This window comes from Silene latifolia, chromosome 3 (assembly GCF_048544455.1).
Source record: "Silene latifolia isolate original U9 population chromosome 3, ASM4854445v1, whole genome shotgun sequence".
NCBI lineage: Eukaryota > Viridiplantae > Streptophyta > Magnoliopsida > Caryophyllales > Caryophyllaceae > Silene > Silene latifolia.
The window spans coordinates 56436152-56580330 of NC_133528.1; the positions used below are offsets into that span (position 1 = coordinate 56436152).

Here is a 144179-nt window from a genome sequence, read left to right on the forward strand (position 1 = left end):
CTTTGGATCACGTTTGAGCTTGAAGTTGATCAAGGTGGTCACACCGTTCCTAGATGCTTGTCTTGATTATTGGCACTCGAATTATCACGTAATTGTCTTCCCTGCAGGCGACATTTGCCCATTTCCCGAAGAAATTGCTGCGATTGGTGGTTGGGACCCGAAACATTTGCCTGCTATTCCCTCTACTTCTCAAGGATATAAGAACAAGTTTAGGGATTTTCTCGGCTTGATAAGAGCTGAGGTGGACCGTCTTGTGACCTCAAAGGGAGTGCGAATGTTGGATTTCATTGATCGATTCATCAATAGGGCAGATCCCACTATCTCTTATGTTGCCAGGCAAAGGGCATTCGGGTTTTACCTATTACATGTATATGTCCTTCAAGGGCATGTTGACGAGGATTTGAGAGGTGATCCTCGTTATTTGAGCTTGATTGAGTAAATGGAGCTGTGTAGGAGCCCAGATTGCCTATGTCTAGAAGAGATCCTTTTGGGGTTAGATAACAGGAAAGCCAACCGTGACCTTCCTTATCTGGGGAGTCCCATTATTTTGCAGGTAAAAGAATTTTTTTTCGTTTTTTTTTCTTTTAATACCTGCTTTTGGTAGGTCTGCCTTATGAAGCATCTTCGATTGATCGAGCCCCCAGTTAATGTTCCTGCTTATCATGCTCGCTCAATTGCGATGAGGACCAGGCTCTACATGGTGGACTTCACTCGAGTTTGCAACTATTGGGAAAACAAATTGAAGAGTGATGATGGTCCCTTGATTAGATGGATCGTACCATGGTGGCATCTCAAATCTGTCACTGGAGTATCATCCTTCGATCCTACCCGGTCTGTGCGTATTCCTGGCTTGAAGTTTATGATATGCATCTTCCCGGAGAGGTTGATGAGGCAGGTTGGATTGAAGCAGATGATTCCGAAGCTTGACACTGTCCCGCAGACTGCCGTGGCGCTTACTACTGAGAGTCGAAGAGAATCGGCCATCAAATGAGCTCAAAGAAATATTTGGTTCTTGAACTCTTCTGTTATTGCTCTATAGGTGTCGGATTCCTATCTGCGGTGGAGGAAAGCTACTACTCCGGAGGAGCGCGAGAGATTGAGGAAACGCGAACCTGTTGACTACAAGGTTCGTGATGTAGAAAAGGAGAAAGAGAAGCATCTGACCGAGGGAGAGGAAGAAGCCGGGTTTCGAGTTGTTCACCCTTCGAAGAAACCGAAGACTTCTCCTGCCATCGAGATGGTGGTTGACAAGAATGGCAAGGCTAGACCACAAGAGAGACCATGGGTGATTAGGTCGGAAGTGGCGCAAGAGCGTCCGGCTCGAGGTCGAGACAAGAAATATGATAAAAATGATAAAGGCAAAGGGAAAATGGAAGAATAGCCTTAGTCTTTATTATTTATTATTTATTATTATAATTATTGTAATAAGAAGGTGGGGTTTTTAGAATCTTAGCCTATTTTTATTTTTTATATTATTTGGCATATTATTATTAAAGAAATGAAATAAAAGAGGTTGATTGGTTATGAAACCGTTACGATTTTCTATCATTATTCTTGTCGAATTCCAAATGCATTTGCAAATGTCCTTCTATTTACATTTAAAATAATTAATGAGTTGTATCCTGTGAAGGATTGCCTATGTATTCATTAAAAAAATGAAATCAAACCCTTGCGCGTAGTTCAAGTAAATGTAAAAGAATAATTGTTCTAAGCAAGAGCTTGTAATGAACTTAGAAAATAAGCATGAGCTTTTACTTACTCCTAAAATGCATTTCAGTTTATTTGATGATATGAGGATGACAAATTGTCAAAATGCAAGAGCAAGATGACATTAGCTTACTTCAGCTTGGCCAGGGGCCGTTTATTTCGTGCCACAAGAGCGACACGTGAGGTTACGCAAGGCGCGTTTTTGCTCCTATTCTAGGCATAGTAACGTTTTAGTTGGTCAAGGTTTGTTGGGTTGGCAAATTCGTTCCCATCTAAGTCTGTGATCCTAACCGCACCCGCTGGAAGTATGGACTTGACTAGAAATGGCCCGGCCCAATTGGGTTTGAATTTTCCTCGTGGATCGACAGGTAAAAGGGCTCTAATTGATTTGAGGACCAAGTCTCCTTCTTTGATGTTCCTTGGCTTAACCCTTTTGTTGAAGGCTCGTTTGATACGTGCCTGATATGTTTGCACATTGTGTAATGCATGCAATCTTCGCTCATTCAGGAGGATGAGTTCTTCATATCTTTCCCTCTTCCACTCGGCTTCTGGGATTTGACTTTCGAGTAAAATACGCAAGGATGGTATTTCTAGCTCGACTGGTTGTACAGCTTCCATGCCGTAGGTCAAATAGAAAGGGGTTGCCCCAGTGGGTGTCCTAACAGACGTACGGTATTCCCATAAGGCAAAGGGTATCTTGCTTGGCCAATCTCAATAGTTGTCAATCATTTTCTTGAGAATTGTGACAACGTTTTTGTTTGCCGCCTCTACCGCGCCATTGCTTTGTGGTCTATATGGCGAGGAGTGGTGATGCTTGGTTTTGTACTTGGCTAGCAATTGCTCCGTCTCAGCTTGGAAATGTGATCCATTGTCACTGATGATCTTATGTGGGCAACCATATCGACAGATGATGTTGGTTTGTATGAACTTTGCCACGTTCTTGGCTGTAAGACTGGTGTAGGAAGCCGCTTCTACCCACTTGGTGAAGTAATCGATTGCTACTAGGATGAAACAGTGACCTCCTGTTCCGGCTTGAGTGATCTTGCCGATGATGTCAATTACTTAAGCAGAAAATGGCCAGGGATACGTCATGGTGTAAAGCAATGAAGGAGGGACATGTTGCACATTTACGAAGATTTGGCAATTGTGGCAATGTCTTACAAATTTGATGCAATCAGATTCCATTGTGGTCCAATAATACCCCAAACGTGTGATTTTATTTGCCATCATGGGTCCACTCATGTGAGGGCCACATTCTCCATCATGGACTTCTTCCATCACTTTCCGTGCCTGTGAATGATCAAGGCAGCGTAGGATTACACCAAGAGGTGTTCTTTTGTACAATTCTCCTTGTATGAGAACGTATTGGGAAACTAGTAAGCGTATAGCGCGTTGTCCCCTTTTGTCCATATCTGGTGGATAGGTGCCGTTATGTTTGAAGTTTAGGATCGCTTGGAACCAAGCTTCTTTTGTGATTTCCTCTTCATCGGTGATTTGGTGCACATAAGCTGGCTCTGACCGTCGTTCGATGCATAAAGGCATTTCTATCATGCTATCAGGCATTTTAATGAAAGATGCAAGTTTTGCAAGAGCATCTGCAAATTGATTCTCTTCTCGAGGTAGGTGTAGGTAGGTTACTTGATTGAAGAATTGGGCTACTTGGTCTATTCTGGCTTGATAAGGTGCTAAGCTTTCACTTCGGATTTTCCAAGATCCCGTAATTTGGTTGATGATCAGAGATGAATCCCCATGCACTCGAAGATTCTTGATGCCTAAACCTACTGCCGCTTGCAAGCCAATGAGACAAGCCTCATATTCTGTAGCGTTATTTGTCACCTCGAAGTCGAGTTTGACAGAGATTGGTGTATGCTCGCCTTCAGGAGAAATGAGCAACACTCATATTCCAAATCCTCTTAAGTTCGATGCTCCATCGAAATAAAGGTCCGAGGAGTCCACATCGGTTTGGAGTATATCCTTATCCGGAAACGACCAGGTGTCTATCGTTTGTGTATCATTAATGGGATTTTCTGCGAAGAATTCGGTAACGGCGCACCCCTTTATAACTTTCAGAGGTACATACTTGAGATCGAACTCTGAGAGCATCAAAGTCCATCTTGCTAAGCGTCCATTGAGAACGGGTTTCTCGAAGAGATATTTGACAGGATCCATTTTGGAGTATATTTTGACGGAGTAGCTAAGCATGTAATGGCATAGCTTCTTCGTTGCCCACACAAGAGCGAGGCATGTCTTCTCGAGTGGTGTGTATTTGCACTCGTAATCCAAAAACTTCTTACTAAGGTAGTAGATAGCTCTTTCTTCTTTTCCTACGGTTTGAGCTAGCATGACGCCCATGGCCGTTTCGGTTACTGTGAGGTATAAACCAAGAGGTTGATCTCGTTGAGGTGGCATGAGCACTGGTGGTTTGGCTAATATTTCCTTGATTCGGTCGAAAGCCTTCTGACAGTCATCATCCCACACGGTGTGATCTGTTTTCTTTAACTTCTTGAAGATAGGTTCGCAGATCATGGTGAGTTTCGATATGAATCGACTTATGTATTGCACCTTGCCTAGGAATCCTCTAACTTCTTTCTCCCTTTGAGGTTGCGGCATTTTGATTATAGCTTTGATCTTAGAAGGGTCTATTTCTATTCCTCGTTGGCTAACAACGTATCCCAGGAGTTTGCCAGATGTTACTCTGAATGCGCATTTCTGAGGATTGAGCCTCATGTTGTACTTCCGTAGCCTTGAGAAGAATTTGCGAAGGTTCGCAATGTGCCCCTATATATCCTTGGACTTGACAATCTGTGGACATGGCCACCTACACGCCAAGCCGATCTGTTGGACGTATAACTGTCTTTTGAAAGCCACGCTCGGCGGCGTAAAAATGCTTTCGACCGGATCGTTTTAGATCGGTCGGTTTCGTCTCGGTAAGGGTCTCGAAATGATTAGAGATGTTCGGAGTCGCCACCAAGCATTTGTGGGATGCTTGGAACCCGTTCGAAATCCACTTTATACCTCGGTCAAATCGAAGCACAAAGCAGCGTTTGACATAGGTACTAAAGATAAAGAAATCGTCCCTCTTTAGCATCCTATCTCTAGAATGACTCTCGTACGCCCTGGATAAGGTCGTCCACTATCCAAAGTTCTTGAGTAAGAGGTGAAGGTACGTATTGGGAAGCCCTTTAATCAGACACCCAATCCCGCCCGCGGTAGCGGCCTCTACTGATCGATCTTGGTTGGTTGAATGCAAAAGTTGATAAAACGGCTTAAATGCATGAATGCACATCCAATAATTTAAACCTAACATGTGATAGCTTTCTAAGTCGGTTGATTTAATCCAAGTATCAAGTATAAGATGTCGAGTTAGATTAATGGTTGATTTGCATGCAAGACGAAAATTAAACATCCATTTACCGTATTAGGTTTAGGGTGCATAACGTGATCTATTTGTCTTAGTAAAGCGTTTTGCAAATATGATTTTGAACGAGTAAATAGTCATCTGATCCGTCCTGTATCCGGGCTAACCGGAGTCTGGATCGTCCTAGACTAATGCTGGAAGGGAACAGACCCTGTGCCAGACGGCTATATGAGGCGCGAGCCAGCCGGCGGTATAAGGGGCCTCTCCCTGGTTTTGAAAATGAGAAATGAAGGGCATGTTTAGGCGCGAGTCAACCAACGGTTGTATGCCGTGTTCTAACTATTCAAAAAACGTTATAAAACGTATAAAAAATGGGTATTTGAACCCGGTTTGATTTGAAAGGGTCTTTTAGACCGCATTTGTTGATTTGAAGAACTATACTCGAATAATCATCATGATTTTGATAATATTCGGTGTCGGGTTCGATTTGACAAACTTGACATGAATAGTTTTGAAAATAATTATGAACTAATTGTTTTAAGTTCATTTGAATGTGATTAGTCGATACTCATAATCGTACCCGGGTTGAAATCCGGCATGGTATGTAGAACCAAGGATGACTTTGTGTCGGTGACTAATATGAAATGTAAAGAAATGAGGAGTGGCTTTAAAATACCTCCAAAAGATGAAATAAAAAGGTTTAAATACCTTTTAAATGTCATTAACCAATATTATCACCGAAACACGGATTTAACCGTCATGGTATGAGGAACCAAGGGTGAAAAATGTTTTATGGTTAAAACAAATAAAAAAAAGGGTTCAAAAATATTTGAAATGGTAAAAACCAATTACAAATATGAAAATGAATTAAAGAGGAATGACGAGAACAAACACGGTTGATCTCTGACCTGGACACCCCCATTTAGGCGCGGGCTAGCCGGCGAACCAAGGGGCTTCTGTCTCAGGCCAAAAATCAGTTTTGGCTCGTTTATACCATGTTTTGGTTCATGTTATGCACGTTTTAGCATGTTATAATCATGAAACAAGTGAAAACATAATAAAAGAGGATTTTTACACCCTCATACTTACATGTTTGGTTATGGCGAGTGACCGACGTAAGTGTAACAACTCGTTTGGTCGGAAAAGACTCGGTTTAAAACCGTTTTGGTAAGTAAAAAGAGTGTTTTAAATTTAGTGACGGTGTTGTGGTCGAAGTAGTCGGTCAAGTGATTTAATGCACGATGACGGTACCAAACAATGTGTAAGGCTTGTATTTACGATCGGTAGGTCGTAAACACGTGTCGGATTGTGACTTAAGAAGTCGAGTCGAGAATTTTAAGGGAGAAAAGAGGGGGCGGACACTCGCGTAAGTCTCAAATGGGGGACATTTGAGGGGTATTTGTAGGGAAATGAGTGGTTGTATGTGTTTTGAGCGACGCGGCCACTTGGGCTGCTCAAAGAGGCGCGAGCCACGTCGCGGTTCTTCGAGTTGTCTTGTCACTTTCACAACAAACGCAATCATGATTTGTTCTATCCTAGGTTTTGTAGTCACATGTTTGGTACTTGACCATTCATGAATCCGGGAAAACTTAAGGTAGAAGGTTTGAAATTTTTTTTTTTGGTGGTTAACTCAGTTCGACTCGTTGTTGGAGTCGGGATTTGAATTTTTGAGTCGGTTTTTGGTCCGGTGTCGGTTTTGACTCTAGTTAGTGTCATTGCAACCCCGTCGTCGTGCATTAAACACTCCAGGTATTTTTGAAATATTTTGAAATGTTTTATTTTCGAAATCGTTTTATGTTTTCCGACGTAAAGTTGTATACGAACTGTCGATCGAACGCCGCGATTCCAAAACATGTTATAGTCCGATAATCATCGGGTGTTTGTTGGAGTCTCAACAGATACTGGGTATCTACAGAGCCTCCACTTTGACTGAGGCTTGGACAGGGTGAAAGTCAAAGTAGAGCCTCCAGGTCAATCGAAGATTACAACCTGGAGACCCAAGCGACGTCGAGGCGGCTCGAAAGGATTCGGGCCAAGGACCTGCCGTCGGGAAAGGGCGACGCCAAGGCAACTCGAGGGTACGAGCTAAGGATCTGTCGTCGGGAACAGTTTAGAGTCTGTCGACCGTCCGTGCGGGTCGTTTAAAGTCCATTAGACTACGTACAAAGCCTCACCACCCATAGGAAGGAGTCATACCTGAGGCATCTTCGGATATGTCCTTGCACGTTTGCGGATAAAGGCTCGCCAGCTGTGATAAGGAAAGGTACCCGAGGCATCTTCGGGATGTGTCCTTGAGTGTTTGTGGACAAAGGCTCGCCAGCCATGATAAGGAAATGTACCCGAGGCATCTTCGGGATGTGTCCTTGAGTGTTTGCGGACAAAGGCTCGCCAGCTATGATAAGGAAATGTACCCGAGGCATCTTCGGGATGTGTCCTTGAGTGTTTGCGGACAAAGGCTCGCCAGCCATGATAGGGAAATGTACCCGAGGCATCTTCGGGATGTGTCCTTGAGTGTTTGCGGACAAAGGCTCGCCAGCTGTGGTGCGTAGTAAGGCTCGCCAGCCATGGCGCGTAGTAAGGCTCGCCAGCCATGGCGGTCGGTTGATGGACCTTGAGCATAGCCGCGTCTAATGGGCTTGTTTTGAAAGTAGCGAACTCGTGATGACGCTGTGGAAATAGTGAACTCGAGTTTTCACTATCACTGTTGTTGAAATAAGCGGGTTCCGCGAGGAAGCCCCCCTGTTGACATTTGAAGGAATAACGAATTTGAACTTCCACTACTCGTTTGTTTGAATTTGCAGTGGCGGTTTTGATCGCTGTTTGTTTGAGTTTTGAAGGAAATAGCAAATTTTAAATTTTGTTATCACGTTTGGAGTGACGGTTTATGTGCCGCCGTTGACATGTGATGGAAATAGTTAATTTGGAATCTTCACTATTGATTGAAGTGACGGTTTATGTGCCGCCGTTGACGTGTGATGGAAATAGTGAATTTGGAATCTTCACTATTGATTGAAGTGACGGTTTATGTGCCGCCGTTGACGTGTGATGGAAATAGTGAATTTGGAATCTCCACTATTGATTGAAGTGACGGTTTATGTGCCGCTGTTGACATCTGGAGAAATAGCGAATTTTGAATTTTCACTATTGATTGAAGTGACGGTTTATGTGCCGCCGTTGACATCTGGAGAAATAGCGAATTTTGAATTTTCACTATTGATTGAAGTGACGGTTTATGTGCCGCCGTTGACGTTTGATGGAAATAGTGAATTTGGAATCTTCACTATTGATTGAAGTGACGGTTTATGTGCCGCCGTTTGAAATTTGAAGAAATAGCGGATTTTGGATTCTCGCTATTATTTTTGAAATTTTTGAAGGAAAATAGTGAATTTTGATTTCACCATTATTTTTGAAATCGGCGGTTTTGATCGCCGTTTGTTTGAAATTTTCGAAAATAGCGAATTTAAATTTTCACTATTTGTCTTTGTCTTTGAGAAAGTGACGATCTTTAATATCGTCAATGAAAATTCGAAGTTTAATATGTGAAATTGGGCCAAAGCCCAAATTTCGGTGAAAAAGCAAGGGGAGGCCTGATTGAGGGGCGAGCCACCTTGCGAACCAAAGGGGCTTCCCTTTTTTTTCTGTAAAAGACGCGAGTTCAGGCTGCATTTCATTCCTCATCCGTCTTCAGCCTTCCACACAAAATAAACCCAAGAACGCCATTGTTGGTCTTTAAGCTTGCTTCCATTTGTGCCATCAACAACAATGTCATCTCAAGGTATGTATTTCCTCTTGAATCCATTTAAATTTGTTGGCCTTTTAGCTTAATTGAATTAGGGCGAAATTTACCTTAGAAATTGAATTGGGCGTTTTTTATTGAGCCCGTTTTGAGTGAAATTGATGATTGCATTAGGTTAGAAACCTGTTTAGGAGTATAGGGGTGCTTTTAGTTTGCATTTTGCTCCCCGTTCCCGCTCCCTATGCTCGAAAAACGTGAGTGAGGTGAGAAACCGTCTCATTTCGCAATGCCAAGTATATTTACTTGGGTAGTGGGTCCCACTAGGTTGCATTGTAGTTGGGAAAACCCGTATTCGCCATTTATGGACCTTCGTTGGGTATCGTGGGAATTTTTGCCTTTTGTGACGGTCTTATGTCTGACAAAATAAGCGCCTGTTTGGGCTTGAATTGAGTCACTTTGCCTTGAAATGGACCTCATTGGTAGTTTAGGTCGCTCTGAGGCGTGATAAAATCACGTTTGCCTTTTTGCGGTCATTTTTTGAATTTTGACCGGTTTGTGCTCAAATTGGCTTATGAATTGCCTTTTTGAGCCGTGGAAAAAAATTTCGTTGCATTGGGAATGTATTTTGGTTTGTTGGCGGACCTTGTATGGGTCTTGGAATGCCGGTTTTTTTTGTGGTGGTTTTGACTCGTCTTTTGCTTAAAAAGAGGGGCGAGTCATTTTTTTGAATTGTTTTTTGTTTGGTTGGATTTTGGTCGGGATTGCCCTTGTTTTGCTTTGCAGGTTTTTTTTTGGATTTGTCCATTTTACGCCGTCATAATGCCGAAATTTCGGCTGACGTTCTTTGTTTATTCTCTTGATCGCAGGGTACCATTTGGGACCTACGGGGTCCGTCGTGGAGGCATTGGAGGAGGAGGATGATTCCGGAGGAGAAGAGATGACCGAGGAGGCTGCCGGATTTGAGGCGGTGGTGGAGGACGCTTCCGTAGAGGAGGAGAGGCGGCTGATATGGCCGGTTTTTTTTGTCAGCACCGGGGTGGTGCATTGCGTCACGGTTCTTGGCCTCCTCATCATCCGAAGTCTGCAAGACAGTGTCTTTGATTTTGTCGTGGAGCAGGAACGAGGTATTACCGTCATGGTAACCACCTCTGCTTCCGCTGTTGCTCCTCAGTTCCTTATGTTGCTCCCTTTCTTTTCTGATCGGAAGGGTAGGGAGTGCTTAGTTCGGTAGGTGGCAGATAGCCCCCAGTTCGTTGTCTGTATGATAGATAGTTGTTTTAGGCCAGTGTCTGTATGATAGATGTCTGTACTGGATCCCGTTTGTATGGTTAGTCGTCCGTATCAAACGTGTGTCGATGTATTTTGCGTGAGGCGGTTTGTATATATGTGTTTTTGGATTGTGGTTCACTTTGTGACTTTCGGCGTTTTTGTGTTGTGTTTCGGAGGAGCGCTGTCGGCTGTCGATTTTCCTTTTGCTTTGCACTAGCTCCTGCATAGTTAGTGTAGAAAAACAGACAACAGGTAGCACGTATACATAATCGCAAACACGTAGAAGCATTTGTTTGAAAAAAAAGCAAAATTTAACCGAGATGACTTGAAGTTAAAATTGAAATTTGAAATGAATTTGAATTTTGAAAAAAAAACGCGAGGAGTATTAAATTTGAATTTGAATTGATTTGAAAATTTGAGCAATTAACTCGTGTCTTGTATTAAATTGCATCGAAATTGTTGAAATTGATTTGTGAATCGAAAAAGTTCAAACTCAAACCGTCAGGGATGAATTTTCGAAAAGATTTTTACGAGTATATTTGATTTTTGAGAGATCAATACTCGGATTTGTGAGCGCTTGAAATTTTGAGGAAGACTGATGTCGTGTTATCAATTTTCGATTTTTAATTTGATGGAAAATTGCGAAAAAGAGAATTTTTTTTGGAATTCCGACTGACATGGAAACGATCCATCGCGGATCGGGCCACTAGCCCTTCCCCCTTTAAAAAAAAGAAAGAAAAATGCGTATGTTTAAAGCTGCGTCATGGAAACCGTGTCGGATTTCGTAAAACGCGAAAACAAGGAAATGTGAGTGTGAGGAAACACAAAAACGTCCTGGGTCATCCCGAAGAGGCGCGAGCGTCCTGGCGGGAGGTTTGAGGCGTCAGGAGAAAACACAAGTTGAAAGAGACAAGTCAACAACGGGAATCCTGGGGAAGCCTCAAAGAGGCGCGAGCAGACTGGCGATGGAAGCCGGCTCTCCCCTTTTTCTGAAAAACCCGCTGATCAGTTTGTATAAATAGTGATGTTTGTGCTTCATTGTTTCATCGTCTGAAACAAAAAAATACATCTCGACAAAACTTCTTCTTCTTTTTACACAAAAATATTTCATGGATGCGTTTGAGAACGCATTGCGACATTGGTGCCGGGATTTGTCGCCTCCCGATAAGTATCAACTCATTTGCATGGGAGTTGGTCAATTGTTGGTGCTCCGTCAAGTCAAGGTGCAACCTTCATTTCTTGAAGCATGTTCTCGGTTTTGGGATTCGAAACACCGTTTTCGTTTTCCCGAAGGGTGAGATTTGTCCTCATGCCGAAGAAGTTGGAGCCATTGGTGGGTGGCCGGGTTGTGTTCCGGTGATTCCTCCGACTCGATTGTGCTACAAGGAGAAATTTCGTTCCATGTTGGGCTTGTCAACAAGCCAAATCAACTTTCTTCTTGCTCCTCATGGTGTGGATATGTTGGCTCTTATCAACATCTTTTCAAACCGATTAGATGCCAATGTCTCGGAGGTGGCTAGGAGAAGGGCTCTTGCCTTTTGTCTTGTCCATGTGTACCTCTTTGTTGATGTCTTGAAGAAGGAGGGGCCAAAATGATATGGTAGCATGACCCTTATTCATATGATTGAGTAAATGGAGCATGGTAGAGATCCATCATGGTTAGTGATTGGCGAGATCATCCAAGCCTTAGACAAAGCAGGCTCTTGTGGAGAAGCTCCCTCATTTGGGTCCCCAAGGATCCGTCAAGTGTGGCTATTAGAGAGGCTAAGGTATGTAGAGCCTCCGGTTGATCCTTCTTCTTATTCCTTCCTTCACCTTACCATGAGGAAGAAGTTGTACTCGGATAGTTTTGCTTCTACCGAGGCTTATTGGGCCGCGAGATTGGCGGAGGAGGGTGGTCCTCACATCCGTTGGGTGATGCCGTGGTGGCACTTGAGGTCCTTCACGGGGTTGCCCGCTTCAGCTGCTAGTCCTCGTTCCTTGATGGTGGTGGGTTTGAAGGTTGTTTCCTTCATATATCCCGAAAAGCTCATGAGGCAAATGGGGCGTCAACAAAAGGTGCCCGCTCAAGATACTCTTGTCCAAGAGAATGTTTTCCGGAACTCCAAGCTTGTGGAGGTCTTCGAAAAATGGTGGACCACTCGGCCGCTTTGGGAGGTACCAAACCCCATTGCCACGACATGGGTGACTCCCGCTTATGTCAAGTGGTCACGTGCTCCGTCCTTGGAAGAGAGATCCAAATTCCGTAAGGACGAGTTTGTCGACTTGAAGTACCGAGAGGTTGGCAAGGCCAACCGTGCCTTCTTTGAGGAATATGTTGATGGAGCTACCTCCGATGTGATGAGACCACCGAAGAGGAGAAGCTCGGGTCCCAAGAGTATGGTGAGTCGTGCATTGGCTCATTTTGAGTCGAACATGGGGTATTGTGCTAGACCGGAGGCCGTCGCCGTCTTAGATCCGTTGAGGATATGTTCCGAGGAGGAAATCCATGCTAGGCGGGCCAACAAGAAGAACAAGGGGAAGATGTACCCCCGAAGGAAAAGGCAAGGGTAAAATGGAAGATTGAAGGCCTCCATTACCCGTTTTATTATTATGTTGTATTATTGTTGTGAGTTTTTATTATGTTGTACTAGCTAGTTATTGTGTGTTTTGTGCTAGTTTTATTATGTGAGGTGTTTTAGTTGACACCTTAGCTTCGATAAGTTCTAGACTCGTCGAGCTTTATTTGTTGTTGGAAATTGTAATCCCTCCCATTATTAATTAAATAAGAGGGTTGCTCGTATCGAAAATTGTGAACGCTCGTTTCTTCCATCCATTTTGTAAAGGCAATTCAATTTGAATCGTCCTAAACATTTGCACTTGGGAAAGTCGTATTTTGTGGAAAGGGAGAAAGGCTTATTTTTTTGTATTTTGTGGGAAAGGGGAATGTTTTTCCCTTTCTTTTTTGATGGGGATGTGTTTTTTTTTTATTGTGGGAATGGTTGTATCCTTCTTGTGTAAGAAAGGACTGCCTACGTATCCACCTGAAGTGGTGAAATCAAACCATGCTCGTAGTTCAAAATGTTTTGTAGATTTGATTGGATTTTGTGGTTGTATCCCTCATGTATAAGAAGGACTGCCTACGTATCCACCCGAAGAGGTGAAATCAAACCATGCTCGTAGTTCAGGGTTTTTTTTTTTATTTTAGTGCAAATGGATGTTGCCTTTGACAGATCAAAGGACCTTTAAAACGGGCAAGGTGCCGCAGCTTAGACTCGATAAAAGATACAATTTCAAATCAGAACGCGTCGAGGAACTTGACTTGAAAAGGGTTGAGGTGGTCGCTAGTTGTAAAACTAGGCTTAGCTTGTCGGTTGCAAGGGTTCAAGGGTAGTATTTCTTGAGTTGGTCCAGGTTGGTCGGGTTTGTAAAATCCTCCCCATCTAGGTCACTCAGTCTCACTGCGCCCCCCGAAAGTATCTTCTTGACCAGGTATGGTCCGGCCCAGTTGGGTTTGAATCAACGAATAACGGTGCTCGAACTGACTTGAGGACCAAGTCGCCCTCTTGGATATTCCTGGGTTTAACCTTCTTGTTGAATACCCGTTGTATACGTCGTTGGTATAGCTGGACGTTGTGCAAGGCGTTGAGTCGCCGTTCGTCTAGAAGAGTGAGTTGCTCGTACCTTCGACGGGTACATTCCGCCTCGGGGACTTGACTCTCCAGTAGGATGCGTAGAGAAAGGACCTCTAACTCTACCGGTTGAACCGCCTCCATACCGTATGCTAGGTAGAAGGGTGTGGCGCCTGTCGGTGTTCGAATGGAGGTTCGGTATCCCCAGAGTGCGAATGGGAGTTTGCTCGGCCAATCGCGGTAGTTGTCTTGCATTTTCTTGATAATGGTGACAAGAGTCTTGTTAGCTGCCTCCACCGCTCCGTTGGTTTTGGGACGGTAGGGGGATGATCGATGTCGCTTGATTTTGTATTTGTCCAGCAAAGCTTGAGTTTCCGCTCGAAAGTGAGAGCCTTGATCGCTGATGATTTCATGGGGTACCCCATATCTGCAGATGATGTTGTTTTGAATGAACTTGGCCACTTGTTTGGCGGTCAAGATTACATATAACTGTGCTTCCACCCACTTGGTGAAGTAGTCGATGGCGACGAGGACAAACCAGTGCCCCTTGGTGCCTACCGGGTTGACTTTCCCGATGATGTCGATGCCCCAGGTTGAGAAAGGGCAGGGTGACGTCATGGTGTATAAAAGGGATGGTGGTATGTGTTGTATGTTGGCGAAGATTTGGCAATTGTGGAAATGTTTGACTTAGTTACGGCAATCAGCTTCCATGCTGGTCCAGTAGTAACCTAGCCGCATGATTTTCCGGGTTAGCATCATTGAGCTCATGTGAGGGCCACATTCTCCGTCGTGGACCTCTCCCATGACTTTTTTGGCTTTGTGATGGTCCATGCAAAGGAGGAGAATTCCTTGGGGTGTTCTTTTGTATGGTTGGTTTTGGTTTATCACGAATTGTGATGCAAGCAAACGGATGGCCCTTTGTCCCCTTTGATCAGAGTTGGGAGGGAATTCGTTTTTGGTTTTGTAGTTGAGGATGGCTTGGTACCAAGGTTCATCATGGCTTTCCTCGTCGTTGATGATGGCGCAAATGGGAGCTGGCTCGCTCCTTCTCTCGTCACATAGGGGCATCGATGTCATGTCGTCACGTATGTTGTCGAGCGCGGCAAGTTTCGCCAAGGCGTCAGCAAATTGGTTTTCCTCTCGTGGCAAGTGGAAGTAGTCAATTTGGTCGAAGAACTCGGCCTCTTGATTGATCTTTGCTCGGTAGGGAGCTAAGCTGTCAGATCGGATTTTCCATGATCCGGACACCTGATTGATGATGAGCGAGGAATCGCCGTGGACCCTCAATCTCTTGATGCCCAATGTGATGGATGCTTGTAAGCCGATGAGGCATGCTTCATATTCAGCGGCATTGTTGGTGACGGCAAAGTCTAGCTTGACCGAGATCGGAACATGTTCTCCCTATGGTGATATTAGAAGGATTCCTACCCCGAAGCCTCTCAGGTAAGATGCACCATCAAAGTATAGGTCCCATGCGTCAAAATCGGCACAAAGGATGTCTTCGTCAGGAAGTGACCATGTGTCGGTCGTTGGATCCTCGTTGACGGGATTCTCTGCTAGGAAATCGGCGACTGCTCTTCCCTTGATAACCTTGAGGGGTACAAACTTGAGATCGAACTCGGACAGCAAAAGCGTCCACCTAGACAGCCTTCCGTTTAGTACGGGTTTTTCGAAGATGTATTTGACCGGGTCCATCTTAGAGTAGATGTGGACCGTGTAGCTGAGCATGTAATGCCGCAACTTCTTTGTTGACCATACTAGGGCAAGGCATGTCTTCTCCAGTTGGGGGTACCTTGTCTCGTACTCAATGAACTTTTTTGCTGATGTAGTAGACGGCTCGTTCTTCGTTGCGAACTGTTTGTGCCAGCATAGCTCCCATGGTTGTGTTTGTGACAGTCAGGTACAAGGATAAAGGGATCCCTGGTTGAGGTGGCATGAGGAGAGGAGGTTTGGATCGGATTTCCTTTATCCTGTCGAAGGCCTTTTGACAGTCGTCGTCCCAATCGGTGTGATCGGAGGCGCGAAGTTTCTTGAATATTGGTTCACAAATCATAGTGAGCTTGGCAATGAAGCGGCTGATGTATTGGACCTGACCGAGGAATCCTCGAATCTCTTTCTCGTTCCTATGTCGAGGCATTTGCTGAAGGGCTTTGATTTTGGTTGGGTCAATCTCAATGCCTCTTTTGCTGATGACATGTCCCAAGCGTTTTACGGAGGTGACCCCGAATGCACACTTTTGAGGATTTAGTCTCATGTTATATTTTCGCAGACGAGCGAAGAATTTCCAAAGGGCGCTGATGTGGCTGTCCCATTCTTTTGATTTGACAATCATGTCGTCGACATACACCTCTACCTCCTTGTGCATCATATCATGTAAGAGAGTAGTAGCGGTTCTTTGATAAGTAGCCCCGGCGTTAATGAGACCGAAAGGCATGACCGTGTAGCAATACGTACCCCACTGTGTAGTGAACACTGTCTTGTGCATGTCTTCCTCAGCCATTTTAATCTAGTTGTACCCAGCATACCCGTCCATGAATGATAAGAGAGCATGTTCGGCAATATTGTCCACCAGAATGTCAACATGTGGCAAAGGGAAGTCGTCCTTTGGACTCGCCTTGTTTAGATCCCTGAAGTCGACGCAAACCCGAATTCTTCCGTCTTTCTTTGGTACGGGCATAATGTTGGCCACCCAATCAGAGTATTCAGACACTTTGATGAAACCAGCCTTGAACTGTTTGTCCACTTCTTCCTTGATTTTCAGGGCCCATTCAGGACGCATCCGGCGTAGCTTCTGTTTCACAGGTTTAGCTCCGGGTTTAATGGGTATCCGGTGCTCTGCAATTTCTCTGTCAATCACAGGCATGTCTCTGTACGACCAGGCGAATACGTCCTTGTATTCGTGGAGGAGGTCAATAAACTGTTGTCTTTCCGAGGGGTCCAGGGTCGTCCCTATCCTGAGTTCTTAAGGTGTGTCGTCGGTTCCTACGTTAATAGGTTCGGTCTCCTTAATGATGAGGGTTCTGGTTTCCCGTTTGTCAAGTTCTTTGGCTAGGTGAGGTGGGTAGTCACTCAAGTCAAATTCCTCATAGTCATTCAGAATTGCATTGCAGTTAAATTGAGATGAGTCATAAGCAAACTTAGTGTTCATTTAGTTGACACGAGCGAAAAGCTCGGAGAGGACAGACATTTCATGGTTAGTCAGAGGCGACACAACTGAGGAGGTGGCCCCTGGAACAGGCTCCAGGTTGTCACCTTTCATGGGAGTGGGAGTGACCCTAGTAGACTCGGCCTCTGAATCAGCCACGACTTTGTGATAAAACAGTGGGAAGGGGACCTTCACTGGGACATTAGGAGTGTTAGGAGCTATGATGGACTCTGACTCCGACTCAGACTCAGATTCATATCCTTCTTCACTTCCCTCCTTGAACATAGGGCCTTCTCCAGTTGTGATTTTGAGAATGCGGCCTTGGCGATCGGTCCACTTGACGGTCTTCCTCCAGCCTTGGGAAGCTTTCTCCGGGTCAGTGTCGGAGATCAAGGCGGTTGGGTCAAATTGATTGTCCTTAAGGGCGATGTTGATAATATCCTCATAGTCGAGGTGCTTAATGTTATCTTCCCCAAAGAGGAGTGTGACAGCTTTTCCGTCGAGGCATGACGGCGGCTTAGACTCAGTTGATGCAGCTTTGATGTTGTCGGGGATGAAGTAGCAATCCTGGAAGACTTCCACTCCCGGGTACCTAGCCTTGGCCACAGAGTCATAGATCGGTTCTGGAAAGCCATGGTAGAGCTCGGATTCTCCCTCGGGGACAAAGTATCCATTGAGGGCCAGATGATAGGGACGGAGGATAACTCCGTGCTTCTTGTGTTTTCGAACTAGGAGGTTCATCTCCTAGATATCTTCATCGGTAGGTTCATATCCCAGTCCAAAGGGAATGTTGGGGACCTTAGCATGTTTCAAGGGAGGCAATGGGTCCTTCAGTGGATTGAGGGGTAAGCCCGGGAAGTAACCCTGGCGCATCATGATGCGGTTGACTGTGAGGTTAACAAACGGGTCACAATCGAAGGGTGTTGATTCATCAGTTATGGCAATCACATCTTGGAATCCCCACATTTCGTTATCATCCTCCTCAATGGTTTGGGAGGCTATTCCCTTCCTCATGACAACTTTGATCGGGGAAGCGGGAATTGTGATTTTTTTCCCGTTGAAGGGGACCCTGATTTTCTGGTGGAGAGTCGAGGTAACTGCCTTGACGGCGTGAATCCATGGGCGTCCTAAGAGCATATTGAAAGAGGCATCGATGTCGACCACCTGAAAACTGGTTTGCCTCTCCAGTGGTCCGGTTGCGACAGTCAAAGTAATAAGCCCCGCGACCTTGCGACGAGTGCCGTCGTAGGCGCGTACTCCTTGGTTCGTTGGGACCAAATCGTCTTCCTTAATACCCAGCTTGTGAGCAGTCTTGAGAGGGATGACATTCACTGCGGATCCGTCATCTACGAGGACCATGGGTACATTTTTCTTGAGGCATTTTACGGTGATATATAGGGCCAGGTTATGATTGGCTCCGAATGGAGGGATATCCTCGTCAGAGAAGACGATTGGATTGTTCATATTAGGGGCGTCGCTCATCATATGTGCCACTATTTCTTCTGGGGAAGAGGTGGAGGGCACGGTTAACTTTCCCAAGGCCTGTAGCAAAGCCTGTCGATGCTCAAAGGACGTTGCGATTTGTTGCCAGACTGAGATTTCGACTTTTGCCTTCTGAATCTGCTTGAGGATTGAATTTTCAGGGGCCTTTGGTTGAGTGTCTACTTCCGGGACGATTTGGTCATTCGTTTTTGGAACGACCGTTGGGTTGTTCGGGTTCTGATAGGGGCGTCCGGACCGGGTGAGATGACCGATCTCTTTCGCCCGTTTCTCTTTCTCTGGGACAAGGTAGACATCCTCAACGTCGTCTCTCCAGATGCGGATTTCAGAGTCTCGAAGGCACCTTGGAGGGGTATTCCTCGGTGGATAGTTCTTGTGAGGGATATTTTTGTGGGGGCGATTATTGTGAGGGTGAATTTTATGAGGGTAGTTATTGTGAGGGTAGTTATTGTGAGGGTAGTTATTGTAAGGGTGATTTTCGTGAGGTGCATGCCAGAATGGTCGCGGGAGCAATCCATCCTGGTGTGGGTAGTTTTGGGCGCTCGGGGGACTCTCCCTTGGGCGCGGTGGTGGAGGATTGAAGATAAGTCGACGGTAGGCATCGTCAAGTCGGGTGATCCTTTCGGAGAGACTGGCTATGGCTTCCTCGACCTGCTGGAACATGGCGAGCATAGTGGCAGCACTAAACACGAATACCCCGTCCGAGGGATCCTTTTCCAAGGCACTCACCTCATCATCAACTGGCAGGATGAGGTGAGAGCAATCCAGGGTCGGCTCATCATCAGAGATGGCATAGATTCCTTGAGGGTTCGTTTTGTTGTTCGGCTTAGTTGGCGGGGGTAGAGGCAAATCTCCTTTCTCAATCATGTCCTGGATGATGTGTTTGAGTTTGAAGCAGGTTTCGGTATCATTCCCCTTCCCTTGATGGTACTGACAGTAGGCGTTGGGGTTCCAGAAGCGGGATTTATTAACATCAGTCGGATCCGGGGTGTGTCCGATTGGTTATAACTTCCCTTGGTCCATGAGCCTCTTCAGAGCACTTGCGTAAGTTGACCCTATATTAGTGAACACTCTCTGGGGGCACTCAGCTCTCTTAGCAGATGGTTCAACGAGGTTAACCTCATCGATCTTGTTTGTTTGGTCGTAAGGGCGAGATCCGGTTGATGTGGATCCCTGGTAGCCTCTACCAGTGGTCTTGGCCAAGACACCCTTCCGGAGGTCATCTTCAATACGTGTCCCCAGAATTTGCAAATCCTGGAAGGTCTTAATATTTTGATATCTTAGTAAGTTGGCATAAACTGGGCAGAGATTGTTGAAGAACTTTTCCACCAAAGTTGATTCACTCGGCTTACTGAACAATTGAGTACTCACCCTCCTGCAACGGGTTAAGAACTCGGTGAACCCTTCCTTATCATTCTGGGTTAGCACCTCGAGAGTACGGGTATTGGCCTGGATTTCGACATTGTCGGCATATTGTTTGGCAAACTCAACTGCGTCCTCATCCCAAGTAATAAGTTTTTTCGGATCAAGGGAGTAGTACCATTGACGAGGGATCGGTTCCAAGGAGGAGGGGAAGATCCGGGTAAAAAGTTCCTGTTTGACTCCTTTAATGTCCATGTAGTCTTTGAAGGCACGGATATGATTGAGCGGGTCCTCCACTCCTTTGAACATAGGTACATTAGTTAGGGTGAAGTTGTCATGTAATTGATCCCCAACAGGTTCGAACCTTCGGTTGTTCTCAAGATGGATATTGTTACCCCAGGCTAGGAGCTGTTCTTCCAAGAGCTTTAGCCTCTTCTCAGTTTCAGTCAGAGGTGGGGTATTATGTTTCCCAACTTCCTTGTTCTCCAGGGCGTCGATACGGGTCTCGACACGATCCAGGCTGGCTAGCTGATCAGTCGTGACATTTCTGTTGTTATCATTATTGTTGGACGAAGCTGAAGACGGGGCCATGGCTCTGAGGCAGAAAAACGGCTCACATTACAACTCAATCCGACACGGTTCAAAGACTGAACGCAGACAACACAAAAGGACGAGATCAGACTTAACAAGACGAGGGTGACCGTGTGTGGTTCCTCGGTGCTGACTCGATTTATGACGTGACGGTGTTGACCGAACCTTTGACATGTGTCCAACATAACGGCGCGATGCCATTGAACGGGTCTCGTGGTGAGACGACCGATAAGTAAAGACCCATAAGTACGTTTGCTTCGACTCGATAGACACGAGGCGGAATTTGAATGGTAGACTGAAGTTTTCGAAAATAGAAATTTTCAAAAAGATTCATTTGTCGCGTTAATGGACGGCTTCCGAAGATAGAGATCTCCGCAAGTCGATCAGTTGAAAGGGTTGTCTTAAGTTTATTGGCAAAAGACGGTTTGAGTTTGAACCGGCTCGGAAAACAGTGTATTGTCACCCTAGGACGGTTTTGAAATTCAAAATTGTATGTTTTGAAAGTCGGGTTTGGAATGTTTGAAGAGGTCTCGGGGACGGTGTATGGTCCTCGGGATCTCGAAAGTGTCTCGAGAAAAGGGTGTGTGCTTTTCTCGGGTTTTGAAAGAGCCATTGTCAGCGCGAAACGAGTTAAAATCCGTGTCTAGACGCGGCGATTATAACGGCGTGAAAAGGTGATTTGAAATGGTCGTGAAAAACCGGGTATAAAAATTGTCATTACGACGGCCTAGAAAGGCGTGTTGAAATGGTTATAAAAACCGGGTTTGAAAATCGTCATTACGACGGCCTAGAAAGGCGTGTTGAAATGGTTGTAAAAACCGGTTTGAAAATCGTCATTACGACGGCCTAGAAAGGCGTGTTGAAATGGTTGTAAAAACCGGGTTTGAAAATCGTCATTACGACGACCTAGAAAGGCGTGTTGAAATGGTTATAAAAACCGGGTTTGAAAATCGTCATTACGACGGCCTAGAAAGGCGTGTTGAAATGGTTATAAAAACCGGGTTTGAAAATCGTCAATACGACGGCCTAGAAAGGCGAGCAACGGTCGGCGAAAGACCGAGGTTTGAAACGGCCATTATAACGGCGCAAAAGGTGATTTTTAAAGTTTGAAAATGACACGGAAGGACTTATGATCAAGTAGCACATAAGCACTCACAGTTCATTATATTATGCATTATGCTGACACGGGTTTTGGCTTAAAAGGGTGGGTTACACACCAAGCAATCAAACCCCGATTTGCGAGAGGGATACCAATCCAAACAAAATGTGTAAGGAGGGTGCCCTAGCCTCGTGCTCGAAAGTAATGAAAGCTCTTTGATGAAACAGAAATGTGTAACGTCAACGGTATGCTTGACTCAATCGGGATTCGAAACGCGGGGATGAGAAAAATGACGCCGACGAGACGAGCCAATTGGTCGAAAAGGGTTAGGCTATGGGCCCGGACAAGGAACCCGACCGTGACCGTAATATCAATTAATGCATTCCAACCAAAACCTCGTTCGAGTCTCACCATCTAGGGATCACAAAGACGTAAGTGTCCTAGTTATCCCCAGCGGAGTCGCCAATCTATGGACATGGCCACCTACACGCCTAGCCGATCTGTTGGACGTATAGCGGTCTTTTGAAAGCCACGCTCGGCGGCGTAAAAATGCTTTCGACCGGATCATTTTAGATCGGTCGGTTTCATCATGGTAAGGGTCTCGAAATGATTAGAGATGTTCGGAGTCCCCACCAAGCATTTGTGGGATGCTTGGAACCCATTCGAAATCCACTTTATACCTCGGTCAAATCGAAGCACAAAGCAGCGTTTGACATAGGTACTAAAGATAAGGAAATCGTCCCTCTTTAGTATCCTATCTCTAGAATGACTCTCGTACGCCCTGGATAAGGTTGTCCACTATCCAAAGTTCCTGAGTAAGAGGTGAAGGTACGTATTGGGAAGCCCTTTAATCAGACACCCAATCCCGCCCGCGGTAGCGGCCTCTACTGATCAATCTTGGTTGGTTGAATACAAAAGTTGATAAAACGGCTTAAATGCAAGAATGCGCATCCAATAATTTAAACCTAACATGTGAGAGCTTTCTAAGTCGGTTGATTTAATCCAAGTATCAAGTATAAGATGTCGAGTTGGATTAATGGTTGATTTGTATGCAAGACGGAAATTAAACATCCATTTACCGTATTAGGTTTAGGGTGCATAACGTGATCCATTTGTCTTAGTAAAGCGTTTTGCAAATATGATTTTGAACGAGTAAATAGTCATCTGATCCGTCCTGTATCCGGGCTAACCGGAGTCGGGATCGTCCTAGACAAATGCTGGAAGGGAACAAACCCTCTGCCAGACGGCTATATGAGGCGCGAGCCAGACGGCGGTATAAGGGGCCTCTCCCTGGTTTTGAAAATGAGAAATGAAGGGCCTGTTTAGGCGCGAGTCAACCAACGGTTTTATGCCGTGTTCTGACTATTCGAAAAACGTTATAAAACGTATAAAAAATGGGTATTTGAACCCGGTTTGATTTGAAAGGGTAGTTTAGACCGCATTTGTTGATTTGAAGAACTAGACTCGAATAATCATCATGATTTTGATAATATTTGGTGTCGGGTTCGATTTGACAAACTTGACATGAATAGTTTTGAAAATAATTATGAACTAATTGTTTTAAGTTCATTTGAATGTGATTAGTCGATACTCATCATCGTACCCGGGTTGAAATCCGGCATGGTATGTAGAACCAAGGATGACTTTGTGTCGGTGACTAATATGAAATGTAAAGAAATGAGGAGTGGCTTTAAAATACCTCCAAAAGATGAAATAAAAAGGTTTAAATACCTTTTAAATGTCATTAACCAAATATTTTCACCGAAACACGGATTTAACCGTCATGGTATGAGGAACCAAGGGTGAAAAATGTTTTATGGTTAACACAAATAAAAAAAGGGTTCGAAAATATTTGAAATGGTAAAAACCAATTACAAACACGGTTGATCTCTGACCTGGACACCCCATTTAGGCGCGGGCTAGCCGGCGAACCAAGGGGCTTCTGTCTCAGGCCAAAAATCAGCTTTGGCTCGTTTATCCCATGTTTTGGTTCATGTTATGCACGTTTTAGCATGTTATAGTCATGAAACAAGTGAAAACATAATAAAAGAGGATTTTTACACCCTCATACTTACATGTTTTGTTATGGCGAGTGACCGACGTAAGTGTAACAACTCGTTTGGTCGGAAAAGACTCGGTTTAAAACCATTTTGGTAAGTAAAAAGAGTGTTTTAAGTTTAGTGACGGTGTAGTGGTCGAAGTGGTTGGTCAAGTGATTTAATGCACGATGACGGTACCAAACAATGTGTAAGGCTTGTATTTACGATCGGTAGGTCGTAAACAGGCGTCGGATTGTGACTTATGAAGTCGAGTCGAGAATTTTAAGGGAGAAAAGAGGGGGCGGACACTCGCGTAAGTCTCAAATGGGGGACATTTGAGGGGTATTTATAGGGAAATGAGTGGTTGTGTGTGTTTTGAGCGACGTGGCCACTTGGGCTGCTCAAAGAGGCGCGAGCCACGTCGCGTTTCTTCGAGTTGTCTTGTCACTTTCACAACAAACGCAATCATGATTTGTTCTATCCTAGATTTTGTAGTCACATGTTTGGTACTTGACCATTCATGAATCCGGGAAAACTTAAGCTAGAAGGTTTGAAATTTTTGTTTTTGGTGGTTGACTTGGTTCGACTCGTTGTTGGAGCCGGGATTTGAATTTTTGAGTCGGTTTTTGGTCCGGTGTCGGTTTTGACTCTAGTTAGTGTCATTGCAACCCCGTCGTCGTGCATTAAACACTCCAGGTATTTTTGAAATGTTTTGAAATGTTTTATTTTCGAAATCGTTTTATGTTTTCCGACGTAAAGTTGTATACGAACTGTCGATCAAACGCCGCGATTCCAAAACATGTTATAGTCCGATAATCATCGGGTGTTTGTTGGAGTCTCAGTAGATACTGGGTATCTACACAATCATGTCATGTACATATACCTCAACTTCTTTATGCATCATGTCATGTAAGAGCGTACTTGCGGTGCGTTGGTATGTAGCTCCGGCGTTAATTAACCCAAACGGCATAACCGTGTAGCAATAAGTTCCCCATTGAGTGACGAAGGCGGTCTTATGCATATCTTCTATGGCCATCTTGATCTGGTTATATCTTGCATATCCATCCATGAAGGATAGTAACGCGTGATCTGCTGTATTATCCACCAATATGTCGATATGTGGTAGAGGAAAGTCATCCTTAGGACTTGCTTTGTATAAGTCTCATAAATCAACACAAACACAGATTCTCCCATCCTTTTTTGGTACGGGTACTATGTTAGCTACCCAGTCTGAGTACTCGGAAACTTTGATGAACCCGGCTTTGAATTGTTTGTCGACTTCTTCTTTGATCTTAAGAGCCCATTCTGTCCTCATTCGACGAAGCTTCTGTTTCACGATTTTAAAACCTTGTTTGATTGGGATTCTATGCTCTGCGATGTCCCTGTCGATCCCTGACATGTCTTTGTAGGACCAAGCAAAAACGTCTTTGAACTCATGTAGGAGGTCTATGAAACTGGCCCTTTCGGTAGGGCTCAAGGTCGTCCCTATCCTAAGTTCTTGGGGTTCTAGTTCGGTTCCTACGTTGATGGGTTCAGTGTTTTCTATTACAGTGTTGGAATATGTGTCCTCCGACAATAATGCGATCACAACTGTTGATCATGATGATCACATGTTTAAGTCTCATTTTAAAGAATACAAATTGGGAAGTATTTGACTGTCAACTGGTCCACACATATCGGTAATGATTGGCTGACTAGAGTTTGACATTACTGTCGTGAGACGGTGGTGACCAGTTGATCCCCTTAGGTCATACCTATAGGATAACACTCTTAATTGATCATTTAATTGATTGTATGACGATACGGGTCAATTAAATTACTTAAAATTGACGGACGATTTTGGAAGTTATATTTACGTGTCTTATTGAAATTTGATTAAATAAGATATGATCTAAGTAATCGAATTGTTTTATTACTTAGATGAAATTATTGTTTAAAGAAACAATTGCATTTGAATGAATAAATTATTATAAATACAAGATGTTGTGATTTATAATTGGTAAATTATTTTGGTACAAGTAATTATGAATTACTAGGTCGATTTTTTGTATGACGTATTTTATTAATGCGTTGATTTTTAAAATGTTAAAAATACATAACAATTTTACATGACATGTGACATGTGACAATTTGACAATTTGACAAAGATAAATTGGAAACCATTTTATCTATTATAACCGAAAATAATGGGTGGATTAGGAAAATATTAGATTAATTATGTTAGTGGTAAACATAATCATGTTTGCCTAATACTAGCCAAGCAAGCCTACATGTTCTTGTGAAGGCAAGCTTGTGCATGCATTGGCTCCTTCTTTTCCCCCCTTCTACCCGGTTTTGAGAAGAAAAATCCCATGGGTTTTTCTTCTTATTTTACCTAATATACACTATGATATTCACTAGTGCATTATTCATTCTTATTAACATCTAAAATAAGAATTTTAGAGAGATAACATCTTCCTCCTCCTCCCTCTCTCTTAACCGAATTTATAGAGAGACCAAATCCTTTTTGGGTCAATTTTTACACAAAATTAATATTGTTCTAGTAATAATAATATTAATTTTATTAAGTTGTTATCTTGGGTATAAAACCTTGGGAGGGATTCTACACTTGAATCCTAGTTCATCCAATTAAGGAAAGTACAAGAACAAGAGAGTAGGAGAACTCTCTTGTGCCCTTTGATCCGAAATAACAATGTAAGAATGAAGATTTCTTCCTTATTTTACTTATTGTTTGCATGCATAAGATTTGTAATTAATTTTATGACTAAATTAATTTGAAATATATATGAATATGTTAAATAATGAGATATAGATTTCTAACAAGCGGTATCATGAGCCTTGGTTGTTTGCATGCAAATCGGTTATAGTTTTTCCGAGTTATACGATTAACATATAAAACTTGTTAAATTTGTGTTATTATGATATACCACGAAAATAATTATGCATGTTAAAGTTTCAGATCCTAAAATGTTTTTAGGATATTTTGGTTAATTTATGGATTTTTATTGTTCATCTTATATAATAATGACATTAAAAAATATGATTTTATGATTAAAATGTCATTTTCGGACTAAAATTAGCTAAACTTCGAATTTTCCAGTGATTTTTGGATATGTTATCACATATATTATTTTGAGATGACCTGTAAATTTTCATAATTGTTGGAGTTTTTATGCTCGAAATATGGATTTTTCATTTTTAAAATCGGATTTAGAAGAGAAATAGGTTAATATGAGATAAATTTAGAATCTGGTCATAGAAATTTAGTATGTTGTCACATGCAATCTTACAAGATGTGTGTAAAATAATAGGCTACATTGAAGTCTTCATGCATGATTTATGAAGTTTTTATGAAAAATAGCATAAATAGTGACTTAATTAGTGAATAATTGCTAAAACATACTCCATGACTAAGGAAAAACGTCACATGTTGCATTTTATTATATTTTTCAGATCTAAAATTGAAAAGTTGATGAATATAATTTTTCTCATGTTTTTATGATTATTATTGATAAATCTGATAAACCGCAACATAGTTTTTCCGATAATTTTACGAAATTTTAACCTAAGTTTTTGAACATTATGAGTGTCATGGTATTTTTCCAGGATGTTCATAAGTTTAAATTTCAAATTTTTGAATTTATTTGAAATTTTGTGATTTATTTGAAGTTTATAGCATTTTATTGTAATTTTGGGTCCATTAATGAACAATTTTAAGAAATATGAGTTAATTATAGTCAAATAGTTAGTGAAGACTAATTTTGAGTCCTAAGAGGTTAGGGTAATTAACTTATGCATAAATACGAATTTATGTAATTTTTGTGATTATAAAACGTTGAATCACGCAAATCCGTAAAAACCGTGTAATATACGATATTGGCTCCTTAAAGGCGATTTAGCATAAAATTGGGCATGTTCTTACATATTATAATGCTGCATTTTATTTATGATTGTCATAATTTTACTTTATGTAATTTTTGAATTATGTAATTTTACTTAGTATGGCCTTAGTTTTAATTGGTATTACCCGAAATATATGGGAATATCGATTCGGTTGTATTTTATTGTGATCTCGTATCACCGTTTTGTTTTAATAGATTTATTTTATTTTAATTACAAATGTATAATAGGAAATTATTTAATTTGTTATGTAATTTATTTATTCCGGAGTTCCTTGAAGACGGTGTCACTCAAGAAGGCGATACATAAAGACGGTGTTACCTCGAGATGCGTGCCATAACCGAAGTTCAAGGGACCAATGGAGTTGGTTTCCGAATATGTAATAGTTAATTAGATTTTCTATTTTAGGAAGGCCATACTAGATTTATTACTTTGCTTTGCATTTTATTTATATGTTGCATGCATCGCTAAATCGCCATAACTAAAACATGCATTGTCATTTTATCGAGTTTTTCCGACCGTGTCAATTACAATTATCGTAGTTCACCGCTTTAGTTCACTTAAAACGCGATAGATAATAAATTGACATGACCTCTCGCTAAAACAATCAATTGAGACATAGCCTTACCAAATAGTAGAAACCATGAAAACCTATTTCGCGAGGGAGTGCACTCGGCTACCCCGGGGTACAAACCTTGTTACGTAGGGGAAGTGGGTTATAAATGTCTATCCACCGAATTCATATTGATGAGGGTTTCATCGGCTACACCGTGCCCAAGTTAATATGGGTTTGGATCATGGACACATTTATTTGAAATTTCGATTGAACTCAACAAAAATTTTTGATAAGGGTTTCATCGGCTACCACGTGCCCTTGTCGGATGTGTTTTGGGCTATAGATAAATATTAGAGTAATTTTATCGACCGAGAGTTCTAAAAGTAGAATCGATTAAAGAGTTAGTCCACCGAGTTATATTGATAAGGGTTTCATCGGCTACCCCGTGCCCAAGTTAATATGAATTTGGATCTCGGAATCATTTATAATAGTTGGGTAGAGGTCACTATATAAATGCTCATATCTTGTTAATTATTTACAAGTATGATATTAAAAGACAAATGTTAATATTTCCTTTTCCTCCATACTTGTAGTTCATTACAATGAATCCATCAAACGCTACCGCACCGATAACTATTGAGTCTTACCACAATGTTCTTGACGACGTTTGCTCCAACAATGATTTCGACACTACTAGAGAACTTCATTTTGGGATAGGTTCGGATGGAAACCTTAACTTCATCACTTCTACTAGACCACCTACTACTATTAGATCTCGTGTGAGCCCGTCTCAGGAAGACTACCTCATACAATCTATAGCGTCTTTGTCTCTGGAAGATAAAGATGCCAAAACTAGTGGGAGCTCAAGCAATCAAGTTCTTGCTTCAAAGGGCAAAAAGTTCAAGAAGAAGGGAAAGAAAGTCAAAAACTTCAAGCAAGTTAATGATGAGTGCCATTATTGCTATGGCATGGGACATTGGCTTAGGAATTGTCCCGTATATTTGCGAAATATAAGGGAAGGAATCATCGTTCCAAAAGGTAAAATTCCTAAGGAAATTTATGTTATTGATATAAATTATACTTCCACTACGACATGGGTACTAGATACCGGTTGTGGTTCTCACCTTTGTAATCATTTACAGGGTTTAAGAGACGTGAAGAGGCTTAGCAAAGGAGATGTGGATCTACGCCTTGGAAATGGAGCTCGAGTAGCGGCCGAATCCAAAGGAACTTATGTATTAGCTTTGCCTAATGGATTTGAGTTGTATTTACATAATTGTTTTTATGTGCCTACACTCTCTAAAAACATTATTTCTATCGCTATGCTAGACATGGATGGATTTTGTTTTGTCATTAAGAACAATCGTTGTACTATTTCAAGGAATGATTTGGTTATAGGCCAAGCTTCTTCCATCAATGGCATTTACATTTTAGAGACCTCAAGTCCAATTAATGATATCTATAACATTCAATCAAAGAAACTCAAATCAAGTGACCCAAATGAATCGTTCATTTGGCATTGTCGATTAGGTCACATAAACGAGAATCGCATTAAAAGATTAATTTCAAGTAATGTGATTACACCATTTGATTTTCAATCATATGGTACATGCGAATATTTCCTACTTGGCAAAATGACTCGTAATCCTTTTAGTGGTAAAGGAACACGAGCAAGTGAACTATTGGGACTCATACATACCGATGTGTGTGGACCAATGAGTATCACCGCTCGTGGAAATTATGACTACTTCATAACTTTCACCGATGATTTAAGTAGATATGGGTATATCTATTTAATGAAGCATAAAAGTGAAGCGTTTGAGAAATTCAAGGAATTTCAAAACGAAGTAGAGAACCAATTGAACAAAAGGATTAAGGCACTACGATCCGATCGTGGTGGAGAATATCTTAGTCTTGAATTCGATTCACACTTGAAAGGTTGTGGCATTATATCACAACTTTCTCCAGCCGAAACGCCACAACTCAATGGTGTTGCCGAAAGGAGAAATCGAACCCTACTTGATATGGTTCAATCCATGATGAGTCAAACCGAGTTACCGAACTCGTTTTGGGGATTCGTAATCCAAACTGCAATTCTATCTTTGAATAATAGTCCCACTAAGGCCACCTAAAAGACTCCATTTGAAATGTGGAAAGAAAGAGTTCCTAATCTATCCTACATGAAAATTTGGGGATGTGATGCTTATGTCAAGGCAAAAACCGACAATAAGCTTGCCCCAAGATTCGAAAAATGCATCTTTGTAGGTTACCCTTTGACCTCTCGAGGTTACTACTTCTACAAACCTCAAGAAAATAAAGTGTTTGTGTCTTCCGAGGCTGTCTTCTTAGAAAGTAAGTTTATTTCTAAGAGACAGAGTGGGAGAAATTTTGAACTTGATGAAGTTAAAGAGCCACAAACCGAGGTAGAGACGCAAGAAGATGTTCCTTCGTCGTCTAACGCGATTGTCCCTCCTCCACTTAGAAGAACGGGCTGAGTTATTCCCCATCCTGATCGATATGTGGGACTTATCAAAGAAGATGGAACACTCGATGTGTTGCTTATAGAAAGTGACGAGCCCGCCACCTACAAGGCCACAATCTCTAGTCCTAATTCCTCCTTATGGCTTGAAGCCATGAAATCCGAAATGGATTCTATGCATGAAAACCAAGTTTGGGACATGGTAGATTTGCCTAAAGAGGCAAGACCTCTTCAATGCAAATGGATATTCAAAGTCAAGAATGGCATAGAGGGACATGACGATGTCTACAAAGCTAGGCTAGTGGCAAAAGGATTTACCCAAGTCCAAGGTCTCCATTATGATGAGACCTTCGCCCCCGTAGCCATGCTAAGATCCATACGGATTTTGTTAGCGATCGCCGCATTTCATGATTATGAAATATGGGAAATGGATGTCAAAACCGCTTTTCTAAATGGGCATTTAGAAGAGGAGGTGTACATGATACAACCCGAAGGTTTTGTTGATTCTGAAAATCCTAACAAAGTGTGCAAGCTTAAGAGATCCATTTATGGTCTTAAGAAAGCATCTAGAAGTTGGAATCATCGATTTGATCATGTGATAAAAGAGAATGGTTTCACTCGAAGTGTTGAGGAACCATGTTTATACATGAAATTCAGTGGGAGCAATGTTGTGTTCCTAATCTTGTATGTCGATGACATACTACTCATTGGAAATGATATTCCAATGTTGTCTTCTGTTAAGAATTGGATAGGTAATCACTTCCAAATGAAGGATTTAGGAGAAGCACAATGCATATTAGGTATCCGGATCCATAGAGATAGATCCAAAAGGATATTGGCACTAAGTCAAGAGTCTTATGTTGATAAGATTCTTCGACGGTTCAGCATGGACAAATCTAAAAGGGGTTTGGTACATATGGTAACTAGGACTATATTGAGCAAGACTCAATCTTCTTCCGAACCCCATGATGTTGAACGCATGAAGATGATCCCTTATGCTTCCGTTGTTGGATCAATCATGTATGCCATGATATGCACACGTCCTGATGTCTCGTATGCCTTGAGCATGACGAGTAGATATCAAGGAAATCCAGGTGAGAGTCACTGGATTGCTATCAAGAACATCCTTAAGTACTTGAGAAGGACTAAGGATTCTATCTTAGTGTTTGGAGGAGACACCGAACTCCGTGTTAATGGTTACACGGACTCAAGTTTTCAAACAGATAGAGATGACATGAAATCACAAGCTGGTTTCATTTTCATGCTCAATGGTGGTGCCGTAAGCTGGAGAAGCTTCAAGGAAGCTATAACTGCGGATTCAACAACGGAGGCTGAGTACATTGCAGCATCAGAAGCTGCCAAGGAAGCTGTGTGGATCAGGCAATTCACGGAAGGTCTAAGAGTAGTATCTACCGCCAATGATCCCATCACTCTCTATTGTGATAATAGTGGGACGATCTTCCAAGCTAAAGAGCCAAAGTCTAGTAATAGATCTAGACATGTACTTAGGAAATATCATGTAATAAGAGATTTCATTGAAAGAAAGGAAATTGCGATTTGTAAGGTTGGGACAGATGACAACATAGCCGATCCGCTCACCAAGCCTTTATCGCAGGCCAAGCATGATGGGCATGTTGCGTCCATGGGACTTAAACGTGTACCAAGTTTTTGTTACATTTGTCTTTTATCTTTAATTTATACATTGTTACATCCAAACGGGTTGTAGTGACAATTGAACCCCGTTAAAGTGAACACGGATTAACATAGTATTTGCCCATAGTCACTTGTATGAGGTGACGTCTCGAAGTGACTAGAGTGTGATGCGATTGATGGCAAGTTCAAGTGCCATAGAGTCATGTGAGATGACTAGTCGATCACATAGGCGATCATTAGGAACACTTTGTCGGGCCTTATGACCGCTTATAGAGTTCTGGCAAATTTATATAGCCTGGTCGTGGCGAGAGCTACTATAGTATTCTAATGAGTCGATTCTTTTGACTAAAGACTATTCGCCTAAGATGGCACAGTTTCAGATTAACTTTGATTTGTGTTACTACGACCTTCGTAAATGGGGTCAAATGGGCATATTTTGGGTTATGATGGCTGTGGCTAGTCGAAGGGAATGAGTGCGATAGAAATTGTCCACCCATAGTCAGGGTTATAATAATATCTCAGGGCCACTCGAGGAGTAATGAACTGGAAATGCGTGGCCACGCTCGGAATGTATCCATGCTGGATAAATCCGGTCAATCAGTTATTCTCCAGATCGAGGAAACCACTCTCGATATGATCACTTGCAAGTACGACCTGAAAGACACCTTGCATTGAGTGGGAGATAGTAATAGGACAAGAGAATTGGTGACGCACACTTGTCGAGGACAAGTGGGAGATTGTTGGAATATGTGTCCTCAGACAATAATGCGATCACAACTGTTGATCATGATGATCACATGTTTAAGTCTCATTTTAAAGAATACAAATTGGGAAGTATTTTACTGTCAACTGGTCCACACATATCGGTAATGATTGGCTGACTAGAGTTTGACATTACTGTCGTGAGACGGTGGTGACCAGTTGATCCCCTTAGGTCATACCTATAGGATAACACTCTTAATTGATCATTTAATTGATTATATGACGATACGGGTCAATTAAATTACTTAAAATTGACGGACGATTTTGGAAGTTATATTTACGTGTCTTATTGAAATTTGATTAAATAAGATACGATCTAAGTAATCGAATTATTTTATTACTTAGATGAAATTATTGTTTAAAGAAACAATTGCATTTGAATGAATAAATTATTATAAATACAAGATGTTGTGATTTATAATTGGTAAATTATTTTGGTACAAGTAATTATGAATTACTAGGTCGATTTTGTGTATGACGTATTTTATTAATGCGTTGATTTTTAATATGTTAAAAATACATAACAATTTTACATGACATGTGACATGTGACAAATTGACAAAGATAAAATGAAATCCATTTTATCTATTATAACCGAAAATAATGGGTGGATTAGGAAAATATTAGATTAATTAAGTTAGTGGTAAACATAATCATGTTTGCCTAATACTAGCCATGCAAGCCTACATGTTCTAGTGAAGGCAACCTTGTGCATGCATTGGCTCCTTCTTTTCCCCCCTTCCACCCGGTTTTGAGAAGAAAAATCCCATGGGTTTTTCTTCTTATTTTACCTAATATACACTATGATATTCACTAGTGCATTATTCATTCTTATTAACATCTAAAATAAGAATTTTAGAGAGATAACATCTTCCTCCTTCTCCCTCTCTCTTAACCGAATTTATAGAGAGACCAAATCCTTTTTGGGTCAATTTTTACACAAAATTAATATTGTTCTAGTAATAATAATATTAATTTTATTAAGTTGTTATCTTGGGTATAAAACCTTGGGAGGGATTCTACACTTGAATCCTAGTTCATCCAATTAAGGAAAGCACAAGAACAAGAGAGTAGGAGAACTCTCTTGTGCCCTTTGATCCGAAATAACAATGTAAGAATGAAGATTTCTTCCTTATTTTACATATTGTTTGCATGCATAAGATTTGTATTTAATTTTATGACTAAATTAATTTGAAACATATATGAATATGTTAAATAATGAGATATAGATTTCTAACATACAGGTCCCCCTTCCCCCTCTTGTAGTATTTCTTTGGCTATGTAGGGAGGTATTTCGATTGAGTCTGGGTCATCCTCAGTATCATCGTAAACATAATTGCATTCAAGATAACACGAAGAGTAAGCAGAACTACTGTTACTACTTGATACTAAGCTAGGGGAAACAAGGAGAGTGGGAATGACGACAGGAGGAGACTCTCTAGGAACTTCTCTAGATTCCGACTCTGACTCTGACTTGAATTCATCGTCTTCTGTTTCTCCTTTGAACATCTCTCCTTCTCCAGTGGTGAGCTTGAAGAGTCTTCCTTGATTGTTTGTCCACTTGATCGACTTTCTTCATCCTTTCTGCTGATTGGTGTTGGTTTCTGTGATTAACGCGGTAGGGTTGAAGTGATTGTCTTGAAGTATCATGGTAATGATCTCATCCTGCGCGGCTCTAACAAATCGATCTTCTCCAAATAGTAGACTAACAGCTTGTTCGTCTAAGCAAGGTGCTTGACGAGTCTTGACGGTAGGAACCATTTACGGAGGAATGAAGTAGCAATTGTGAAAGATCTCGATTCCGTCTAGCTTCCTTTCGAGATAGTGCCAAGGTTCGGGAAATCCGTGAAAGATATCTTGAGTTTCTTCCCTAACGAAGTATCCATTTATGGTAGGGAGGTAGGGTCGCATTTGGATTCCCACATTCTTGCGGTTTTGAACTTGAGCGAGCATCTCGAGAACTTCCTCTTTAGTGGGTTTGTATCCTAGTCCAAGTGGTATTCTTTGTGAGTTGCCTTCTTTGTAGGGTGCAAAAGTGTTCCTTCGGATAGGATTCAAAGGCATTCCCGGGAAGTATCCCTGGGATATGAGTATGTGGTTGACCACTAAATTAGAGTAGGGATTGAAGTATAAGGGAGCCAACTCACTTTCTATGACATTCATTATATGGAAGCCCCCAAGTTCATGTACTGGATACGCAAGGACTTGATTACTTGACTTCTTTTCGATTATTGCATTGATGGGCGACGAAGTGATCGTCACCACTTTACCATTTAGTGGGATTTTGATTTTCTAGTGGAGGGTGGATGTTACCGCTTTAGAAGCGTGAATCCAAGGTCTTCCCAGAAGTATGTTAAAGGATGCTTCAATGTCCACTATTTGGAAGTTGACTTTCCGTTCAATCGGCCCTGTGGCTATGGTTAGGTTAACAAGTCCTACTACCTTTCGTCGTGTACCATCATATGCGCGAACACCTTGGTTGGTAGGGGTCCAATCCGACTCTTTCATGCCCAATTTGTATGCCGTCTTCAAGGGTATGACATTGACTGCGGAGCCATCATCTACCAAAGTCATTCGCACATTCTTCTTTAAGCAAATGACAGTGATATAAAGAACCAAGTTATGACTAGCATCAAAGGGTGGCAAATCTTCATCCGAGAAAGTAATAGGATTACTTAGCTTTGGTGATTCTTGGAAGACCAAGTTGACTACGTCATCGGGTGTGGAGTTATGTGCCACGTTTAGTTTGGCCAAGGCTTGCAATAAAGCTTGGCGATGCGGGAATGAGCTTGCAACTAGTTGCCAGACTGAAAGATCAGCTTTTGTCTTTTGTAGTTGCTTTAGCAAATGGTCGGTAGAGCTATCTTCATTATCATTTGGTGTGACCACATTGGTTGAACCATTCGCTATGGGACCATTTTGAGAAGTGTTTTGGTATGGGCGTCCCGAATGAGTAAGGTGGTCTACATCTTGATCTTCACAATTTTGGACTATTTGCTCACTGATTTTGACTAGGTAGTGTTCAGTGAGATACTCATCTTCATCATCATCGGCCCATATTCCATTGACAGTAGCAAGTTCCCTCATTCTTATGATTTCGGCCTCCAATTGGATAATTTGGTCGACTAGTTCATCAACCATGGCTACTACTTCTTGCATTGTAGTGTTTTGAGGGAAGACTAGTGGTGCACGTTCTTTAGGTGTTGCGTTGGGATCACGTAAGGTCGCCACTACACTCTCGAGTTCCATGACTTGCCTATTCACACTTTTTGCCCATGCAATGAAATCAGTGATGGTTGGGGAAATGGTAGAGTAGTTCCCTTCATTCTCTATTGCATGAATTTCATCTTCGACTGGAGAAATGAGGTGCGAGCAATCTATGGTAGATTCTTCACTTGTAATCACTAGAATTCCAAGAGGATTCTGAGTGTTGTTAGGCTTACCTCCAGGTCGTATTGGTAGGCGACCGTCTTCAATCATGTCTTGAAGTACATTTTTCAGTTTGTAGCATTCTCTGTATCATGTCCCTTGCCTCTATGGTATTCGCAGTACGAATTCTCATCCCAGAACTTGGATTTCTTTTCTGGTTCGGGTGTAGGGCCTATGGGTTGAAGTTTACCTAGTTTCATCAACCTTTTTAGAGCATTGAAATATGTGTCCCTAAGATTTGTGAATTTCCTTAGTGGGGTACTCTTCTTAGATGGCTCGAGAAGTTATTTTCATCAGTTTTGCTAGCAGTGCCGTAAGAACGACTTGTTGAGCCTTGATATCCACGACCTACCGTTTTGGACAAGAGCCCTTTACGGACGTCATCTTCGAACCTTGTTCCTAGTACGGTTAAGTTTTTGAAGGTCTTAATGTTTTGGTACCTCAAATGACTTGCATAGATGGGCTTGAGGTTGTCCGCGAACTTCTCCACGAGGGTAGCTTCATCTGGACGTTCAACAAGTTGAGTACTAGTCTTCCTCCACTTACTCAGGAAGTCGGTGAAACCTTCTTTGTCATTTTGGGTAAGAACCTCTAAAATGCGCATGTTGACTTGGATCTCAGCATTATCCGCATATTGCTTGGCGAATTCAATTGTGGCATCATCCCAGGTAGCAATTTTCTTGTGCTCTAGAGAATAGAACCATTGTTTTGGGATGGTGTCAAGAGATGAAGGAAAGATCTTTAAAAACATCTCGGGTTTAATGTCTTTAATAGACATATAATCCTTGAATGCACGGATATGGTTCAAAGGGTTTTCATGCCCCTTGAATTTAGGGATATTCGTCATGTTGAAGTTAGTTGGCAACTTGTAACTCACGGCTTCATATTTGCGATTATTTTCCCTATAAATGTCATCCCCTTTGAGATACATCAATTGTTCCTCCAAGTATTGGAGTCGTTTCTCAGCTGTAGTCATACCTATGGGAGAGTTTTCATCCCCGAAGTTATTCACAAATTCATCAGAAACTTCACTTTCTCCAGGAGGCATCCTCGTTTCCACGGCATATATTCGGCCTTCGATTGTGTCAAGGCGATCATACACTTGGTCTTGAGTGACTTGGAGACGAGCTAGCGCGGCTAGGATTTGATTATTACCATTCTGGAGTTGGTTAAAGTTCACGTCGCTTGTTTCAGGCATCTTGGAAACTGAATAAGAGATCGACGAAGAATCATAACACGATCGACCATTCTCGCACACTTACTCGAAAAGAAATGTTTTGACTCGTGAAGTGGGAGTGTGCCACTTGTGTCAAGTGAGTTTTGCGGAAATGACAAAGTTTGAAAATGGTAGTCCTAGTCAACTTTTAGTGTAGTTGTAGGAGTGGACTCGAAGTGAGGTTTTGAAATGGGTTTTGAGGCCCGAATTTTGACTCGACAATTGGACAAAGTTTCGACTGGTTTTGCGCTAATATTAGGCGTATGTTTCGAAAAAAAAATTTCATCTTAAAAGGGATTTTGATTGTACAAAAATCGACATGGTTTTGTTTAGAAATGGTGATCACATATGGTACAAACATTATACAAGCATTATAACGGGATCCTGAGTGCATTTAGAAGGGTTTTGGCTTTAAAGGGTGGGTTGCCATACCGAACAATCAAACCCGAGGTCTGTGGAGAGGCTCGTACAAAACAAGAGTAAGGCCGATTCCTACTCCATTTCCTCAAGTAGTGAAAGTCCTTGATACAAACATAAGTAAGTACCATGGTACGGATGACGTTAATCGTTATCCATCCTTAGGCCCAAATAAGAATTAGGACCGTTTAGACGGGACGATTGGTCGAATGGGTTGGGTTGGGCCTAGGAAGGCCGAATGAAACGATCTAGGAAGACCGAGTTATGAAAACCGACAATTGTCTTGTACAAACTATTCCCTAACCTTGTTCAAGTTTCACCCTTTTGGCTACACATAAGTGTATTATTCCCAGCGGTGTCGCCAAACTGTGGACGCGGGCCACGGGGGCGCTTGGGAACAAGCGTTTGCATTTGTGGAGTCGCCACCAATTTATTGTGGAAAATTGGAAACCGTTCGAATACCTCATGTCATGTCAAGACACAAAGTAGTGACATGAACACCAAGAACTCATTACCCTTAGCATTCTATGTCTAGAATGACTCTCGTGGATGCCAATGAACACGGATGTTCATAGAGATCTCGAGTAAGGGGTGAGGGTACGTATTAGGAAGCTCTTTTGATCGAACACCTAATCCCGCCCGCCTCGATAGCGGCCTCTACTAATGATTAGGGAAATTATCTATACTCGATATATTGTCGACTATATGCATGCAATGCAACATCCATTATATTAATCCTAGCATGTGAGAATTAACTAAGTCGGTTAACAAGTGATTTAACATGCAATTGAGTCAAGGTAGAGTTTAAGATCGATTACATGTGAGAGCATACAAGCAATACAATAAATGAAATACAACAATAATCGAAAATACAATAAATTACAATGATTAATTGATTTATGTCGAAAATACATTTAAAACGGATAATTTGGGAAAAGAAAGAATAAATAAATAAACAAACAGATTAGGTGATAATACGAGTAATAGTTGATTAAACACGTAATTAATAAACTAGGTCAAAGCGTAAACAGAATTGAGAGAGAACTCAACCGAATAAAGCAGCAGAGTGCGTCGCCCTGGAAGAGGCGCAGTGCTCGCGTCGTGCATTCTGAGCTTCGGATTCTGGCTGTGAAGCCGGAATTGCAAATCGTTAATGTTCGTTGGTGATTTTAATGTTCGATTAATATTGTTTGACTCGGATGAAAGTGATTAACAGATGATTTACATGTGATTGAGGTCATAAAAACGATAAAACATGGACAAAAACTAATTAGAACGAATATTACAAGATTTATAAGGTTATTTACAAATATAAACTAACAAACTAATCAAATTAATTAGACTAAACAGGTTATTAATGATGAACTAATGATAGTGACGATAAATAACAGATGCAAATATATCAAAGGATGAATTCCAGAGATTCAACATGAGTAAATCGAATCTCTAAAACCCGAATTGATTTTAATGACGAAAACCCGCAAATATGAATTATAAGGGATTTAAGTCGGGATTTAACGATGAATTAAATATGAAGAATTATGAATAAATTACAGGTCAGAATTACCATATTAGAATTATTATGTTGAAGAAACAATGAACAAACAAAGAAAACGAAAACGAACAGACAACAAAAGACGAAGGAAGAAGAAAGGAAGCAGGAACTGCGGCAGCCTCACGAAGAGGCGCAACAGGTACTGTGTCCCTTTGAAGAGGCGCATCGGTTGCTGCGTCCTTTCTCGACTGTTGTCCTCTGATAATCCGTAAAAAGGGTTTTTAAACAAGGTTTATTTACAAATCGGTTTTAAGAGTATTTTCGTCATAAACCTTACAATATTAATGATTACAAAAATAAAGAACAATAAATAAAAGATGTATTTACACCCTCAGACTTACATGTTTGACGAAACGAGATGAACTAAGTTAACGTTTAGTGATGCTCGACTCGAATGTACGACGAAAGTGCCCTCTAGGAGGAAAACGAATAAGATTGATTAAAGTTGATTGTTGTGGAGTTGGTCAAATTGGTCGGTCATGCAAAACGAGGCTGGTACTCAGAAGGATCCGAGCTTACGTGGCCGAAAGTTCAAGCACGTAGATGCCAAAAAGTAAGAACGTGGTCTAGAATGCAAAGGGAGAAGAGAAGGACGGACACTCGCGTGAGAAATTTGTGAGACCGAAGGTCTCTATTTATACTAATCACACGGAGGAAGTAGGGTTTTCGGAAAAACTTTGGAAGTGAATCTCGAAAAGATACGGAAAATACGCAGAAAAGGACTGAGGAAGAGGCGCAGCAGGCACTGCGTCTCTTGGAAGAGGCGCATCACTTGCTGCGTCCTTTCCTCAGTGGTTTCCTCCTTCGGAAGAAAGATTTCCGCGTTTCTATTATGGAATAGCGGTTTAATCTCGTTTCCTTAATATTTTGTGTGAATATTACGGGAGATATTTTACCAAAGATTAAAAGATTGGAAAATATGGAATAGAAATATCCGGAACATTCCAGAACATTCTGACTCGGTATTTAGGAATTGAAGACGGTTTTTGACCCGGACTCCAAATGTACTCTAATTACTGTCAAAACGACTGTATCGGTACGTAGATGGCAATTAAGAGATAGACAAAAGTGTTTGAGCGATCGCTTGACGATAAACTTACGAACTGTCACAAATCGTTCCGTATACCAAACATGCGGCCCAATCATCACCGGGTGGTTTGCGGGAGGTGCAGATATGAGATATCTACAATAGCAGGTCTGTTCATTCCAATCTTCCGATCCAGGAACGAAATTAACCAGATTAATGTAATTTAGAAGCATGAATTCAACTAAATTGGTGTACAGTTATATTGCTATGGGACAGATTCTCACAAGTAAACCATCTAGTCTATTCGCTATATCGTCATAATCCTACCATGGATTCCCTAGTCGTAACATAGAAGAAATTAGCTACTCATACTACTAATGGTGTCAACAATAATAATAATGAGTATACTAATCAAAAGCATGATGGAATAAAGATGATTAAGCATAAACTAAAGTAGGGCAGAAATATTAAAGAGAGAAAGCAAGAATTTAAAGCAAACAAACAAAAAGATTAAAATTAAGAGAGAAAAGTGATTACAATCTAAAGCAATCCGGCGTAAAGATCGATCCAATAGCAAAGCAAGAGATTAAAGGGAAGAGAAAAAGTGATTAACAGTGAAGAGTGTATGAGAAAAAGAGAGTTTTTGAACTAATCCCGACTTCCTTTATATACGGAAGTCATTATTCACATAAAATAAACCTAACACGGGTTAAGAATCCCGAGTATATAAGCTAATCACTCAATCGAGTAACTTTATATCACTCGATCGAACAAATCCAAGATAAAACCTCTCGATCGAGTGCTTTAGGTACTCGATCGAACACTTATTAAATAGGCACTACTCGATCGAGTAGAAAAAGTAGTCGATCGAACACAATTGTACTCGGTCGTGTACTTTCCAGCGCACAATTCCTGCTTCGCGCACTGAATTTCAAACGGCTGCCATTTCTTTGTTACTTGGGCAAACAGGGAGTTTCCGGTGGCGTTGGAAAGCTAAGAGGACAAGATTTAAACTCCAATTTGAATCACTTGAAAATAGGTTTTACAACTCTAGACATGGCTCTTCAAAATAGGCACTAGCAATTTGAAGTTCTTCCTTTGCTCGTCTAGCTATCTTACTTCTTTGCGCATCATAATTAGTAGTTTCCAAGCTCCGACTCAATTCATCTCCTAAATGCATGCATAGGGACATGTTTTAGGCTTGATTACACTCCTTTTCGGTTCATACCTGCAAATAATACTAGAGAAACCAAAGTAGACAATTGAGGATTTAAAACTTTTTCGATTGTATGAATATAATTAATTATTTAAAGTAAATAAGCGAACGAAAGAGAAGGAGACACACGGTTTTTGAAGTGGTTCAGTTTCACAAATCAAAACCTACGTCCAATATTCTCGATTAATAAATTTAGTACCTTTCTAAGGATTACAAATTTACTAACCCAACTCGTAGAACTAACTCTAGCTGTAACTCAATGAGTACCGTTAAATACTCAAGTAACTAACTTATGCTAATAAGAAAGCACTAATGATTCTTGCAAAGGTTCACGTTAATGAACAAGTAAGAATTCAATTAAGTACCATTATCTTATAACGATAATTATCAAATGAACATACGAGTTTAAACACATGACCTTTTGAAAATAGCAAATCAGTTTTCTTGCTTGAAACACACGGTTTTGCTTTGCAAAAAAAAAAAAAATTATTACCTTGATTCCTAAGGTTGAGCTCCCTCAAGATGTGACCCAATTCAGACCCATTGCCTGTTGCAATTCAATCTATAAATATATTAGTAAGGTTCTTTGCAACAGACTGAGCATGATCTTGCCTGACATAATTAGCCCTTCTCAAAGTGCTTTTATTAAAGGAAGAGACATTGTAGAGAATAACCTTATATGTCAAGACCTGGTGAAATTGTATAACAGGAAAGCTGTGTCTCCAAGGGTAATTATGAAAATAGATCTCAAGAAGGCCTATGACTCCATTGAATGGAGTTTTGTGAGTAATATGTTGAGTTCTCTGAATTTTCCCCCTACTTTTATTAAGTTGATCCTTGAGTGTGTGACTACTCCCTCTTATACATTGGCACTTAATGGGGAAACTTTTGGGTTTTTTCATGGGAAGAGGGGATTGAGGCAAGGGGACCCCCTCTCTCCACTCATTTTTGTTATATGCATGGAGTATTTGAGTAGGATTCTTGGCAAAATTCAAGAGTATACCAAGTTCAAGTACCATCCTCTTTGTGGAAGAATCAAGCTCAATTATTTAGCCTTTGCTGATGATTTGCTGTTGTTTTGTAGAGAGGACAGAAATTCCATTATTGGGTTGTTAAGGGCCTTCCAATCCTTTTCCAGAGCCTCTGGATTACAAATAAACAAAGGCAAGTCTAACATTTACAGTAATGGGGTTGATAAAGTGGTGTTGACTGATATTATCAAGTACTCAGCATGACACACGGATCACTTCCATTCAAGTACCTTGGTATACCTATTGCCTCAAAGAAATTGTCTTTGTTAGAATGTAATTGTCTGATTGAAAGAGTGGTCAGCAGAATTAGAAGTATTGGCTGCAGGAAATTGAGCTATGCTGGGAGACTAGTGCTCATTAAGTCTGTGTTGGCCAACTTACATAATTACTGGGCACGCATTTTTATCTTACCCAGCTCTATACTTAAGAAAATAACACAGATTTGTAGGAACTTCTTATGGACTGGTCTTGACAATGATAAAGGTAATACCTTGGTATCATGGGATCAGATTTGCCAGGCTAAGAAACATGGTGGATTGGGGGTAACTGATATTATACGTTGGAACAAGGCTGCACTAGGTAAATACATTTGGTGGCTAGCTCAGAAAAAGGATCACCTTTGGGTGAGATGGGTTCACTCTATTTATATAAAGAATGGTGATTGGCATAGCTATCAACCTAAAACTAATGGCAGTTGGGCTTGGAGGAAGCTTTGTAGAATCAGAGATCTTATTAAAGCTGGGTATGTGGGAGACTGGTGGTTGCAGTATCAACAGGACTACAATATTCGTAGTGGCTATGACTGGCTTGGCTCTCCTTGTATGAATGTACCTTTGGAAAACTTTGTTTGGGAGGTGCCCTCTCTAAGATCAGCTTTATAGGATGGCTGGTGATGCATGGCAGATTATTAACCAGCGAGCGTCTGAAAAGAATGGGGATTGTCATGGATGATTCCTGTGTCTTATGTGCTAACGCTCCTGAGACACACGCCCATCTATTTTTTGCATGTGAATACAGCAAGAAATGCCTTCAAATCTTGTCCTCTAGACTGGGGTGCCATCTATCTAGTCAGGACTGGTTTGATTGGTGGTCCAGACAGAGATTTTCTTCACAGAAGCTTCATTATCAGGCTGCAATGCTGCTGCTAGCTCTCATCTATTCTATCTGGTGGAGCAGGAATCATTGCAGAACAGAGAACATCCTTTTGCGTCCAGAATTCCTTATTGCTAGATTTGACAAAGATAGAATTTTTGTTATGTAATGTGTGTGCTTTTCCCTAATCTTGTTTGTTAGGGAGTTAAAACTTGTTGATCAGTGAGTTAGCTTTGTTAGCTAGTTGAGCTGTAAACGATTGTATCTTGGTTATCTTATTAATATAAGCTTACCTTTTTACCAAAAAAAAATTAAAAACAATTTTATGCTTAAGGTCTCTAATTTTAAATGTTGCAAAAGCAAAGTATTTATAGGATAGGAAGGAGCAAGGCTAATCGTTTTTCACGAACCCTAATAGCCGAAATAGAGATATGTAAACAAATCATATTTTCTATTATTTCTTTCCTTAAAGCCTTAAAGATAATAAAGAATATTCCAAAAGATCGAATATAAATTATCCTACTATTATCTTTTCCATAAATTCTAAGATATGATAAGATTTTCCCCAATAAGAATATCTTTATCATAAATAATCATATCAAGTAAGATATAAAAGATATGTAAAGATATTCCTAGAGAATAAAATCTTTACAATAAGATCTTGTTATATCTTAGGTCACACAAAATATCACGGCTCATATGCCTCGTGATTCGTGCAAACCCTAACTTAATATTAGGTTAGAATTTAGGTTTTAAGAGTAGCTATATTAAAACCCTAATTAGTAATATGGTCCAACTCATAAGTTGACCCAAAACGATGACTAATTAACGTTCAACATGAAACCGAACTCCGCACTAAACCGGGCTTTATTTAATAAATACTTTTAGTAAAACATTTAAAATAAACAAAAACGTTTTTCAAAAATAATTTTGAAACAATTCAAGTCGTGTAATAAAAACACAGCATCTCAATGTTATAGTAGAAGAGCTATAACATTGAGCTCTTTTACTAGTAATGTTATAGCTGCAAAGCTATAACTTTACCAATACAAGAAATTCACTCTTAGTTACCATTACGAGATAATCACCTATACTATTCTAATCTTCATAGGAGATCTTCGAGATAGGCTACTTCATCATCCAAGCTTGATTAATCTTTAGACAGACTTCGTCTTCTCATAATACTTGAATGCATCTCAGATAACTTTGATCTTCAATTGAGGCTTGATCACGATATACTTCCATCACAATTCTTCTTTATTGCTTGTAATAAATAAGTCTATTCTAAAAGACTTAAACAAACGATTACCCGCAACGAGCATATAATTTTTAAAGAACCTTGACATCATCAAAACACAAACATATATAATATATGGTTCAACAAATTCCCCCCTTTTGATGATGGCAAGTCTCCCAAAATTGTGATTAAGTATAAAGTTCCCCCTCAATATAATACCGTCATCTTAATAATAAAGATCAACGCAAGATCAAGACGATTAACATAAAATCGAAACATAAAGTAACTTTAAGAGACAATTGGTCTTGACAAGGAGCAAGCTTAGGTAGATGATTACCATAGATGTTCTTTCCCCCTCTTGACATCATCGAAAAGATTAGAACAAACATTAAATGACTAGAATAATATAAGACAAGACAAGAGATAAGAACGATATAAGAAGCAAATAAACCACATATAAACATAAGCATCTAGGAATTTAAGTAACATACAAACTTAAAAGAAAACATGTTTAATGCCAATGGGCCGAATGAGAACATGTTTGAGAATTACTTGGGTCATAACCACAAGCAATTTGCCAAAATGGGCCGAATAGAGTTCAACAAAATACACCACTAAGACAAAGAAAATACTTAAAATAGGAGGTGCTAAATTAGGCAAGGGCGAGGCAAGATCATATGTTACGGGTTTTGTACGGGTTCACATAGTCGGCACGAGTGCGATGTTCCAAAGCATCAAGGCGGTCAAACGAACTCCTCACAAGAGTAGCGAGACTTTGAAGACTTCGCTCAAAATTACGAACCTTCAAGGACAATGCCTTCGTGGCCTCCAACGTGAGTGACTGATCGGCCGCCATAGCCTTCCCGTGCATCACCAACGCACCTCCTTGACTAGTAAGGAAGGAGAGACGATCTCCATGTGGGAACACTTCCCCACGGATGGCCTTCAACTCCCTCTCAAAACCCACTAACCTTTGTTCAACCCCGTCCATACAAGCATATACCCGAGCACAATCCAAACCCGAATCCGAGGACCGAGATGGCCCAACTTGTGACAGGACCGTGGCCAAGGTAGTGGACTGCTCCTCGAATTTCTCCATTAAAGAGCCCAATAAACTCTCCATCTTTGCGCCCATAGCTCCCAAACCCGTGTCATTAACCACTTTCTCAACATCTTTTAAGAGAACCAATTCCGGTCCATCAAACCCGAGACCCATGAGCTTAATTAAACGGTCACACATGCAATCTTTAGCACTAACTCCATAACTATCCCGTCCCACAACTTGTTTGATTTCCAACAACCGAGACACCCACATCCCATATGTAATATCGATAGTTGTACAAAAATTTTCTTTAGTAACCGTGAGACTCGTTTGGACAATTCGGTTTAGCATTAGACTCGCCAAGTTGACCTTTTGACCTTCCAACCACGAGTAGACAATGATCGCCTCATAGCTCGACACTTTGTCCCTTCCTCCCCTTATCGGCACAATTGTATTCCAAGGGAAATTTAGAAGAAATATAATTTTTGCCGAAAGAGGACGGACCACTATGTTTCCACCCTCCGACCCAACCTCCACAAAATATTGCTTAATAGCCAATTCTTTTTCACCAACAACATTAGACCACTCAAGACTCAGATTTATATCAATTCCGTCATTAGGAACCGAAAAAGCAGAGCAAAAATCCAATACAGAGACCGTCACATCTGCTCCATTGACAGTCGCATGCAACACTCCCTTCTTAATTTTCACAGTAGCGAAAAATTGGACAACCTTCACAGGATAAATTGGACACGAAAATTGACTAACATGATTCCATTGTTGAAAATAAAGAAAATCGATAAAAAATTTAAGAGCCGGAATAGTAGTTAACCAAGACTTAGGATAGTACCTTCCACCATGGATTGAATAAGGCAGGACCTGAGACACAAGAGTACTCTCATCTTTTGTTAATCGGACTCGGTTCAAACCCTCCCTTGTTGCGTTTTTCGAGACTTCTCGAAGTAGGATTCTCGAAACACCATTCCTAATAACAACTTTGGGTTCATCAACATCATTCCCCTCATCGACAACAACCTTGTTCTTTCCCTTAAAAAGACGGCGCCTTATTCCCTCGGACATCGCATCATCTCGACCGTGAAACAGAGGAGGAGACGGTTGTTGGTGTGGTGAAGGAAAAGTTGGGAAATTAGGATTATTGGATGGTTGTGATGATGGAGGATTGTTGGAGTTTCGGTGGTGTTGATTTTGGGTAGAAGAACGAGTTTTTGCATGGTTAGTATTCATGGTGATGGTGATGGTTGAGTGTGATGATGATGGAGATGGTAAAAGAGTTTACAAGATTTTTAGAAAAGGGGTAATTATAGCATAGAGTTTAGGTTAGACAAAATCTAGGTTTAGGCAAGTGGTAATTAAATTTGGTAAGTGGCATTGAATATGGTAAGTGATATATATTGAAGTAGGAATAGGATATCTTAGACGTGATTTATGTAAGCAATTTAGGAAGGATTTTTATAAAATTTAGAAAATAAATATGGTGTATCTTAATCTTTAAGAAATAAGATAAAGTTTGTATGTCAATAAAATTCTGAAATACAAATAGAATATATACGGTAAATATACTTTTATAAACGAAATTATTCATGCAACACAATATACGGACATAATCATACAATCTTAATCTTTACTAGTCAGTCATTAAGAAATTAAACACATATGGAAGCTTAGGTACCACTGATTAAACCAATTTCCAACTGTAAAGTCTCAAATCGTTCTCTAGCTAATGATTTTGTCAAAATATCTGCCCATTATTTTTCAGTACTACAAAACTCAAGTTTTATATTCCCTTTCTCAACATGGTCTCCAATAAAATGGTGTCTTATTTTAATATGTTTGGTACGTGAATGTTGTGCGGGGTTTTTAGAAATAATTATCGCACTCGTATTATCACATAAAATAGCAATGCATCCTACGTCAACATCATAATCATCTAATTGTTGCTTAAGCTATAATAATTGAGTACATACCAGTCCTGCAGCAATATACTCGGCTTCAGCAGTTGAAAGGGCAACTGAATTCTGCTTCTTTGAACCCCACGTAATAATGCAAGGTCCAACGAACGTGGCAACACCTGACGTGCTTTTTCTGTCTAGAGAACATCCAGCGTAATCGGCATCAGAATAACCAACTAGGTCGAAATTACACTCCATTTGACACCATAAATATAGCATAGCCATTCCAATTAAGTATCGTAAAATCCTTTTCACGGCTGTCATATGCGACTCTTTAGGAGATGACTGATATCTCGCACAAACACATACGATAAACATGATATCTGGCCGACTTGCAGTTAAATACAGTAACGACCCTGTTTTGGCAGGGATTTCACTGAACAGCAACGTCCTGCCAGGGGAATTAAGGAGGGGTGATCTAACTCAAGTAGTTTTCCTGACTAGTATTGCTAAGTAAATAAATAAGTAAAATGTAAAGACACAAAGATTTTATACGTGGAAAAACCCTAGGAATAAGGGAAAAAACCACGGGCACCAAGCCAGGAGAGATTGTTACTATGATTTTGAGTAGCCTGACAGAGTATTTGTGTATCAGGCGTGACAGGTAAAGGATATTGCTTTAATATATTTTGAATACAAGTGTGAGAGTGATAGTATGAGTATATCAGTGTATGTTCCCATGTCCCCTCTATTTTTATCTTCTCTTCTATTTATAGTAGCCTCCAAAAGTAGCTTCCTCCCGTCTGTTTAGGGTTTCCTGGTAAATAGGACTCGTGCCCTATTTACCCGGAAGTAGTTAATTGACTGTAGTAGCATTTCAGCCGTTGCTTTTGACTCTTTCTTCCATCTTCTTCTTTTGAATTGGTCTTCCTTATTTGTAGGGACCTTACATATATGGCCTGGCCGTGTCTTTCTTGTAGCTTGTCAGCTTGGATAATGTTTCTCTTGTGCCTGATGTAGTTTCCTTTCAGGTCCGGCTTAGTAATTGCCCGTCCTATGCTTCTCTCCTGCTTGGTGCCTGTCTATATACTCTTAATGCCTGACTTGGAGTATTTCCTGCTCAGGTCTTGGCTTTGAACATTACCTGGTCTTTGTCAGGCAAGGCAGGATAATTCTGGGCCCAACAATTGCCCCTTATCTGCTTATTCCTTTATTCGGTCTGGCCAGGAATGAGGAGATAAAAATTTGGGCCAGGCAAAAATTATGTAGAAATCTTTAACGAATTAGGAGTTGAGTTTGATTCAGCTTCTGTAACGGCTATATTGCCATAAATATGGTAGATTCACAAAACCCTAGGAGAGTCATGATTAAGCTCAACCACTTGTTTTCTTGCCCGTTTAATTTTGGGGCTATAAATACCTTGCCTTGTTTATTTTGCTTCCACATTTCAATCTTCTAATTTCTTCTTTCTCTTTCTAGAATTCTCTTCTGCAAAAATTAATCTTCAAAAAATAAAATATGGCTGGAGGTAGAAGAAAGACGGCTGCTTCTAAGGCCCCTGCTGAGGTTGAGAAGGTTCCTGCTAAAGTCGAGAAGGTTCCTGCTGTTTTCGATGTCCCAGATATCATCCCTGAGGGTGAAGTGGTGGAGGTGGTTTCTGCCCCAGATATTTTATCCATGTCATATAAAAGGGTTGAATATACTCCTGTTAAGACTTTGCCTGCTTCTTTCCATGAAGCTAATCAGTTAAAACCAACCTTTGAGCATTATCTGAAAGGCAGGGGTCTCATTCCTGCTGAGGCTGAGGTTTGGATCCCTTAGAGTTGTCCAGTCATGGCTAATTGGGGTAGTCCAAGCTGGTTTTGTATTTTTAAATGGGCATTTAAGGGTGGATGTCAGCTTCCCCTTTTTCCTTTTATGGCTGAAGTGATCAGGGCTATTAGGGTCCCTCCATTCCAACTCATGCTAATGGTTTGGAAAATTGTTCATTCAGTTGAGCAGTTATGTTCCAAACATAAGCTGGTCATCACCCTGGAAGATTTCAAGAATGTCTACCACTTAAAAAGTCATTCCACTGGCCGGTTCAACCTTCGAGTCTGATCAAATATGGCTCATCTGATTACTAACTTTGATTCAGGGGATGATAAGGGATGGGCTCAGACTTATATGTTCATCAGGGCTGATTCTATTGCCCCTTACCTGGATTACCTTAATTATCCGGCTGTTGAAGGAGGTAATTTCTTTTGTTTGCATTGTATCTTGATTGGAGATGCTATATTTTGGGATGTAAACTTACTTGCTTTTGTCTTTTCAGTAAATGATTGGGTGAATAATCCTGATGCTGAGGGGTCGGCTGATCAGATTGCAGCTTGTATGGCGTTGCCTGAAGAGGAGAGGACATGGCTTGCTTATCTGGGGCAGGCACCTATGCCTCGTTTCAAGAAGGCTAAATTAAGTACTTATAAACCGGTGAAGAGTGCTAAGGCTTCAGGGGCTTCCTCGTCCGGGAGTAAGTTTTGTTTATTTTTATTTTGAAGATCTTTATTTTGGACATGTGTTTATAATGCTGATGTAGAACCTCGTCGTGCATCCACCAGGGCTTCTGCCAGGATAGCTAGTTTTGGTCTATCCTTGGTGAAGGCAGGCGTTTCCCAAATCACAGGGGAGAAGTCTAAGAGTAGTGAGGCCACAGGGAGTGACACGGCTGTGCAAATTCAGGAGCCTGTGCAGGAGGTACAGTTGGTATCCCCTGAGAAAGTTGTGGATGAGGGTGGTCGTCCTGAGAAGAGAAAAAGGGTATATGAATCATCAGGAGGGGTTCATGAGGTCAGGGGGGTTAGGGCTCGGTTGGATGAGGTTTAGTTTGCTAAGGAACAAATCCAGGCTCAAGCTTTTATGGTTGACGACCCTTATTACCAGTATCAGGTAGAAGATTCTTCTGCCCGTGCCTTGGCTGCCATGTATCCTACCAGGGATTATGCTGCCAACCTGATCACCATGCTTCAGGAGGTATTTTCTTTTTGTCTAATTTTGTGTGGGTATTTATGTATGTTTTTTTTTGTTTTTTTGTTTTGTGGCTTAAATGGGTATGTTTTCTTTGCCAGAATGTCAATGATATGCTGAGGGGTGCCTGACAACTGCATTCTGTCCATAGCCTTAAAGATACCCTGGATTGGGAGGTGCGGATTTTTAACAAGGATGCCGCAAAGTTTAAGGCTGAATTGGAAGCGTCAAAGGCTGAGAATCATTCTTTAAAGGAGGATAATGAGGAAGGGAAAGCTCGGTTGGTTGTGGAGTCTTCTAAGCTGAAATCTGCTCAGGATGCCCTGAAAGCTCTTCAGGCTAAATTTGATACTGTTCAGGAAGAGTTGAAGGCTATGCAGGAGCAGCTGAAAGTAAATGAGGATCTGGCTGTTGAAAGGGATTTGGTGCAGGGCAGGTATAAGGATGATACTACCTATTTCTTTGGCAGGGGTCGTGTGGATGCAACGATGGAGCCTGTCGAGGTTACGCCTTTTTGGAATCTTGACCAGAAGTTGGCTAACCTCAACACTACTTACACTGAGCTTTGTAAACTGCATGCTGATGAGGAAGTGGACTCTCCACCATCCAAGGAGAAAAGTGGCGAACCTGAGGAAGGGGGAGATGATGAAGGGGAGGATGAAGAAGAAGAGGAGCTTGTTGATGAGGGGATCAGTTCTGCTACAACTTCCAAGGCAGAGTGATTTATTTCGTGTTTTGTTGTATTTTGGTTTGCTTGGTTTGGCCCATCCAAGGGGGGATGTTCCCTGGACAAACATTTTTTTTATTTTTGGTTTTCTGCAATTTGTTTTGTCTTACCCCAATAAGGATGTTTCCCTGGGCAATTTTATTATTTTGGAATAAATATATTATCTTCTTTTCCTTTGACTTATTTGAATGGCTTGAATTGTACCTGTACATCATACATTTGGCGTTTTTGTTAGAATAATGCATGTCAGGAGGGCTTATGGACCTCATTCCGTTTTTAGGAAATGATGGCTCTGTTGCATGTCAAGAGGGCTTTTTTGAGAGGAGGGTGGTTGCCAGTCAGGAGGGCTTATGGCCCTCAGCCTGCCAGGAGGGCTTATTTGGACAAGTAGTCTGGTCTATTTCACCATTGTACTTGTTTTTTATGTACTGAGCTCAGTTTAGTGTTTAGGTTGGGCAGGCAGGTGCCAAATTTATTGTAGAGCATTTCAGGAATGTTTTTCAGGTTAGGTGGAGTGGCCCTCAATCCTTAATATTTGTTTAAGCCTAAGTGCAGTATGTAACTAATGAAAAGAAGGCGTAAAAGAAGTTTTCATCATTCAATATAATAGGATTCAAATAAGCAGACTAGGCAGAGCTAAAAATAACAGGCATGTTTTCAAGCAAATTGGCAGATAGCAGGAAGACATTTTTTATAGGGGTTTGCTATAAGATTTTAGTTAAACGTATAAGGAGTTGATAGTTTTACATGTTTCTGGTTTATACATGAAATAACTTTAAGTGGGAAATCTTCCAGGATTTAGGGATCATTTCTCCGTCCAAAGTTTGTAGCCTGTAAGCTCCTTGTCCTACTATTGAATCAATTAGATATGGTCCTTCCCATGTGGGAGCTAGCTTGCCTGTATTTTTCTCTCTGGTGTTAGGGAAGACTTTTCTTAGGACTAGGTCTGTTTCCTTGAATACCCTGATGTTGACATTCTTGTTGTAACTTCTGGCTACTGTTTGTTGGTAGGAGGCTATCTTGACTTTGGCTGCATCCCTCAGTTCTTCAGTTAGGATCAGGCTATCTTTCAATAGTGGCCTGTTTTCCTCTATGGTATTCAGGCTGCTTCTGGTGGTTGGTACATGAATTTCTGCTAGTATTACTGCTTCGCAGCCACAGACCAGGGAATAGGGGGTCTGGCCTGTGGCTGTTTTAGGTGTAGTTCTGTCAGCCCATAGGACTATGAGGAGTTCTTCAGCCCATCTTCCTTTTCTCCTTTTTAACTTTTTCTTCAGGCAGCTAATTACTACTTTGTTACTGGATTTTGCCTGACCATTGGCTTTTGGGTAGCATGGTGTGGATGTGACCAGGTTAATATTCTATTATGCACAGAAATTTGATGTCCTTTTTCCCACAAATTGTGTACCATCTTCACAGACTATTTCTGAAGGTATTCCATATCTACATATGATATTTCGTTTCATGAATGATATGACATCCTTCTCTTTGACTTGCCTGTATGAATCTGCCTCTATCCATTTGGAAAAGTAATCAGTCATTGCCAACATGAAAACTTTCTGTCCAGGTGCTTGAGGTAACTTGCCTACTATATCCATGCCCCATTTCATGAATGGTCAGGGGGCTGAGATAGAGTGTAGTAGCTCTGATGGTTGGTGGATATAAGGGGAGTGAATTTGACAGGCTTCACATTTAGAGATGTATGCTATGCAGTCAGCTCTCAGGGTTGGCCAAAAGTAACCTGTCCTGAGAACTTTACTGGCGAGGCTTCTGCCATCTTTGTGATTTCCACAGTATCCATCATGTATATCTTCTATAACCTGTTTAGCTTCGTGTGGTTCCAGGCAACGCAGGTAAGGTCCAACCTGTGACTTTTTAAACAACATGTTATTGATAATGGTGTAGGTAGAGGCTTTGAATCTTAGGGCCCTCGCTTCATTTTTATCATTAGGGAGTATCCCATGTAAGAACCAATCATAGTATGGTTTGGTCCAAGAAGTTGAGTCCTCATGAATGGGACATGTTTGATCAGGCCTTTCTATGGTTGGTTCCAACAGGTGGACAATGGGTATTTTATCAAACACGGCAGGGCTGAAGTTTGATCCCAGGCTGGCCAGGGCATCAGCCTGGGTATTTAGGTCCCTTGGTATTTGGTCAAAGTCAAAGGATTTGAATTTTTTGCAAAGGTTTTTGACATATTCTAAATAAAGTACCATTTTTGAATCATTTGCTGCATATGTTCCTTTGACTTGATTGAAAATTAAGAGAGAGTCCATTTTTACCTTGAGGTTTACTACACCAAGTTCTATGCATACCTTATGTCCAGCTATCAGGGCTTCATACTCAGCTTCATTGTTTGTAGCTTTGAATTAACAACTAATAGCCTGTGCAATTAGGTCTCCCTGTGGTGATTTCAATACTAGTCCTAGGCCAATCCCTCTCATATTTGTTGCTCCATCTACATGTAGGGTCCATTCCTGGTCTGATTTATGGGTGTCTAGGTGGTTGACCTCTTTTATGAGGTCTGGTTCTAGGGTAGAACTGAATTCAGCCACGAAGTCTGCTAATGCCTGAGACTTAATCGTTGTCCTAGGTTCAAAGGTTATGTCATAGGTGCTGATTTGTACTGACCATTTTGCCTGACAACTCAGGCTTTCTCAGGACAGATTTGATAGGCAAGTTAGTTCTGACAATGATTGGGTGACGTTCAAAATAAGGTCTAAGTTTGGTGCAACACAAGACTAAAGCAAGTACATACTTTTCAAGTAGGCCATACCTTGTTTCTGCATCTAGGAGACTCTTACTTACATAATAGAATGGATGCTGTTGGCCGTCAATGTCCTTGGTCAGGACTCCACTTACTGCTGTCTCTGTAACAGATAGGTAGACCGTCAGGGGTTCTCCTTTGTCTGGTTTTATAACACCCCCATTTATTCGGGAGCCTTTAGCTAGACATTCCCAAATAAATAGGATTGTTACCATCTCGGTTTCCCGAGGTACTGAATAACAAAGTACAACAAACCAAAGTACTTTAAATTAAAACTTTAGTGAATGCATGTTTATTATAAATTAACTAACTAAAACTTAATATAAAATAATTACAACTCGCAGCGGAAATAAATAAAGTTATACAATTATTCAATGTGATCTAGACTTCAACTATGGTCCAAGTCGAGCTCTCATCCCAATGCTCCCGAGTCAGCTAATCTTTAGTACCTGTCAAATTTGCTCCCCATAAAACGGTTCACCGCAGGTGTTCACGAATACACAGTCAACCACGAGGTTGAGTAGAAATAAACTAACCAACAATAATAATCCAACCAAATTAAACATCCTTCAAATTCTCATCACTTCATCCGTACAACTCACATACATCACTGGCAGTAGCACAACTCCCTTAACACCGTGCTATGCTCAACTCAACAACTGGCAGTAGTACTTTCGTACCATGCTCAACTAGCAGTAGTACCCCCCGTACTATGCAGAACTGGCAGTTGTAATCACTTACTATGCACAACTATCTGGCAGTAGCAATCACTTGCTATGCGCAATTGGCAGTAACAATAACTTGTTATGCACAACTGGTAGTAACACACTCCGTGTTATGCTCAACTGAATAATCAACTCTCCATACCAAATATAACCCAACAACAAAAACTCAATAAAAATCCCGTCATCAATCTCAACCAACATCTTAACATACTCCATTACTCTACTTCCAATACTGAATCACAATATTAACCTTAACCTCATAAATCGTCACATTTAAACATTCATTCACTTAACAATAAAACCGAGTTGAGTAGGAAATTCCTACCTGGCAAGCGATTCCAATAAAGCAGCTCAAGAAATCCAAATAAATAACTAAAGCAGACGAACCCGATTATAAATTCTTCACAAACCGTCACCTAACATAAATATTATAATTTAGTTATTTATTGTTCAATTCATTATATTAATTCATTCGATTATAATTTATTTATATTAATTATTTTCTCGTGTAAATTATTGTGTAACACCCGCTAAATAATTAAGCATGCATCCCCAAACAAACCCGTGTCTCATACCTCGAATATAATAATACAAGTCAACATATAATTTGTGTAAACTATCCTATACCCATACCACGACCAATTTCCCCCAATCACCCGTGTATACACCTCCACCAAACCATTTTATTTCACCCAAACCCGACACCACCACCTCTGCCACCTGCCCTACCGTGAGCCTCCTCTTCCCACAACCAAGACACGGCACTACCACCAGCAACAACTATCCTACACGGCTGCCAAAGCAAGCCCTAGCAGCAACAACCACACACCTCACCAACAATACCGAAAACCCGACATATACCACCCAACATTTAACCATTACTTACGACCACCCCCAGACATATACCACCCAACAGCTAATTCCCTCATCTAGGGTGAAGGGGATCTAGGTTAATTAAAAGGGAAAATCGATTAATTGCTATTGATATCGTTTAAGTTGTTGTTTGATTATTGTACTTCTTCTAGTTAATCAACTTGAGGCCTGAGTTATTAATTAGTGTAGCAAATTGATCCTATCGCCGACCGGGTTAGAATTAATATAGGCTGCGATAATCAAATAGGTAGTATCTAATCATAACGACCGCATGTTAGAATCGATCTAAAGGGCATAATTGAGTCGACCGATCTTATGACCTTAAACAACTTGATAGATTTAGCAATTGATTGATAATCCCCGACTGATTGACCTAGTGAACCGTAAATCCTAGAATTTTAATATTATCGTTAAAAACCTTTATTTAATTACTTGCAATTAGTTATTAGAATCAAAACAAAACAAACCCCCAGAAATTGGTTACCTTTAGACAGCTTAAATATTTACAAACTTAGCTTTTACCGCCTCCCTGTGGATTCGATACCTGTCTTACTACTAGCTATTCTTGTTAGTCCTGAGATAGATTTACTTTGGTTAGGTAATACGACTTTAGCCACATCAAATTTGGCGCCGTTGCCGGGGAGGCAACAATTGTTTAGTTTGTTTGTGTTTATTTTGTCTTTTTTTCTCAGGGAACCCATTTCCTTGAGACCGTTCTCACACTTTTCTTGTTAGTTCTGTTTATGCCCAGGTCTAATAGGTCCGAGATTATTCCTATTGATCCTGAACCTGAGAAGACTTTTCGCTACAGACGGAAATTTAATCAAGAAGTGGGTCAAGTAGAAGACTTGAGTATACTTGACGTCGAAACGGCGAGCTGAACAGAAACAGCCGGTCGGTCCTACGAAGAGGAAGAGGACGAAATTCCTATTCCTGAAATTCCAGTCACGACTGATATTCCCAAAACCATCATCATGCCTACTCTAGCCAGTCACTCTGAGCCAACCTTAGCTTCTATCCTACAAGGATTTAAGCTGCCCACTACTGCCAATGGAACATTCGAGATTCGGCCATCTCACATCAATTTGGTGGAACGAAACATGTTTGGAGGGACAACTGCTGAGGATCCTGCGACGCATATGGAAAAATTTGCCACTTACTGCTGTTCTATTCCATTAACAGCTGGAGTGACACAAGATCAGGTTAAGCAGGTGCTCTTTCCTTTCTCCCTGAAAGATGGAGCTGCTGAGTGGTTGAGAGATATGGATACTAAAGGAGTTACAGACTGGAATTCCTTGGCTCTTGCTTTCTACAAGAGGTACTTCCCACCTCAGAAGACTAATGCTTTTAGGAATCAAATTACTAGTTTCAAGCAAGGAGCTACTGAAGATTTGAATGAAGCTTGGACTTGCTTCAAGCGTTTAGTTCGATCAGTTCCCCATCATGGTTTCCCAAAGTGGTTCCTTTGCAACCAGTTTTACAACGGGTTGTTTGACGATCATCGTGCCCTTTTGGATTCATCTGCTAATGGGAGGTTTCAAGATAACACCAATGATGGTGACGCGTGGAAGTTGATTGATCAGATTGCTACCCATACTGCCAGGTATGGAAATCCTAGGGGAAGCACGCGAGGTACTGGAGTTGATAGTGCCCTGGCAAAGATACCGAGACTATCTCTGCCCAGATTGCTGAGATAAAGACTACCCAATCATTGGGTAGCAAAGAGAGAGTTCATGCTATGAGTCAGCAAGTAGAGGAGTCTTGTGCTAGATGCGGTTTCGATGGTCACGGTGCAGCTGATTGTATGAGCACATTGGAGCAAGTTAATGCCTTTCAGGCTTACAGACAAGGTGCACAAGGTACACCTTTCTCCAACTTTTACAATGAAAGAACGAAGGAACATCCGTTCCTTCAATGGTCTAGCCAGAATGTGCAAAACCCGCAGCAGTCACAACCGCAAAAGAATACTTATATCCCTCCCAACAATCGTGGTAGTCAACCACAAGGGGGATATCAAAGGCAAAATCAAGGAGGACAGCAATTTAACAATCAATATAAGCAGCCTCCTCAATAAACTCCTCAACAAGCTCCAAATAATGACATGGCAGAGTTGCGCAACCTTTTGCAACAAACTTTGTCGATGCAGCAGAAGCAGACGGCTCAAATTTCTGAGCTGATTGCCCATAACAAGATGCTAGATAATCAAGTGGCTCAGATGGCACTTCAAAACCAATCAAAACAGGCCGTAGGTCTTCCTCCTCAAGGTAAACAAGCTCATGAGCAAGCTAATGTTATTCAGCTGAGGAGCGGTACTTCTTATGTGAATGCCGACCTACAAAGCCTTGAGAAAGACGTGCCCATTATTGTTGATGAGGTCCCTTATATGCATCCCAAAGGATTGGGTAATTTGGAGCTTAGTGATGATGAAAAAGAACCTGACGAAGTTGAAACACGAGCTGACGATAAAAGTAAAAAAGACGAAGAAGCTGAACCTGCAAAGGTTCCTCGATCGAGTCACAGACGACTCGATCGAGGATCCAGACAGCTCGATCGAGTCACCCCTGGCTCGATCGAGGAACCAAAATCGATAGCTGATGGTGTTTCGAAAGTTGTTTCTAAGGACAAGCAAGCCGAGCCCATAACTATTGCACTACCTTTTCCTCATCGACAACAAAAATCCAAGCTGGATAAGCAGTTCGGTAAGTTTATGGAGGTCGTGAAGAATCTACAGGTAAGTGTCCCTTTTACTGAATTAATTACTCAAGTGCCGGCTTATGCGAAATTCATGAAGGAGATTTTGACAAGGAAGAGATCCTTTGACGCGGTGGAAACTATTGCTTACACGCAGAAGTGCAGTGCCATGTTGACAATTAACTCACCACTGAAATTAAAGGATCCAGGAAGTTTTTCTATCCCTTGTCAAATTGGTCATCTTTCTATTAGTAAAGCTCTTTGTGATTTAGGAGCTAGCGTCAGCGTTATGCCTTATTCTATTTGTAAGAAATTAAATATGGGTCCGTTGTGATTACTAATATGACACTACGGATGGCCGATAGAATCGTTAAACACCCATTGGGGGTGTTAGAGGATGTTCCCGTTCGTATTGGGAAGTTTTTCATCCCCGTTGATTTTGTTGTCATGGACATGGCTGAAGACAACCAAATCCCTATCATTTTGGGCAGACCGTTCTTACATACTGCGGGGGCGGTCATAGATGTTAGGCAAGGGAGATTGACCTTAGCTGTGGGAGATGATACGATTATTTTTAACTTAGAAAAAGCATTGAAAAACCCCATGATAGAAGAAACTTGTCATAGTATAGATGTTGTTGATTTTACTATTGATGAGTGTCTTCCTATGTGTTTGGACAGGGATCCTCTGGAGATTGCCCTTGTCACGGATCCAGCTGATCAGACGAGTTCATGGAGTCCAGAAGTTCATCAGATTTAGAGGCTTCTAACTGGAGAGGAATGCCCACATCAGAAGGTATACAGTTTGGGTGTCGCACCTAAGGTAACTGAGGTAAAGAAACCTGAATTGAAACCTCTTCCCTCTCATCTCAAATATGAATTTCTTGATGAATATGAAATGAACCCAATGATCGTCAATGCTAGCCTAACTGAAGGTCAACTATCTGGTTTGTTGACTGTTTTAAGAACTCATAAAAAGGCAATTGGGTATAGCATTGATGATCTCAAAGGTATTAGTCCTGATTTTTGTATGCATCGAATTCATTTGGAAGAGGGCCACAAGCCCCCGGTCGCAAGGTCGAGACGACTAAATCCTCCAATGCGGGAGGTGGTAAGAAAAGAGGTACAGAAATTACTTGATCTTTGGTATTATTTTTCTATTTTCGATTCTAAATGGGTCGATCTGTCCAAGTTGTACCTAAGAAGGGAGGTACTACAGTAGTAAAGAATGATAAGAATGAATTGATTGCTACTAGACTTGTTACGGGGTGGAGGATGTGCATTGACTATAGGAAGTTGAACACGACCACTAAAAAGGACCATTTCCCACTTCCTTACATTGACCAAATGTTAGAGATATTAGCATGTCATAGTTATTTCTGTTACCTAGATGGCTACTCCGGTTTCTTTCAGATACCCATTCATCCTGAGGATCAGGAAAAGACCACTTTCACTTGTCCGTATGGTGTATTTGCTTATAGGAGGATGCCCTTTGGTTTATGTAACGCTCCCGCTACCTTTCAGCGTTGTATGATGGCCATATTTTCTGATTACATGAAGTCTATCATGGAGGTCTTTATGGATTATTTCAGTGTATATGGTACTGACGTTGATATTTTCTTGAGAAACTTGACTAAAGTTTTGCAGCGCTGTGAGGAGAGCAACCTTATTCTCAACTGGGGGATGTGCCACTTCATGGTTACTGAAGTGGTGGTACTCGGTCATTTGGTGTCAGGTAAGGGTATTCAAGTGGACAAAGCTAAGGTTGAGGTAATTGAGCAACTCCCGTACCCGGTTAATGTTAAAAGTGTGCGTAGTTTTCTTGGTCATGCAGGGTTCTATCGCCGCTTTATTAAGGATTTTTCTAAAATTGCTCAACCTCTAACTCAGCTTCTTCATAAAGATACACCTTTTGTGTTTACTGACAAGTGTATTCAAGCCTTTGACAGGATTAAACAAGCTCTTATATCAGCTCCTATTATCCGATCACCGGATTGGAGCCTTCCTTTTGAGATTATGTGCGATGCCAGTGACTATGCAGTTGGAGCTGTTTTAGGGCAGGGAAAGGACAAGGTGTTACATGCCATTTACTATGCAAGCAAGACTCTCGATGATGTACAAATCAACTATGCTACTACAGAGAAGGAGCTTCTTGCAGTTGTCTATTCTTTAGACAAATTTAGAGCTTATCTTGTTGGTTCAAAAGTTATTGTTCACACTGGCTATGCAGCTTTAAAGTATCTTTTAACCAAACAAGAGACTAAACCTCGACTTATTAGATGGATTTTATTGTTACAAGAATTTGATTTAGAAATCCGTGATAAGTCTGGTGCTGAAAATGTTGTTGCAGATCATTTGTCCAGATTGAGATTCTCAGGAAGAGAGATTTTGCCCATCGATGACTCTTTTCCAGATGACCATCTTCTAGCTGTAGCTGCAAATACCCCATGGTTTGCAGATTATTCCAACTATTTGGTAAGAGGTACACTTCCTCTTGACTTATCTTATCAGCAGAAGAAGAGATTTATGCATGATGTGAAGCGGTACTTCTGGGACGATCCCTATCTGTTCCAAGAATGTGCCGATGGTATCTACGGACGATGTATCCCAGAGGGTGAGGTACGTGCCATCCTTTCTCATTGTCACTCTTCTTCCTATGGTGGTCATCATGGTCCTTCTCGGACATTTGCTAAGGTAATGCAATCGGGTTTTTATTGGCCAACTATCCTTAAGGATGCTACTAACTTTGTCCGTTCTTATGATGCTTGTCAAAGAACTGGCAATATCTCGCAAAAGCATGTGACGCCTCAAACTGGGATCTCCGAAGTGGAGATTTTTGATGTTTGGGGCATTGATTACCAAGGGCCGTTCCCTACATCTTTTGGGAACCAATACATATTAGTAGCTGTAGATTATGTTTCTAAATGGGTGGAGGCAATTGCCACCCCCACTTGTGATGCTAAATCTGTTGTTAAGCTGTTTCAGAAGACTATTTTTCCACGGTTTGGAGTGCCTCACGCAGTGATCAGTGATGGAGGCAAGCATTTCAATAAGCGTCATCTTAATTCTCTCTTGAAGAAATATGGCGTTACACACCGCAGAGGATTGGCTTATCTTCCTCAAACCAGTGGACAAGTAGAGATTTCCAACAGAGAGCTGAAACAGATCTTGGAAAAGGCAGTAAGCAAGAACAAAAAGGATTGGAGTCGGAAGCTCGATGATACTTTGTGGGCTTACCGTACTGCTTTCAAAACGCCGATTGGAACCTCACCTTACCGTCTCGTCTATGGCAAGTCCTGTCATTTACCTGTGGAGCTTGAGTACAAGGCTATGTGGGCCATAAAAGAGCTGAATATGGATCCCTCACTGGCGGGTGAGAAACGACTGATGCAGTTGAATGAGCTTGATGAATTTCGACTGCATGCCTATGATAGTGTTCAAGTATACAAGGAGCGAACGAAGAAGTGGCATGACAAGCATATCTTGCAAAGGGAATTTCATGTTGGTGAGAAAGTTCTCTTATTTAACTCTCGTTTGCGCTTGTTTCCAGGTAAATTGAAGAGTAGATGGTCTGGACCGTTCACTATTACTGATGTGAACAAATTTGGGTCAGTTACACTGCATTCTGACACAGAAAAGACCTTCAAAGTGAATCGGCAATGCTTGAAAACATACTATGAAGGTGCTTATGTGGAGGTAATAGAGGCTCTTGACCTCTTCCCCATTGATTCTTCTTGCTGATGAAGAATTACGGTTGTGCGGGACCGCAAAAACCAGCGCTACCGAGAGGCAGCTCGGATTTTGTAAATTATTAGTTTGTAATTAGGAATTTAAATTTAAAGTTTTTGTTATTGCTTTTATGTTTCCTTGAACTTTGAGAGATGAGGAGAGGGTGCTTGATGTGCTTTCAAGTATTATTTGCAGGAATTTTGACGGAATTTGAAGCTATGTGTAACAAAAGACGAAAAAAAGAAGCCAGCCCAACTTCCTCGATCGAGCTAGGAGCGACTCGATCGAGGATCCAGTCAGCTCGATCGAGCCAGGCGCGACTCGATCGAGGCACCTACGTAGCAATTCAAAAAGTTTAAAACGAAAGTTGGTAGTCAGGAATTTGGTTCCTCGATCGAGCCAGGCGCGACTCGATCGAGGATCCAAAATAAACCCGGTTCCGCGTTTTCTTTATACCGGTTTTGTGTTTAATTGCTCTTACTTCTTTCCATTTCCTTCTTCCTATTTCGACACTTTGCTGCAACTTTTCCTCCCCTATTGCTCTTTCTCTCTTCAATCATCATCATTCATCATCAAATCTCTCTTAAAACTTGTGTTTAATTGCTTATTACTTGTTTGCATCATTCTCCTGTGCTTATTTTCTCAATTCCATTGCTAATCTTGCTAAGGTATGTCACGAATTGCTAATTTTGTCCCGAAAAATTCTGAAATTTCTTGCCTATAACTTGAGTTTATTGTATTAAATCTTCCATTGCTAGTATACAATTGCTATTTCCTTGCTATCTAGCCCCTTAATTGTTGAAATTCATGCCTGATTTGCTAATTTGGGAATTAGGGTTCTTCAAAATCCGGGTAGAAATTATGCATTAAATTGGTTAGAATTGTGTTCTTATGCTTGGAATCTTCATTATTTGATACATACTCATGTTCCCCTATGTTTTTGGATGCTTTCATTGTGATTTTGAGTCTTAAAAATTGATTTTTTGACTCAGTTATGCCAATAACCGGGATTGCCATATGCTATGGTTGAAGTTTAATTGTTTACTTGCTTTTATTTAGATAATGTCGACTTCTAGGCAAGGAAATAAGAGGACTCGAGAAAGGAGAGCCCCGGTTCAGCAACCCGAGGTGATTCCCGAAGAAGTTGTGTCTTCGGAGGACGACTTGTCTCCTTTGGACGATTATCCATTCATCGAATTCCGTGACAAAGCACAAAAGGACAGGTTCGAGTTTCTGTTAACTAAATCTATGAGTGCCACTCGATGCGTTGATAGGAAAATTTTGCGAACATTGAAGATAGATGACATTATGTATGGCATGTTCTTTGAGATAGGGTTACAGGGTCTTTTCACGCTCCATTAATTATCTTACCCTGCTTTAACTCTCGAATTTCTGAGCTCATTTACTTACTTTCACAGTGATCATCTTATCAAGTTTCGTTTGCTTAATGTTGAACGGTCCTTAACCGTTGACCGTCTGTCTGAAATTCTGGGAATAGATAAGCATACTGACGGAGACTTGTATGGTGTTGGTGGGCTGTCCGCTATTCATTATTTTCCATTGTTTACCGGTTATGCGGATGCGGACGTCAGTGCTATGGCTTTGTTGGACGTCCAACACGTTTGTCTTCGTATGTTCTTGAGGTATTTGAGCTATTTGTTGTATGGCCGGCACGACAAGAGCAAGACCTCCACTATTGAGGTCTTAATCCTTGCTAGTTACTTGAATTCTTATCGGGAGGAGACATTCAAGTTCTCCCCTCCTGCTCTTGTGTGCTCGGCTTTTGATAGGATGATTGGGAGGTATGGGAACCTTGACTGTGGTGCTCTTGTCACCAAGATAGCTAGGGCTGTTTGTGATTTTGAGGGTGATGACCCATACGAGCCCATGGATGACCATGAGACACTTGTTGATGATGACCACCTCCGCTATGAGATTTCTTATATTGACATCAAGAATGGGAAGGACCATTACTGGAGGGTCCGGGGTGAGTCCTACATGCTTCTACCTTGCGACCGTTTATGTAATACTCCGTATTTATGAGTCTTAGGGTACTCTATCGAGTAGGCCTTACTCTGTCGAGTAGGGGTAAGTTGCGTTTTAGAAAAGTTTCTGACCTGTTGGGTACTCGATCGAGTAGCTGGGATACTCGATCGAGTAGGGGGGTACTCGATCGAGTATGTTGGGTACTCGATCGAGTAGCCATTTTTCTGGGGAGTTTTCTCGGGTTTTGTTAATTACGCGATTGAGGTATATAAGCTTTGTCGTCATTATTCTAAATCACTTTTGCAAAACCTAAATTACTGTTTAAGAGAGAAAGCAAGCAAGTTCTTCATCCTAATCGCATAATTAGCAATTCCCGGAGTTTGGAGGGTTAGTTTCTATCGTTGTTCATACCGTTGAGTTCCTTGCGTCAAGGGTAAGATCTATGTACCCTTTTTATTGTCTTTCCTTTGATTTGGTTAAACCCTAATTTAGAGATTTGGGGGTTTTATGTGTAGTATGTGATTTGGTAGCCTCTATGTGTTGTATGATAGGAGGAGGGTTCATAGAGGAAGCTTTTTGATTCAAAGAAGAGAGACCGTCGATTGTGTGCATACGGTAGGATTTCCTACTCGGTATTAGTCCCATAATGGGATATTGGTTGATGTATTGTATTTGGTTGTTTGATATAATAATTGTATTGTGATTGTGGTTGTGATCGTTGTTGATGGTTCGCGAGGCGTGGCCTCGGCTGAGTGGGGTCACTTGCGGGAATGACTTCACGCCCTAGTTTCGCCTTCTGTGGAACCCGCCACAGAAGGGATGTGCACATTAATGGGACAGGTTTATCGCTCGGTATGATGAGCGGGGATTTGGTGGGTACGGTGCGGTCCCCCATCGGGTGGTCGGGTCCAGTGGGGATCGGTGATTGAGATTATTGGAAATGGTGTGGTTGTGTGTGTGTGATTAAACTGTCTGTTTATCTTATTGTTGATGTATATTGAGTTGTGTGATTAGTCTCGACCCCGTTTAAATGTTTTAAAAACTGTGGTGATCCATTCGGGGTGGTGAGCGGTTGCTTGACGGTATATCTTGGATACGCGTGGGATCTAGTGGGGATGGAGTCATCACATATCGAGTCTTTAGTCTTCCATTTGTGTTTGTTAAGGCAGTTCCATTCAGTTGGTTTATAGTTTGAGAACAGTTGTATTTTGCTTACAGTTGGTTTTATTATGTAATCACTTAAACTTATTTAATAAAGTATGTTTCTTCATTGTCTTATGATTATCATGCCTCGGGTAACCGAGATGGTAGTATCCTTATACCTGAGTGGTCCTGGTAAGGCACTTGGAGTATGGGGGTGTTACAAATGGTATCAGAGCGACGATCCTGAAACCTGTAACCAATGAATCTAATGAACCTAGGGAGTCTAATTAAAATGAACCCGGGGTAGAAGTTGTAGGAGCTAATGCAAAGACTTGGGAGACGTCCTAAAGTCGCGAACTCGCCCTACAATTTTGAACCGGTCACCATGGGATATAAGTCGGGATCGTTATGTGTTTACTAATGCTCTATTGTGTGTGTTGGATGGATGAGTGTTATATAGTTGAATGGATGTGTGGTGGAAAGGATGAAGGTAATATTTTTTTTTTATGATAACATGAATTGTGATGGGAATTACTACGGGTTATTATTGTGTATATGCATATGATTGCGTGCATATGATTGGATGAATAAGTTGTATGAATACGGGTATGAACGTGATCTATGATTTGGTTGAAAAGATGAGTTAAGGAATTGCATGAGAATATGAAATTCATGTGGAGAACATGTTTATGTGATGGAAGTGGATTTTCTACTTTTGCTATGTTAGTAACATGTGACTACGGAGATTTTATGTCGTATATTATGTTATTGTTGTACATAAAGGTATAGAATAAAAGATGTGGGTAAATCATGATTGACAAGTTAAATAATCTATGTGCATGATGTATGTAGTTGCTTGGCTTTTGGGAGATAGTAACATGTGATTAGGAATACTGGTTTTGTGAGTGTTGAGTTGTTTTTGGTTACCATTGTTGTCGTTTAAGTTGTTTGAAAGAGAAAATCGAATAGTTATGTCGTCGATTCTGACAAAGTTGTCTTTAAACTGTTATAACTTGAGATGCATAAATGATTTTAGTGTGATTCTAATTGGAGGTGATAGCTTGTTCTTTTACGATTCTAACGATAGGTCACGCGCCCAAATCGACCAAGAAATGAGTGAGTTATGACTGTTTTACGAAAACTGGTCGATCTTTGAGAATTGGGGTACTCGATCGAGTATCCTTGGTACTCGATCGAGTAAGGGGGCACTCGATCGAGTACGTTAGTTACTCGATCGAGTAGCCCTGGTGATTTGTTTTACGTGCTTCTGATCTTCACCTACTCGATCGAGTAAGTTACTTACTCGATCGAGTGGCCTGTACTCGATCTAGTGACCCCTATTTTGGGTCATATGCTTATCTTTTGAATTCGTTGCATATTTTGTTTAATTCAAAGTTGTTATATTGCTTCTTTATGCATTGTTTTACATGTATGTTGGTCCTGAAGCGTAAGTTACCCAATCTTATGATGTAAAGAGTGGCACTTATGATGAGTGTGAGTTCGGTGGGGAGGACATGAGTTATATGTGATTATGATAGACAGTGGAAAAAGAAAAGGAAGATTGGTATAGTTTATTGAGGCATGGCGCACGTTTTGCGAGACGGGATGAGTGATATGATTGTGTGTTGAGTAATGTAAAAGTAAGTGAATATGGGCAAGGGATGATGTGAGTATAATGAACGTGAGAATAAAAAGATTGAAAGTAAGGAAGTGGATAGTGGGAGCTTGAGATGTGTAAAGAATTATGGAGGGAAATGGTTAGGAGTCGTGTGGGTTATGGATATATGTAGTGAAAGTTCGTTTAAAGGAATTGAGAAGAGTGGTATATAGTGAACTTAATGGAGACATGTCGCGAGGTGGATTTGCAGATAGTGACTGAGATTGGAAATTTATGTTATCAAGAGACGAAACTATAGTGTGATTTCATTGGACGATTAACGATATAAAAAGAATTTTGATTTCTAGAAATGTAAAAAGGGAGATGTAATTGTTTGAACATTAAACGTTGGTTTTATGGACAAATTAGTGACAAGTGTGAGGGAGTGGAGTGATGAGAAAGGATCCAAGGTAAGAAAGAATGAGATGATATAGACATGAAATAGTGAGATTTGAGTTTTGGAGCGATGAGAAGGTAATTGGAGCACTAAAGGGGTTAGGTAGAAGTAATAGGAGTTAAGATATTAAAAGGAATTGTTGAGTATGAAGAGAAAAGAAGGATAAAAGTAAGCTGAGAAAAATATTCACCGGAGTTATGTGATATAAAAGTAAGGAATCGTCGAGATGTATGATACTATCAAGAGTAAGTAAGTTAGTGATTATACAGAAATTTCAGGACAACATGATTAATCATGAGTTTCGAGGAATTAAGGGAGTAAGAAGTTGGTGGAGAATTTGCACGATAATCGCTAATTGGTGGAGGGCTAGATGAAAATACGAGTAAGATAGTATTGGGAATGATGTTGATGTAATTTTGATAGGTGAATTTGAGGATAGTTATTTGGAATGTTAACCAAAGATAGGAAAGAAATCGTGATGTTTAGAGATGAGTGAAAGAGGTTTGATGTCCGAACAGTGGTGGTGTTATGGTCTGTGACTAATGGTTAAGTGTGATGGTATATTAGAAAGGTAGCAATTCAAAAGATGTTGATTTGGTAGGGACCTGATTGTTGTGTATTATTGTGAGAGGGTATAAGATGTGGTTAGATGAGGCGGATGCTAATAGTTGAATAGTAATGGTATGGTTATACTTGGCAGGAAGTGATGGTTGTGCGAATAGGGGAAAATGTTGTGAGGGGTATATGAGTTAAGCTCGGGCGGCAGGTAACCTATGTTGAGTGGTAACTTACGTGATCAGGACTGACCTGTTGGATGTGAATACGGGTCTACGATGTGTATAAATGTTTGTGTGAGGTTTTGACCTCACAAGAAGTGGTATAGTGTGATTATTATAAAGTCATATTTGAATGTTCTGTAATGCATGTTGGGTACGCTAATCTAATTGAATGGTATTCAAAAAGGTAATAATTTGAGTGATCTGGCGTGACTGGTTATGCTTGTATGTATTCATGATACATGTTAATCTGTAATATGGAGAGGGGATGATATTCATGAGGTTATCTGTTTAATTCATATAATATGTTGCTTGTGATTTAGTAAAGTGGATTTGAATAAGTTTTTCTTGTCTGAGAAGTTATTTTGAGTCACTGTTTGTGGGAATTGTATGTAGCTGTGATGTCTATCGATGTGGTTGTGGTGCCTCCGGTGGTGATCCGGGCACGGTATTTAGGATTGTGATGCGGGTATTTTCGCACTGCGGTGTGGCTGTTGGTGGCGGTGTTATGATGCCGTCACCGGATGTGGTGGAGTAGGCAGGATGTTTATGATGCGAGTTTTCAAAAGTACATACCAGCCATATATAGATTGTTATTTTGTTTGATGTTGCTTCCTGTGAGTTTCAGTTTGTACAGATAGACAGTTGTTTTGTTTATTGATGTTTCTTAGCAGTTAAGTTTTGGTATGAGGGTAGAGTATGATATGAAAGAGATTTGTCTATGTTTTCGTTGTTGTCATGGTATAGTGACATTCTGTTAATGGGACACAGTTGTCAAAAGTTGTTACAGTACTTTTGATCTTGTTTTAAGATGAGGCTTTAGACATAGTAATGGTAAGTGATCGGTGGAACATGTGTTGTATTGATCTGGACGCTGCAGGCGGTTCATAATCAGATTTTGGGACAGTGAGTGTAGGGTGTTGGGGATTAGTGTCATGTTAAGTTTTGTATGAGTTTTGCGGTAATAAAGAAAAGAACTTGAGGATCTAGTGTGAGTGTACGTAACAAGTGTGGATCGTGAGTTATGCTTTTGACGATAAGAGTTTTATGTAGTTTATATAGAGAGGTGTGTCATGTTGCGGTAATAGGGAACAAGTGAAGTTTTGGATTAAGTTAAGGATTTTGTGGTATAGGTTAGGTGGTGTGACGAGTGAAGTGAAGTATGAGAGTTGTTTAAATAAGAGAGCCTTGGATATGTGCATGGCGAGTGTTTAGGTTCTAGGTGGTTATCTTTGACATGCGGTGGTGATGAGGATAATGAAAAGATATATCTAGGATTTAGTATTAGTGAGTTACGAGGACGTAACATTTATCTTAAGAGGAGTAGGATGCGATAAAAGAGATTTTGATGGTTGTACATATGGTAATATATTTGGAAGTTTGAGTCTGTTGTAGAATAAAAGATTGATTCGTATTGTGGGTGATTTTATTAAAGGTCATGACCGTGCTTGTAGTAGCGTGATGTTTAGGAGTGTGAGAATATTTCACTAGTGTTGACAGTTGGATGATGAGGTTATGTGTATGAGTAAACTTCGAGGACGAAGTTCCTTTTAAGGGTGGTAGAATGTAACATTCCGTTGGATGTTTACGTAGTTGGTTATGTATGGAGTTAGTGTCGGGAGAGTTTATGATGTAGTTGATACGACATCGTGAGCGAGGTGTGGAGGTAGGAATAGTTGGTAGAGTTGGTGTTAAGAGTTCATGGTTTCATATTTTGTAAGTTGGGGTTTTGTTTTGAGTCCTTAGTAGCTTTGTTGTGTCTTGGTCGAGTTAGTATGGTTGTTTTTAGAGTATGGGTTGAACTTCGGGGACGAAGTTCTTTTTAAGGAGGGAAGACTGTAATACTCCGTATTTATGAGTCTTAGGGTACTCTATCGAGTAGGCCTTACTCTGTCGAGTAGGGGTAAGTTGCGTTTTAGAAAAGTTTTTCGACTGTTGGGTACTCGATCGAGTAGTGGGATACTCGATCGAGTAGGGGGGTACTCGATCGAGTATGTTGGGTACTCGATCGAGTAGCCGGTTTTACGGGGGAGTTTTCTCGGGTTTTGTTAATTACGCGATTGAGGTATATAAGCTTTGTCGTCATTATTCTAAATCACTTTTGCAAAACCTAAATTACTGTTTAAGAGAGAAAGCAAGCAAGTTCTTCATCCTAATGATGTGACCATTATTTGCGCACATTTAGTCCCCTAATTGAGCCTATTTTGCATACTTTTATAACATTCTATGGCCATTTTATCCGTCAAAACCTTCCTATTTGCTTTTCTATCGCATTTCATATGTTTTGTAGAAAAGGAGATAATAAGGCGGAAATTCCCGTCTTTCGTGCACATTTGGAAGCTTATTGATGATAATAGATGGACTAGTATGAAGAGGAAGCAAGGACTAAAAACCAATCTCGCAAGAATAAAAATGGAAATGAGCAAAAAGGGGAAGAAAAGAAGAAGAACCACGGCTGAAGAACAATCCGAGCGGATTGTCTCAAATCCGCCCGTCTCCACAAAACAATCCGAGCGTCCTGCTCATTAATCCGCTCGGATTGCCCCACTAGAATCCGTCCGGATTCCCCTGAATCCGCTCGGATTCCACTACCAGATTCCGCCCGTCCCGACCCCAATACGCACGGATTCCTTCACAGCATGATTTCGTCTTCTCCAAGCTTCAAAGAAAGACTCCCTTCCTTCAAGAAATACCGGAGTCTCCCTGCTCAAATCTAAAAAGTGTAATTACTAGTTTAGCCCTTAGTTAACCCTAATTGCATCCACCTAATTTGCACTATAAATACCCCATCTTTGTAATTAATCAAATATGTTGTTTTTAGCTAGAAAAATCCTTCTTTAGATTAGATTAGGAGTAGATTAGAATAGATTACTCTTTAATCTTTCCACAAATTACACATTAATCTCTCCTTAATTATTGTTCAAGTTCATTATTCAAGTTTATTATTGGGTAATTGAAGATTATTGGGTTATTATTGGGAGATTGACAACCTTCCATCAATCATCAAGTTTCTTCTTTTATTCTTGCATTATTATTTGGAATCTCCATAGGTATAATCCTCTTAATCCTTGTTTTAATTATTGTTAATCTTTCTTACTTGTTCATCATGTTTTACCTTGTTAATATGATTGACAACCTTGTTAACATGCTAAACTTGATAATGAGTGAGTAGTTACTTAGCTAGGATTAGTGGGTAATTAGGGGAAACCAACATGGGATTGATTCATGCTTAATCTAATATGTTCACATGATTAAATTGCTTGCTTGTTGTGATGTCAACTTTATGCACATGTTATGTTTGATGAAATGCTAAGCCTATGAATCCTTGCATTTACAACCATATCTTATCTACTCAACTTGACTTGTAAGATATAACCCAACTCGAGTCTTGTTAGATCATGCATAGAAGTTGAATAGGAGGAAAGTAAGTCGACTTGTAGGTGTTGTACAATCTAATCGATTCGGCTCCGGGACCCAACTCTTCCTAAGAACCGTAAGATATAACCCAACTCGGTTTCTCCACAACATTAATTGCTTGCAACCTTGTAAACATGTTTGTATGATCAACACCATGAATTCCCCATGACCCCATGATATCCTAGCACTCTTAATCAATTGTTTACATCTTTTCTTTTATTGCTTGCATTAGTCTAGAACACAACTACAATCCAAACCAAATTGTGACACTAGCATAAATTGAGATAGATAGACTTAGAACCCAAAGCACACCGTCCCATGGATCGACCTCGACTTACCGCTAACTAGTAGTTTGTTGAGTATTATAAATGTGTTTGATCGGATGAGTGACGACATCGTTCCGGATCAAAATGGCGCCGTTGCCGGGGATGGTGCTATGTGATTAAGTTCTTACTTGTTTGTCTATTTTAATTGTGCTCTCACCTTGAGGAACTTGTTCCTCAAGGGTTGTTTTTACCATTTTCTTGTAGTTTCCTTGTTTGTAGTTGTTTCTTTATCTTGGCTATAATGATGACTCAAGACTTGACATATGGAGTATGTGTTGGATCTTTTGAGTATGACTATGGGTATGGGGAGTTTGAGGAGCAAGTCAACCCAAACCTACCTTACTATTTGTACAACGGAAATCCTAACCACTACCCCAATTTTTCTCACCAAAATTACCACACCCAATATCAACAACAACCACCCACTCAATACCCGTTTCACAATGAACCTCAAATACCACAATACAACCATTTTCACACCCACCCACAACAAAGAAATGAACCCATTCAAAACATGATCCTCCAAATGATGGGAGACCAACAAAACTTCTTCAAACAAATGCTAGAAGAGAGCCGAAAAGAAGAAGATGTTCTTAAAAACATCGCTATCCAAAGAAAGGAATTGGGGATTCAAATTGCCCAATTAAAAGAATTCCAAGCAACCCCTCACCACCGCTCTTTGGATATTGAGCATAAATGCGAGTTTGAAGTAGTGACATTTGACATGAAAGATGAAAAGTGGGAGGAGCCAAGTTCCTTGAGCTCTTGTGACTATGAGAGTGTCGTGTTTGATGAGGAAGACATGAGGTTGACCAAACCAAATGTTCTTAACCTTTGCGAGTATGAAGGTGTGTCCTTTGATGTGAACGGTGGAGTGTTGAAAAAGGAGCTAGATAAAGCCCCCAATCATGGTTTACGTGAAGATAGCAACAATGATGATGAACCTAGAGGAGAGATTCACAATATCACCTTGCTTGAGGAGCCTATCCTTGAGACATTTGAGATACCTTATCATGAAGAAGAACGTCCTTCCTTTATCCTTCATGAAGACCACTTGGCACCTATCATGGAGCCAATGATCATTGCAGAGGATATGTTAGATCTTCTTCAAAAAGCCAAAGTGTCTTACAAGAGTTATTTGGTGAAAAAGCTCAAAGAGAAAATTGCTCGTGAGGCTACTTGTGAAGATTTGGCACCCATAATCTCAACTCCTATGGTATCCAATCATCAAAGTCATGAAGACTCTCCTTCCACCTTGAAAGGATTGAAGAATCAAAATGCTATCATCATCACCAAAATTGAAGGAGAAGTTGGTAAGTAGAAGTCCACGGATGAAAATGAACCACACTTCACGATCAATCTTAACAAGACTCATGAATGTGTTTACTTGAAACATTGGGAAAGCTCTAACGCTAAGGAGGAGACAAGAAAAAGAGCATTTTACAAGCCTCCTTGGCCAAATTTCATTTTCAATGGAGCGACCCATACTTATGCTTGTTTGGAGCTTGTTCACAAGCTTTTGACCTTTTGTTGAGAGCCTTGAGCTCTATGGATAAGAATTGTTACAAATTGAACTAGTTTGGTGGAGTCCTACCTCAAACCACCATTTGTAAGATATTTCTTGAACCCTTTTATTTTGTATAATATTGTACATTTTATTTTTGCATTTAATTTCTTGCATAAGAGAGAAGAGAGAGAGAGAGTCATCTTACATGTTTCCTAAGCAAATTTCAGAAAAGGATAAGGAAAAAAGAGGAAATCAGTGAAAAAGGGTTTATCATTTCACGAAAGAAGAAAGAAGAAGGAAAGAAAAGCAGAGACGCTCGGATCCAAGCAAATCCGCCCGTCCAGGGCCAACGGAAAAGAAAAGCTGAAACTGAGGAAGAATCCGAGCGGATTCAAAGAAATCCGCCCGTCCCTTACAATCCGTCCGTCTTCTTCACGGGACGCCCGTCCCAAATGACGTCCAGAAGCAAGATTTTAATCTGCGCTATAATCCGTGCGGATTATCAATAATCCGCCCGTCCTGATCAATCCGTCCGTCCCGTACGAAATCCGCCCGTCTTGTCCCTGCTTCTCAACCAACAGAATTCTCTGTTCTAGAATCCGTGCGGATTCTACAGAAGACGCCCGTCTTGCCCATCGAGAATCCGCCCGTCCCGACTGCAATCCGCTCGGATTGCACTGTTCACACAAGAAAAACGGGTTAGGTCCAACCCTATCCGTTCGGATTCCCCTCTTCTTCTATATAAACACCCCCCTTCTCCCTCATTTCCTCATCTTATCAAACCCTAAAACACTCTCATCAATCCTCAAAATCACCTTTATATCCTCAAAAACACCCACATCACCCCCATCACCAACATGAGTTCCAAGGGAAAGGCCAAGAAATTGATTAAATCGATCGGGAAGAGGCGCAAGGGATCATCCTCTTCAACACCACGAGATGTGATAATGAGGGGAGGTATTGAACAACTCAACAACTTCCAAGAAGTGATCTTCCTATCCGACGACCACCGCGAAAAATTCGTCGAGCTTCTAGGTAAGAAATACGAACCTACTCAATTTGTTGACACTAGGGTGTTGGAAATCCTTAAGATAAGGTACCCTACCGAGATGTTCTTCAATGGCCTTGGCATTGGGGACCTTTTCCATGCTCATGAAGAGACTTACCTTAGTCTCACCTTTGAGTTCTTGAGTAGCCTTCGCATTATAGCGGATGCCCGCAACAATTTAGGCATGGAGTTTAGGTTATGCAACCGAGACCATGTTCTTTCTCTTGAGGAATTTGCCTATGTTTTTGGTCTTCAAGTACCCACCGCCTATACCGAAAAGCCCGATAATTTTAATGTGGATTTTCTTTGGAAAGCTATCTCCGGGAGGGACTTTACCAATATAAAGCGTTGCTATACATTTGCTATCCAACATCCGGTGATTCGATTCACCGAACGCTTTGTAGCCGGGTGCATCAATGGAAGGTACGAGCAAGATCGGTGTACTCTCATCGACTTAACTTTTCTTGAGTCTTATTTGAATGTTCGAGCGGTGAGGCGTTATAACTTCAATACGCCACTTGAGATACTCACTAGGTTCCATGACTTTGCTCAAGGGACATCTCAACTTAAGACCTTCGTGATGGGAGGTCTAATTACAATTTTGGCTAAACACCTTTGTCCCGGGTTCAATGCCCGAGGGGCCTATATTCCTCTTGAAGGGAGGACTTTGATTGATGAGCACACCATCTTCTATAGTCACCGATGGTGCAACTACACTCAAGATGGGAGTGTGGAATGGTACACCAAGGGTTGCACTTCAATGATCCTTGAAGGATGGAAGATACCGGGCATTGACCCATGATTGAGTCCATACTCTCCTCCACCAAGCTACCTCCTTGATATCCAAATTCTTGAAAATCCCCCTCAAAGGGAAGAGCCACACCGTCAACCACCTCGTGGAGGGCCGGGCATACAAATGCGCCCACCTTCCTACGTCCCTATCCCACCTTACCCTATTCCGCATACCCCTTTCCAACCGGCAATCCCCAACACCCCGGGTATTAATGATTTGATGGCACTCATGAATAGAGTGGACCTTGGGGTGCATAAAGGGAGGGAAGACAAATACTTAGCCCTCTACCCCCAATACTATAACATGGCTCAACAAGGGTATATTGACCCCAATGGTCCTAAGCCCTCTTGGTCACAATCGGAGCTCTTGTTCCCAAATTATGGGGACCAAACTTGGAGTCGCGGCGATGGAGGGCATTCTAGCCAAGGTGAAGGGTACTCGGGACAAGGAGGAGATTTTGACCAAGGAGGATATTGGGGCCAAGCACCGGGACATGATCAAGCCGGAAGCTCTCATGGTTATGGCTACGACCAAGATGAGGATGACGAGTGAAAGAGGCCTACTTCACCACTTCCATTTGTATGATACCCATCTCTCCCTCTCTCTTTTATATTTACATTGCATTTAGTATAGCATTTAGCTTGCATTTGTATTATATTTCATATTGCATTTGCATTAGTTAGTCCATTTACATTAGTTTGCATTGTAATATATTTCATATGATTCATGTAGATAGTTTCATATAGATTAGAATTCATGCATAGTCACTAATGACCAATCCTATTCTTTTCTACACTAGAAATAGTGTTTAAATCGGTTTGGGGAGGTTTGATCATAAGTGACTTAAGCATTTATCATGCATCATCTAGTGTAGAATAGTTTGCATTCATTTGTTATATATGTCATATAGAATTGCATTTAGTTAGAGCATGCATTCATTCACATCATATCATTGCATTTGTACTTTATTTCAAAAAAATCAAAAATCCAAAAACATGTATTTCTTTCCTACTCCTACATGTACATTGAGGACAATGTCCAAAATAAAGTGGGGGATGGGAATTTATATTCCAAAAATGCATAAAAATTGAAAAATTTAGAAAAATCACAAAAATATGTCTTTTAAAAGCAAAAACCATAAAAATTTGAAAATTTAAAAATTCCAAAAACATGTTCATTTCCTTTATAGTATAATTTTGTATATATTGTGTTTGTCTATCCTTGTTCACATTTATCGACTACGCCACATCCGAGACATGAGGATATTGAAGACCGCATGGTATGATCTTTCCAATCTCCTTTTTCCTCTTTATGTTAATGACTATGTGGCTTTATTTTGATTGATGCGGTAAAAACAATGTGAACTTAGGATTGCATTTAGTTTATTTGGCATACTAGTTGGTAGAATCATTTGCATTAGGATGTTTATATGCTAGTTGAATCATGGCATGTAGTTGCATGTTAGAAAAATTTTGCGAAACCGTCTACTTGGGAAGCTTGACAAGTGTATATAGGCCCTAGTAGATGCTTTTTCTTCTTAAGACTTTGCTTGTTAGAATACTTATAAAACACCCTAGGATGTGTCATGCTAGTATCCTTTGACCCATGGTTTAAGGCCTAGTCAAAAGTACCTTGTGGTGTGATAACTCCTTGGCTACCGTTTATTCCAAGGTGACCCTTGAAACCATGCATACTTCTATCATTCATCCATGTTCTACCACATCTTTGTCATCAAAGGGAATGGGCACAAAAAGAAATCAATTTGAGTTCAATGAAATGAAAAGTGAAAGAAAGTTTGCAAAAATGCATCAAATGAAAAGAGGAGCAAAAATAGAACTCCTAAGCTTCAAATACAAGGCACCCTCGTTACTAATTGGGGTGACTTTGAAAATGTTCAAAAAGAAATGCAAAAAGTTGTCAAGTATTGAAATGCCAAAAATCAAAAGAAATGGCAAGAAAGTGTTCTCAAATGTTATATGCCACAAGAAATTGGGGGGAAAACAAAAATAAAAGCAAACTCCCAAAAGTGAAACTCAAATACTATCGATCCCTTTATCCATCGTATCCATTTTTGTGCATGGTAGAGAGGGGACGACCCTTCTTCTTGTCTAGGCAAGAGGGGGAATTCCGCGATCCTCCAGTGTTTCTAACACCATAGGGAGTCTATTCTTGACAAAAGCATTTAACGATTGAGGACAAAGGTACCCTAGTTTGACACATTTTGGAGGTGATTTATTGGTATCCTTCTAGGCTTAGTAGTTTGAACAAATTGCATCTATGAAGGATTGTGTACCCTTGAATTGCTTCCCTTGTAGATAATTTCCGCCACTTAGATGAGGAAAGTGGCTATTCTTTTGTAGATGCATCCATTACTTGTTTTTGTGTGCTTAATGTTGGGATGTGTCGCCATTTTGGCAAGACCCACCTTGCCTTGCAAGAAGGCATCCTACCTCATGGTTGTCTTGTTGTGAGTTGAAGGGGCGGAATGAGACCCGCTAATTGTCTCATATCGGTTATGTTATTAGGTTAGTTTAAATAAAGGTCTAGTTTTAGTCACCTCTTTACTCGGGACGAGTAAAGGTTCGGTTTGGGGATATTTGATGTGACCATTATTTGCGCACATTTAGTCCCCTAATTGAGCCTATTTTGCATACTTTTATAACATTCTATGGCCATTTTATCCGTCAAAACCTTCCTATTTGCTTTTCTATCGCATTTTATATGTTTTGTAGAAAAGGAGATAATAAGGCGGAAATTCCCGTCTTTCGTGCACATTTGGAAGCTTATTGATGATAATAGATGGACTAGTATGAAGAGGAAGCAAGGACTAAAAACCAATCTCGCAAGAATAAAAATGGAAATGAGCAAAAAGGGGAAGAAAAGAAGAAGAACCACGGCTGAAGAACAATCCGAGCGGATTGTCTCAAATCCGCCCGTCTCCACAAAACAATCCGAGCGTCCTGCTCATTAATCCGCTCGGATTGCCCCACTAGAATCCGTCCGGATTCCCCTGAATCCGCTCGGATTCCACTACCAGATTCCGCCCGTCCCGACCCCAATACGCACGGATTCCTTCACAAAGATGATTTCGTCTTCTCCAAGCTTTCAAAGAAAGACTCCTTCCTTCAAGAAATACCGGAGTCTCCCTGCTCAAATCTAAAAAGTGTAATTACTAGTTTAGCCCTTAGTTAACCCTAATTGCATCCACCTAATTTGCACTATAAATACCCCATCTTTGTAATTAATCAAATATGTTGTTTTTAGCTAGAAAAATCCTTATTAGATTAGGAGTAGATTAGAATAGATTACTCTTTAATCTTTCCACAAATTACACATTAATCTCTCCTTAATTATTGTTCAAGTTCATTATTCAAGTTTATTATTGGGTAATTGAAGATTATTGGGTTATTATTGGGAGATTGACAACCTTCCATCAATCATCAAGTTTCTTCTTTTATTCTTGCATTATTATTTGGAATCTCCATAGGTATAATCCTCTTAATCCTTGTTTTAATTATTGTTAATCTTTCTTACTTGTTCATCATGTTTTACCTTGTTAATATGATTGGCAACCTTGTTAACATGCTAAACTTGATAATGAGTGAGTAGTTACTTAGCTAGGATTAGTGGGTAATTAGGGGAAACCAACATGGGATTGATTCATGCTTAATCTAATATGTTCACATGATTAAATTGCTTGCTTGTTGTGATGTCAACTTTATGCACATGTTATGTTTGATGAAATGCTAAGCCTATGAATCCTTGCATTTACAACCATCTCTTATCTACTCAACTTGACTTGTAAGATATAACCCAACTCGAGTCTTGTTAGATCATGCATAGAAGTTGAATAGGAGGAAAGTAAGTCGACTTGTAGGTGTTGTACAATCTAATCGATTCGGCTCCGGGACCCAACTCTTCCTAAGAACCGTAAGATATAACCCAACTCGGTTTCTCCACAACATTAATTGCTTGCAACCTTGTAAACATGTTTGTATGATCAACACCATGAATTCCCCATGACCCCATGATATCCTAGCACTCTTAATCAATTGTTTACATCTTTTCTTTTATTGCTTGCATTAGTCTAGAACACAACTACAATCCAAACCAAATTGTGACACTAGCATAAATTGAGATAGATAGACTTAGAACCAAAAGCACACCGTCCCATGGATCGACCTCGACTTACCGCTAACTAGTAGCTTGTTGAGTATTATAAATGTGTTTGATCGGATGAGTGACGACATCGTCCGGATCACCTAATCGCATAATTAGCAATTCCCGGAGTTTGGAGGGTCAGTTCCTATCGTTGTTCATACCGTTGAGTTCCTTGCGTCAAGGGTAAGATCTATGTACCCTTTTTATTGTCTTTCCTTTGATTTGGTTAAACCCTAATTTAGAGATTTGGGGGTTTTATGTGTAGTATGTGATTTGGTAGCCTCTATGTGTTGTATGATAGGAGGAGGGTTCATAGAGGAAGGTTTTTGATTCAAAGAAGAGAGACCGTCGATTGTGTGCATACCAGGTAGGATTTCCTACTCAGTATTAGTCCCATAATGGGATATTGGTTGATGTATTGTATTTGGTTGTTTGATATAATAATTGTATTGTGATTGTGGTTGTGATCGTTGTTGATGGTTCGCGAGGCGTGGCCTCGGCTGAGTGGGGTCACTTGCGGGAGTGACTTCACGCCCTAGTTTCGCCTTCTGTGGAACCCGCCACAGAAGGGATGTGCACATTAATGGGACAGGGTTATTGATCGGAGCCATTTGGTGTTCACAATTAAGCATATGTGGTCGTTGGTCAATGGTCGATACAAAACACAATTTATACTTCACAAACAACTCTACAATTAGTAAAGAGGCAAGTAAAGGTCGGATCCCAAGGGACGGGTATTGAAATGAAGATTCTATTGTAACTAGCGGTGTCTAGGGGTGTCACAAATTGGGTTGATGTAGAAGGTTACTAAACTAAAATAGCAATGAAAATAAACTATCAAGGTAAGTGAAATAAGGGTGTAAACAATTGATTAAAAGCACTAGGGTGTCATGGGTTCATAGGGGAATCATGGGATATGATCATACAAACATGTTCTCAAATTATAAGCAAGCAATTATTGTTGTGATGGATTGAGTTGGGTTATATCTTACAATCCTAGGAAAGTTTGGGTCCCGGAGCCGAATCTCTTGGATTGTACAACACCTACAAGTCGACTTAATCTTCCCTACTTAACACATGCATGGTCTAACAAGACTCGAGTTGGGTTATGTCTTACAAGTCAAGTTGAAAGGATAGAAGATGATAGTAAATGCAAGGATTCATAGGCTTAGCATTTCATCAAATATAACATGTGCATGTATTAAGATCAAAACAAGCAAGCAAATAAGATATGAAAGCATATTAATTTAAGCATGAATCATTCCCCATGTTGGTTTCCCTAATCACCCATTAAACCCTAGCTAAGAGACTACTCACTCATTATCATATTGATCATGCTAGAAAGGTTGTCAATCATAGTAACATAATGAAACATGATGAATAAATGAAAGTAATTAGCAATAATTAAAAAGGGATTAAGAGATTATACCTACTAATGATTCCAATAATAAAGCAAGAATAATAGAAGTACTTGAATCCTAGATTGAGAGGTTGTCAATCTCCCAATAATAACCCAAATAATCTACTAATGATTCCAATAATAAAGCAAGAATAATAGAAGTACTTGAATCCTAGATTGAGAGGTTGTCAATCTCCCAATAATAACCCAAATAATCTTCAATTACCCAAAATAAAGTAAGAACAAGAGAGAGATTTAAGGAACTAAAACTTGGATTAAAACTTGATTAATATTCGATTACAATATTGAAGAGAGATTTGATTGATATTAACTACACTAATTATTGATAAGAAGAACATGCTCCTCTAATTAGACTAATGGGGTATTTATAGTGAGAATTAGGGAGGATGCATTAGGGTTAACTAAGGGCTAAACTAGTAATTACACTTTTTAAGTTGAGCAAGGAGCCTCCGGGATTGTCCGAGAGAAGGGCTTCTTCATTTCGTAGCTTGAAGAACGAAACTGCGCTGTGCTGTGATCCGTGCGGCTGGGAGTCGGGACGGCCGGATCTGGGATGAACAATCCGAGCGGATCAAGGGACAAGACGCACGGACTGGGCATGGGCAATCCGAGCGGATTCCTGGAGAGGACGCTCGGACTGGCGGGGACGGACGGATTCTCTACAATCCGTTCGGATTGTAGCTCAGCAGCTTTCCTTCTTCTTTTTCTTCCCTTTTCTTCATGAATTCCTTGGGGATTTCCTTGGGGACTCAAGGATCCTTTTCTCAACAATGCTCTTCTACTATGCTATGTACAAAGGCCTTCTAGTCTTGTCTCTCCTTGATGCTTGGTCATTGAATATGATCAATTTAGCCTTGTTTTGCCATGAAAATGCAAGATTCTTACTCCTTTCCTACCAAGGGATCAAAATCTCAAAGAATATGCAAAACAAAGATCTAAAGATAAGAAATGACCCAAATAGGCACTAAAAAGCATAGAAACAATGGTAATTCGGGGGCTAAATATGCGCCAATTATGGTCGCATCAAATATCCCCAAACCGAACCTTTGCTCGTCCCGAGTAAAGAGGTGACAAAGACTAGGACCAATACTATCCTAACCTAATAATAATAGCCGATATGAGACAATTAGCGGGTCTCACTCCGCCCCTTCAACTCACAACAAGACAACCATGAGGTAGGATGCCTTCTTGCAAGGCAAGGTGGGTCTTGCCAAAATGGCGACACATCCAAACATTAAGCACACAAAATCACATAATGGATGCATCTACAAAAAGAATAGCCACTTTCCTCATCTAAGTGGCGGAAATTATCTACAAGGGAAGCAATTCAAGGGTGCACAATCCTTCATAGATGCAATTTGTTCAAACTACTAAGCCTAGAAGGATACCAATAAATCACCTCCAAAAGGTGTCAAGCTAGGGTACCTTTGTCCTCAATCGTTAAATGCTTTTGTCAAGAGTAGACTCCCTATGGTGTTAGAAACACTGGAGGATCGCGGAATTCCCCCTCTTGCCTAGACAAGAAGAAGGGTCGTCCCCTCTCTACCATGCACAAAAATGGATACGATGGATAAAGGGATCGATAGATATTTGAGTTTCATTTTGGGAGTTTGCTTTTGTTTTTGTTTTCCCCCCAAATTTCTTTGGCATTTGACTTTTTGAGAACACTTTCTTTGCCATTTCTTTTTGATTTTTGGCATTTCAATACTTGACAACTTTTTGCATTTTCTTTTGAACATTTTCAAAGTCACCCCAATTAGTAACGAGGGTGCCTTATTTTTGAAGCTTTAGGAGTTCTATTTTTGCTCCTCTTTTCTTTTGATGCATTTTTGCAAACTTTCTTTCACTTTTCATTTCATTGAACTCAAATTGACTTTCTTTTTGTGCCCATTCCCTTTGATGACAAAAATGTATGGTAGAATATGGATGAATGATGGAAGTATGCATGGTTTCAAGGGTCACCTTGGAATAAACGGTAGCCAAGGAGTTATCACACCACAAGGTACTCTTGACTAGGCCTTAAACCATGGGTCAAAGGATACTAGCATGACACATCCTAGGGTGTTTTACAAGCATTCTAACAAGCAAAGTCTTAAGAATAAAAAGCATCTACTAGGGCCTATATACACTTGTCAAGCTTCCCAAGTAGACGGTTTCGCAAAATTTTTCTAACATGCAAACTACATGCCATGATGCAACTAACATATAAACATCCTAATGCAAATGATTCTACCAACTAATATGACATATAAACTAAGTGCAAGTCCTAAGTTCACATTGTTTTTACCGCATCAATCAAAATAAAGCCACATAGTCATTAACATAAAGAGGAGAAAGGAGATTGGAAAGATCATACCATGCGGTCTTCAATATCCTCATGTCTCGGATGTGGCGTAGTCAATCAATGTGAACAAGGATGAAACAAACATAATATATACAAGACAATATATACAAAGGAAATGAACTTGTTTTTGGTTTTTTCAATTTTTCAAATTTTTATGATTTTTGAAATTTTTCAATTTTTATGGTTTTTGAATAAAAGTTAAGAGTTAGAATTCCCATCCCCACACTAATATGGGCATTGTCCTCAATGGCCAAAATGATGGAAATTATGCAAAGAATGATGCATGATTTCTATGCTAAATGCAATTCTACACTAAGCTATGCTACATGATGCATGGTTTTTGTTATGACGGAGAGGATAATTTAAATTACCTCCCGTTGCGTATGCATTAACTTCCCCAAACCAAGCAAGACACTATTGCTAATGTCAAAGCATGGGGGAGTTCATGCACATGCAATGCTATGCATGAGACTAGATTGTCATTTTGGATTTTACAAAAGTGGGAACAATAAAGAACACCTGAAAGGAACCGAGGTGTGAGTCCTTTGATGTTGCTAGGACTAAACCAACAATGAGTCAAAGTTAAATAAAATACAAACAAACAAGATGCAAAGTTCTTTTCATGAAAAATAAAGATAAAGAGGAGAGATGAGAAAACTTCACTTGAACTAAAGTGGGTGCCTCTTGCCCGCTCCACCTAGTGATGAAGTAATCTCCTAGATATCGGCATCATCTCCTTCAATATCGGTATCCCAAATATCCCTAGAAGCATCACTCAAGCTTGGATCCATGAATTCATCTTCTTCGCTCTCAATCTTCACCGTATCACCTCCACAAGAGTCCCCACTCTCCTCCCTTTGCTTACCATTTGCCCCTTCATTGGCCTTGTTCGAGTTAGGAAAGAGCAACTCCATTTGAGCCCATGAAGGAAAAGCTCCTTCTTCACTTATCCGTCCCTTTTGAACCATGTCGTGGTATTGGGGGTAGAGAGCATAATAGTTGTCCACCTTGGTTTCATATTGACGGTAGTGCAAGTCTTGCAAGATTCCCGTGACAAAGTCGTCACGGGGGAGGATGAAGGGATTCGGATGGTTGTAAGGTTGGTAGGGAAAGGGGTAGGGAGGCACCTTTATCTTTTCACTTTGAGTTTGTTGTTCTTGTTGTTGAGGTGGAGGAGCTTGTGGGGGTGGAGCTTGCTTTTCTTGACTTTGAATGAGGTAAGAGGGTATTGGGGACAAGCTTCCTCTCCTTGGAGAGACTCGAGGTAGGTCGGCCATCGGAAGATAGATAGGATCACTTCCTTTTGTCAACCATTTGATCCTTTTATCAACCCCCTCAAGGGTTATCCAATGGTGTTGGACGACAAGGAGGTCTTCATTAATTCTCATTCCTCCCGAGAGTGGAGTGTACACATTGTCCTCATTGAACCTAGGATTAAAGTGCTTTGCAAGTCTTGTTATGAGTCCACCATTCACTATATGCTTTTTCCCATCATCATCACCATTTCGGAATTTCGCCCACTTTTCTAGCAAGACTAGAGGTGCATTGAGATGATACCCGTCTCTTCCTTGAATGTTTAGATAGGATTCCATGAACATGAGGTCCATTTGATTCACAATAGCCGGGTCTCGGCGGGCGAAGAGGGTACCCGAGAGAAATCGGTATGTGAGCCTCAAGATTGGGTTTTGAATGTGAAAAGCAAGACACTCTTTGGTAAGAATGAAGTCCCGGCCCGTCATGGCCCTCCACAAGGGTGCGACACTATACTTCTTGGGTCTTGTTGTTCGGGTAGGCGAGACATCAAGACCGAACACTCTCGCAAATTCCACAAGGGTCATTGTTCTAGAGACATTTTCCAACCTAAACTCTATGCTAATCTCTTTGTTTGAAGTGATAATCTTTAAGCAACTCAAGAATTCGAGCACAAGAGACCGATAGGTGGGTTCAAACATGCGAAAGAGTGTTGAAAGACCAAAAACCTCAAATAAAGCCTCCACTTGGTGAAAGATTCCAAGTTTTCTCAAAGTATCATGACAAAGGAATTTAGTAGGAAGAATATTCTTACTTAAGAGTCGATGGAAGACCAATCGCTGCACATCATCAAGGAATTCCACATTCGAGAAGTCGTCGAGCCTTGTGAGGTCTACAATTTCCACATGCTCCCTTCTAATGGTGTTGAGATGTGAGGTAGAGGAACTTCCCACCATCCTAGGTCTTCTTGCATTTCTAAAGGAGGATCTTCTAGGTGCCATCCTTGAGTTCTTTTGATTTGGGTTATTTTGTTTGAAGATTTGCTAAGGTTGTTCTTTGTTGATTGAGAATTGGAAACCCTAGAAAATTTGGGGGTTTTTGATTTTGAGGGTGAAGAGAGTGATTTGGAATATGTATGGGGGTTACAAGGGGGTGAGTTTTATAGGGTGAGTGGAAGGAGTAGTGATGTGTCATTATATGGGTGGTGGGGTGTAATTTAATTGAGAAAAGTCGGGTCGAGGAACGGGCAGGGAGACTAGCGGATTCGAAGGCGAGACGCTCGGATTCTCCTCTCACGGGACGGGCGGATTCGGGCAAGACGCCGGATTCGCCACGAGTAAAATCCCAGAATTTTCCTCGCCTTAAGACGAGCGTCCCGAGCATAAGACGCTCGGATTTATCAGGGTCAGGACGGGCGGATTCTTGAGAAGACGGGCGGATTCTTCGACAGAGATTTTTCTTTGAAATGCTTAGGGGAAAAGACGGGCGTCTTTCCACTAATCCGGCCGGATTCTCTCAGACGGGCGTCTTCTTCCTTAGGACGCTCGGATTCTTCTTCAGTCCAGAATCCGTCAATTTCTCAACACAGCTGGACGCGCGGTTTTTCCCTTGGACGTCCGTATTCGCCGGGACGTCCGGATCTTCAGAGAGACGCACGGATTCTCGCTGCGAGTGTTGACTTTTTCTCCTTTCTTTCAATGCATCCCCACACTTAGGAATTTTCTCCTTCCTTCATTCAAAAACTCATTAGTAACCCTCCCTCACTTGCGCTCATGAAAAGAATTTATGCTTATTAAACAAATGCAATTAAATGATAAATACAAGTTAGAGGGTTAGTATATTTACAAATGGCGGTTTAGGGAGGACTCCACCAAACTCTCATTCTTGATGAGATGTCAAGGAGAAAGAGGACCGAGGTAGGTAGCCTCGACCTCTCCAACAAATGCTCCTTCATAGTATGGCTTCAATCTTTGACCATTTACCTTGAACTTGCTTCCATCTTCCGCCTTGAGTTCGAAATCTCCATACTTCCCAACTTCGGTTATCACATAGGGACCCATCCATCTAGAGTTCAATTTTCCGGGAAAGAGTCGGTAGCGGGAATTGAATAGAAGGACTTTGTCTCCCTTGTGCAAGGCCTTTTGTCGAATTCTCTTATCATGAAGCAATTTTGTTCTTTCTTTGTAAATCTTTGCATTCTCATAAGATTGTAGTCGGAATTCCTCCAACTCTTGGATTTGGATCATCCTCTTTTGACCGCTCAATTTGAGATCAAGATTGAGCGCTCGGATTGCCCAATAAGCTTTGTATTCCAATTCGATTGGCAAATGACATGCTTTTCCATATACAAGCTTGTAGGGGAGGCACCAATGGGAGTCTTATAGGCCGTCCTATAAGCCCAAAGAGCATCATCAAGCTTTGTGCTCCAATCTTTCCGAGTCTTGTTCACAACTTTTTCAAGAATTTGCTTGATCTCTCGATTTGAAATTTCCACTTGACCGCTTGTTTGAGGATGATATCCCAAGCCGGTTCGATGTTGAACACCATATTTGGTCAAAAGGGATGCAAGCTTCTTTTCATGGAAATGTGTTCCTCCATCACTAATGATAGCTCTAGGAACTCCAAATCGTGGAAAAATTATCTTCTTAAAAAGCTTGGTGACTGTTTTTGCATCATCATTTGGGGTGGCAATTGCCTCCACCCACTTTGAAACATAATCTACGGCCACAAGGATGTACTTGTTCCCGTTAGATGTCACAAAGGGGCCTTGGTAGTCAATTCCCCAAACATCGAAAATCTCCACCTCTAGAATGCCCCTTTGCGGCATTTCGTTTCTCCAAGATATATTCCCCGTTCTTTGACAAGCATCACAATGAATGATGAATTCTCTTGTATCTTGAAACATTGTGGGCCAATAGAAACCCGATTGGAGGATTTTCGCAACGGTTCTTCTTGCTCCATGGTGCCCACCGTAGGGTGATGAATGACATCCTTCCAAGATTCCTTGGATTTCCCATTGAGGGATGCATCTCCGGTAGAGCCCATCACTACACTCCTTGTAGAGGTTTGGATCATCCCAAAAGTACCTCTTCACTTCGAATAGGAATCTCTTCCTTTGGTTGTGGTTCAAGTTAGGAGGGAGCACTTTTCCAACAATATAGTTAGCATAATCGGCAAACCATGGGGTGATGTGCCTTTCAAGTTGAGTTTGAATAGCCATCAAGATATCGTCGGGGAATGAGTCATTGATCGGTGTTTCTCCATTCTCATCATGAAACCGGATCCTTGACAAATGATCCGCTACTACATTCTCGGCTCCTTTCTTGTCTCTTATTTCTAAGTCAAATTCTTGAAGTAGCAAAATCCATCTTAACAACCTTGGTTTTGCCTCCTTCTTTATCAAGAGATGTCGAAGAGCACGGTGATCCGAAAATACAATCACCTTGGATCCAAGTAAGTAGGAGCGAAATTTATCCAAAGCATATACAATGGCAAGAAGTTCCTTTTCGGTCGTGTCATAATTCACTTGAGAAGGGTCGAGGGTTTTGCTTATGTAATAGATGGCATGAAGAGCTCTTCCTACCCGTTGGCCAAGTACCGCTCCAACGGCGTAGTTGCTAGCGTCGCACATGATCTCAAAAGGTAACTCCCAATTTGGGGGTTGGATGATTGGTGCCGAGATCAATGCTTCTTTGATTCTATTAAAAGCTTCAACACACTCGTCAGTAAATTGGAATTGGGCATCCTTAAGCAAAAGTTGAGTGAGGGGTTTTGCTATTTTAGAAAAATCTTTTATGAAACGACGGTAAAAACCCGCGTGACCGAGAAAGCTTCTCACCCCTCTAACATTCACGGGAGGTGGGAGTTTCTCTATCACCTCAACTTTAGCTTTATCTACCTCGATGCCCTTTTCCGAAATCAAATGACCCAAAACAATTCCTTCATTAACCATGAAATGACACTTTTCCCAATTTAAAACAAGACTAACATCTTCACATTTTTGCAACACAAGGGAAAGATTATGCAAGCATGAGTCAAAGTCCTTTCCATAAACACTAAAATCATCCATAAAAACTTCCATTATGGTCTCTAGATAATCGGAGAAGACACTCATCATGCATCTTTGGGGCATTACATAATCCAAAAGGCATTCTTCTATATGCAAAAGTGCCATAAGGGCACGTGAAGGTGGTCTTATGTTGGTCATCCGGGTGTATAGGGATTTGGAAGAATCCCGAATACCCGTCAAGGTAACAAAAGAATTTGTTAGAGGCTAACCTCTCAAGCATTTGGTCAATGAATGGTAAGGGGAAGTGATCTTTCCTTGTTGCGGAGTTCAATTTACGGTAGTCAATGCACATACGCCAACCGGTGATCATTCTTGTGGGTATTAATTCATTCTTTTCATTTGTCACTACCGTAGTACCTCCTTTCTTAGGTACCACTTGGACGGGGCTAACCCACAAAGAATCCGATATGGGATATATGATTCCCGCGTCAAGTAATTTCATGACTTCTCCTTTGACAACTTCTTGCATGTGGGGGTTCAATCTTCTTTGGGGTTGAATGGTAGGTCTATGGTCGTCCTCTAGATGAATCCTATGCATGCAAAAGTTGGGACTAATTCCCTTTAGGTCATCTAGACTATAACCTATAGCCTTCTCATGTTGTTTCAACACATTAAGCAATTTACCCAATTGGTCATCATCAAGTCTATCATTAACAATCACGGGTTTGGTCTTTGACTCATCAAGGTAAGCATATTTCAAATTTGGGGGAAGGGGTTTCAAAGTAGGAGTTTGTACCTCACTTTCCTCCTTTGGAGTGTCATTGAGAATTTGCTCCATCTCCATTAGACATTCCATTCTCATGACATATTCTTCTTCACTTTCATTAACCTCATCATATTCAAATTCCATGATGGGTTCCTCTTGCTCTTGAGTTTGTAGAATATCTTCTAGGATAGATTGCTCATCCTCTATGGGTTGACATGCTTCCACTAGAATTTTGTGCACCAACTCGGATTGTGCATGAGTGAGTTCCTTGTTAGCTAGAGCGGCCTCAAAGAGATCCACCTCCAATTCCCAATACATGCTCTTAGCCTTACTTGCTTCTAAGGCCTCTAATGCTTGCATGGGATCCTTGAAGTAAGGGATACTCAAATGGTCCTCTACAAAACAATCTATGAAATCCATTCTCGCAAAATATCAAACAACTAGAAAACAATTAGAACAAACCTTGAGGAGTTTTACTTCCCCAAGGTGAAAAAGACACAACTAAAAACAATAAAAGAAATCTTAAATCAATTAAACACCGTCCCCGGCAACGGCGCCATTTTTGATCGGAGCCATTTGGTGTTCACAATTAAGCATATGTGGTCGTTGGTCAATGGTCGATACAAAACACAATTTATACTTCACAAACAACTCTACAATTAGTAAAGAGGCAAGTAAAGGTCGGATCCCAAGGGACGGGTATTGAAATGAAGATTCTATTGTAACTAGCGGTGTCTAGGGGTGTCACAAATTGGGTTGATGTAGAAGGTTACTAAACTAAAATAGCAATGAAAATAAACTATCAAGGTAAGTGAAATAAGGGTGTAAACAATTGATTAAAAGCACTAGGGTGTCATGGGTTCATAGGGGAATCATGGGATATGATCATACAAACATGTTCTCAAATTATAAGCAAGCAATTATTGTTGTGATGGATTGAGTTGGGTTATATCTTACAATCCTAGGAAAGTTTGGGTCCCGGAGCGAATCTCTTGGATTGTACAACACCTACAAGTCGACTTAATCTTCCCTACTTAACACATGCATGGTCTAACAAGACTCGAGTTGGGTTATGTCTTACAAGTCAAGTTGAAAGGATAGAAGATGATAGTAAATGCAAGGATTCATAGGCTTAGCATTTCATCAAATATAACATGTGCATGTATTAAGATCAAAACAAGCAAGCAAATAAGATATGAAAGCATATTAATTTAAGCATGAATCATTCCCCATGTTGGTTTCCCCTAATCACCCATTAAACCCTAGCTAAGAGACTACTCACTCATTATCATATTGATCATGCTAGAAAGGTTGTCAATCATACTAACATAATGAAACATGATGAATAAATGAAAGTAATTAGCAATAATTAAAAAGGGATTAAGAGATTATACCTACTAATGATTCCAATAATAAAGCAAGAATAATAGAAGTACTTGAATCCTAGATTGAGAGGTTGTCAATCTCCCAATAATAACCCAAATAATCTACTAATGATTCCAATAATAAAGCAAGAATAATAGAAGTACTTGAATCCTAGATTGAGAGGTTGTCAATCTCCCAATAATAACCCAAATAATCTTCAATTACCCAAAATAAAGTAAGAACAAGAGAGAGATTTAAGGAACTAAAACTTGGATTAAAACTTGATTAATATTCGATTACAATATTGAAGAGAGATTTGATTGATATTAACTACACTAATTATTGATAAGAAGAACATGCTCCTCTAATTAGACTAATGGGGTATTTATAGTGAGAATTAGGGAGGATGCATTAGGGTTAACTAAGGGCTAAACTAGTAATTACACTTTTTAAGTTGAGCAAGGAGCCTCCGGGATTGTCCGAGAGAAGGGCTTCTTCATTTCGTAGCTTGAAGAACAAGCTGTTTGTCTTTGTGATCCGTGCGGCTGGGAGTCGGGACGGCCGGATCTGGGATGAACAATCCGAGCGGATCAAGGGACAAGACGCACGGACTTGGCATGGGCAATCCGAGCGGATTCCTGGAGAGGACGCTCGGACTGGCGGGGACGGACGGATTCTCTACAATCCGTTCGGATTGTAGCTCAGCAGCTTTCCTTCTTCTTTTTCTTCCCTTTTCTTCATGAATTCCTTGGGGATTTCCTTGGGGACTCAAGGATCCTTTTCTCAACAATGCTCTTCTACTATGCTATGTACAAAGGCCTTCTAGTCTTGTCTCTCCTTGATGCTTGGTCATTGAATATGATCAATTTAGCCTTGTTTTGCCATGAAAATGCAAGATTCTTACTCCTTTCCTACCAAGGGATCAAAATCTCAAAGAATATGCAAAACAAAGATCTAAAGATAAGAAATGACCCAAATAGGCACTAAAAAGCATAGAAACAATGGTAATTCGGGGGCTAAATATGCGCCAATTATGGTCGCATCAGTTATCGCTCGGTATGATGAGCGGGGATTTGGTGGGTACGGCTGCGGTCCCCCACTGGCAGGGCTGGTCCAGTGGACAGTCGGTGATTGAGATTATTGGAATTGGTGTGGTTGTGTGTGTGACAGTTAAACTGTCTTTTTATCTTATTGTTGATGTATATTGAGTTGTGTGATTAGTACTGACCCCGTTTAAATGTTTTAAAAACTGTGGTGATCCATTCGGGGGTGGTGAGCAGTTGCTTTACAGGTATATCTTGGATACGCGTGGGATCTAGCTGGGGATGGAGTCATCACATATCAGAGTCTTTAGTCTTCCGCTGTGTTTGTTAAGGCAGTTCCATTCAGTTGGTTTATAGTTTGAGAACAGTTGTATTTTGCTTACAGTTGGTTTTATTATGTAATCACTTAAACTTATTTAATAAAGTATGTTTCTTCATTGTCTTATGATTATCATGCCTCGGGTAACCGAGATGGTAGTATCCTTATACCTGAGTGGTCCTGGTAAGGCACTTGGAGTATGGGGGTGTTACAGTTTACCTGCTGTAGACCCCCTTGAGGAGAGTACGACGGTGGAGCGACCTCCACCCGTTACTTATCTGATTCCTGAGGACCTTCTAGTCACTTTTCCTGGGTCTAGTACTACTACCACTACCGGCGGGCGCCGGAGACGTCGTCCACCCACTACCCATCTGCCTGGCTCATTCCAGCCTGCTCCTCCTCCACCTCCTTGATGTGACCATAATTAGCGCATATTTAGCCCCCGAATTAGCCTTGTTCCCATGCTTTTTAGTGCATATTTGGGTCATTTCTTATCTTTAGTTCTTTGTTTTGCATATTCTTTGAGGTTTTGATCCCTTGGTAGGAAAGGAGTAAGAATCTTGCATTTTCATGGCAAAACGAGACTAAATTGATCGTATTCAATGACCAAGCATCAAGGAGATACAAGATTAGAAGGCCTTTGTACATATTATAGTAGAAGAGCAATGTTGAGAAAGGATCCTTGAGTCCTCAAGGAAATCCCCAAGGAATTTATGAAGAAAGGGAAGAAAAGAAGAAGATATGTTGCTGAGTGACAATCCGAGCGGATTGTCACCAATCCGTCCGTCCCGCAGCTGCACAATCCGAGCGGCTTTGCTCTAATCCGCTCGGATTCCACCTCCACAATCCGCCCGGATTCCCTTGAATCCGCTCGGATTCCAACGCCAGAATCCGCCCGTCCCGACCTTATTCCGCCCGGATTCGGCTCCAGCACGAATTGTCTTCTCCAAGCTACGAAGAAAGAAGCCCTTCTCTCGAAAAATACCGGGTCCGCCTTGCTCAATCTAAAAAGTGTAATTACTAGTTTAGCCCTTAGTTAACCCTAATGCATCCTCCCTAATTTCCACTATAAATACCCCATTAGTCTAATTAGAGGAGCATGTTCTTCTTATCAATAATTAGAGTAGTTAATATCAATCAAATCCCTCTTTAATATTGTAATCAAGTATTAATCAAGTTTTAATCCAAGTTTTAGTTCTTTAATCTCTCTTTTGTTCATCCTTTATTTTGGGTAATTGAAGATTATTTGGGTTATTGTTGGGAGATTGACAACCTCTCAATCAAGCATTCAAGTACTTCTTTTGTCTTTGCTTTATTAATGGAATCATTAGTAGGTATAATCTCATAATCCCTTTTTAATTATTGTTAATTACTTTCATTTAATCATCATGTTTCATATTGTTGGTATGATTAACAACCTTGCTAGCATGATAAACATGATAATGAGTGAGTAGTCTCTTAGTTAGGGTTAATGGGTGATTAGGGGAAACCAACATGGGGAATGATTCATGCTTAAATTAATATGCTTTCATGTTTTATTTGCTTGCTTGTTTTGTTCTTAACTCATGCACATGTTATATTTGATGAAATGCTAAGCCTATGAATCCTTGCATTTACTATCATCTTCTATCTTTTCAATGAGACTTGTAAGACATAACCCAACTCGAGTCTCATTAGACCATGCATGTTGTTGAGTAGGGAAGATTAAGTCGACTTGTAGGTGTTGTACAATCTAATCGATTCGGCTCCGGGACCCAAACTTTCCTAGGATTGTAAGATATAACCCAACTCAATCCATCACAACAATAATTGCTTGCTTATAATTTGAGAACATGTTTGTATGATCATATCCCATGATTCCCCTATGATCCCATGACACCCTAGTGCCTTTAATCAATTGTTTACACCCCTTTAATTCATCTTTCTTGTTTATTTTCATTGCTATTTTAGTTTAGTGACCTTCTACATCAACCCAATTTGTGACACCCTTTAGACACCACTAGTTGCAATAGAAATCTCATTTCAATACCCGTCCCTTGGGATCCGACCTTTACTTGCCTCTTTACTAATTGTAGAGTTGTTTGTGAAGTTATAAATTGTGTTTTGATTCGGCCGTGACCCAACGACCACATCTTAATTTGTGAACACTAAGCGGGATCGCATCAAAAATGGTGTCGTTGCCGGGGACGGTGTTTACTTGATTTAGATTTCTTTTTATTGTTATTAGTTGTGTCTTTCTTCGCCTTGGGGAAGTAAAACTCCTCAAGGTTTGTTCTAATTGTTTTCGAGTTGTTTGATATTTTGCATGTCTAGAAGGTTACAAGGTGATTTGTTACCTTTTGACCGTGAAATCGAAAGAACCTTGACGAACAATAGGAGACTTGTTAGGAGGAATTTAAGAGGTATTAGTGAAGTTGTTCAACCCACTAGTGAGTTTGTCAATCCTTTCGCAATAGAAGGAGAAGAGAACCCATTACACAATACCCCACAAAATCCACCTACAATGCCTAAATTCTCGTCACACTCCGTACCCACCGAGGAGAATCTACCAAATGGTACTCCTACACCGCAACATCTAACCGGAAATTTTATTGCCAAGTCCGCCTTCATCCAATTAGTTGAGAGGAGCCAATTTGGGGGGATGCCTAGTGAGGACCCTCATTCTCATATGGAAACCTTTTGCGATTATTGTGATGCAATCTCTCAAACGGGCGTGACTCAAGACCAAATTAGATGGGTCTTATTTCCTTTTTCCTTAATCGGCACCGCGAAGCAATGGTTGAAGGGCCTTGATAAGGCCACCCTTGGAATAGATTCTTGGAAGAAGTTGGCTCTAGCTTTCTACAAAAAATTCTACCCACCGGAAAAGACTAACATGCTAAGAGCTCAAATTACGGGTTTTAAGCAAAGGGATGAAGAGTCTTTGTATGAAGCTTGGGAGCGGTTCAAGGGAATTTGTCGCTCATGTCCTCACCATGGACTTAGCGAATGGTTTTTGGTGCAACAATTTTGGAATGGTTTATATGAAGATTCTAGGAACATTCTCAATATGAGATCAAATGGAATGTTCACCGAAGTTGATGACAATCAAACATGGAACAAGATTGAGGAAATGGCGGTCCATAACTCACAATATAGTAGACCTTGCAAGGCTACTAGAGGAGGAAAGCATGAAGTGGACTCCGTTACTCAATTGGGTGCTCAACTTAGTGCTCACATTGACACAATCAACTTGAAGTTTGAACAAGCTATGGCTAGACTTGAGTAAAACTCAAAATCATCAAAGCATTATGTTAATGCCATGACGGCATCCTCATCAATCCCAAGTGGGATATGTGAGAATTGTGGAACTTTGGGACATGACCAAGGTGAATGTAGAGGAACAAATGAACAAGTGAATGCTTTCCAAGCGTACAAGAGTAGTACCCCTTATTCCAACTTTTACAATGAAAACACCAAATTCCATCCAAATCTCTCATACAAAAGCCAAAATGTTCAAAACCCTCAAACAACATACACTCCACCACCCATGAGAAACCAAAATCAAAGACCCTTTTACAATCAAAACCAAGGTTACCAAAATCAAAATCCATACAATCACGAAAATGACCAAGGCTTTGATGTCCAAAAAGCGGTCCTCCAAATGCAAAAGAATCAACAAGAATTTTTCACTCAAATGCAAAAAGATAGCCAAGCAAAGGAAACCACCATCAACAACATTCTAGCTCACACCAAGATGTTGGAAACACAATTGACTCAACTAGCATCTTCAAGCTCACAAAGACAAAAGGGGCAATTACCACCTCAAAGTAATCCCCCTAGACATGAAACGGTTAGTGCCATTCACTTGAGAAGTGGTACAAGGTATGAAGCACCGAAGAAGCAAGTTGAGGATGAAGTTGTGGAAGCTAGTGAAAAGGAAGAAATTGTGCAAAACTCCAAAGATGGAGAATCATCAAAAGAAGAAAGTTCAAAGAAAAATGAAGACAAGGCCAAGGAGAAGGAGCCCATTGTGATTAGACTCCTTTTTCCAAGTCGTCAAGCCAAGCCCAAATTTGATGATCAACTTGGAAAGTTCATGGAAATTGTGAAGAATTTGGAAGTCTTAATTCCTTTCACGGAATTAATCAATCACGTGCCGGCCTATGCGAAATACATGAAAGATATCCTCACAAAGAAGAAGTCGATCCGGAAGCTTGAGACTATCGCCTTCACTAAGGTGAGTAGTGCAATACTTCAAGGGAGTTCACCTCCAAAGTTAAAGGATCCGGGAAGCTTCTCAATACCGTGTACCATTGGCAACACGACGATCAACAAAGCCTTATGTGATCTAGGGGCTAGTGTGAGTGTCATGCCGTACTCGGTGAGTAAAAGGTTGGGGATGGGAGAGCTTAAATGCACCAATATCACACTCCAAATGGCTGATAGATCGACGAAGACACCATTAGGGATATGGGAAGATGTCCCCGTGCGAATTGGGAAGTTTTTCATCCCGGTGGACTTTGTCATTGTTGATATGGAGGAAGATTCCAACATTCCAATCATCCTAGGAAGACCTTTCCTACACACCGCGGGTGCGGTGATTGATGTGAAACATGGTGAGCTCACTCTAGAAGTGGGAGATGAAAGTATAACTTTTAATCTTGATAAGACTATGAGAGCTCCTCGTTTGCATGAACCATGTTTCATGATTGATCATTATAGCCGAAAGGATGAAAGGAAGAAATCGGAACTCCAATGGAAGAAGAAAATTGAAGATGCTTCATTCAAAGAGCAAGTGAATTGTGACAAGGAGAGCTTGCAAAGCTCATCAAAATCAATCAAGGAAGAAGAGGATGGCCTCATTGGCCAAGAGAAGAAATTGGGAGAGTTGTCTCCATCTAAGCAAGAGATTTTCAATGATCAACTTAATGAAGTTTGTGGTCTTTGGGACGACGAATTTGAAGGGATTTTTAATCCCTAAATTGGTAAGGCCATCGATCAAGACCGACAACAAGGGCCAAGGTCTATTGAAGACCTCTACCATGATAATGAACAAGCTTTTGATTACTTCTTCAAGGTGTTGAGCAACATCAACAACACCTTGGACATGCCCCCTTGACATCTCATCAAGAATGAGAGTTTGGTGGAGTCCTCCCTAAACCACCACTTGTAAATATTTCTAACCCCCTAACTTACATCTCAATTCTTGTATTGCATTTTTGTCATCTTTGGATTTTTATTTACTTTGATCAAAATAATTGTCATGTTTGAGAGAAGTGAGGGAGGGACTAACAATTTCAATTGATGTGTAGTGCTTTTAGCTTAGTGTGGGGATGACAATTGCCTAGGCTATCCATGCCTAGTAGTGCCCCCACAATGAAGAACACAAGACTTGAAGAAAGAATGGAAGAATGATAAGGGAATTGCATTGTGCACGGATGGAACTGAATCCGTGTACACAGGGGAAGAATCCGAGCGGATTCCACAGAATCCGCCCGTCTTCATAAATCCGAGCGTACTGCAGAAAATCCGCCCAACCCGAATCGAATTTGAATTTTGAAAATTTCTTGATCGTGATCGAATCCGGCGGCGTCTGAACAGAAATCCGCCCGTCTTGAAGAATCCGCCCGTCTTGAAAGAAAGACGTCCGTCTTTGCAGCTGAGGAAAACAAGCAAAATTTTCTGGAGTGAAATCCGTCCGTCTTCAGCCAAATCCGCCCGTCCCGTGTCAAGAAAATCCGAGCGTCTTCATCAGAATCCGCCCGTCTTTAGGCGAGTTTTGTAAAGCACAGAAAGAGCAGAATCCGCACGGATTGTGCAGAATCCGCACGGATTGCCCCTGTAGATTCGAAAATTTCGGTCTCTTTAAAACCCCTCCCACCTTCATTCCTTCATTCATTCATTCATAAACACTACCCACAACATCAAAACCCTCATTCTCTCCATCACAAAAACAAAAACCCTCAACAACATTCACCAAAAAACAAATCAAATCATCCTTCCAACAACGAATTGATCACTCCTCCTTCATCAAAAATCAAAACCAAGCACAAAATCTTCAACCTTTGAGTCGATTTTTGATTTCATAAAGGCAAAGCCTTTCACCTTTAAATCGATTTGGGTACACTACAAATTGAAGATTTTTCATTCTTTTCTTGGTTAAATCATCAATGGCAAGGACTAAGGGAGCAACAAAGGCAACAAAGGCACCAAAGGCTAAGGCACTCTCACAAAGGCAAAAGGCTCTTCAAACAAAGAAAGCATTGGCTATGGTGGTAGCAACACCAAACTTGGAAGTGCAACAACAACAACAACCTTCTATGGGAGCAACAACACCTTCTACTCCGGAAGTCGATCAACTTTTGCATTATCCGGAGGTAACTTTTGTTTCCGATACCCATAGAAATACCTTTGTCAAGTTTGCTATGAAGTCATTACAATCCACCAAATTTGTATGTGAAGATACCTTAGAACAATTGGGTGTTCTTGAGCAAACTAGAGCCTTTTTCAATGCCATGGGGTTGAAGAAATTGTTTGAAACAAAGGAATTGACATACCCCTCCCTTACCTTGGAATTTTTGAGTTCTTTGAAAGTCACCAAAGTTGAGAATAGGGAGAATCTCGAGTTTCGTCTAGCTAATGTTAGTAGACGCATTTCCTTTAGGGAATTGAGTGAAATTTTGGGTCTTAGTGATGAACCAAGTTATTTTAAGAATTATGGAAAGTATGACCCCGAACCTCTTTGGGAGGCAATTTCCGGGAGGAAATTTGAGGACTTTCATGCGAGTCGTGCTCTTTTGGTCCACCATCCGGGCATAAGAGTATGGCACAAGGTCGTGGGAAACACCATAATTGCAAGGAAAGATACCAACCATTTCACGAAACTTGATTTTATTCTTCTTGAATCGGCTTTGAATATTGGAAGAGTACACACCAAGCCTTACAATTCTTTGAGGCTCTTGGTAGACAGATGGCTCAATATTGATTGTGGGAAGAAGGGCACAACCGTTATTGTCAATGGCGGCCTAGTCACTATCCTAGCCAAGCACTTTGATCCTAACTTCAATAAGGATAACAAGTACAAAGCAAAGGAGGGTGGCCATCTTGTTGATATGCATACTATGATACACAAGTTCAAGTGGGTTGCCCATAACCCCCTTGACACTAAGTATGGATGGCTCACTAGTGAAGCTACATCGTTCACCTTGCCTTCAAAGATTTGTCGTCTAAGCGTCCACCGGACCAATTATCTACTTCCCCTTTCCAAAGAGGCCGAGTATATTATTCAACAACAAAAGGGTGATCTTGAAATGCCCTCCTCTTCCATTGTCATACCACCTTACCCATTTGAGTATGAAGAGTTCAAGCCGGAAGGAGTTGAAGTTAGAAAAGATTATGTGGCTCTTCTCATGCAAGCAATGCACAAGCAAGCCTTTGAAGATCGGAAAAATGCTTACTTGGCTCAATATCCACCCCTCCTACACTTAGCTAGGCAAGGACTACTTGATCCATCTTGTCCTTTGCCTAGTTGGGCGGATAGAGAAGTCCTATTTCCGGGTGCATCTAGGGTCGTTTTGGGTGACAATGAGGTTGTTGGTAATGATGAAGAAGTTGATGACAACATTGATGAAGAAGCAAGTGAAAGAGAAAAGGATGGTGAAGATGATGATGAGAAAGATGAGGAAGAAAGTGATGAAGCAAATGACAAGGGAAGTGGCAATGTGGCCACTTCTAATGAGGAAAGTGATGGTGATAGCATGATGGAAGATTAGCAAGCCTTGGAGACTCCTACCCTCTCATGGTTTGTCTATTTCTCTCTTTGTTTTAATTATAATTTTGATCATTGATGGAGTAGTCCTAGCCCCATAGAGGACTCACACCTCGGTACCATTGAGGTGTTCTCATTTTATTGTTCCCATTTGCAAAATCCAAAATGACAATTTAGTTTCATGCATAGCATAGTGTGTGCATGAACTACACCCATCCTTGGACATTAGCAATAGTGTCTCACTCGGTTTGGGGAAGTTAATGCATACACAACGGGAGGTAATCTAAATTATCCTCTCCGTCATAACAAAAACCATGCATCATGTAGTGTAGCTTAGAATAGATTGCATTTAGTATAGAAATCATGCATCATCTTTGCATAATTTCCATCATTTTGGCCATTGAGGACAATGCCCATATTAGTGTAGGGATGGGAATTCTAACATTTAACTCTTATTCAAAAATCCAAAAAAATTGAAAAATCTCAAAAATCATAAAAATTTGAAAATTGAAAACCCAAAAACATGTTTATTTCCTTTTGTATAAATTGTCTTGTATATATTGTGTTTGTTCTATCTTTGTTCACATTGATCGACTACGCCACATCCGAGACATGAGGATATTGAAGACCGCATGGTATGATCTTTCCAATCTCCTTTTTCCTCTCTATGTTAATGACTATGTGGCTTTATTTTGATTGATGCGGTATAACAATGTGAACTTAGGACTTGCATTTAGTTTATATGTCATATTAGTTGGTAGAATCATTTGCATTAGGATGTTTATATTAGTTGCATCATAGCATGTAGTTGCATATTAGAAAAATTTTGAAAAATGCCTAACTTGGAACTTTGACAAGAGCAACTAAGCCATTACAAATACTTGTTCAACATAAGACGTTGCCTACTAGAATGGTTGTAAAACACCCTAGATAGTGTCATACTAGTGTCTTTTGACCCATGACCCAAGGCCTAGTCAAGGGTTTGCATGTGAGTCACCTATCCAACCCCGTGATGCGATGTGGACTTGGTTAACTTGTCTAGGTGACCTTGTTTGACCTTGTGGTAAGGCAACCCAAAAATATTTTCTATCAATAAGCTTGAAGTGCTCATTTCAAAGAAATTTTGTCATGTGGAAGTAATTTAATGCCAAGGAAAACCTCAAATGTTATGAATTATTGAATGTTGAGAAACTTTAAGTTGTTTTGATGGAGGCGTACCACTTCGATGTGCTTTGGTGCGGGATCCATTGAATTGGGCCCCCATACGGTTGTGAATTCGGCCGCCCAGAGACAGAGTGACTATCACCCCAAAAAGCTATTGTCTAGAGGTTAACCGGTTGCCTAATAAGCGATTGGCGAAAGCAAAGGACACTAGCCCGGAAGGGACAAACCCCATCTTAAATTTTTGAAATGTGAAAGTCAAATGAGGTCAATTTTTGAATACTAGTCATATCCACCCGTTGTGTATAAAGAATTGAGCATTTCATTCCCAAAAAGCCTTTTTGTCAAGCCACTTGGTCGAGCTTGGGACGATCCATGACCTTTACTTTTGTAGAGAATTCGAGACTTGTCATGTCAGATGCTACTAGCATCATAGGGATCATCATTCCACCACCATCCGATCGCTCTTGACGAAAGCATTTGGAAATTGAGGACGAAAGTAGTCTAGTTTAACACCATTTGGAGGTGATTTAGTGCCATCCTCTTAGACTTAGTAATTTGTTGAACTAGTATTTGTGAAGGATTACATGCTCTTAAATTTGTTCCTCTTTAGTGCCCCCGCCACTTGATGAGGAAGTGGCTATTCTTTTTGTAGATGCATCCATTATGTGATTTTGTGTGCTTAATGTTTGGATGTGTCGCCATTTTGGCAAGACCCACCTTGCCTTGCAAGAAGGCATCCTACCTCATGGTTGTCTTGTTGTGAGTTGAAGGGGCGGAGTGAGACCCGCTAATTGTCTCATATCGGCTATATTATTAGGATAGGTTAGTATTGGTCCTAGTCTTTGTCACCTCTTTACTCGGGACGAGCAAAGGTTTGGTTTGGGGATATTTGATGTGACCATAATTAGCGCATATTTAGCCCCCGAATTAGCCTTGTTCCCATGCTTTTTAGTGCATATTTGGGTCATTTCTAATCTTTAGTTCTTTGTTTTGCATATTCTTTGAGGTTTTGATCCCTTGGTAGCAAAGGAGTAAGAATCTTGCATTTTCATGGCAAAACGAGACTAAATTGATCGTATTCAATGACCAAGCATCAAGGAGAGACAAGATTAGAAGGCCTTTGTACATATTATAGTAGAAGAGCAATGTTGAGAAAGGATCCTTGAGTCCCCAAGGAAATCCCCAAGGAATTTATGAAGAAAAGGGAAGAAAAGAAGAAGATATGTTGCTGAGTGACAATCCGAGCGGATTGTCACCAATCCGTCCGTCCCGCATCTGCACAATCCGAGCGGCTTTGCTCTAATCCGCTCGGATTCCACCTCCACAATCCGCCCGGATTCCCTTGAATCCGCTCGGATTCCAACGCCAGAATCCGCCTGTCCCGACCTTATTCCGCCTGGATTCGGCTCCAGCACGAATTGTCTTCTCCAAGCTACGAAGAAAGAAGCCCTTCTCTCGAAAAATACCGGGTCCTCCTTGCTCAATCTAAAAAGTGTAATTACTAGTTTAGCCCTTAGTTAACCCTAATGTATCCTCCCTAATTTCCACTATAAATACCCCATTAGTCTAATTAGAGGAGCATGTTCTTCTTATCAATAATTAGAGTAGTTAATATCAATCAAATCCCTCTTTAATATTGTAATCAAGTATTAATCAAGTTTTAATCCAAGTTTTAGTTATTTAATCTCTCTTTTGTTCATCCTTTATTTTGGGTAATTGAAGATTATTTGGGTTATTGTTGGGAGATTGACAACCTCTCAATCAAGCATTCAAGTACTTCTTTTGTCTTTGCTTTATTAATGGAATCATTAGTAGGTATAATCTCTTAATCCCTTTTTAATTATTGTTAATTACTTTCATTTATTCATCATGTTTCATATTGTTGGTATGATTGACAACCTTGCTAGCATGATCAACATGATAATGAGTGAGTAGTCTCTTAGCTAGGGTTAATGGGTGATTAGGGGAAACCAACATGGGGAATGATTCATGCTTAAATTAATATGCTTTCATGTTTTATTTGCTTGCTTGTTTTGATCTCAACTCATGCACATGTTATATTTGATGAAATGCTTAGCCTATGAATCCTTGCATTTACTATCATCTTCTATCTTTTCAATGAGACTTGTAAGACATAACCCAACTCGAGTCTCATTAGACCATGCATGTTGTTGGGTAGGGAAGATTAAGTCGACTTGTAGGTGTTGTACAATCTAATCGATTCGGCTCCGGGACCCAAACTTTCCTAGGATTGTAAGATATAACCCAACTCAATCCATCACAACAATAATTGCTTGCTTATAATTTGAGAACATGTTTGTATGATCATATCCCATGAGTCCCCTATGATCCCATGACACCCTAGTGCCTTTAATCAATTGTTTACACCCCTTTAATTCATCTTGCTTGTTTATTTTCATTGCTATTTTAGTTTAGTGACCTTCTACATCAACCCAATTTGTGACACCCCTTAGACACCACTAGTTGCAATAGAAATCTCATTTCAATACCCGTCCCTTGGGATCCGACCTTTACTTGCCTCTTTATTAATTGTAGAGTTGTTTGTGAAGTTATAAATTGTGTTTTGATTCGACCGTGACCCAACGACCACATCTTAATTTGTGAACACTAAGCGGGATCGCATCACTCCTTCAGCCTATCCCACTTCAGGCTACCATTTTGATCCGGTTATTGCGCGAGAGGTGAGGATGCATGAGGGCATCAACACTGCTTTGACAGAGAGACGGATGTGGGAACAGATGGAGGCTATGTCTCTTGCTTCGGGGGGACAGTATCGGGGTGTGTCACCTAGCTATTACACTACTCCTGGTGACGACAGCCGTGTGTTCCATCTCTATGGAGTGACTCCTACGGAGTTCGGACAGTTTAGTACTGCCTACGGTGCCTTGGGCCGTCCCTTTTACACTCCAGTCCGCACCCCTCAGCCTACTTCTGTTTTTGCGGAGGACGCCGGTATTCCTTGCTCCCAGAGTGGTCCGTTTGGCCAGTTTAGTGCTTCTACTTCCGCTGCTGCTATTCCTGGAGGCAGCCGTGGTAGAGGCCGTGTTAGGAGACCCACCCGTGGTAGAGGTCGTGGTACCCCAGTTCCTGATCCTGAGCTGATGTCTCTTTATGCCGAGATCGACGATTTTGATGATGGAGCCCAGTAGTGACAGCTGGTCACTACATCCCTCTCTTTCCAGCTGGTTTGGGGGAGGCTACTGCATTACAGCTGGTATTATCTTTCTTGTTTTGTTTTATTGCATTTCTTTTTACCCTCTTCCCTTTGTTAGTGGTGTCCTATAGGTTGCTTGATTTCTATGTGACTGCTATGCTGTAGGCGTCACAATGAGGACACTGTGACATTTAGGTTTGGGGGAATGTGTTTATTTCTGTTGTGTGCTTTTATTTATTATTGTGTGAAAAAAATCAAAAATTCAAAAAAATTGAAAAATTATAGAATACAAAAACATGTTTTTATTTACTTTTTTTTTTATTTTGAGTCGAGTCTTGGTGAATTGTATAGCGATGATGATAATTTGCTTTGTCTTTGCATTTGAGTCTCATTTAGTTGTCCGTGTACATTGTTTTGACCTGTTAGCTAAGATGAACAAAGCTCTTTACTCAAGTCTTGACCGTCACAATATGCCTTATGCCGAGTAGACTTGACTTTATTTTGTTGGTAAACCACTTAAATTTCTGAGGTCTTCAGAGCTTCCTAGGCCGGGAACATTAATAAACCGGTCTCATTGTTATTTAGGCTGATGAGTGTGGTCTCCTTGTGGAATATGTAATATCAAACTGCATAAGTGTGACATTAGTTTCTTAGCTTTTGCGCGTTCATACGATTAAGTACATGAGGATAGACGGTTCTTTTTGTTCAAATAAGCCTTACATTACCCAGTTTTGTTAGCCCGTTTGAACCACGTAGCCATTTTATATCCTATTTCTTAGCTACATTCTAGAATTTTCCTACCTTTTCGGGACAATCGCAGTTGTTTGAGCCTTATTGTTATAGCTACTTTGGTTGGGTTGGGACTTTTATTGTCATGTGGGTAGTAGCTATCATTTTGTAGCAATTGTGTGACCTCTTATGTTGAAAAAGGAGAAGTTTTATGAAGCAAAAGAAAAAAAAAAAAAGAAGAAAAAAAAAGTTTCGAAAAAAGAATTCAGAAGAGAAAAAAAAAGAGAAAAGAAAGAAAAGAAAAGGAAAAGAAAAGAAGAAAATTGTTTGCTTCATTGAGTTATGTTAGGAGGTCGTGTGTGGTAATTACTAGAGTCTAATGCACATTTGGAGAGCTTTTTCATTTCTCTCATATGTTGTCAAAGTTGAGATTATTTCTCCAATTGGATGATTGTTTTATTTCTTATTAGATTTGGCTATTGGTCTAGAGCTGCGACTACCGTCTGAGCCTCACATACCCATACGTGCTTTTGCACAAGCCACTTCTATACCCATGCCACTTTACCACCATTATGTCCTTGATACATGTACTTGGTCTGTTTCGTGAATGCGTATTAGTTGGAGAATCTCTTATCACATTAGATTGCATGCATATTTCATAAGTTGAGTGAGAGTCTTATTTCTTTCTATCTTACATATATCTCACCCATTATGAGTGCATGAGTGAAACCGCGAGAATCCAACAAAGTTGTCTTGCAAGGTTGAAAAGTATTTGGCTGAGTCTCGGTATCATGTCACATCTTGAGTAAGAGCTGCGTTAGTCTATTACCCGTGCTTTTGAATTTGTTTTATTAGCACAAATTTGGTCATTACTTTGTTATAGATATGGACAGCTGAGACTTGTATGTGCCTAGACATTTGTTCTGAGTTATTCATTCACCATATGTTTCTTTGTTCTTTGTTTGCTTTGATTGCTTTGCTTGGGGACAAGCAAAGGTTTGGTTTGGGGGAGTTTGATGTATCACTTTCATATATACTTTTATAGCTCCCTTTATACCATTTTACATACCGTTTCGTGCCTATTATACCTTTTATATGCTTTATTTCAATGAATTGTCGATACTGCCGCTATTTTGTGTTTTGATGCAGAAATGACTCGTTATGAGTATGATCAAGCTAAGATTAGCATGGCGGAGACGGCACAGTAGAATACACGAAGCATGGCACGGGAAACGAGGAAGCACGAAGACTAGAAGTGAAAGAAGAGAAGAAACCGTCTGTGAAGCAGGTTCCTCGATCGAGTCACCACTGGCTCGATCGAGCAGCTGTCCTCCATCGAGTCACCTCTGGCTCGATCGAGGATCCTCTCTGCAAACTTATTTCCGGAATTTCCTAAAACAATTATCTTTTGTTATAAATTAGAAACTCGTGTTTTATTGTTAGACTACGTTTTATTTTACTTGGATACGGCTGGAAAACTCTCTTAGAACCCTAATCTTTCCCTTGTATGGTACTAATCTTTCCTCATTAATTAATCGTGGATTGTTTTATGTTCATTAATTATTGTTTTATGCTTTCAATCATGTTTTCATTCTTAATCGTTATTGTTGTCGTTGTCATTATGAGTAGCTAATTCCTTCATCTAGGATGAAGGGGATCTAGGTTAATTAAAAGGGAAAATCGATTAATTGCTATTGATATCGTTTAAGTTGTTGTTTGATTATTGTACTTCTTCTAGTTAATCAACTTGAGGCCTAAGTTATTAATTAGTGTAGCAAATTGATCCTATCGCCGACCGGGTTAGAATTAATATAGGCTGCGATAATCAAATAGGTAGTATCTAATCATAGCGACCACATGTTAGAATCGATCTAAAGGGCATAATTGAGTCGACCGATCTTATGACCTTAAACAACTTGATAGATTTACCAATTGATTGATAATCCCCGACTGATTGACCTAGTGAACCGTAAATCCTAGACTTTTAATATTATCGTTAAAACCTTCATTTAATTACTTGCAATTAGTTATTAGAATCAAAACAAAACAAACCCCCAGAAATTGGTTACCTTTAGACAGCTTAAATATTTACAAACTTAGCTTTTACCGCCTCCCTGTGGATTCGATACCTGTCTTACTACTAGCTATTCTTGTTAGTCCCGAGATAGATTTAGTTTGGTTTGGTAATACGACTTTAACCACATCAGTGACAACGTAATGGAGTCCTAAATGTTTAAAAACATTCGGTGCCAGGCCGTGGATTGGACGTCCATTGTGTTCCTAGAGTCGATTCTTTTGACTATCGACTGTCTCTTGAGATTAAGGCAGTTTTTGGGTGACTTTGGTTTCTTTCTCATGGTCTGCCGTAACAGGAGGCTAAGCAGAATGTCTTTGGGTCATTTCATTGTGCTTATATCTGCAGGATTCGAGTTGAAGAAAATATCCAACCTTTATCAGGTTTAGTTATTTCTCCGGGCCACTCGAGGAGTTGTAACTGAAATGCATGGCCATGCTCGAATGATGATTCGTTTATCAGTTAAGTTACTCTCTAGTAAAATACGACCTTTGTGAATACGGATTTTGCAAATTGTTTTACATTGAGTGGGAGAAATTTTAGGATATGAGAATCGGTTATCGCACATACACTTGTGAGGACAAGTGGGAGATTGTTGGAGCTAGTGTCCTCCACAATTTGTGTGATAACATTTATAAATCTCTTATAGGTTCACAAGGGTATACTTAGTATTTTATCAGTTGATTAACGTTTACTTAATAACGGTTGGCTTGCTAGAAGTTTGATGTTATTATCATACTGATGGCGGTGATCAACTGGTCCCTAAAAGTCACACCTAAAGGATGTGTATGAGAGATGTGATTGTATGAAGATATAATCACATTGATGCCTTATATGACTAAAAGGTTAGTTCATGTATTTGACTAAACAGTTAGTCAATGTGATGATGAGACGAATATTTAATACAATTAAATAATGTTAGCTGAGACGAATTAACTGTCAATTCGTAAATTGAATATAAACTGTTATATTTAATTAATGTATATAATGTTAGCTTGAACGAATTAAGATGTTAATTCGTAATTAAACGTAATCGGTTATATTTAATTAGCTAATTATAAATATGCGATATTTATAGTTAAAGTATATATTATACGAGATTGTCATAATAAATTATTACAGACCGGTATTAATAAATCGACTGCAAGCTGTTGTGTGTAGACTTATTAATACGGAATAAAATAAATGACAATTTATAAATAATACACTTTATATACATTTTGTAAACTACCAAAAATAAGAAGATTTAATCTCCTTATTTTTGGTAGGTGGAAAAACCGGAAAAGAGGAAAAAGAGGAGAACAAATATCTCCCCTAATTCACTCCCTTTACACGGTTTAAAGGGGATGGGAGGAGATCATTTTCATTCTATTCCTTTTTGACCTAATTCACTCATCACACAAAAACAAAAACCCCAAAAATTCATAAGAAAATTAGGGATCTCATTCTAGCAAATTGAGGGGCATTTCTCATAGCATCTTGGATGCAACAATTAGGAGAATATCAATTCGATATTTGTTCTTAGGCCATATTTGCTAGGACCAAAGGTTGATTCTTAATCTATTCTATTTTGTTTATGTAAATTCGTTTATGACTAATTTTTCATATTTATAATTTCGTTATAATCCGAAATTTTATAGAGAAAGTATACCGATATTTCCCACAGGTGAGAGATAAGAAACAATTCTTTAAAATTTTTAGCATAAGTTACATTTTCAAGGATAAGGAATACATGTTACAACTTCCAAAAATCATAGATAAATTATAACGCAATCACTTCTTGAGAACTTATACTTTTTAGAAAATAAAGAGAGTTAGTAAACCATGAGAAAAAGAATCAAGTCAAAAACTCATAGTATCGATTTATAATGCATTTTACAAACTACTTGGTCGAAACAGAAACTTTACAGCAACTTGTCAGAAACTTAGGTCAATTTGTAAAAATAACCATAAATTGTAAAAAATTTAAATTGTGACGTGGCTTATCAATTTAGAAATATAAATGAATATTTTGAACAATGGAGTTGGAATTACACCAAATCGACATGTAGTTTTTTAATGACATTTTTACAAAAACATGGCGCGAAAACATCACTGTACAGGAACATTCCGGCCATTGTCAACTAAAATATTTATTACTCCAAAACCGTATATTATTTAAATATGAGACCAATGGAGTATAAAAGATAACTCACAAGGCTATCACACATAAAAATTCCGTACAAGGATTTTAAACAGGCAATAAATGGCAGCCAAAACAATTAAGGGTAACATTTCGAGAAATCCACCACAATCACATTCTTCATAATTTCACGCAACAATTAATACTTTACATGTGTAATCATATTCACGCCTTATACATACTTCCTCATATCAACATGCTTATACCAATGCTTAAAAGAAAATCATATCACATCCCTTCACCGTAAAAGCAAAGTTACGTCCACGTAATCGCAATCATTAATGAAACAACATTCAAACAAGGCAACAAGAACTTCCAAGACAAACTAACAATATTCATTTTAATTTACCCCACACTCTCAAGTATTCTCTGAGGGTTCCCAGCTCAAAACTTAGAAGGCAATGGTACGAATTAAGGCGTGCTTCTTAACCGCACTAAGAGAGGCTCCTAACAGTTTCTACCCGGGGTTCATTTTATTTAGACACATCCTAAGTTCATTATTATTCATTGGTTAGGCCTGAGGATCGTATTGCTCTGATACCACTTTGTAACACCCCCATTTATTCGAGAGCCTTTAGCTAGACATTCCCCAAATAAATAGGACTGTTACCATCTCGGTTTCCCGAGATAGTGAATAACAAAGTACAACAAACCAAAGTACTTTAAATTAAAACTTTAGTGAATACATGTTTATTACAAATTAACTAACTAAAACTTAATATAAAATAATCACAACTCGCAGCGGAAATAAATAAAGTTATATAATTATTCAATGTGATCTAGACTTCAACTATGGTCCAAGTCGAGCTCTCATCCCAATGCTCCCGAGTCAGCTAATCTTTAGTACCAGTCAAATCTGCTCCCCATAAAACGGTTCACCGCAAGTGTGCACGAATACACAGTCAACCACGAGGTTGAGTAGAAATAAACTAAACAACAATAATAATCCAACCAAATTCTCATCACTTCATCCGTACAACTCACTTACATCACTGGCAGTAGCACAACTCCCTTAACACCGTGCTATGCTCAACTCAACAACTGGCAGTAGTACTTTCGTACCATGCTCAATCGCGTAGTACCCCCGTACTATGCACAACTGGCAGTAGTAATCACTTACTATGCACAACTATCTGGTAGTAGCAATCACTTGCTATGCGCAACTGGCAGTAACAATCACTTGTTATGCACAACTGGTAGTAACACCCTCCGTGTTATGCTCAACTGAATAATCAACTCTCCATACCAAATATAACCCAACAACAATAACTCAATAAAAATCCCGTCATCAATCTCAACCAACATCTTAACATACTCCATTACTCTACTTCCAATAATGAATCACAATATTAACCTTAACCTCATAAATCGTCACATTTAAACATTCATTCACTTAACAATAAAACCGAGTTGAGTAGGAAATTCCTACCTGGCAAGCGATTTCAATAAAGCAGCTCAAGCAATCCAAATAAATAACTAAAGCAGAAGAACCCGATTATAAATTCTTCACAAACCGTCACCTAACATAAATATTATAATTTAGTTATTTATTATTCAATTCATTATATTAATTCATTCGATTATAATTTATTTACATTACTTATTTTCTCGTGTAAATTATTGTCTAACATCGGCTAAATAATTAAGCACGCATCCCAAAACAAACCCGTGTCTCATACCCCAAATATAATAATACAAGTCAACATATAATTTGTGTGAACTATCCTATACCCATACCACGACCAATTCCCCCCAATCACCCGTGTATACACCTCCACTAAACCATTTTAATTCACCCAAACCCGACACCACCACCTCTGCCACCTGCCCTACCGTGAGCCTCCTCTTCCCACAACCAAGACACGACACTACAACCAGCAACAACTATCCTACACGGCTGCCAAAGCATGTCCTAGCAGCAACAACCACACACCTCACCAACAATACCGAAAACCCGACATATACCACCCAACATTTAACCATTACTTACGACCACCACCAGCCTCCATCGACTCCACCCAACCTAGCCACAACTAGCCTGCAACCCAACGTCCCCAAGTACACCCTAACCACCGACCATACGGCCACTAACACCCCACAACCCAATGCCCTAAACAACCCCCTCAAAACCCGACACAACAACACAGCACACATATATCAACCTCATTACGCCACCCTACGACAACCAGTGGCCACCACCACTGACACCACTGGAACACGGTGGTCCCTCAATCCCCTCGACCCACTGCACCCTCCACAAACAACGCCATAAACAGCAGCATCGACACATTCACACACCTCCCCTGTTTCTCGCTATTCCGACGACCACCACCACAAACCACCACATTTACCACCCCAAGAACAACCAACCTGGTCGACACAACCACCAGGTTCCATCCCCACCTTACCCAGGTCAAGGTAACAAGTATATAAATGGTTCCAACGTGTTTATACAACGATTCTGCCCTAGGTCGTATTTCCGGCAACCACCGTATACAACACCACCTCCGACCACCCAATTACCACCCTTAGGAGCGCCCAATGCCGACAAGACCAACCACCCAAGTCACACGTCAAATCTTCTAAGTATCGATGGGTTAAAACCCCTCTTAATTACCCACGACAGCCACCCTTTTAGACGCCAGAACTGCCACACACGGTGGTCAAAGATGGTCACAAACAGGCTTACTAGAATCACGGTGATCAAGCGTAACTACTAAGGTCAATGTCGTGTATCATGGTGGTCTATACGGTGGTATACGGTTGTCTTATTTATACGGTGTATAAAATTGTAAATAAATGATTAAATTATGTTTCGATCTTACCTTTTACCGCTAATTGCCTCTCCCGTCTCCAAAATCTCCTTCTCTTCTTTTTAGGAATTACTTTTCAGATTATTATGTATTTATAGTGTAAGATTAAAGAGTATGTGAGGTCAATTAGGAAACTTATTATAATTACCTTATTCTAATTATTATAGGAATTATAAATTGTATTATTATTATTATCATATATTACTAGTCTTAACATAACTAGAATTTTCACCAATTATCTTATTATTGCCATAACATTATTATTATGAAAATTATTGATATAATTATTATTTCCATCTTATTTATTATTAATTCCCGATACAAAATCCGATTACTTATTTATAAAGCCTATAAAACTCATCCCCCAATTATATCACACGGCCCAATACTGTACTATTAGCTAAGCCCAATTCCCAACTTGTTTACATAATTTATTATTTAATTAACGTCTTACTTGTAATTATTATTAGAAATGCCTTTACTTAATTATTAAATTACATAAATTATTCTCATAAATTATTATCAAAATGCTGGGTATTACAGGCTTGGCAAGTAGTGGAGGTGTAGTCAGGTATGCTTTAAGATCTTGGAAGGCTGCTTCATGTTCAGGTAACCATTTCAATGACTTGTATTTCCCGAGGAGGTCATAGAAAGACCTGCATCTTTCTGATGATCTGGATATGAATCTGTTCAGGGCTGCAACTCGTCCTGTCAGCTTTTGAACGTCTTTGAATGACTTGGGAGATTCTAATTCCAGTATAGCTTTTATTTGTTCTGGGCTGGCTTCTATTCCTCTTTTGGTTACCATGTATCCCAGAAATTTGCCTGAAGAAACTCCAAAATGGCATTAAGAAGGATTGAGCTTCATGTTGAATTTTTCCAAGATCTTGAAATCTGTTTCTAGATCCCTGACATGGTCTTCAGCCTTTTTTGATTTGACCACCATGTCATCAATATAAACTTCCATTGTATCCCCTATTTGATCTTTGAACATCATATTGACCAGGCGTTGGTATGTTGCCCCTGTATTCTTCAGGCCAAAGGGCATTGCCGTGTAGCAGTATATGCCTCTTTCCTAGATGAATGCAGTGTGTTCCTGGTCAGATGGGTGCATCTTAATCTGGTTGAATCCACTTGAGGCATCCATAAATGTTAGAAGTTCATGTCCTGTTATAGCATCTACCATTGCATCTATGTGAGGGAGTGGAAATGGGTCTTTTGGGCAGGCCTTGTTGAGGTCTGTGTAGTCTACACAAACTCTCCATTTACCATTCTTTTTTTGTACTACTACCACATTGGCTAGCCAGTCAGGGTACATGACTTCCCTTATCATCCCCATATCCAGTACTTTGTCCACTTCTTCATTAATAATAGCGTTACGTTCAGAGGCAAACTTTCTTCTTTTCTGTTGCACAGGCTTATAAGATTTGTCAATATTTAGTTTATGTGTAATGATATTTGCATCTATACCAGTCATATCAAAATGAGACCAGGCAAAACATGAAGATTTATTTTTAAGAAAGCTTACTAATTCTGGTCTGATGTTGTCAGGGACATCAGATCCTACCAGTACATGCCTGTCAGGATACTCAGGGTCTAAAATCACTTAATCTGTCTCCATTTTGGATTCTGTCACATAAGTTGTCCTGACAGGGTACTGTAATTGTTAGGCAAGAGACTTACCTGCCTTGGAGGGTTTCAATGACTCAGTATTACATTCCTGGGCAGATTTTTGTTCACCTTTTATGGTTGCTACTCCCCATTATGTTGGTATCTTGATGCGTTGGTGGTAGGTGGAGGGTATGGCCCTCACATTGTGGATCCATGGTCTTCCTAGGATGCCGTTTTAGGAGGACAGGCAGTCCAGGACTCCAAATCTTTCGTATGAGGAGACTCCTTCCACATATGTTGGCAGGTGTATTTCTCCCAGTGTATTCCTTGTTTCTCCACTGAATCCTACCAGGACATTGGACTTCTTTATGATTTGACTTTCATCAATACTCATTGCTTTAAGGACATCAAGCATGATCAGGTTCACTGAGCTGCCTCCATCCACCAGGATTCTCAGGACACGTGCAGTTCCTATTTGCATGGTGATAACTAGGCTATCATAGTGTAGATCAGGAATACCCTGCATATCAGTGTCATCAAAAGTAATTTGAGGTTAATTTCTAGATTTAAAAGGATATTTCATTTTTGACTCCCTGGCAATTTTCTTTGCAGCTGGACTGGTCAGGCCACAAATTTCAGATCCTCCATTGATTAATTTGACCTCATAGATGGGTGGTGCTAGGGGCTGGTCAAGTTGTTGCCTTTCTGGGTTCTTTCTTGTTCCATCATCTTCCCTATTCTTTGTTGGCATCAAGTCTTTCAGATATCGCTTCTTTAGTAGGTAGGCCACTTGCCTGCGCAATCCCAGGCATTCTTCTATTGTGTGCCCTATATCCATGTGGAATTCGCACCATCTTGTAGTATCCTTCCTTGAGTTGGGGTTATCTGACTTCTTTGGCCATTTGACAATGTCTCCCATATTGTCAAGTCTCTTGATTAGTCCTGCAATATCAACAGAAAAGTTATATTCTTGGATAGGTGGATAAGTATAGGAGTTACCTCGTTGTTCATGTGTGTAGTTGACTTCTGATCTGTCAGGTCTTGTGTAAGGGGATGGCCTGGAACTGCACCCTCTGTGGTTGGAACTTTTTCTGTTGACTGTCACATCCTGAATTGTTGTCAGTGTTGTCTGCCTTGTAGCCTTTATCTTCTTCCAGCCGAATATAGCCTATGGCTAATGCCTGGACATCTTCAAAGGTATGACAGGGCTTCATGGTCATTGCATCGTAGAAGTCACTATCCAGGGGTAGCCCTTGCCTGAAACCTTCCACGGCTTTTCCAACATCACATCTGGGGATTGGCACCTTTTCCTTAATGAATCTTGTCATGTAAGATCTAATTGATTCACCAGGCTTTTGCTTTATCCTGTATAAGTCCCTAGATCTCTTCTCTAGTTCCCTGCTGCTGGCAAACTGATAGTTGAAGGAGTTGACCAGGTCGGCAAAGGACTTGATGCTTCCGTTTGGCAGGTTTATGTACCATTGCAGGGCAGGCCCATTCAGGGTTGTCCCAAACCCCTTGCACATACAGACTTGTCGTAGTTCACTGGGAATAGATGCTGCCAACATTCTTTGCTTGTAATAGGCTACATGATTTTGTGGATCTGTGGTCCCATCATATATTCGCATTGAGGGAACCACAAATTTTTTTGGTAGGTCTATTCTTGCTATTTCATCCACAAAGGGTGAATCAGCATAACTTTCTGGATTTGCTTCTTCAATTGGGGTAGGAACTCCAGGAATCTTTTCAAATCTTTCATGAAGTTTTTGGATTTCCTGGAGCATAGCCATCATGATTGTTGTCTTGGTTTGATCTGGTGGGGTTTCTTCATTTTGGATTTCCTCTGAGTCTGTTTCTTTTCCTGCTTTGGACTTTGGTGGAGTAGGAGTGCCAAAGTGGGAGAAATCAATGTTCCTGATAATTGAGGAGAATGGTGTGCCAGGTTGAGCTTTCAACTTTGATCCTGATGTTTTCTCTCCTAGCCTTAGTTTCAGGCTGGATTCTGATTCCTTTAATTTTGCAACTTCAGCTTCAGCCTAGGCTCTTTTCTGTTTCAGCTGTTCCATTTCCAACAATTGTTGTTGGGCGGCAGCCAGTTGTTGTTCAATTCTATCTCCTGTTATTTCTCAAGTTTTTGTGTTGTTTGGTTTTGGGTTTTTGATTATTTTTGAGCTAGATGCCCCACGGTGGGTGCCAATTGTTTTGGCAGGGATTTCACGAACAGAAACATCCTGCCAGGGGAATTAAGGAGGGGTGATCTAACTCAAGTAGTTTGCCTGACTAGTATTGCTAAGTAAATAAATAAGTAAAAAGTAAAGACACAAATATTTTATACGTGGAAAAACCCTGGGAATAAGGCAAAAAACCACGGGCACCAAGCCAGGAGAGATTGTTACTATAATTTTGAGTAGCCTGACAGAGTATTTGTGTATCAGGCGTGACAGGTAAACGATATTGCTTTAATATATTTTGAATACAAGTATGAGAGTGATAGTATGAGTATATCAGTGTATGTTCCCATGTCCCTTCTGTTTTTATCTTCTCTTCTATTTATATTAGCCTCCAAAAGTAGCTTCCTCCCGTCTGTTTAGGGTTTCCTGGTAAATAGAACTCGTGCCCTATTTACCCGGAAGTAGTTAATTGACTGTAGCAGCATTTCAGCCGTTGCTTTTGACTCTTTCTTTCATCTTCTTCTTTTGAATTGGTTTTCCTTGTTTGTAGGGACCTTACTTATATGGCATGGTCGTGTCTTTCTTGTAGCCTGTCAGCTTGGATAATGTTTCTCTTGTGCCTGATGTAGTTTCCTTTCAGGTCAAGCTTAGTAGTTACCTGTCTTGTGCTTCTCTCCTGCTTGGTGCCTGTCTGTATACTCTTAATGCCTGACTTGGAGTATTTCCTACTCAGGTCTTGGCTTTGAACATTGCCTGGTCTTTGTCAGGCAAGGCCGGATAATTCTGGCCCCAACAGACCCTATCATCCCACGGTAAGTCGTTTCATCAACAGGTTTACCGTCTTCATCTAACGTTAACTTCTTATCTGCAACCATCGGAGTAGGCATAGCATGAGAATTTTCAATACCAAACATGCGAATCAATTCCTTGATGTATTTTTGTTGATGGATTTTAATGCCTTCATCAGTTTGTTGAATTTGCAGACCCAAGAAGAATTTCAATTCTCCCATCATACTCATCTCGAACTCGGAAGTCATCAACTCAGAGAAATACTTGCACAAGCCTCGGTTGGTCAATCCAAAGATAATATCATCAACGTAGATTTGGACAACCAGAAGGTCAGAGCCTCGGTTTTTAGAAATAAGGTTTTATCAACAGATCCTCTATTGAATCTACTGTCAAGTAGAAACTTTGATAATCTGTCATACCGTGCTCTTGGTGCTTGCTTTAATCCATATAGGGCTTTGTCTAATTTAAAGACATGGTCTTCAAATTTTTTATCCTTAAATCCAGGGGGTTGTTCTACGAAGACTTCTTCCTGTAAATTCCCATTTAAAAATGGTGTCTTGACGTCCATCTGGAAGAGCTTCATTCCTTTATATGCTGCGAATGCTATCAGGAGTCTAATAGCTTCAAGACGAGCAACAGTTGCGAAAGTCTCGTAATAATCTATCCCTTCTTGTTGATTATAGCCTTGGACCACCAATCTTGTTTTGTTTCTAATAATGACTCTGGCATCATCTAGTTTGTTCCTAAAAACCCATCTTGTTCCAATGACAGATCGATCCTCAGGTCTAGGAACTAAGTGCCAAACCTTATTTCGTTCGAACTGTTGAAGTTCTTCTTGCATGGCTATAATCCAATCTGATTCTGCAAGAGCTTCATTGATATTTGTTGATTCGATCATGGATAGGAATGAGTAGAATGAGTAGAATTTATTCAGGGATCGTCTTGTTTGAACACCCTTCTTAATATTTCCCAGAATATTGTCCATTGGGTGTGAGCTCTTGTATTTCCATTTGGTAGAAGTACTTGGTTCTTCATCATTATTTGAGCTTGACCCAACTTCAATTGGCCCAGAATTGGAGGAAGTTCCCACTGAATCCAATCCAGGTGTTGTAGTAGAGCCGTTTATAACTTCGGACTCTGTACCTTGATTTGGATTCAATGTTATAGTAACATCACCTATAACATTAGGTTGGGAGTTTTTATTTTGAGTCAATGTTATAGTATCATCAACTATAACTTTGGTTTTCTCCTTTTTATCTTTTGAGGAACGATCAAGTTCATCACTAGTTCCTTCAATCTCATTGTCCTCCAATTCTAATTCCGGGGGATCGTCTCTAGAAAGACGATAGTCAGGTTCGTCCAAGTCTTCTTCCTCATCCTGTAACGGCTTATCAAACACTTTATTTTCATCAAAAATAACGTGAACACTTTCTTCAATACAGAGAGTTCTCTTGTTGAAGACTTTGTAAGCCTTGCTATGATCCGAGTATCCTATGAAAATCGCCTCATCACTTCTAGGGTCGAATTTGCTTAACCTATTTTTACCATTATTGTGAACAAAACATTTACTCCCAAAGCAACGAAGATGGGAGATATTAGGTTTGTGACCTCTAAGGAGTTCATAGGGGGTTTTCTTAAGAAGAGGTCTAATCATAGCACGATTATGGATATAACAAGAAGTACTAATGGCTTCAGCCCAAAAGTTACGAGCTCATTGTACGAGCCATATCTTCCAGTGTTCTATTCATACGTTCAACGACACCGTTTTGTTGAGGAGTTATTGGTGCAGAAAAGTTATGTCCTACACCATTAACTTTACAATATTCTATAAAAGCTTGATTGTCAAACTCGTTGCCATGATCCGTATGAATAGATACAAGATTAGTCTTATACTTATTTTGAACACGCTTCATAAGACAATCAAATTCATCAAACGTTTCATCTTTTGAATGAAGAAAGATAGGCCATACATACCTTGAGTAATCATCTACAAGAACAATGACGTACCTGGATCCTCCTCTGCTCCATACCTTCATAGGACCACATAGATCTATGTGTACTAGTTCCAAGGCTTGATTTGTGCTTACTAATCTTTTAGGTTTGAACGATGATCTAACTTGTTTGCACCTAGCACACGTGTCACACATCTTTTCTTGGTCGAACTTGATCTTAGGTAACCCCTTAACAAAGTCCCACTTCTTGAGTTTGTTCAAGGTTAGTGAGCTAATGTGACCGAACCGTTTATGCCAATGTGGACGCGGGCCCACGGGGGTCGCTCGGGTAGAAAGCGAGCAAACTTTTGCATTTATGGAGTCGCCACCAATTTATTGTGGAAAATAGAAAACCGTTCGAATACCCCGTGTCATGTCAAGACACAAAGTAGTGACATGAACACCAAGAGCTCGTTAACCTTAGCATTCTATGTCTAGAATGACTCTCGTGGATGCCAATGAACACGGATGTTCACAGAGATCTGAAGTAAGGGGTGAGGGTACGTATTAGGAAGCTATTTTGATCGAACACCTAATCCTGCCCGCCTCGATAGCGGCCTCTACTAATGATTAGGGAAGTCATCTATACTCGATATGTTGAAGGTTATATGCATGAAATGCAACATCCAATCAATTAATCCTAGCATGTGAATTAAACTAAGTCGGTGAACACGTAATTTAACATGCATTAATGTCGAGGTAGAAATTTAGGTTAATTACATGTGAGAGCATACAAACAATATGATAAAGAAATACGATAAAAATACAACGATAGAAAATTACAATAATTACAACGGGTTAATTGATTTACGTCGAAAATAAACTTAAAACGGATGGTTTTAGAAATGAAACGGAAAATAAATTAACAAACAGATTATTAGCGATATTACAATTAATAGTTAATTAATACGTAAACTAATAACTAGGTCAAAGCAACAACGGAAGTTCAGGGGCAGAATTCAACCCGGAACAGGTGCAGCAGAGCTGCGTCCTTTGGAAGAGGCGCATCAGTTGCTGCGTCTATTCCCGACCTGAATTCTGGCTGTGAAGCCGGAATTGCGTGTTGTTAAAGTTCATTGGTGAATTTAATGCTCGATTAACAATATTTGACTCGGATAGAAGTGATTTAACATATTATTTACATATGAATTGGTCATAAAAACTATAAAACATGAATAAGGGCTAATTAGAACATATTAATTACAAGATTAATTACAAGGCTAATAATGAATTAAATAAACTAGGTTATTATTGACGAATTAATGATAAATAACAGATGCAAATATACCAAAGATGGATTTCAGAGACTTGATATTGATGAATCAAAACTCTAAAAACCCAAATAGATTTTAATGACGAAAACCCGCAAATATGAATTATAAGGGATTTAAGCCAGGAATTCTAATGATGATAAATTATTAATAAGATTATATGCTAAAATTATTATACGAATGAAATAAGAACAAACAAAGACGAAACAAGAAATAACAGACGAAAATAAAAGAAGACGAAGGAAGGAGAAGGAGAGCAGGAACTGCGGCAGCCTCAGGAAGAGGCGCAGCAGGTGCTGCGTCCCTTCGAAGAGGCACAGCAGTTGCTGCACTCCTTCTCGACGTCTGTCTCCCGTTAATTCGTAAAAAAAGGTTTGAATAAAGGTTTTGTAAATCTGTTTTGAATGTGTTTTCGACGTAAACCTTACAATAATGATTACAAAAACAAAGTACAATAATAAAAGATGGGATTTACACCCTCAGACTTACATGTTTGACGAAACGAGATTAACTAAGTTAACGTTTAGTGATGCTCGACTCGAATGTAAGACAAAAGTGCCCTCTAAGAGGAAAACGAACAAAATTGATTAAGTAGATTGATGTGGAGTTGGTCAAATTGGTCGGTCATGCAAAACGACGCTGGTACTCAGAAGGATCCAAGCGTACGTGGTCGAAAGTTCAAGCACGTAGACGCCAAAAAGCAAGAGTGTGGTCTTAGAATGCAAAGGGAGAAGAGAAGGGCGGACACTCGCGTGAGAAATATGAGGACCGAGTGTAACACCCCCTCATACCAAGGTGCCTTACCAGGACCACCAAGCCATGAAAGAGTGTTACCATCTCGGTTGCCCGAGGATAGTACATATAAAAAGCGTCTGTCCTAACACATTTATTAGAAATACGCAAAAGTGTAATTGTTTACATTGACAAAAATCCAAATCCAAACCAATAAAATAAATCCAACAACTGACAACTATAAAGTCATAACTAAGACTCGAGATTGTGATGCTATACACCACAAGGATAACACGGCATAGTGACGGAACAGTAGGGACAGATGAAAATCCCGTCACAAAACACGGGTTTGTGACGGGCTTGTGACGGACAGGAACTTGTGACGGACTATCCGTCACAAACCGTCGCATTTATATAATTTTAAGTATTTATTCTTAGTGTATTTATTCTTAGTATTTATTTTTAGTATTTATTTTTAGTGTATTTATTTAAGTATTTATTTTTAGTGTATTTCATAACTTAGTTTTCTCATAACAAAGAATTAACGATTATCGATCTATAATACGGAGTAATATTTTTTTCATATAATTTTTTCAGGGTGCTAAAGACACACCGTACAAGCTCATGGAGAAGTCCAAGAAAGATAAGCATGGCAACTGGATTAACCCTCGAGCAGAAGAGACCGATGTAAGTTTCTTTAATTAGAAAAAATCGATTTAATTAGCCTTCTTATGTTATTTTATAAATTAGTAAGGTATTATTCAATTTAAATTTTAACTAACACTTTTTTCCTACTTATTACTTTTTCAGGTTGGTTACCGTCGACTTATGAACCAGCCAATGCCCGAGGGACTGGAACCAGATCCGAACGAGTCCTACTATACTGCCAGTGGAGGCTATAATGAGAATATGCGCGTGTGGGGTATGGGATCAGCGGCACCAGAGTTGTACGATCCTCCCGCTAATAGGATTGTCGTTACTCGGTTTCTTCTTACTCACCTAGTTTGCTTTCTCGAGTCACAATGGAAAATTCACAATTGCGACAGCAAATCGGTAGGATGGAGGGAGAGATGATGACCCAAAAGCACAAAGGAGATAGCATGGAGGCGTTCTTGTTCGAGAAGTATGGATGGACTCCCCCTCCCCCCCCCCCTCTACGTGCTCAGGTGGCCCCCCTCCATTTCATAGAGACGATTTCACGGATGACGGTCATCCATTTGGTAGTCAGCACGTCACCTCGATTAATTAGGTAAACTCCCAGTTTCTTAAATAAAAATCAAATCTTGAACCTTGGTAGATTTGATGAAGTTTATGTAAACCACTAACTTAATTATGTTAGATTTCATTATAAAAGACAACCTTTATCTCTATGATTCGGTGTTGGTGTTAGTTAAAACGTATTGTTGATTGGTTCCCGCTTTGCGGTCGACGAGGTTGTGGTATATTGCAGGTTTTACTGAAACAATGCTACGTGCATTGTGGCCAGCAGCAAACCTGCTGGTTTTTTTAAAAATGCTGCTTCAGTATGTGACGGATTAGCCGTCACAAATCCGTCACAAGTTTCCTCTATTTGTGACGGACTTTCCGTCACAAAACTTCCATTTGCAACGGATAATCCGTCACAAAAACATCCATTTGCAACGGATAATCCGTCACAAACAACAATATTGTGATAAAATATGTGACGGATTATCCGTCACAAATTCAGGAACTTGTGATGGATTAGCCGACACAAACTACTATTTTTGTGACGGGCTACACGTGGCACTTGAGATAAAATGTGTGACGGATAATCCGTCACAAATCTGTCCCAGATGAATTTGTGACGGAAATACCGTCACAAACCCGCTTTTTGTGACCATATACAGTGACGCCGGTTTGTGACGGGTAATCCGTCACAAACCCGCTTTTTGTGACGGGAAATGCTATATAGTGACGGATTCGTCCGTCACTATTCCGTGTTTTCCTTGTAGTGATAACAGGTGAAGACGACTCCCCCATGACTGCCCAAGCTCACCAAAAGCAATACCTGTCAAGCCTGCTCACCATCCCCGAATGGATCACCGCAGATTCCACTAACAACAACAACAACGGGGTCAGTACCATTCAATCGGTATAAGACAAACAAACAATGTAACCGGCTGATCATCCTCCACAGTAACCGACTACACACCGATGTGTGTAGCCCTGCTGGATTAACCATCGCAACAGGTAATCCACTTCGCCGGTGGGGGACCGCAGCCTATCCCCACCAAGTCCAGCTCATCAACGAGCGACTAACAATCCATGTCCCTTAATGTGCACATCCCCTCTCGTGACGGGTTCCACGGAGGGCGAACTAGGGTGTGAAGCCACTCCCGCAAGTGACTTCACCACAATCAACACACACATCACAGTACCACAGAATCACAACTGTCACACCACCACCACCGTCACAACACAACCACATCACCACCGTCACCACAACACCAATACTCCGATGATCAGCTGGTAACAACAATTACAATACAAACACAATCTTTAATCAATTAACAGTAACTGAGTAGGGAAACCCTACCTTTTCGCAATCCGCTATGCTGCAATTAATCATACAATATGCATAACAAATACCACATCGTCACCTACAAAAATGACAATCAACAATCACATAACACAATCACTATATGCAAAACCCCACTTCCCCCAAATTCATAATTAAAGACAAACCCTAGAAATAATCATCAACAAACATGGGGATAAAGACTTACCGACGGAGGGATAAAGGATTGAATGCGATGCTACGATTATCCACACACACAGAGGAGAGATTCAGAGTGATTAGAGCGTCGTACGATGATTAGGTTTTGTAAATTATGTTTAGGAAACTGCTTAACGAAATATATACCGTTCTAATTACTTCTGAATCAAACCGCTGAAATATTACTCGTCAGACCGGATACTCGGTCGAGTATAGAGTATACTCGGCCGAGTATCCTCTACTTGGTAGAGTATTCAGCATACTCGGCCGAGTGTTCATGGGCAGTAACCAAACAGGCTACACAACACACTCTACTCGACCGAGTAGGCCATACTCGGTCGAGTACCAGCCTATAAAATCTGTAGTATCACAGTCTTCCCTCCTTAAAAATAACTTTGTCCATGAAGTTCCAACCCAACCTACAAAACATGGACACCTAACACTAACTCGACCAACCACTCTCCCTTCCACAATATGACTCACGATATCGTCTCAACTACAGCATAGCCTCCCAATACTAACTCTATAATACCATCGAACGACCATAACATAAGTGTAACCAACTCTGTCTCACTTCCATAACGCTCGCTAGCACCCTCAATTCCATGATAATCCACCGGACAAGATCAACCATTAAAACGGAATGTTACACTCTACCACCCTTAAAACGAACTTCGTCCTCGAAGTTTAATCACACTCGTAAACATCATACTACTACAAGCACTGCCATTACTTGTAATAAAATCATTCCCAACACAAATCCATCCTTTACTCTACACCAACACTCAAACTTCCAAATTATACTATAACATGTACAACCATCAAACTCTGTTTGTCGCATCCTACTCCTCTTAAGATACATGTTACGTCCTCGTAACTCACTAATACTAGGTCCTTTGCTATACCTCCCATAAACCTCATTACCATCGCATGTCAACGATCACCCACTATAACCTCAAGACCTATAACCATTTCTATATCCAGGGCTCTCTTTCTCTCATAGTTCTCGTGTCTCCAATCATTCTGTACTCACATAACATATAACATAAAATCCTCAGTATCACCATTACTCCATCTCTTCCACAATACCGCAAAACGACATACTTCTATTTACATATACACTCATCTCCACGATCTTAACTCACGATCCATGATTATTACACACACTCACATTAGCTTCTCAAGTTCACCTCTTTTATTACCACCAAAATTCACCCTTGACTTGACATGATACTAAGTCCCAAAACTCCGTACTCATTGTCCCAAGAAAAGGTGCCTAACCACCTGTCGTTTCCAGTTCATACCATACATGTTCCACAATTTTCTTGCCACAACTATGTCCATCAACGCCCTATCTAAAACAAGATCAAGAGTATTCTAACAACCTCTCACAGCTGTGTCCTATTGACAGAATTCCATTAAACCATGACCACAATGGAAACACACTCAACTTTCTTCCATATCCCACTCTACCCTCAATCCGAAGCCGAAACTGATAAGAAACATTAACACATAAAACAACACTCGATATGCCAACACCGACACTAACAGCAAGTGATACGTGCATTTTATATAGTCTTTTTAGGCCTTTTCATGCACGTATTTGTTGGGAAATGTGTCCTCAACGATAGTGCGATCACATGATTTAAATATCATTATTAAATCTCATTTTAAAGAATACAATTGGGAAGTAATTTTGTTACTGTCAACTGGTCAACATATATCGGTAATGATTGGCTGACTAGAGTTTGACATTACTGTCGTGTGACGGTGGTGATCAGTTGACCCCCTAGGTCATACCTATAGGGCAATACTCTTAATTGATCATTTAATTAATCGTATAATGTTACGAGTTAATTAAATTACCTGAAAAATTGACGGATGATTTTGGAAGAAAAATTTACGTATCAAATTGAAATATGATTAAAAGAGATACGGTCTGAGTAATCGAATTGTATCATTACTCGGATGAAATTATTGTTTAAAGAAACGATTGGATTTGAATGAATTATTATAAATGCGATTTATAAACGGTAAAATTTTTGGTACAAGTAATTATGAATTACTAAGTCGATTTTTGTAGATGACGTATTTTTATTAATGCGTTGATTTTTATTATGATAAAAATACATAACAAATTTATGTGACATGTGACATGTGACATATTGACAATTGAGAAAAATAATATGGAATCCATATTACTCTATGTGCCGAAAAATGGAGGAGCATTAGACTTAATATTGTGTTTATAATTAGTGGTAAACATAATGATTAAAGAGGAAGAGTAGCCATGCAACCCTATAAACCTTGTGAAGGCAAACTATTGCATGCATTGGCTCTATTTTTCTTCCCTCCTCTTCCTTGGCCGGTTTTACACAAAAGGAAAAACAAAAGGTTTTTCCTTATATTCTTCTAATACACTACATTCATGTGTGTGTGTATTTTTATTCATTCATCTAAAATAAGAGTTTTAGAAATAGAAAATCCTCCATAATCCCTCTTCTCCTACCCGGTTTTAGGAGCAAAAATCAAACAATTTTTGGTTCAATTTTTCACTAGATTAATATTATACTAGCTCAAATAATATTAATTAGATTAAGAGTTAGGTTTGGGTATTATTCCTAAGGAGAGATCCTACACTTGGATCTTGTTCTTCCATTAAAGGAAAGCTCAAGAACAAAAGAAAAGGAGATTTCTTTTGTGCCCATTTGAACCGAAATTTCAATGTAAGGATATGATTTCTCCTCTATTTATATTATTGTTTGCATGCATAAGATCCGTTTTATTTTTATGACAAATTTATTTTGACATATATGAGTATGTTAGTATGTATATGAATCTACATTTCCTTCAATCGGTATCAAGAGCCACGGTTGTTTGCATGCAAATTGGTTAAAAGTTTTTCCGAGTTATATGAATAACAAAATAAAACTTGTAAAATTTGTGTTATTATGATATATCACGAAATTATTACATGCATGTTAATATTTCTGGTCCTAAAGTGTTTTAGGATATTTTGGTTAATTTTTCGGATTTTTATTGTTCATAATTTACAATAATGGCATTTAAATGTGATTTTATGAGTAAAAATGTCATTTTTGGTCTAAAAATAGCTATACTTCGAATTTTCACTTGGTTTTTGGATATGTTGTCACATATATTATTTTGAGATAACCTGTAAATTTTCATAATTTTTGGACTAGTTATGCTCGAAAAATGAATTTTTCATTATTAAATTCGGATTTAAGTGAAAAATAGGTTAATATGAGTTAAATTTCGAATCTGGTCATAGAAAATTAATATGTTGTCACATGCAATTTTACAAGATGTGTGTAAAATAATTGGCTATAAAGAAGTCTTTTTGCATGATTTATGGATTTTTGAAGAAAAATAGCATAAATAGTGACATTATTAGTGGAAAATTAATAAAACATAATCTATGACTTAGGAAAAATGTCTAATGTTGCATTTTATTATATTTTTCAGATCTAAAATTGAAAAGTTAGTGAAAATAATTTTTCCATGTTTTTATGATTATTTTATTAAAAAAATCGATAAACCGCAACATTGTTTTTCCGGAAATATTTCGAAATTTTTAACCTAAGATTTTGAACATTATGAGTGTCATGGAATTTTTCCAGAATGTTCATGAATTTAAATTTTGAATTTTGAATTTATTTGAAATTTTTTGATTTATTTGAAGTTTAATAGCTTATTTTTGTAATTTTGGACCATTTATGAACAATTTTGTAAATAAAGGTTAATTATGGTCAAATTATTAGTGAAGACTATATTTTGAGTCCTAAGAGGTTAGGGTAATTAACTTAATCATAAATATGAGTTTATGTATTTTTGTGATTATAAAATGTTGAAATCACGCAAATCCGTAAAAACCAAGTAATATACGATATTGGCTATTTAAAGGCGATTTAGCATAAAAATTGAGCATGTTCATACATATTATAATGCTTCATTTTTCTTTATGATTGTCATAATTTTAATTTATGTAATTTTGAATTATGTAACTTTACTTAGTTTGGCCTTAGTTTTTTAATTGGTATTTCCCGAAATGTATGGGAATATCGATTCGGTTGTAATTTTTATTGTGATCTCGTATCACCGTTTTGTAATTTAATAGATTTATTTTATTTTAGTTACAAATGTATAATAGGAAATTATGTAATTTATTATGTAATTTTATTCATTCCGGAGTTCCCAAAGACGGATTTCTTCAAGAATGGCGATACATAAAGACGATGTTACCTCGAGATGCGTGCCACAACCGAAGTTCAAGGGACCAATGGAGTTGGTTTCCGAATATGTAATAGTTAAATAGTTTTTCTATTTTAGGAAAGGCCATACTAGGATTTATTTACTTTTATGCTTGCATTTTATTTTATGTCACATGCAATGCTAAATCGCCATAACTAAACATGCATTGTCTTATCGAGTTTATCGACCGTGTCAATTAGAATTATCGTAGTTCACCGCTTTAGTTCACTTAAAACGTGATAGATAATAAATTGACATGACCTCTCGCTAAAACAAAACAATTGAGACATAGCCTTACCAAATAGTAGAAACCATGAAAACCTATTTCGTGAGGGAGTGCACTCGGCCTTACCGGGGTACAAACCTTGTTACGTAGGGGAAGTGGGTGATGAGTGTTAATCCACCGAGTTCATGTTAATGAGTGTTTCATCGGCCATACCGTGCCCAAGTTGATGTGGATTTGGATCATGGACACATTTATTCGAAATTTGGATTGAGCTCAACGGAAGTATTCGCGACCGTAGTTGCATGTGTTCCGGGCTATAGATAAATATTAGAGTAATTTTATCGACCAAGAGTTCTAAAAGTAGAATCGATTAAAGCGTTAATCCACCGAGTTATATTGATAAGGGTTTCATCGGCCATACCGTGCCCAAGTTAATATGAATTTGGGTCTTGGAATCATTTATCATAGTTGGGTAGAGGTCACTATGTAAATGCTATACTTGTTATTTACAAGTATTAATAAAACGATAAATGTTAAGTTTTCCACTATTCCGTTATTATATTGTTCTATTTCTTTACCACAATTCATATACGATATCATTTCGATTTTTTTTTTTAAAATCTCCATTAAAACATCGTAACTAGAGACAAATATGAATTTGCTTCTAAAACCTCATATGAACCATTGCTAAGGATCTCTTATAAAGAGTATAGATTAAAGTTATTCATTATCAAACAGGTTTTTGATTCTTGACTAACACATCTACTTACAATGGATTATTTTTCATGTACTTAAATGAATTAAGTACCTTGAAACGATAAATTGTTTTGGTAATTAGTTTTGTCAAGAATTCGTAATTGACCAAAATAACGCAACCACTTCAATGAAAGTTTTAAGACTAAAACGAACAAATGAAGAGTGAATCTTCATAAATTCAATTTTGCTTCTCAAAGCAAAGACTCATTGAATTAAGTGGGAGCATTCTCTTAAACCGTTAAGATGAGGACGAGGTTCAAGAAGTAAAGATTATAATGGAATTGATACAAGGTTATGTTAAAGGTAAAGTTGTTGAGAATAACAATACTAAACCTATCAATCCCGACCGATAAAGTTTCCGTTGTCTTAAATGTTAGACACGAGAAAGGAAACTACCCCAAATTATTGAAGAATCAACAAGTTAGTTGTGGGACATCTAATGGGACCTTCTTCTTTAAATGTTTATTTGATTAAACATAAATTTTGCTAGTACTACTTCGTCAATATTAGAAACCAATGGAGGTTTTCATCATTGTACTTGATACATAGGATGATTAGAATATGACGACTAGCAACAATAATGTCGAGAGATAGAGTAATTGTGTACTCAATCTAGTTTTTGGATTTAAAGTTGTACTTAATTATGACTATTAAGTGCATAAACTCTAAATAAGAATATAAACTTGTTAAGATACAAAAAAAGGTTTCACTTTTGTGACCCTATACACCACGATTTGATGTATGGCTAGCCCATTATCAAGGTGAATATATTCTAAACCAAACTAGAATAATAGATCATGAAGATGATGCAAGACTCAAATTGGTAACCCAAGATCAAACCTTAAATTTTGGAATGATAAACGCAAAGAGTTATCGAGTACTCTTGAAACCATTAGATTGTTAATGGTTTATGCGTATCTTGTATTCAAAGCAAGATGTCTCGTGCCTTTTGGTTGAAAAGGAGATCGAGGTTGTAAATCATTGATCCAAAATAGGTTGATCATTTTCTTTTACCAACGATTTAAGTTGACGCTAATATGTTCACTTAATAAGGTAAATAGAGAAATCTTTGAAGAATTTCAAAGAGTTCAAGGAATCACGATTTAGTCGTGATGGGATTATCAAAGTGAAGACTTTGATATAAGCCAAAGGAAATGTGATATAGTATCACAAGTTAATCTCTCTTAGCACGCATTATGGTATAATGTGTGATTAGATAAGAAATCAAACGTTATTCGATATGGTTTGGATTTCAATCAAGTTACTTTGAGTTACTTGATCCTTTTGGGGATTTTATCATTTTTGTCTAAATTATTTTTCCACTAAATCGAATCATATGAGATATGAAATGGTAAGGGTACCATGTTTGTAAGTTTTCACAAGAAACAAATACTCATTTTTCCCTTTCAATTATCACGAGTACGACCGGTTTGTGGCTCGTGAAGCTGTCTTTCTAAAATACAAGTTTATTTTTGAAGACAGAGTGGGAGAAATTTTGCAAGAGCCACAAAGAATGTTATGTCGCAAGAAACTGGTCTTTCTTGGCTACATGAGATGTTTTGTGTAAGACGTTGTTATGTCGAGAAATTTTGCAAGAGCCACAAAGAATGTTATGTCGCAAGAAACTGGTCTTTCTTGGCTACATGAGACGTTTTGTGTAAGACGTTGTTTCTTCAAAACCTAGGAGGTTAAATTCGTCACTTGTTAAAAATGATGAATTCATGCTACTTTTAAGAAAGTAAAGAGCTTATAACTTACAAAAGAAATTGTTTGATTCAAGTTGATTGCTTCTAGAAAGTAATGAACATATGACTTACATAAGAGTGTTTAAAGTCACAGCTCAATACAAGGCTTAGAGCCATGAAAATCCGAATCGAAAGACTTGATTAGTGACAAAGGGTTTTGCACTAATAAAGAGAGATTTCAAAGTTTGGTTGGTGGCAAAGTGTTTTGCGCTAGTTGAAATGCTTAAGTCTATTTGGATCTTCTTAGGGATTGTATTTCATTATGAGGTTATGAAATACATAGCGAGTGAATCTAAAACCCACTTCTTCAATAGAAGGAATGTATTCAATACATGTCTTGAGTTTAGTAGATTCTTGCAATCCTAAGATAATGTGAAACTTAAGAGAGGGTCTTAAGTAGGACATCAATGAGTTGGAATCAACATTTTGATCATGTGATAAAACGTTTCTCGATAAGTCGAGAAGTTGTGTTTATACATGGAGTTTAGTGGGAGTTACGGAATTTTTAATTAGTCCGATATGTGGATGACATATTGATCATTGAGAATGATTTAAGACTTTTGGAGTATTATAATACATCTTGAATATCCGGATTTATGAAGATAAATCCACATGATATTAGCGTCAATAAGAAGTCTTATGTTGATAAGATTCATGACTAGTTCAATTAATTTGAACATATTTGATTGATTCCATTTGCTTCCGCTGCCGGATCAATTAAATGAGTAATGATGTATAACACTTCATATGCTTTGAGTATGATGAATTGCTTTCAAAATCGAATTTAAGTAATCTTTACCAAGTAAGCTATAAAGATTACCCTTAAGTGCTTGCAGAAGCATTAAGGAAGTGAAGCAAAGTGTTTATGATGCAATTTTGTGTAAGGGTGTTACACAAGTGACAATTGACAATTGAGATTGCGCATGGTTTCCGACAAAACCATAATCAAAACACATTAGGATGGTTAAGATACCATTGTGGCTATGATAATTAAGAAGTAGATTTTCTAGAATCGTTCTAGGCAATAAAGAACAATGAGAGATATTTATAACGGAAATTGAGTACACTTGCGATCATGAGATGTGCAAGAAGGATGAGTCCCGCACACTGTGAAAACAGTGGGAGCTATTCTTAGGCTAGAGGGCCTATGTCTTGATTGGATCTCGACACGTACTCAGAAAGTTTTGTAATGCAAATGCATACATTATAAAGGAAAACGAGTATGTAGTGAGGTTGAGTAAGGTACAAGAAGTTGATAAAACCTACTAACCAAAGCCTTCTCAAAGGCTAAACATGATGAGTCATGTCATTTCAATTGAATTGAAATGAACAACTACGTACAAGATCAAATTAGATTATAGATTATGAAATAGTAATCAAGCATTGACTATTCATATGTGATAATCGCATTTGTCGTTCGAGTTTTACTTTAAAACTCTTTTATTATACCTTGTTACATCCAAACGGGTTGTAGAGACAATTGAACCCCGTTAAAGTGAACACGGATTAGCATGGTATTCGCCCATAGTCACTTGTATGAGGTGACGTCTCGAAGTGACTAGAGTGTGATGCGATTGATGGCAAGTTCAAGTGCCATAGAGTCATGAGAGGTGACTAGTCGATCACATAGGCAGACTGTTAGGAACTTTTTGTCGGGCCTAATGACCGCTTATAGAGTTCTGGCAAATTTATATAGCCTGGTCGTGGCGAGAGCTGCTATAGTATTCTAATGAGTCGATTCTTTTGACTAAAGACTATTCACCTAAGATGGCACAGATTTGATTAACTTTGATTTGTGTTACTACGACCTTCGTAAATGGGGTCAAATGGGCATATTTTGGGTTATGATGGCTGTGGCTAGTCGAAGGGAATGAGTGCGATAGGAATTGTCCATCCCCTTGTCAGGGTTAAAACAATATCTCAGGGCCACTCGAGGAGTAATGAACTGGAAATGCGTGGCCACGCTCGGAAGGTATCCAGAGTGGATAAATCCGGTCAATCGTTATTCTCCGGATCGAGGAAACCACTCTCGATATGATCACTTGCAAGTACGACCGAAAGACACCTTGCATTGAGTGGGAGATAGTAATAGGACAAGAGAATTGGTGACGCACACTTGTCGAGGACAAGTGGGAGATTGTTGGGAAATGTGTCCTCAACGATAGTGCGATCACATGATTTAAATATCATTATTAAATCTCATTTTAAAGAATACAATTGGGAAGTAATTTTGTTACTGTCAACTGGTCAACATATATCGGTAATGATTGGCTGACTAGAGTTTGACATTACTGTCGTGTGACGGTGGTGATCAGTTGACCCCCTAGGTCATACCTATAGGGCAATACTCTTAATTGATCATTTAATTAATCGTATAATGTTACGAGTTAATTAAATTACCTGAAAAATTGACGGATGATTTTGGAAGTAAAATTTACGTATCAAATTGAAATATGATTAAAAGAGATACGGTCTGAGTAATCGAATTGTATCATTACTCGGATGAAATTATTGTTTAAAGAAACGATTGGATTTGAATGAATTATTATAAATGCGATTTATAAACGGTAAAATTTTTGGTACAAGTAATTATGAATTACTAAGTCGATTTTTGTAGATGACGTATTTTTATTAATGCGTTGATTTTTATTATGATAAAAATACATAACAAATTTATGTGACATGTGACATGTGACATATTGACAATTGACAAAAATAATATGGAATCCATATTACTCTATGTGCCGAAAAATGGAGGAGCATTAGACTTAATATTGTGTTTATAATTAGTGGTAAACATAATGATTAAAGAGGAAGAGTAGCCATGCAACCCTATAAACCTTGTGAAGGCAAACTATTGCCTGCATTGGCTCTATTTTTTTTCCCTCCTCTTCCTTGGCCGGTTTTACACAAAAGGAAAAACAAAAGGTTTTTCCTTATATTCTTCTAATACACTACATTCATGTGTGTGTGTATTTTTATTCATTCATCTAAAATAAGAGTTTTAGAAAGAGAAAATCCTCCATAATCCCTCTTCTCCTACCCGGTTTTAGGAGCAAAAATCAAACAATTTTTGGTTCAATTTTTCACTAGATTAATATTATACTAGCTCAAATAATATTAATTAGATTAAGAGTTAGCTTTGGGTATTATTCCTAAGGAGATATCCTACACTTGGATCTTGTTCTTCCATTAAAGGAAAACTCAAGAACAAAAGAAAAGGAGATTTCTTTTGTGCCCATTTGAACCGAAATTTCAATGTAAGGATATGATTTCTCCTCTATTTATATTATTGTTTGCATGCATAAGATCCGTTTTATTTTTATGACAAATTTATTTTGACATATATGAGTATGTTAGTATGTATATGAATCTACATTTCCTTCAGTATTTCCATGCTTTTATCGTAGTTTATGCTACGAAATGCCCCGAATATGCTACTTTGGTTTGTTTTCTCTTATTTGCAGGAATGAACCAGAAAGTAGTGAAATCAAGCCTTTTACCATCCGTTTAGCATGAATTTGGAGGAAGAGTGAATTTGGAGCGGCAATGTAGCTATTTTGAGATGCGCAAAGAAGAAAGATAGCTAGGCGAGCAAAGGAAGAACTTCAAATTGCTAGTGCCTACTTTGAAGAGCCATATCTCGAGTTCTACAACTTATATTCAGGTGATTCCAATTGTAGATGAAAGCTTGTCCTCTTAGCTTTTCAACGCCACCGGAATCGCCCTGTTTGCCCAAGTAACGAAGAAATGGCAGCCGTTTGAAGTTCAGTGCACAAAGCAGGAAATTGTTGCTGGAAAGTACTCGATCGAGTACAATTATGTTCGATCGAGTCCTTTTTCTACTCGATCGAGTAGTTGCATTTTAGGATTTTCTCGATCGAGTAGATTTTCTACTCGATCGAGTGGTCTGAGCTTTATTTTACTCGATCGAGTGGTTTTAAATCACTCGATCGAGTGGTTTCTCTTATGGGCTCGGGCTTTTTGTTTTATTTCAGCATTAGGTTTAATAAACTCGTCTCCTCTATAAATAGGATGACGATAGAACAGTTTAGTATCTTTTTTATGACCGAATACTGGGGTTCGGACGCTGCTTTTCCCTGTTACTTTGTTCCTCTTATTTCCGGATCATTAATTCAGTAATCTAATCTTCCCCTTTTAATTCATTCTTGTTCCTTTATTGCTTTTATTATTTCTCTATTTAGTTATCATGTCTTATGTTATTAGATTAGCAATTGCTAGTGTAGTATCCCGAGCCATGCGTAGCTAATTCCTTTAGTATGTTAGGACTAGAGAAGCCGTGGTAGCAATATGATAGGATCGACATGATTAGATTAGTTTTGCGACAAGAATTGTATTAAGCAATATAATTGTGATTAGGTTGAATGAATGCATGCAGGAGACCGATTAATTAGTTACCCCCGACCTAGATCGAAAGATTGGAAGGGAAGGCTTGCTTAATTACAATAGGTGATACCTAATTAGGGCGAAAGCTAAGTTAGGGAGACCCTAGGGCGATTAGAGACCGAAAGGGTATAATCGTAGGTTTAAGGACCGAAAGGTGACGACCTCGCTCTTCTTATCAATAATTTAATCGACTCAGTTGACCCGATAGTGTAGCTGCCACGGTAGACCGATTCCTAGCATATTTCTCTCTTTTATCTGATTTACCCCTGTATTTCATCATTATTTTCTCTTGTTTTGATTTCTCTTCCCTTAGTCTCTTTAGTTTAGTTAAAACAATCAAAACCCCCAATTGTGACATCAGACAGATAGAATAGACAAGTGAATAGTGACCGCCTCCCTGTGGAGATCGACCCTACTTACCGCTGACTTCTGTTAGTAGTACTTAGGTATTTTATTTTTGGTACATAACGATCGTATCAAATTTTGGCGCCGTTGCCGGGGAGGCAACTATTTATTTATTTTTTTAATTCTGTCTGTTTTTAGCCTTAGGAGATTTTTCCCCTGAGGCCGTTCTAATCTTTTCTTTAGTGCTGTTTTGATAGGCCTTACAGGTTCTACCTAGACAGTTCTAGGTGAAAGATTGTCAAAGGGAAGGCTTGAGTACCTTTGACCCGTCACCTATGTCCCATTATATGGCACACGGGTGATTTATCGGGAGATGTGGTCTTCGCCGAGCACAATGCAGTTTTTTGTATGGCAGAAAATGACGCGGTCCACGAGTTCAAGCTTTGGGGACGTGTAGCCATTCCCCTGTAGTTGTGCCGCCACATCCACCCTACCAATGGCCGCCGCAACAAGATCCTCCTGATATACAGAAAGAAGAGCTTGCGGAGGTGAAGTCTTTGTTGGAGACACTTGTGCGCGACTTGATAAGCTCGAGTCTGAAATTGCTCAATTAGCTGCTGAGTCGGACAATTGGCAACCATAAGAGGTATACTTTACTGAAAGCGGTTTTTCCCCTGAAGAAACCGTGTTGCCCATTGCTGGGGATAATTTTTATGACTCGGATGACGAATTTCTATCATATTTCAATAGTTTACACGAGGATTTCAGCACTGTACAGGAAGAATCACTCGATCGAGTGACTTATATTAGTCGATCGAGTGAATTTTCAGAAAAACCAGTCGATCGAGTAGTTCAAATCACTCGATCGAGTGAAAATCAGGGGGAAAGTCCTCGATCGAGTAATAATTCTGCTCGATCGAGTGAGTTGGCCAGTGAGAGCATTGATACGTCACTTGGGTTCATTTTGTATGACGATTTTGATGATGACAACGGTTATGGTGAGTCTCCCCTTTTCAAAGCCGAGTTGGATGCACTTGAGGCTGCGATTTACGGGATGAAATCCACTGAGGAGGGTGACGAGGAAGCAGCTGAGTCGGTAATTGCTCCTAGCACGGAAGAGGTAATAAATTTCTTTATCTATGATTCCATCGTTGAGAGCAACCAACCCGAGGTATTAGACGATAATTCTATTATTGTTTGTTTGAACATTACAATGCCTCATTTTACTCATGTTTCGTATTCCAATAATATACCCCCGCCCAGTCGGTCAGTTAATTTAACTGTCTTTCACCGTACTTATCATCACAAAATTGTTAATCTGAAATGGAGCCCTAGATTATCATTAATTGCTCCCGAGTTCCTTTATTTTGTGGACAAATGTAGGAGCTCTCATAGGAAATTTGTTAGACTTAAATGTTTACATATTTTTATTTCGTATTTCTTTGTTCCACTGTGGTGCTACTTATGCTTTTGTGTAGCACATGCGCAGATGTATGATCTCATGCTGCGCGCTTTGAGCTGCTTTGATTGTGACTCATTTGAGAGCCTCGAAGAAAAGAAAGGTCGAGCTGGGACCTGTCTAAAGCTAGCGCTACCCGGAAGGCAATCCGGAGATTTATTTTTAATTGTTTTGCATTTTTTTTCAGTTTTAGTTGTAATAAATGGTATGCGTACCATAGACTATATCAGTTGAGCGTGTTTTGTTAGTTTGCGGGCTATTTTCATTGCATCTTTGCAGGTTTCTACCGAGGTTCACTCGATCGAGTACTTTTTGTACTCGATCGAGAGCTTTTGCCGCTGAAATCACCCGATCGAGTGATTATTTTACTCGATCGAGTACCTGCAAGGGGAGAACCGTTCGATCGACTGCTATTCTTCTCGATCGAGCTGTTTTGGATGCCCTTTGACTTGGATTTGCTTCCTGTGACGATGTTTCGGAGCTATTTAGTGACCACCCACGTTGCTGGCTGGTTTGGGGAGGTCCTTTATTCGCGCAATCTTGTGAGCTTTCCGCTTTTACTCTCTTTCTCTTTTAGTTTGCATTTCCTTTCCATGTTTTGGTACAATGGGGGCATTGTATGGTTTGGTTTGGGGAGGTTATGCATCCATATCTGTGTCTGCATCTTGTTTTTTTTTGCATTTCTGTTATCACGTTTAATTTCCGTATGCATTGTTGTTTATTTTTCATATAAAATTTAAAATCTCATAAAAATTGAAAAATTAGAAAAAATTCAAAAAACATTTCACGTTTATTTTAGCATATAGGTTGAGTCGGAACGGTGGATTTCAGTGATGATATTGCACTGCAATTGTCTTTTTGCTTAAGCCTTGCATAGACTATTATTCTTTTTAGCTCTGTCTTATTCCATATCTACGAGTTAATGTTAAAATTTAGCTGAACGAATAGACTTGACCTGAAATTTTGGCAACCTACTTATAATTTCTAAAGATTAGAGCCTTATAAACTAGTGTCATTTATGACCGGTTTCATGTAGGATTGTGAGCAGTTACTCCTTGCATAACATGTATCATCAATTTGCACATATATGAAATTCAATTGCTTTTTGCCGTCATACATTCGGGTTAGTGGTTGGTGTCACATGCAGGGAGGTGCTTACAATTTCCTTTTCTTTCATTTTTACCCATTTAACTCCACATTAGCCAAATTTGCATGTTGACCCTTAGCTACATCCCAAATTTAGCGTGCCTTGTCAAGCTAGTTTAGTGTATGTTTTGCGGTATATATTTCATTGTGCCAAGTTTGGCTCGTATTCTGTTGATTCGGAGTTGGTAATCTAAGAAGAAAGGGAGGATGATGAAAAAAAACGTGAAAAAGAAAAAAAAAGAAAAAAAAAAGAATTTGAAAAAGGAATTCGGAAAAAGAAAAGAAAAGAAGAAACCGAAAAAAAAATGAAAAAAAAAGATTTCGAAAAAAAAGATGTTGTTTGATGAGACGGTTTCGCTCCTATGCTTTATCTGTATCTTTTGAGGAGTATTTTTAGTTCGGTTTGGTGAGTTTTATGCCAAATGAAGGGCATTGTGCTTATTTCATAATTGAGTTGGAAATGAATGTTGTCATATGGTTCTGTTTAGGTACTAGCTTGATCACCTATACCTCCACATTCCCATAAATGTTTTGCCTTTTCTTACCCATTGCCTCACTTTACCATATTTTTGTAAGCCCTCGGCTGTGACAGGACCTTGTTTGGTTGGAATGTATGTACGGTAGCTAGAATTATCTATCATATTAGTTGCATGCATGTCTATGTGGGTCGTAGTCTAGGTGAGTGACTATCTTTCTTTCTCTCTTACATATATATGTTCACCCTTTGCTTCATGAGAGAAGAGTGACCCGTGAGAGTCCATTATTAAAGGTCTTGCAAGGTCGACGGTTCAGCTTTATTATAAACATCTTACGACTCGTTTGCATTTGACTGTTTGCTATAAGTGTTAGTTTGCTTGCATTAAATTGGTTTAAGTGGGCATTTGTAGCTAGCTCTGAGTTATCTTTTCCGTTCCATAGTTTGCATTTAGTTTACTCGAGGACGAGTAAAGGTTTGGTTTGGGGAGATTTGATACGTGCATTTTATATAGTCTTTTTAGGCCTTTTCATGCACGTATTTCCATGCTTTTATCGTAGTTTATGCTACGAAATGCCCTGAATATGCTACTTTGGTTTGTTTTGTCTTATTTGCAGGAATGAACCAGAAAGTAGTGAAATCAAGCCTTTTACCGTCCGTTTAGCATGCATTTGGAGGAAGAGTGAATTTGGAGCGGGAATGTAGCTATTTTGAGATGCGCAAAGAAGAAAGATAGCTAGGCGAGCAAAGGAAGAACTTCAAATTTCTAGTGCCTATTTTGAAGAGCCATATCTCCAGTTCTACAACTGATATTCAGGTGATTCCAATTGGAGATGAAAGCTTGTCCTCTTAGCTTTCCAACGCCACCGGAATTGCCCTGTTTGCCCAAGTAACGAACAAATGGGAGCCGTTTGAAGTTCAGTGCGCAAAGCAGGAAATTGTTGCTGGAAAGTACTCGATCGAGTACAATTATGTTCGATCGAGTCCTTTTTCTACTCGATCGAGTAGTTGAATTTTAGGATTTACTCGATCGAGTAGATTTTCTACTCGATCGAGTGGTTTGAGCTTTATTTTACTCGATCGAATGGTTTTAAATCACTCGATCGAGTGGTTTCTCTTATGGGCTCGGGCTTTTTGTTTTATTTCAGCATTAGGTTTAATAAACTCATCTCCTCTATAAATAGGATGACGATAGAACAGTTTAGTATCTTTTTTATGACCGAATACTGGGGTTCGGACGCTGCTTTTCCCTGTTACTTTGTTCCTCTTATTTCCGGATCATTAATTCAGTAAACTAATCTTCCCCTTTTAATTCATTCTTGTTCCTTTATTGCTTTTATTATTTCTCTATTTAGTTATCATGTCTTATGTTATTAGATTAGCAATTGCTAGTGTAGTATCCCGACCCATGCGTAGCTAATTCCTTTAGTATGTTAGGACTAGGGAAGCCGTGGTAGCAATATGTTAGGATCGACATGATTAGATTAGTTTTGCGACAAGAATTGTATTAAGCAATATAATTGTGATTAGGTTGAATGAATGCATGCAGGAGACCGATTAATTAGTTACCCCCGACCTAGATCGAAAGATTGGAAGGCAAGGATTGCTTAATTACAATAGGTGATACCTAATTAGGGCGAAATCTAAGTTAGGGAGACCCTAGGGCGATTAGAGACCGAAAGGGTATAATTGTAGGTTTAAGGACCGAAAGGTGACGACCTCGCTCTTCTTATCAATAATTTAATCGACTCAGTTGACCCGATAGTGTAGCTGCCACGGTAGACCGATTCCTAGCATATTTCTCTCTTTTATCTTATTTACCCCTGTATTTCATCATTATTTTCTCTTGTTTTGATTTCTCTTCCCTTAGTCTCTTTAGTTTAGTTAAAACAATCAAAACCTCCAATTGTGACATCAGACAGATAGAATAGACAAGTGAATAGTGACCGCCTCCCTGTGGAGATCGACCCTACTTACCGCTGACTTCTGTTAGTAGTACTTAGGTATTTTATTTTTGGTACATAACGACCGTATCAGCAAGCAGCAGTAAACCAACAACAATCTGTGACAACATGAAAATACTCATATCACAACACGAATTACCGTGCCCAGTGCACCACACCACATCGATAGTCATTGCAACTCTTACAATCTCATAACACCGACTCAGTACCACTTTCTTGACCAGAAGACTTTATCAAAACCGCTTTACTCGATCACTGCGCGGCATATTACGCGGAGGAACAGATAATAACCATATGAATACCATCCATACTATGACTCTTGAGGCCAGAACCTCACACTATTACTTACAGATGTCATATATATACATACAAGTATAACATATGACGCGGAACACACATATAACGACTCATAACTGTCACATCATACCATTACTCATGAGGTTAGGACCTCACACAAAGATTTACACACCTCATGGACCCATAATCGACTCTAACTAGCCAATCCCGATCACGTAAGTTACCACTTGACAATGAATACCTCTCATCAGGACTTAACTCAGGTGCCTTTCATAACATATCCTCTCATACACACAATTATCACCCCTCCGGCAAATGTAGCCATAACATCAGTACTCAACTTCCAGCGAGCACCTCATATATCCACATCTTATACTCCCTCACAACCAAACATACTAATCACCTCCACAAAATCAACCTCATTAGAACAACTAACTTCCCTAAAGTAACATCATCCTCAACCACTAGTGACAATACTATGACACCAACATCCTTCATGTGACTACTCTCTTACTATCACTTCTTAAAATAACAATCCGTTTCCTCTCTTTGGTTATCATCCCAAATAACGACCATCCAATCCATCAACAAAATCTACCTCAACATTATTCCCAATTCTATCCTTTATCATATCGTTACCTTGAAGGAAAAGTAGATCTATATACTCAACATATTCATATATGTTTTATGTTAATTTAATCATAAAATTAATTGGTGATCTTATGCATGCAAACTATAAACAATATAAAGAAAAAATATTTATCTTAAATTGGATTTTCGGTTTATTAGGGCACAAGAGAGATCTCCTTCTCTCTTGTTCTTGTGCTTTCCTCAATGGATGAACAAAGACCCAAGTATAGGATCTCCCAAAGTTTAATACCCAAGGCACACTCGTAATAAAATTAATATTATGTATACTAGACAATATTAATTTTGTAGGGAAAATTGACCCAAAATAATTTGGTTTGATCTCCTAAAACCGGTTAGGAGAAGGAGAGGAAGGAAGGAGAAATATTTTATCTCTCTAAAATATTTTTGATGAATGAATGAATGAATAATCACTAGTAAGTATATTAGTGAATATTAGGCAAAAATAAGAAGAAAAACCAATATGGTTTTCTTCCCAAAACCGGGTGGGAGAGTGGGAAAATGGGGAGCCAATGCATGCTCATGGTTGCCTTCACAAGAACAAGTAGGCATGCAAGTCTAGTATTAGGTAAACATGATTATGTTTACCACTAATACAATTAACCTAACATTTTCCTAATCCTCTACTATATTTCGGTCAAGAGGATAAAATGGACTCCATTTTATTTTTGTCAAAATGTCAATTTGTCATATGTCACATGTCACATGTCACATAAATTTGTTATGTATTTTTAACATATTAAAAATCAACGTATTAATAAAAATACGTCATATACAAAAATCGACTTAGTAATTCATAATTACTTGTACCAAAATATTTTACCAATCATAAATCACAACAATTTGTATTTATAATAATTCATTCAATTTTCAATTGTTTCCTTAAACAATAATTTCATCTGAGTAATGAAACAATTCGATTACTTAGACCGTATCTCATTCAATCAAATTTCAATGAGATACGTAAATATTACTTCCAAAATCGTCCGTCAATTTTAAATAGTTTAATTGACCCGTAACGTTATACGATCAATTAATTGATCAATTAAGAGTGTTGCCCTTTAGGTATGACCTAGAGGATCAACTGATCACCACCGTCACACGACAGTAATGTCAAACTCTAGTCAGCCAATCATTACCGATATGTGTGGACCAGTTGACAGTAAAATATTACTTCCCAATTGTATTCTTTATAATGAGACTTAAACATGTGATCATCATGATCAACAGTTGTGATCGCATTATTGTCGGAGGACACATATTCCAATAATCTCCCACTTGTCCTCGACAAGTGTGCGTCACCAATTCTATTGTTTTATTACTATCTCCCACTCAATGCAAGGTGTCTTTCAGGTCGTACTTGCAAGTGATCATATCAAGAGTGGTTTTCTCGATCTGGAGAATAACTGATTGACCGGATTTATCCACCATGGATACATTCCGAGCGTGGCCACGCATTTCCAGTTCATTACTCCTCGAGTGGCCCTGAGATATTTTATAACCCTGACTAGGGGTGGGCAATTCCTATCGCACTCATTCCCTTCGACTAGCCACAGCCATCATAACCCAAAATATGCCCATTTGACCCCATTTACGAAGGTCGTAGTAACACAAATCAAAGTTAATCAGAATCGTGCCATCTTAGGCGAATAGTCTTTAGTCAAAAGAATCGACTCATTTGAATACTATAGCAGCTCTCGCCACGACCAGGCTATATAAATTTGCCAGAACTCTATAAGCGGTCATTAGGCCCGACAAAATGTTCCTAACAGTCTGCCTATGTCATCGACTAGTCATCTCACATGACTCTATGGCACTTGAACTTGCCATCAATCGCATCACACTCTAGTCACTTCGAGACGTCACCTCATACAAGTGACTATGGGCAAATACTATGTTAATCCGTGTTCACTTTAACGGGGTTCAATTGTCACTACAACCCGTTTGGATGTAACAATGTATAAATTAAAGATAAAAGACAAATGTGATTATGAATATGAACAAAAACAACACTTTTAATTCATTTCAAAATCTAACATAGACTTGGTACACGTTTAAGTCCCATGGACGCCATATGTCCATCATGTTTAGCCTGCGATAAAGGCTTGGTGAGCGGATCGGCTATGTTGTCATCCGTCCCAACCTTACAAATCGCAATTTCCTTTCTTTCAATGAAATCTCTTATTACATGATATTTTCTAAGTACATGTCTAGATCTATTACTAGACTTTGGCTCCTTAGCTTGGAAGATCGTCCCACTATTATCACAATAGAGAGTGATGGGATCATTGGCGGTAGGTACTACTCTTAGACCTTCCGTGAATTGCACGATCCAAACAGACTTCCTTAGCAGCTTCGATCTTTGCAATGTACTCACCCTCCGTTGTAGAATCCATGATTCTGACTTCCTTGAAGCTTCTCCACTTACGGCACCACCATTGAGCATGAAAACGAAACCAGCTTGTGATTTCATGTCATCTCTATCTGTTTGAAAACTTGAGTCCGTGTAACCATTAACACGGAGCTCAGTGTCTCCTCCAAACACTAGGATAGAATCCTTAGTTCTTCTCAAGTACTTAAGGATGCTCTTGACGGCAATCCAGTGACTCTCACCTGGATTTCCTTGATATCTACTCGTCATACTCAAAGCATACGAGACATCAGGATGTGTGCATATCATGGCGTACATGATTGATCTAACAGCGGAAGCATAAGGGATCGTCTTCATGCGTTCAACATCATGGGGTTCGGAGGGAGATTGAGTCTTGCTCAATATCGTCCCGGTTACCATAGGTACCAATCCCCTTTTGGATTTGTCCATGCTGAACCGTCGAAGAATTTTATCAACATAAGACTCTTGACTTAGTGCCAATATCCTCTTGGATCTATCTCTATGGATCCGGATACCTAATATGCGTTGTGCTTCTCCTAAATCCTTCATTTGGAAGTGGTTACCTAACCACTTCTTAACAGAAGACAACATCTGAATATCATTTCCAATGAGTAGTATGTCATCGACATACAAGATTAGGAACACAACATTGCTCCCACTAAATTTCATGTATAAAC

The 144179-nt window shown here is 39.8% G+C and overlaps 1 non-coding gene across 1 annotated transcript; it reads right to left on the minus strand.

Moving 5' to 3' along the window:
- Window positions 1-95056: 95056 nt before the first annotated feature.
- LOC141650654 (small nucleolar RNA R71) lies at window positions 95057-95163 on the minus strand. The gene has a single exon (XR_012546675.1). It is a non-coding gene; the product is annotated as a small nucleolar RNA R71 (small nucleolar RNA).
- Window positions 95164-144179: the final 49016 nt, after the last annotated feature.